General features: G+C 51.9%; 8 protein-coding genes and 1 pseudogene across 25 annotated transcripts; 1 reads left to right on the plus strand and 8 right to left on the minus strand.

The window, feature by feature from the left end:
• Positions 1 to 1,794: 1,794 nt before the first annotated feature.
• On the minus strand, positions 1,795 to 5,555 carry LOC123578457 (annotated as a pseudogene).
• Positions 5,556 to 15,324: 9,769 nt separating this feature from the next.
• Positions 15,325 to 16,657, minus strand: LOC123578368 (vomeronasal type-1 receptor 1-like). Its single transcript, XM_045441302.1, has one exon. The coding sequence runs from the start codon at positions 16,529 to 16,531 to the stop codon at positions 15,623 to 15,625; it is 909 nt and encodes a 302-aa protein (XP_045297258.1). The 5' UTR covers positions 16,532 to 16,657; the 3' UTR covers positions 15,325 to 15,622.
• A 3,730-nt stretch (positions 16,658 to 20,387) lies between these two features.
• Positions 20,388 to 41,964, minus strand: NLRP9 (NLR family pyrin domain containing 9). Its single transcript, XM_045441386.1, has 9 exons — positions 41,468 to 41,964; positions 34,447 to 36,007; positions 32,475 to 32,636; positions 31,347 to 31,514; positions 28,117 to 28,287; positions 24,396 to 24,566; positions 22,844 to 23,014; positions 22,212 to 22,382; positions 20,388 to 21,028 (listed from the first exon to the last, which is right to left on the minus strand). The coding sequence occupies exons 1-9, from the start codon at positions 41,745 to 41,747 to the stop codon at positions 20,896 to 20,898; spliced, it is 2,988 nt and encodes a 995-aa protein (XP_045297342.1). The 5' UTR covers positions 41,748 to 41,964; the 3' UTR covers positions 20,388 to 20,895.
• A 9,108-nt stretch (positions 41,965 to 51,072) lies between these two features.
• RFPL4A (ret finger protein like 4A) lies at positions 51,073 to 55,847 on the plus strand. The gene is made up of 3 exons (XM_045441403.1): positions 51,073 to 51,491; positions 52,890 to 53,184; positions 54,955 to 55,847. Exons 2-3 carry the CDS (start codon positions 52,899 to 52,901, stop codon positions 55,554 to 55,556), a joined length of 888 nt encoding a protein of 295 aa, XP_045297359.1. The 5' UTR covers positions 51,073 to 51,491; positions 52,890 to 52,898; the 3' UTR covers positions 55,557 to 55,847.
• A 2,811-nt stretch (positions 55,848 to 58,658) lies between these two features.
• EPN1 (epsin 1) lies at positions 58,659 to 74,383 on the minus strand. 2 transcript variants are annotated; one of them, XM_045441387.1, is made up of 11 exons: positions 73,801 to 74,383; positions 70,570 to 70,895; positions 65,835 to 66,084; positions 64,757 to 64,881; positions 63,719 to 63,793; positions 63,183 to 63,266; positions 61,560 to 61,851; positions 60,844 to 60,954; positions 60,605 to 60,688; positions 59,378 to 59,635; positions 58,659 to 59,277 (listed from the first exon to the last, which is right to left on the minus strand). In XM_045441387.1, the coding sequence occupies exons 2-11, from the start codon at positions 70,795 to 70,797 to the stop codon at positions 59,069 to 59,071; spliced, it is 1,716 nt and encodes a 571-aa protein (XP_045297343.1). In that variant the 5' UTR covers positions 70,798 to 70,895; positions 73,801 to 74,383; the 3' UTR covers positions 58,659 to 59,068. The 2 variants fall into 2 exon arrangements, with proteins under 2 accessions (XP_045297343.1, XP_045297344.1); XM_045441388.1 differs by lacking the exon at positions 63,719 to 63,793 and having other exon boundaries at positions 73,801 to 74,091.
• Positions 74,384 to 74,557: 174 nt separating this feature from the next.
• U2AF2 (U2 small nuclear RNA auxiliary factor 2) lies at positions 74,558 to 91,445 on the minus strand. 2 transcript variants are annotated; one of them, XM_045441390.1, is made up of 12 exons: positions 91,124 to 91,445; positions 87,366 to 87,501; positions 86,566 to 86,610; positions 86,190 to 86,293; positions 85,750 to 85,901; positions 84,337 to 84,453; positions 84,054 to 84,192; positions 79,254 to 79,333; positions 79,049 to 79,171; positions 78,650 to 78,736; positions 78,177 to 78,425; positions 74,558 to 75,315 (listed from the first exon to the last, which is right to left on the minus strand). In XM_045441390.1, exons 1-12 carry the CDS (start codon positions 91,170 to 91,172, stop codon positions 75,181 to 75,183), a joined length of 1,416 nt encoding a protein of 471 aa, XP_045297346.1. In that variant the 5' UTR covers positions 91,173 to 91,445; the 3' UTR covers positions 74,558 to 75,180. The 2 variants fall into 2 exon arrangements, with proteins under 2 accessions (XP_045297346.1, XP_045297345.1); XM_045441389.1 differs by having other exon boundaries at positions 78,638 to 78,736.
• A 1,360-nt stretch (positions 91,446 to 92,805) lies between these two features.
• CCDC106 (coiled-coil domain containing 106) lies at positions 92,806 to 97,580 on the minus strand. 11 transcript variants are annotated; one of them, XM_045441392.1, is made up of 7 exons: positions 97,307 to 97,579; positions 96,623 to 96,933; positions 95,890 to 95,965; positions 95,635 to 95,742; positions 95,364 to 95,540; positions 94,075 to 94,287; positions 92,806 to 93,699 (listed from the first exon to the last, which is right to left on the minus strand). In XM_045441392.1, the coding sequence occupies exons 3-7, from the start codon at positions 95,918 to 95,920 to the stop codon at positions 93,383 to 93,385; spliced, it is 846 nt and encodes a 281-aa protein (XP_045297348.1). In that variant the 5' UTR covers positions 95,921 to 95,965; positions 96,623 to 96,933; positions 97,307 to 97,579; the 3' UTR covers positions 92,806 to 93,382. The 11 variants fall into 11 exon arrangements, with proteins under 11 accessions (XP_045297348.1, XP_045297354.1, XP_045297356.1 ...); XM_045441398.1 differs by lacking the exon at positions 96,623 to 96,933 and having other exon boundaries at positions 97,307 to 97,580; XM_045441400.1 differs by lacking the exon at positions 97,307 to 97,579 and having other exon boundaries at positions 94,075 to 94,181; positions 95,364 to 95,538; positions 96,623 to 96,885.
• A 361-nt stretch (positions 97,581 to 97,941) lies between these two features.
• Positions 97,942 to 117,436, minus strand: ZNF581 (zinc finger protein 581). Of its 3 annotated transcripts, none has more exons than XM_045441406.1 (2): positions 117,344 to 117,436; positions 97,942 to 99,454 (listed from the first exon to the last, which is right to left on the minus strand). In XM_045441406.1, the coding sequence occupies exon 2, from the start codon at positions 99,433 to 99,435 to the stop codon at positions 98,839 to 98,841; it is 597 nt and encodes a 198-aa protein (XP_045297362.1). In that variant the 5' UTR covers positions 99,436 to 99,454; positions 117,344 to 117,436; the 3' UTR covers positions 97,942 to 98,838. The 3 variants fall into 3 exon arrangements, with proteins under 3 accessions (XP_045297362.1, XP_045297360.1, XP_045297363.1); XM_045441404.1 differs by lacking the exon at positions 117,344 to 117,436 and adding an exon at positions 100,242 to 100,431; XM_045441407.1 differs by lacking the exon at positions 117,344 to 117,436 and adding an exon at positions 99,974 to 100,001.
• On the minus strand, positions 100,565 to 117,448 carry ZNF580 (zinc finger protein 580). Of its 4 annotated transcripts, none has more exons than XM_045441411.1 (2): positions 117,344 to 117,448; positions 100,565 to 101,510 (listed from the first exon to the last, which is right to left on the minus strand). In XM_045441411.1, exon 2 carries the CDS (start codon positions 101,496 to 101,498, stop codon positions 100,980 to 100,982), a length of 519 nt encoding a protein of 172 aa, XP_045297367.1. In that variant the 5' UTR covers positions 101,499 to 101,510; positions 117,344 to 117,448; the 3' UTR covers positions 100,565 to 100,979. The 4 variants fall into 4 exon arrangements, with proteins under 4 accessions (XP_045297367.1, XP_045297365.1, XP_045297366.1 ...); XM_045441409.1 differs by lacking the exon at positions 117,344 to 117,448 and adding an exon at positions 102,531 to 102,849; XM_045441410.1 differs by lacking the exon at positions 117,344 to 117,448 and adding an exon at positions 102,301 to 102,426.
• Between the last annotated feature and the right edge of the window lie 2,134 nt (positions 117,449 to 119,582).

A 119,582-nucleotide genomic window follows, 5' to 3' on the forward strand; every position in this document is an offset into this window, starting at 1 on the left:
AAATAAACATTAAAAAAATGTTTTATGTACATTACTAGTATAAAAATATCCACATAGCCCAATGAGACAGAGTCCAAAAATAACCCCCCACATATATGGTCACCCAATATTTGACAAGGAAGCCAAGAACACTCATTGAGGAAATAGTCTCTTCAGCAAATGGCTTTGAAAGATTGGGTAAAAGCATGCAGAAGAATGAAATTGGACCCCTTTTCCAATCACAAAAATCAACTCAAAATGAACTTAACTTTATGTTTAAAGACTTAAACATAAGACTTGATGCCATAAAACTTTCAGAAGAACATGTAGGGGAGAATCTCCTCGACATTGGTCTTATCAATATTTTTTTTTTTTGTTTTTTAATAAGACTCCAAGAGCAAAAGCAATAAAAGCATAATCAACAAATGGTACCACCAACTTAAAAGCTTCTGCACAGCAAAAGAAACAACAAAATGAAAAGGCATCCTATTTGCAAACCATACGGGTTAAAGGGTTAATACCCAAAATATATAAAGAATTCCTACATCTCAATAATTCTTTAAAAATCCAATTTAAAAAATGGACAGAGGAACTGAATAGACATTCTTCCCCCAAAGAGGACATCCAATTGGCCAACAGGTACATGAATGGATGCTTAATATCATTAATCATAAGGGTAATACAAATCAAACCCACAAGAAGATGTCACCTCACACCTGTTAGAATGGTTATTATCAAAAAGAGATAGCAAGTGTTGAGGATTTCGAGAATATGGAACCCTTGTGCACTATTGGTAGGAATGTAAACTGGTATAGCAACTATGAAAAACAATATGGAGTTTCTTCAAAATATTAAAAATAGAATGACAGTATGATCCAACAATTCTAATTATGGGTATGTGTGTATGTGTGTATATATGTGTGTGTGTGTGTGTGTGTGTGTGTATATATATATATATATATATATATATATATATATACATATATATGTATATATACATAGACATATATGTTTGTGTGTGTGTGTGTGTGTGTATCCAAAGGAAATAAAAAACAGGAACTTGAAAAGATATGCACGCCCATGTTTATTGCGGCATTATTCACAATCGACAAGACATGGAGACAACCTAAGTGTCCAACAGATGAATGGATAAAGATGTTGTGATACATATACACATAATGGAGCATTTCTCAGCCATGATACAGAAGGGAATCCTGCCATTTTCAACAACATAGATGGATCTTAAGGGCATGAATGCTAAGTGAGATAAGTCAGACAGAGAATGACAAATACCATATGATGACACTTATATGTGAAATCTAAAAAGGCCAAACTTGTAAAAACATAGAATAGAATGGTGGTTAACAGAGGCTGGATGGTAGGGAAATTGGGGATATGTTATTTACAGGTACAAACTGAAAACAGATAAAGACGTCCTGGAGAGCTAACGCACAGCAAAGTGATTATAATCAACAATCCTGTATTACAAATTTCAAAATTGCTGAGAGATTAGATCTTAATTGTTCCCACTATGAAGGAAGAAATGATAATTACATGATAGAGGTGTTAGCTAATGCTACCTTGGTAATCATATTGCAATATGTAAATATATCAAATTTACATGTTACACATCTTAGACTTGCATAATGTTGTGTCAATTATATTTCAATTAAAGATATAACGATCATTGTGTATTTTATGTTAAAAAAAAACTGGTAACTGGTGTTCAGGGAATGATTTACTGAACAGTATAATCATGGCTATTGTTGAAGCTGACTTCTACAGATTTAGATTCTTAATAGCCATTTTCAACATTCAAGAGTGGAAATTCGGAACTGTAGAATCCCTAAGGATCAGCAGTAAGAGACAAATAGTAGGAGAACATGAAGCCAAAGTATGAGAAGTATACATCAACCATAGGTAAGACCCTACTAAAGTAATGATATCAAAAGCAAGACTAGAATTCAGCATGTAGAAGACGACAAAGATGGCCACCAGCATCCCGATGGCTTGGGGAGCTCTGGTCTCTGGTGGGCATTTGCGGTAGCCTTTGCAGTTATGAATATACTGTATTTTCTGGTGATGCCTGTGCAGGAGTGGCACCATGGAACCACTGGAACAGATCATGAGGCCAATAAAGATGGCATCAGAGACAACAAGAATAAAAAGCCTGGGGCGCCTGGGTGGCTCAGTCGGTTGGGTGTCCGACTTCGGCTCAGGTCATGCTCTCACGGTTGGTGAATTGGAGCCCCGTGTTGGGCTCTGTAGCCTGCTTCGGATTCTGTCTGTCTGTCTGTCTGTCTGTCTCTCTCTCTCAAAAATAAAACATTTAAAAAAAAAGACAACTCCTGTAGTAGGGCCTATGGATGAACAAAACCATTTGCCTTGGGTATAGTTTTATGTGTCCTGTGAACCAGTGATTTTCACAGGAACATAGATATTAATTAAGACACTGGAAATCCAGCAGATTCAAGAGTAAAGACCAATGACCTTGGGGCTCTTCCTCTGAGCATCATCCTCCCTGCTCTCCTAGGGAAGAGAGGGACACACTGAAAGGTGCTCAGGACCCAGGTGGAGCACAGGGAGGTGGTGCGAGCCATTTGGCGGGTGTAACAGACAAGTTTACACCCAAAGGTGGACAGGGGTTGCTTTCAGACAAAAGATGCCATAGCATGTGGAGTCCCAGTGGAAAGAAGAACCAAGAGATTGGCTATAGCCATGTGGGGGAGAATCATGTTGGGGAGCCTCCGCTGGTGTCCACGCAAGATTGGAGATATGTTATGACATTGGCAAAAGACCCAACCCAATCTATACCACAAAGATGGTTTTCAGAGCCACTTCCCCTGTGGTTCTTAGGATATTGTTCTGAAGACATTGTGAGCACTTCAGAGTGGCCTGGAGTGAAGAGTAGGCTCATTGGTGGCTCTTCGTAGTTCTATGACCTTGTAAAGGGATCCTATGGCTTTTCTTCTTCTGACAAGGGAGATGTGACCATATTCCACAGGCAACTCAACCTGGATGACATACCATGGACACCAATTTCCCAATTTCACGTTATTACTTTGTAGTTATGTCTCTTTAGTTTCATGCTCCGACCCCCTGCCCAAATATAAAATCCATGAACATAAGAAGCATGCCTGTCTTGGTCAAAAATATGGTTGACACATAATGAGTATGAAATAAATGTGTACTTTGTAAATAAACATGTGAAAGGAGACAACAAGAATGTTACAGTAGGGTCTTTGTAATTCATTATCATCCTGTCTGCCATTATAATGCATTAATAAAGTTAAATGGAGGGGCACTTCGGTGGCTCAGTCGGTTAAGTCTAGGACTTCAGCTCAGGTTATGATCTTGCAGTCTGTGAGTTCGAGCCCTGCCTCGGTCTCTGTGCTGACAGATCAGAGCCTGGAGCCTGCTTCAGATTTTGTGTCTCCCTCTCTCTCTGACCCTTCCCCTCTCATACTCTGTCTCTCCTTCTCTCTCAAAAATAAATAAACATTAAAAAATGAAGTTAAATGGAAATGCAAAAACAATACACAAATTATAAGATTATCTAAAAATTACAAGAATACACATTCAACTTCTGAGAACTCAGTATTATATATTAAAACAATTTTCAAAAACTCAGTAGCCACCTGAATACACAACATGTCCCTAAAATGTCCTCAGATATGCTACTCAGTATATAAAATATCCCTAGTGGCCAAAGAATTCTAGTTATTAATAATTCCACAGATTGTAACTTGTTGAGAAGTCTGTTCCTGGAGAGATTTTTCAGCACACCTCAGTCCACACCAAAAAGTAAACACTACTCAAAACAGCCGATCAAAACATCAAGTTGTACACCTTCAGTAGAGACAATTTTGTTACTCAATTATACCTCAGTAAAGCTAGTAAAAGAGTATCACTAAACCATTGCACACACAGATTGCTTTACATCTTCAGTAGTTTTTGAGTTCCTGCATTTTGTCTGACTCTTTAGTTGGTTCTGGATTTTTTTTTTTTAATTTTTTTTAAGAGAGAGAGCAGGAGGAGGGGAGGGGGAGCGAGGGGAGGGGAGGGGGAGGGGGGATGGAGATGATCTCAAGCCAACTCCACACTCCGCACAGAGCCCAAGGAGGGGCATGACCCTGGGATCACGACCTGGGTTGGACGCACAACCGACTGAGCCACCCATGCGTCCTCGTTCTAGATATTATAAATGAGAATCAAAATAGGTACTTGAGCTCAAAAGCAACCATAGCACACATTAGGTGGTGCATTAAAATAAAGACTGATCTGAAGCTTTATGAGTGAAAAAGAACACTCTGTTACCTACAACAGAAAAATGGATTTATTCCAAGACAAGGTGTGAAGCCTTCTAAAAGCAATAATCCTAATTATTACTACAGAATTGAGAATCCACTGTCAGAAGGTAAAATAAATTTTAAAAAATCCCTGAGGTACTAATCCTTCTTGCTCTAGGGGAAAATTGGGACCATGTTATGGAACTACTGTGTAAAAAAAAAAAAAAAAAAAAAAAAAAAAACAGCACAAGAGGCCACACCATGAAAAGTTTGTTACCACGTGCTTTGGATTCACCCAGTTCAGGCCTTATTTCTTATTCCCCAGTCATCAATGGTAATTAATGGTGCTGGGACATTAGAACACAGCCTTGAGCTCTGAGAACCTGTTCCATCATTGGGGATATGGGAATGACATAACCTTGGGTCAGAGGCTTAATCTCTGAGTAGAGGAAGATTCCAAACTCTGCATCCTGGAAGCTCTTATGGTGTATTATAATTATCCACTTATGAGCTTAATCCCACCTGGGGAGCATCACCCTCTGTGCATCTGTTTTCTCACTTAAAAGTAAAGTTTGGATGGGGCACTTGGGTGACTCAGTCAGTTGAGCATCCGATTTACAGCTCAAATCATGATCTCATGGTCCATGGGTTTGAACCTTGCATTGAGATCTGAGAGCCTAGACCCTGCTTCCGATTCTGTGTCTCCCTTTCCCTCTGACCCTCCCCCACTTTGTGCTCTTTCTCTCAAAAATAAATAAACATGAAAAAAAATTTTTTTAAAGACTATAGAAAAGTAAAGTCTGCATCAACACCAGACCAGCATTCGTAAACCACATGTAGATATGCAAGGTCAATTTCATGTCTGAGATCACAACAGGTAGAACAAAGTTCTCAAGTGGTGGTAGGAACTATTTTTATGACAGGTGTTATTTGTTCCCTTGTTTTAATTTCCTGCCACAGCGAGGGATAGGAGGGAAGAATAATAACATGGAAAATGCAATGAACAGATCAACTATACTCCAACACTCACACTATTTTGTGAGACTTGAAAATGAACCAGAGTTCATCTCACTAAAATTTTCTCTCTCCTCTTCCTGCACCAAGTTAAAGGTAGAAGGGCCCTTTTCTACTCATTTAGAGTATGAGCAATGCCCCCACGTTCCTCAGTGGATAGGTCGCCAGACAGAGTCTCAATAGGAAGCATTGCCCCCAGAGCTCAATATAGACCAGCTAGACCTACAGATATCCTGACCACCTGCCCACAGCAGCAGATACACGTACCTCCATGCACACATGCAGAGTATCTGCCCGGAGACGTCCTAGGTTGCCACCCAAAACACATCTTAACAGACTTGCAAAGACTGAAATCGCATCAAGTATCTTTTCGAGCCACAATGACATAAAACTAATAATCGGTAACAGCAGGAAACCTGGAAAATCCACATTTATGGGCAGATTAAACCACGCACTCCCAAACATCCAATGGAGCAAAGAAGAAACCAAAAGGGAAGCCAAAAAAATATTTTGAGACCAGCATAAACGCAAACACAATACACCAAACTTATGGGATTCAACAAAAACTGTTCTAAGGGGGCTATTTATAGGGATAAACGCCTACCTTAAGGAAAAAGAAAGAGCTCAATAAACCACCTCACTTTATACCTCAAGGAACTAAAAAAAAAAAAAAAGAGAGAGAGAGAGAGAGAGAGAACAAATGAAGACCAAAGTATGTAGAAGGAAGGAAATAACAAATAGCAGAACATAAATAACGAAACAGAAGCCAGCAAAACAATAGAAAAGAGCAGTGCAGCCCAAAGCTGTCACTACTTACCGCTGGCAGGGACACACAGGAGGACAACTGCATTTCTGGCCAGGAAGCCGATTACATTTCCAACCTATCGCGCCCTCCATCCCTTTTCTTACAGGAGCCAGCTGAACTCACTTCCCTAGAAAGAACCAGAAACGTGTTTTCACTTCATCGTGCAAGGAACCCACGTTCCTCCTTCTCCTCCTGGATGCCCCTCCGCCCGGCACCCCAAACATCTCCCACCTCCTCTAGCTGCAACGCACTCTACTTCACCTGCTCAGACACCTGACGGTCCTTTTCCATCACCACACCTGCTTCTCCTCTTCATCTCAAAGTGGGGAGTATCCCTTGCCTTATTTACTCCTTCATTCTCTCTCTACCCCTGCACTGAGCTTTGTGAGGGCATGAAGTATTCTCCTAATAGATGCTCCTGATAGATGCTCAAACCGTACCATCTGGACACGGTGAGCCACAATCGCAGGAGGAAAGACAGAACGCTTTCTGGTGTCTCCTTTGACTTACAATTAATTACCTGCAAATCCCCTGGCACGCCAGGGTGCTGGGTTTTACTGTAGCCTCAGTGACTCACTTGCCACATAACAGGACAAACTGCATGCCAGCCGGTCCTAAAAAGAAAGAAAAGACCCTGAAGCCCTATTTTTGCAACAACATTTCCGATGATACAGCTCCGCTTTCACTAAAACAAAGTTTAAAGGCAAAAAGAAAGAAAGAAAGAAAGAAAGAAAGAAAGAAAGAAAGAAAGAAAGAAAGAAAGAAATTTAAAGGCAGCTGTGTCTCTTGTGCCTACACTTTCTATTCCACTAGCTTCCTCGTATTTTCCAGAATCTTCTTGCTTCTGTGACTAGGTGCATACAGTATATGGAAGCAGCCAGAGTTAACTGTGGTGCTGAGCCGGCAGAGGGGTGTGCACCCCATCTCATCACAGGTGAACGCAGACCCTAGAGCTGCTTTGTAGTAAAGTGATAACGTAGAGCCCAGAAGAGCCTCCTAGAGGCATCATCACGTGCTGTGGACAACAGGGGAAAAGGCCCTGGATAGAGAGACACTGAGAGCTGCTTCACCCTCAATCTGTTCAGGGCCAATAAAACAATACCTTTTTTAAAAAATGTTTTCTCAATGTTTATTTTTGAGAGAGAGAGAGAGAGAGAGACAGAGAGACAGAGAGACAGAGAGAGCACGAGCAGGGCAGGGGCAGAGAGAGACAGAGACACAGAATTTAAAGCAGGTCCAGGCTCTGAGCTGTCAGCATAGAGCCGGACATGGGGTCAAACCCACAGACCGCAAGACCATGACCTAGGCCGAAGTCAGATGCTTAACTGACCGAGCCACCCAGGCGCCCCAAATAATTCCTTTTTAACAATGGGAAAGAGGGGCGCCTGGGTGGTTCAGTCGGTTAAGCGTCCGACTTCGGCTCAGGTCATGATCTCGCGGTCCGTGGGTTTGAGCCCCGCGTCGGGCTCTGTGCTGACAGCTCAGAGCCTGGAGCCTGTTTCAGATTCTGTGTCTCCCTCTCTCTCTGCACCTCCCCCGTTCATGCTCTGTCTCTCTCTGTCCCAAAAATAAATAAACGTTGAAAAAAAATTTAAAAAAAAATTTATAAAAAAAAAAAAAAACCAATGGGAAAGAACTCAGTGACTCTGGTCATCAAGGGCTTGGCACAGATTCCAAAGAGTCCAGGGCCTCCTCTCTCTTATGGTCAGGGACCCAAGGCACAGGATTTGCAATGAACCACACGAATCTGGTCCCACTCTGAGACACCCCCAACACACACACACACACACCCTCCACCCAGCTGTGGCACAGATGCAGACCCTCAGAGTGAGACACGGTGGGCATGTGTCCTGCCCAATGTTGGTGCACAACCACACCCTCAAGTACCTCTCTTGTTGGAGACCCTACTCTCCTGGATTTTGCCCTGAACATAAGAAAGCATTCACCTGGCGGGTTTTTGCTCCAGAGTCTGTGCACAGAATTGTCAGACAGGACTAGCCACACTTATAGAGACAGGTTCCTAGACCTGATCTCCCCACACAGATGTCACCTGTTGTCTCGGTAACACTACCTGCATAGAACATCTGGGGTGTCTCCAACAGAGCATAAATTTTATCCCCAGTGCAAATCACCACCATCGTCTTTTCATGATTAAGGACAACTTCTGGCAATTAATGAGAAGATCCCCATGGGGGGGATGGGTAGCCAAACAGCTAGCCGGAAAATTTGTCTACATTCTCTGTGGAAAACTGTAGCTCAGAACCAGTTGTAACCTGGCATTAAAGGGATACCCAAAGGTGCATCAGGGAACATGATCAAGAAGATGTGACTAGTGACTTACCCATGAGCTGAACCCAGATATTCAGAGGCACTTCATTCTCTCCTCTGACCTTGGAATGTAGGATCCGCTTGGTTTTCCCACACCAGAGGCTGCTCCAAGGACGTAGCCTTGACAGAGTGATGTGATGTTGAAAACACCTGCACAGTACACATGCCTGAGCCCAGTTAATGCCTCTTTACAAACCTTTAAGGGTTGGAGAGCAGATGTGGGGATTCGTTAGTCTTGCTGCTGCCCAAGACAAGTCTCGTGTGTTAAGTTCCTTTTGCTGTTAAAATGGCCACCTCCCAACCTGGAGGTGCTTGCGTCTTTCTCTGGTCTGTCTCTGCCCTCTATGTATGGGGGCCAGTTTCAGATTACACCAGGAAAGTCTCTACAGGACTCCCTTTGCCGGATTTCCAAGGGGGCGTGCTCCTCGGTGCTTTTTCAGCCTTCCAAAATACTGACCGTGAACACTGGGTCAGGGCTCTGGTCTTAACATGACTTTAAATTCCATGCTTCTTGCTATTTATGACCCTATGGCTTTTCAGTCTGGAAAATAGCCCATTTTCAAACCGTCTTCCCCACGTCAAAATACGGGTATCCCTAATGCCCACATGACTCCAAAGGAAGATAATTTCCCTTCCAAGTACCCACTCAGCCCTGCCTCCTGAGCCTCTCATTGTGCAACCAGACTCCCCTCCTGGATCATTTGCACAGGGATAAAGCATTCCTTTATCTATGCATTGGGCTTAGGGCAAAGCCATATAGCAAATATAATATGATAACAAAAGAATTCAGACTTCCAGGGCCAGCAACCCACCCTGTATCTGAAAGCCTGTAGTGCCCCCAACCTCTGGTACAACCTTACACCCCCTCCATGGGTTTCCAACAGTCTTTTCACCCAGAAATTGTTCTTTTTTTACCAGCTTTTGTTTACTATCGAGTATGTCTTCGTGTTTTTTATTCTTTTAGGGCTAATTCTTTTTTAAATTTTACTTTAGAAAGAGAATGAGAGAAGACAAGAAGGGGAGGAGAGGGGCAGAGGGAGACAGACAGAGAATCCCAAGGAGCCTCCACATTCAGTGTGACACCCAACACGGGTCCTGATCCCATGACCCTGGGATCATGACCTGAGCCAAAATTAAGAGTCCGATGCTCAAGTGACTGAGCCACCCAGGCACCCCTAATTTTTTAAAGCAAGCTTCACCCCCTGTGCAGAGCCCCATGTGGGACTTGAACTCACAACGCTGAGATCAAGACCTATGCTGCGATCAAGAGTCAGATGCTTAACAGACTGAGCCACCCAGGTGCCCCTAGGGCTAATTCTCTAACACTATGTTTCACCCACAATATTTTATACCAGTTTGAACATTTATCATTTCAAAGAGCACTATTTAACATTTGCTCATTAAAATAGAAATTTTAATGGATGTTTTCAAGCACACAAGCCTGTAGACTCATTAACCACAAGCATTATAATGAAGATAATGACTATAAGAGCATGGATAGAGCAGAAATGTTAAAAATGGCACCGTGGTTGATGTGATTAGATGTCTGCTCTGATTCATAAAATGTTGAATGACCCAACAGGTTGCTAGGAGCATAAGATCTCATAGCCCAGAAGTAAATTTGTATGCTTTAATAGAAAGGATAAACAAGCCATCTGTGGCCCTGTTGGTTGAGCCTCTGAGTTAACCTTAGTTCAGGTCACGATCTCACAGTTCATGAGTACAAGCCCCATGTCGGGCTCTGTGCTAACAGCGCAGAGCCTGTTTGGGATTCTCTCTCTCTCTCTCTCTCTCTCTCTCTCTCTCTCTCTCTCTCTTTTCCCTCTGCCCCTCCCCTGCTTGCTCTCTCAAAAATAAATAAAACATTAAAAATATATTAAAAAGATAAAAAGGATAAACAAGCAAGTAATTTGTTACAGTCACTGTAAAGAGAACAGTTTCTCCAACAATTGTAGACCTGTACTTATCTAAGTCGACAGCAATGATTTAGGTTCTGCGGATGTTGATTTTCCTGTGGGAACATTTGATGTGTTCAGACCGTCTGCCTTCCCCCCTCAGTTCCCTTCACTTGCTTTCCACAGAGCTACTCCCATTTCGTTTTCCTTCTTACAGAGATGATGACTTTCAGAGAGAGGATTTGGTGTCAATTGCAGATACTTATATTATCCAAGTCATTTGCTTGTGCCACAGATTTGGTGACCTCCCTGTATGCTTCCCCTGGTGCTTGAAGTGATGGGTTCTTTCAAGAGTTAAGGCCTCTGGCTCCAGTAAAATTGTGTGTGGAATCAAGAGTGAGCCTGCCTGTCACAGCCACACAAAAAAGCTAAGCCCAAGACCTGTCCTTGGATGGTTCAAAGCAGCATATTTTGTAGACTGGAAAGTGCAGGATATGCAAGAGGGTGGAAGTCAGGGCAGAAACTGTCATGACTTTGGGGGACTGAAATGAATTCCCACCAAAAACAACTTTGGGCTTAAGTAAAGTGGGATCCTTCTGGATCTGGCCACATGAAAATGCCAGAGAACTAAAAAAAAACAAAAACAAAAGCAAAAAAACAACTATCAAATAATCTTTCTCTATGGCAATTGCCAGTCAACAATACTCTAATTCCATCATTCTTCTAGATTTACAAGTTGCTGCCAGACCCATCTATCTTTGATTGTAGCCTCTCCCACTCCAGCTCTGCAATCTTGGGCAAATGAAAGGAAAGAAGCCAAGGGTCAGTGTACAGTTTTGCATCCAGTGAGAAAGCCCTTCAGAAATTCGGGTGACACCTTCTTCTCTCCTCTTTCCCATGTTCATCCCTCTTTTGCCATGTCCTTCCCCTCTCGGGCTGCCGTGCAGTTGGAAGAACTGCAGAGGTAGTAGGTAGAATAGAGTAGAGGTAGTAGAAGGAATCCTTCTAAGAATGCAGGGCAGTGAGGGCAGGAATAGGTAAAGCAACCATGTCGTTGAGTGTTTTAGTCACCACCAATCCAGGGACGCAGGTGGTGAGGAGATAGGAGAGCCATGTCAGGAACAGTAGCAAGAAACATGCATTGCATGAGAGTGCTGGGGGGATGGGAGAAAGCAGACAGAGGATGCAAGCAGAGTAGTTACGAGATTGGGATCCTCGAGCATGTAAATCACGGTTGAGCAAATAAGAAATATATTGAAGTAATTGTGGTTTATATACACAATGGAGTACTACATGGCAATGAGAAAGAACGAAATACGGCCCTTTGTAGCAACGTGGATGGAACTGGAGAGTGTGATGCTAAGTGAAATAAGCCATATAGAGAAAGACAAATACCATATGTTTTCACTCTTATGTGGGTCCTGAGAAACTTAACAGAAACCCATGGGGGAGGGGAAGGAAAAAAAAAAAAAAAAGAGGTTACAGTGGGAGAGAGCCAAAGCATAAGAGACCCTTAAAAACTGAGAACAAACTGAGGGTTGATGGGGGGTGGGAGGGATGGGAGGGTGGGTAATGGGTACTGAGGAGGGCACCTTTTGGGATGAGCACTGGGTGTTGTATGGAAACCAATTTGACAATAAATTTCATATATTGAAAAAAATAAATAAAACTATTTGGCTATTCAAAAAAAAATATATTGAAGTGAATGTAGCACAGCTTTGTCACTGTTTATAAGCAGAGAACAGAGAGAAGCTAGAATTAATCCTGGGGGTTGGTTTTGAATTGGAGTAACTCAAATGTGAGTAACTCATAGTTCATTATGGACATGCATGTGTGCATGTGTATGAAACCTAATCATGAGCTTTTTGCTGAGAGGTCCCAGAAGGAATGGCATACTAGGAGCAATGTACAAAGCTAAAAACAGGTCTTAGTGTCTAGCAACCAATCTCCATTTGAAGGCATCAGTATTCTTTGGTGAAATGATGGATGCAAGGGCTACATGGAGAACAGCTCAAGATGAGCCTACAACGACTCCTTTTTTTAAACCGTGTAGCTATACAGATCTTCTATTGGCCAATCTGGGACTACATGAACATAAAAACAGATAAATGACTGTATCAGAATGCAATCTATTAAATCATACAAGAATTTAGGGATCCTTTTGAGGAATAGAAGTGAATGAATGAATGAATGAATGAATGATTAAATACATGGGGTGAAGGGAAGCCTCTTTCTTCAGTAGATTCCTACTAATGTTGAGGGCTGATATGAGAGAACCATCCTATTGTTTATTGATTCCCATGGGAGCTGTGACAGCTAAGGCAGGTGAGTATAAGGTGACGAGGAACAGCATATTAGGATAGTCTCAAGATATCTCCCCATTGGGGCGCCTGGGTGGTTCAGTTGGTTAAGCATCCAACTCTTGATCTCAGCTCAGGTCTTGATCTCAGGGTCTTGAGCTCAAGCCAGTGTTGGGCTCTGCTCTGGGTATGAAGCCTACTTAAAAAAAAAATGGGCACCTGGGTGGCTCAGTCAGTTAAATGTCCAACTTCAGCTCAGGTTATCTCACAGTTTGTGAGTTTGAGCCCTGTATCAGTCTCTGCGCTGGCAATGTGGAGCCTGTTTGGGATTCTCTCTGCCTCTCTATCCCTTCCCCACTTGAGCTCTCTTACTCTCTAAAAATAAATAAATAAACCTAAAAAAGGAAAGACATCTCCCCATAATGTGCCATGATGAGAAACATTGGGAAGAGGACAGCCTCTTTTCCAAGGTCCTGCTACCAAGGAAGTGTGAGCTGAGTTTGGTCGTAAGAAGCCCAGAGAGACCCAGGGGAGTGTCATTCAACAGAACAAAACAGGGTGACAATATAAAAGAAAGGGAAAGTCATCCTAACAGTTTGAGCCTGGAGAAGAAGGAAGAGACAGGGGCAACGAAGCATAGCACACATTCCCAGTTGGGAATCCCAACCAGAAAGGAAAAGGAGATGTTTTTGGATCTCTTGGAAAATTTGAGTATGACCCGTGGACACAGCAGTGGTGGTGTATCTACATTGATTTTCTAAATCAAAGGACAGAATATTGTTATGTAGTTATGTCTTTGTTTGAGGGAAAACCACACTAGTGAGTTTGGGATGATGTACACCTTGTATGTACATTGCTCTCAAGTGAGTCAGAAAAAAAAGTGATAACAGAATATAACACACAGAAATTAGTTGATAAATAAGTGTGGTAAAATGTTAACTATTGGGGTATCTGGGGAAGAAAGAAAATTATGTATATTTGAAATTATTTCAAATTAATAATTTTAAAAATAAAAATAATTCAAAGGCATTGAATTTCTCAATTTTTAAAATGAGATTGGATATTGCTAAATATTTTTATCATTGATCATATTTTATTACTTTTTTTCAAATAGACATTTTGTACAATAGGAAAAACAGCAAGTGAAATAAATATATATTTAAATAAATAAACACTGAAACAATTCACACAGAGCAAACCTGTATTCCAAAACAGCTGAAGGAGGTGCTTAATACTGAAGGAAAATTCTACCAGAGGAAAATACACACAAAAGGATTATTATCAGCAGAATTGGCAATCATATGGATACATGTGTAATCTGTACTATATTATAATTCCTTATTTTCTATAAGAGACAACTGGCTCATGACAGCAAAAAATAATAGCATTAATTGTGGGTAATAACATATGTAGAATAAAAATTTATAAAAATAATATAAAAATTATAAGATACATGGAATTACACTATTGTAAAATTCTTACATATTCTGTGAAATGGTCAATAGTAGTTCTAACTAGGATATAACATTTTGGAAAGCCACTTTGTTTATTTTTATTTTTTTAATGCTTATTTATTTTTAAAAGAGGGAGAGAGACAGAGTGTGAGTGGGGGAGAGGCAGAGAGAGAGGGAGACACAGAATCCGCAGCAGGCTCCAGGCTCTGAGCTGTCAGCATGGAGCCTGACACGGGGCTCGAACTCATGGACTGTGAGATCATGACCTGAGCTAAAGCTGGACACTTAATGACTGAACCACCCAGGTGCCCTGGGAAGCCACTTTAAAACAGCTACAACAACCACTAAAAATAGTTATACCTTAACACCATTAATTTTTCAATCTTTATTTATTTTTGAGAGAGATAGAAAGTGAAAGTGGGAGGGGGCAGGGAGAAAGGGAGACAGAAGATCCCAAGCAGGCTCTGTGCTGTCAGAGCAGAACCCAACATGGGGCTTGAACTCACAAACCATGAAATTATAACCTGAGCCGAAGTTGGACGCTTAACCAACTGAGCCACCCAGGCTCCCTGTCACCACTAATTTTTAAAAGGGACTATTAGAAATATCAGACATCCCAAAAAGAGGCAAAAGGAAAAACAAAGAAAAAAGCAGATGGGACAAAGACAAAATTAAGTCCCCAGTTTCTATATTTCAGTGGTAAACTAAAAAATCTGAATGACAAATCTATAAATGGTAGCTTTAACCCTCAATATTACTTTATCTTTTTTTAAGCGTATTTAATGTTTTTTTATTTTTGAAGAGACAGAGTCCAAGCAGTGGACTGGCAGAGAGAGAGGGAGACACAGAATCTGAAGCAGGCCCCAGGCTCTGAGCTGTCAGCAAAGAGCCCTACTCAGGGCTCGAACTCATGAATTGCGAGATCATTACCTCAGCTGAAGTCCGATGCTCAACCGACTGAGCCACCCAGGCACTCCTACTTGTTTATCTGATCAATGAACTCAACCATGTAAAGAAAATCTGCAAGGCTCAAAGGCAAAGCAACCCATTGGACAACATTGATTTTCTGTGTAATACTACAGCATATTAGGGAAACAGGAGTGAAATACAGTAAGAAAGTCACATAGAAAACTCCTCCATCTGCCAGGTTTCTTACCTGCATCCATGAAATAAAGCCTCTGCCCTCCATGGAGTTGTATTTATCTACATAAATATTGGATTTATGTACCAATGTATGCCAGTGTGTCTGGCATGCCCACACTGAGATAAAATTTGCAGAAACACTTCAAATACTCCTGAAGAAAACAGATTTGTTTCAGCAGCTGCAGTGGTCAAGGGGGAGACATGTTTCCTCAACAACTTTGTGTGTCCGTTTCAAGCTCATAATTTGCAAATTGACTTTGAGGTCTCTTGGTGCAACCCCAGTATCAAAGTCACCCTCTAAGATCACTGTGGATATTATGTAAAAAAACAGTGCTGAGTAAACGGTCACTGAATACAGTGATCATGGTAGTTATCAAAGCTGTCTTCTGCATATTTACATTTGATTTCTAACAACTCAAGAGTGGAACCTAGGAACCCCAGAATCCCGAAGGATCAGCAAGAAGGGGCTAAAAGTGGGGAAACATGAAGCCAAAATATTAGAAGTCTCTATCGACCATAGACGGAAATCTAAAAAGGCACTGACATAAAACACAAAAATGGAATTCAGCGCATAAAAGTTCACAAAGGTGGCCACCAGCATCAGGATGGTGTGGGCAGCTCTGGTCTCCGGGGAACATTTGCGGTAGCCATTGAGGGTGGGAATATACTGTATTCTCTGGTGATGCCTATACAGGAACAGCGCCATGGAGCCACTGGACCAGATCATGAGACCAATAAACATGGCATCGGAGACGAACCACAGGATGACAGTGCCTGCACTCAGAGTTGAGGATGAGCAGAACCACTTCCCGAGGATGTCACTACTGTTTCCTGTGTCCTGTGAACCAGTGACTTTCACAGGAACATAGATATTCATTAAGACACTGAACATCCAGCAGATACAGCAGGAAGGATCAATGATCTTGGGGGCTCTTCCTCTGAGCATCGTCCACACCGCCCTCTCTGGGATGAGTATGAAGAACTGATGGGTGCTCAGGACACAGGTGCAGCACATGGTGGTGCTGCGAGCTATTCTCTGTACATAATATACAAATTTACACCCAAGACTGGACAGGGGCTTCCTCAAAACAAAAGCCGCCATCTTGTGGGGAATCCCAGCAGAGAGAAGAACTAAGAGATTGGCTACAGCCTTGTGGGTGAGAATGGTGTTGGGGAGCCTCTGCTTGTGTCCACGCAAGATTGGAGAGACATTAAAGAAGAAGAGGGTGACATTGGCCAGAGTCCCAATGCCCATCTGGAAAAGCAAGATGGTTGTCAGAGCCATTTCCCCTGTGGTTCTTTGGACATTGTTCTGAAAAGACATGGTGAATGCTTCAGGGCGGTCTGGAGTGAACAGCAGGCTGTGTTAGTGCTGGCATAAGGACTCTTCTTATACTTACATGACCTCATGAAGGGATCCTGGGCCTTTTCTCCTTCTGAAAAGGGAGACACAGTCATATCCTACAGGCAATTCAACCTTGAGAGCATGTCATGGACACCAATTCACAATTTCACGTTATTACTTTGTATTTCTATTTACTTTTGTAATCTGACTCTTTGCCAAAATGTAAGTTGCCATGAATCTAAGCACCATGCCTGCCTTGTTTAAAAAAAATGTGATTGACCCACAAAAAGTGTTAACTAAATATACATTTAGTGAATAAATGAGTGAGAGGAGACAGGCACACTGTACCCCTTTTAGAGTTCACAATTATCCTGTTACCACAATTCATTAACCTAAGATAGTGAAGTAGGAAAATGCAAACCCATGTTCAAATGTATAAGATAATATAACTCATTAAAATTGCAAGAAAATCAACTGTCAGCTTTCGAGAACTCTTAACGTTATTCATCAGAGTGATTAGACAGAAGGAAAAAAATCAGTAGCCTTCTGAATATACAATATGACGCTAAAATGTCCTCAGAGTGAACAATGTGATTTCCATGTCAAGTGTTGATCACAGTGACCAGAGGAAAGTTAGTTCCCATATAGTGTTAAAAGTAGACAGGGTGCCTGGGTAGCTCAGTTGGTTAAGTGTCTGACCTTGGCTCATGTCATGATCTCGTGGTTTGTGAGTTTGAGCCCCACATTGGGCTCTGTGCTGACAGCTCAGAGCCTGGAGCCTGTTTCAGATTCTGTATCTCTCTCTCTCTCTGTCCCTCCCCTGCATACTCTGTCTCTGTCTCTCTCTCTCTCCAAAATAAATAAACATTAAATAATTTTTTTTAAAGTGGTAAGAGTAGAAATTTTGATTATGGTAGGTAGTATTTTTCCCTTGTTTTGAGTATCTATCATTACCAGGGATATGAAGAAAATGTATTACTATGTTAAATGGGAAGAACAGATCAGGTATGTTCCTCCAAACTACTTCTGAGACTTGAAAATTAAATATAATTCATCTAACATTTTTTCTCTCTTGATGCCACACACACACACACACACAATACAGAACAAAACCAAAAAAATGACCCCCCAAAAATCTCAGGAGGAATAAAAGAGGCAATTGCATCCTCTAGCAGTAGGATTTCAGAAAGAAAAAAAAAAAAGGGTCATTAAATCATAATATCATTACACCACAGACTGTTTTTCTCTCGGAATATCTGTTTGTACATGAATGTGTGTGTCAACGGATCTTATTAATGTCAGGATTTTGAAGTTATAACCTAAGCTCTACACATGAAGTTTCTACTTGTATATACACACAAGCCTAAAAATCTGTTAGGTCTGAGAAAATTAGCAGACTTTTGAACATGGCTAAGGTCAGTGGCTCTGCTCATCCAAAGCTTGGCTCAGAGCCCAACGAGATCCCCATCTTCTTTCTCTCTCCTTGGCAGGGACCCTAGCACACAGAGATCTGCAGTGAATCTCCCCACTGTAGTCCCACCCAGGGACACTCCCCAGCACATATGCACTAGTCACCAGCCCAGCCAGAGCACCTCTACAACCTTACTACACAAACCCAGTTTTGAATTCTTGTCCTATTGCAAACTCCTTGTCTCCTGGTTATCGCCCTGAGACTGAACATAAAGAAGCACTCACCTGGCTTGTCTTTGCTCCAGAGCTTTGTGCAGAGAAGTGTCAACCAGGATGAGCCATAGTTATAGGGCCCCTAGACCTGATCTCCTCACAGAGATGCCATTACCATGTCATGTGTAGTCTAGGTGACACTGTCTGCATGGAGAGTCTGGGGCATCTCTAATGAGAGGATTTTATCCCCACTGCAAGTCTTTACAAGCCACTTCTGGTAATTAATGGTAATTTTTGGTAACTGATGGGAAGTTCCTGAAGAGTAGCTGTTTCTGTGTTCCCTGTGGAAAAATCTAAGTTCAGAGTCAGCATTGCCATCCATAGAATTGAAACTCAAGGCTGGGTTAAGGGTCTCTTTCATAATATCTCCAAATGGGTATTTTCCTCAATGCTCTTGTGTTTCCAGAATCGGGCCAACACCACAATTGGCTCATACTGAGCATCTCTCTTTGATCTGGTACCTAGTCTCTCCTCTGACTTAAATACCACAATTCTTACCATTTATGGCCCCATGTCTTTTACTCCTGGAGAATATCCCACTTGAAGCTAGTCTATCCTGCCTCAGAATCCATGGGCAGCCCCAATGCCCATGTATCTCCACAGAAGGTTGTGACCTGCTTCCCAAATCATCCAGAGGGCACTGCTCCCTCATCTCTCATCAGTCAACCAGGCTGTCCTTTATTTTCAGACTTTGCCTTGGGAAGAAGTATTCCCAGATGTACATACAAGATTCAGGGAGAAGTAATATGTAGGACAGATGGTAGGGTAGCATGAGATTCTTTAAAATCAAGGAAAAGGCCATAAAGCAAATAGAAAATTGGGCAAAACATTAAAGAGAAAATTCACCAGATGAGAAGATGGCCCTCAATCCTATGAACGTTAATTATGGCAAGTCAATTAGTTGCTTTTCAAGATTGGTTTGGATATTCTATATTTTTTTTGCATTTTAACATTTTTAGAATAAGCTTGCCTATTTCAACAATGGCAACAACAAATACAACACAAGTGGGAGAGAGTCAGGACTGAGATTTGTCAATTTATGGGGACATAAATAGGGTCAAGGGATGTATGAGAAATCTCTGTACCTTCCTCTTGATTTTGCTGTGCACCTAAAACTGCTCTGAAAAATAAAGTTTGCTAAAAGTTTGTGGGAGGGGGGATGGGCTAAATGGGTAAGTGGCATCTACTCCTGAAATCATTGTTGCACCATATACAAACTAACTTGGATGTAAATTAAATAATAAATAAATTTTAGGGGCACCTGTGTGGCTCAGTTAAGTGACCGACTTCGGCTCACGTCATGATCTTGCAGTTTGTGGGTTCAGGCCCCGTGTCGGGCTCTGTGCTGAACACTTGCTCAGAGCCTGAAGCCTGCTTCAGATTCTGTGTCTCCTTCTCTCTCTGCACCCCCCCCTTGCTTGTGCTCTGTCTCGCTCTCTCAAAAATAAATAAATGAAAAAAAATTTTTTTAATAAATTTGAAAAAAATTAAAAATAAATAAATTTTTAATATTCAACCAAAATTGAGTTCTATATAGGGTCAATAAGGCATGAATAATTTATAGTAGAGGCAACAGAAAACCAGGCCATATTTAATTAAGCAATGTGTTTATGTATATTTGAAAAAGAAAACATTGAATTAAAGTCTGTAGATGCAAGTGAAAAAAAGAATACTGAATTTTCTTTTATGTTTATTATTTACTTTGAGAGGGAGGGAGAGGGTCAGAGAGAGAGAGGGAGAGAGAGAATCCCAATCAGGTTCCACACTGTCAGTGCAGAGCCTGACACAGGGCTAGATCTCATGAACCGTGAGATCATGACCTGAGCTAAAATCAAGAGTCAGATTAACAAACTGAGTCACCCAGGCGCCTGAAGAATACTGAATTTTTTTTTAAAAAGCTGTTGGAGTAGCATATTCTAAAGGATATGTAGAGGGGCACCTGAGTGGCTCAGTCAGTTGAGCATCCAACCTCAACTCAGGTCATGATCTCACAGTTCATGAGTTCAAGCCCCACATCAGGCCTGCTGTTGTCAACCTGTCAGCACAGAGCCCGCTTCAGATCCTCTGTTCCCCTCTCTGCCCTTCCCCTGCTTGCACTCTCCCAAAAAATAAAGAAATATTTGAAACAATAAAAATAAAAGATAAGTCGAGATTTGGAAATGTATTTTTATTATTTGACCACAAAACTGATCAAGTCTCAATTTGTACAAACTAAAAATGGAAAGTTTGGGTGGATGCTGGATGTAGGGACAGCAAATAAAACCTAAAATCTATAGACACATTCTACCATCACTTCTAAGTCAAAATTGTCAGAGGATTATGGTTCCTCCAAATCCAAGCGCTTACCTCCATCCCAAGACACCCACTAAGAAAATAAAGTCATGCTTTCCAAAGTGTTTATCCATTTAATGTATTCCTCTAAATACTGCAAGGGAGGGTGGGAATTTTAAAGATAGGGGTGGGGACTTAGGCACAGTTGACACTTATAAACTAAGTCACATTCCACTGTCACATCGCTAGGACGCTGTAAAGGGACCGGTCTGAAATCACAGCCCCCACAGCCCTGAATTACAGTTTATAGGACAGGGTATGTCAGGATGAGAACACCCACTGTGACTAAGGAGAAGCCTTTGTGAGACATTTACTTGAGGTGTTCCCCATCAAGAGAGCACACCCCTGACCCTGTACTCTTCGTTGACCCAAAGTTGGTGGGAAATGGTCAGGTGGGGATTTTTCTCTTCCACAGTGGTCAGTAGCATCTGAGTCTCCTCATCAAACGCAGATTTGTCCAGCCTGGGAAAATGGAAACCACATTTTCTTGACTTCATGCATCATCGTTTGCCTCTCTACATCCCAGTGCTGCTTCCCAATCCATTCTTTCCTAGAAGTGACTGGGAAAATCATTGTGAATGAGTGGAGAAAGGGTAGGAATGTGCAGAACGGGGTTGCGAATCATTCTGTTCCTCATCAGCATATCATCCAGGGGCCTGGCATATGGAGGGCACCCAAATATTCATTCTACAGAAGCCAAATACATACACTGTACATGCAAATATCATGTTCAGAATAACACTGACTGCTACTCTTCTAGGAAAGTGCTTCTGGGTCAAAACTGCTTAGCCCTTTATAGACCCATCTGTCATGTCCACGATGAGGTTACATCTTTACGGGCAATACAAGGCAGGAGATGGTGTTTATAGGAAGGTGGCAGTTCTTACCTGGGCAATTTTGCCTCTCAGAGGACATGTGACAAGGTCAGGAGACATTTGTGTTTTACTTCAGGGAACGGATGTCATAGCTATTCTTTTTTCATTAATTATTAGTTTTCAAATTATTATTATTTTATTGAGATACGATGGATACATAACATTGGATAAGCTTAAAATGTACAACGTTGGTTTGATCCATCTATATATTGCCAACTTAGCGTTAGCAACATCCATCATGTCACATTATTATAATTTCCTTTTTTGTGGTGAGAACAATTAAAATCTTGGCTCTCAGCAACCTCAACGTTTCCACTTTTTTTTTTTTTTTTAATTTTTTTTTTTTCAACGTTTATTTATTTTTGGGACAGAGAGAGACAGAGCATGAACGGGGGAGGGGCAGAGAGAGAGGGAGACACAGAATCCGAAACAGGCTCCAGGCTCTGAGCCATCAGCCCAGAGCCCGACGCGGGGCTCGAACTCGCGGACCGCGAGATCGTGACCTGGCTGAAGTCGGACGCTTAACCGGCTGCGCCACCCAGGCGCCCCATCCACTTTTTATCATCATGACCAGAGAAAGGTGACGGGCACGTAATGGGCAGGAAGAGGCCAGAGACACTGCTTAACATCCTGCAATGCACAGGATACCCCCATAGCAAAGAGTCCTCCAACCCAAATGTCAGTCATGCCAAGAGTGAGAAAAACCTACCGTAGACTAACCTCACTCACTCTGAGGTGTCTCACCAACAAGGGAAATGGCGTCCACTCACCCAAGCCGCTGCAGGGTGCAGTCCAGGTGGCACATGGCCTCACAAAGCACTACTGCCCCATCATGGTCCAAGCTAATCCAGTCCAGGTTCAGGTTCCTCAGTGATTTGCAGCCAGTGAGGGCCGAGGCCAGGGCCTCACAACAGGCAGTGGTGAGGTGACATATTTCCAGCCTGCAACAGGGAAACACAGCAGCTTTGGCAGGCCAGAAGGCACACCACTGTGAGATGCCAATACCACGCCTCTGAGCAGGAAACTTTAGAGTCTAGACCACTGGTTCTCAACCAGGGCCATTGTATCCCCTGGGGGACATGTGGCAACATGTGAAGACATCTGACACACCTGGACAGTGCTGCTGGCATCTCTCAGGTAGAAAGAAGCCAGGGATACAGCTGAACATCATACAGTGAACAGGACAGCCCCTTCCCCACCACAGCAAAGAACTACTCAGTCCCAAATGTCAATAGAGCCAAAGTTGAGTAAGCCCTGGCTTCACAGTATGGCATTTTGCTAATCAGATCATTCCAGACACACATGGTTTTAAACCTGCTTCCCCTAAGTACCACTAATCCTCCAGCCTTTCTTATTCTTGAAATGGGCAAGACTTCTCATAAAGATAATCAGTGACGCTCACCCAAGAGTCTCTACTTTACAGTTCGGATGCTTCAGAGCTTCACATAATTCCTTGACTCCGGTGTCTTGTATGTCATTGCTCCCTAGTTTCAGGGTCTTTAGTTTTTCATTGCAAACAAGAACAGCAGAGAGGTGCTTGCAACAAAGAGGAGTAAGGTAACAATCTGACAACCTGGGGAGAAAATACACACCACGAGATACAATCATGAGGTCCCATTTTGCACAGCTTAGCTTATTTTCAATTATGCATATGAAGGAAGATGTCCCCGAGTATTTCTGAGATGACGATGGTGATGTTTCCTCCGCCTTCCTGCCCAACATGCTGGGCTGTGATTCTGCTGCCTGTCTCTGCTCTCCCAGGGCCTCTGTACCTGTTCTTGCTGGTTGAATGCTCCTGCCCAAGTATCAGTGGGGTTACTCCCTCACTGCCTTCAACTCCCTGCACTAACATCACCTTTGGTGAGGACCTTTATCACTATTTTATATAGCATCATGTCCCCAGTCTCTGTCCTACCTCCAAGCTCTCCACAGTATTTATCACCCACAACATATGTATACATATGTTCATAAGTCTTATATAATGTATGCATATATTCATAAGTCTGTATGGACACATACACATGTATGGACATACCTAGACATACATATGTTATATGTGTGTGTGTGTATGTATGTATGTATCTGTCTGATATATGTGTGTATGTGTTTCTGTGGTTCTGAAGCAGGAATGATTTTTGTCCCTCCCTCCTGCCCCAGGGGACTTTGGGCAATGTCCACAAACAATGTTGGTCTGCCATACTGGGAAAGAGGGTATAACAGCATCTAGTGGGTAGAAGCCAGAGATGGTGCTAAACATCCTATAAAAGATCCTACAGGACAGCTGGTCCCCACAATAAAGAATGATGCAGGTCAAATGTCATAGTGCTAAGATTGATAAACCATGATATACACACACATACTTGCAGCCCACACTCATGTGTGTGCGTGTGTGTGTGTGTGTGAGAGAGAGAGAGAGAGAGACCCCATAAAATTGGCTTCCATGGAAACAGAGATATTAGAGTGTTTCGTTAACTAATTCATCATCTTATCTACCCAGAAGAGTTTCCAGTGCCCAGTAGAAGCAATAATGCTATGCCTGCCATCATTTATCGATTGTTTATTTTGGGTAAGTCATTGGTAATAGTTCTTTATGTGCACTATTCCCGCTGGTCACCTCAATTCTTTGACATGGGAAACATAATTATCCTCATGTCACACTGGAGGAGAGGTGAGGCATCCTCACATGTTCATTGGCTAGCCTAAGGCACAGGGGATTCCATTTCTGGCCTTCCTGAGGCCAGAGACCCAACTCCACAGCAGTGTGTCCTACCCAAGACCTGTCAAGCTCTTTGGTCAAGACACACGTGAGGACCACTGGACACCCCTGCAGGTATCAGGCAGGGCCTTGCTTTTTTCAGCAGACCCCGTGATGTTGCCCCTTCCTGTTTCCTTTTCAGGGTGCTGATATCCAAAAAGGATACTCTGACATTCATGCAAATCATAGCCAGACCTACCACAGCTGCTCGATGTTGCAATTTGGATGCTTCAGTGCCTCACAAAGAGATGCCACTCCACTATCTTCCAGGAGATTTGACTCCAGATCGAGCACAGACAGGGATGTGTTGCACACAAGGGCTTGGGAGAGGTAGTCGCAGGCCACAGAGGTGAGGCCACAGCACATCAGCCTGCAAAGACACACACACACACACACACACACACACACACACACACATTCAACTTGTCAACCCGCTCAGGCTCCAACTGGTAACCTTTTCATGAAGCCACAAGCAAGTTATTCCTTATACTCCAGAGTCACTTGAGAAAAGTAAGAGAGGGGCGCCTGGGTGGCGCAGTCGGTTAAGCGCCCGACTTCAGCCAGGTCACGATCTCGCGGTCCGGGAGTTCGAGCCCCACGTCAGGCTCTGGGCTGATGGCTCAGAGCCTGGAGCCTGTTTCCGATTCTGTGTCTCCCTCTCTCTCTGCCCCTCCCCCGTTCATGCTCTGTCTCTCTCTGTCCCAAAAATAAAATAAAAACGTTGAAAAAAATTTATAAAAAAAAATAAAAAATAAATAAAAAAAAAAAAAGAAAAGTAAGAGAATTAGAACACCCGACAGCTGCACAAACACAGAAGCAAGAATGTGGGATCTGGAATAGGACGTCCCAAACTGGACAACAGAATCTCAGATTCCAGCTTCAGGTCAGGTCACCACCGGCTAGGTGACCTTAGCCAAAGTCATCCCTTCTAGGGACTTGTTGTGCTTATCATGTGGTGGAATGTGCTGGATGACATCGTATTTAACATGATTTCTCTGGTTATACCCACTGTTGGAAATTTGGAAAGCAGCGGGAAGCGTAAGACACCAGCAGCTCACGAGTGAATGTTACCCCTGGATGTAGTGAATTTAGTTGATATTATGTTTGACATGTTTTGTTTTGTTTTTAATTAGCGGTCAACATGTAAGAACCAAGAGATTTCACATGGAATTTCCTACCTCTACCTCCCACAGACAAGCCAGCTACCTGAAATTCCGTGGCAGGTGGTCACGCAGCAAAAGACACACGGCGGGGAACAGAAACTCCCATGTGGCAGGGGCAGGCACTGTCCAACTCACCAGCACCTCCACCCAGCCCCTCACTCACTCTGGTTGTTTGCCTGGGCTTCAGGGGACCCCTGAGCACGACCTCTGGCAGGAAGCAAGCACAAGTCTCTGACAAACAAACACTGCTCATCTATGATGGATTTCTCTTCCCATCTTCTCGTGTTTAAGATCAGCCAATGGCACGTACTTCATACTTTTTTCAATGAAATAAGTATTTTGAATTTTGAAACTTCACTGATACGTATTTTGAAAATTCATTAATACGTTAATGGTTGCATAAGATAATCTCCAGTGGCTTCACTACTGTATATATTTCCTAAATATCTCCACTTGTATTCTTTATACTTTCTGCCATTTTAAGTTATATTGAATTACTACCTTGCCTCAAATTTTTTTTAATGCTTTTTTAAGGCTTACTATTAAGACTTTTCATTTCACTTTATTTGCTAACATACTTTGCAAAAAAAACTCAACAAATTAATACTCCCAATCATTGTATAAATTTGTCCATTTGGCAGAATCCTGGCCAAGTGGAATATATTTTAAATTTTTGAGCATTCGTTATAAAGAGCATTATTTTGCTGAACATTTTTACTTTTAAAATTACTAGTGACATTTGTACATGTTCAGCAGTCTTTCATTAAAAAAGTTTTTTTTATTGAAGTATAATTAACATACAGGGTTATAATAGCCTCAGATGTACAAGAAAATGATTCAACAATTCTGTATATTAATTACTCAGTGAGCATCACGATAAATGTATTCTTCATCCCCATCACGTAATTCATTATTTCACCAATCCCGCCACCTACCTCCCTCCTGGCAACCATCAATTTGTTCTCAGTATTTAAGAATCTGGGGGCACCTGGGTGGCTCAGTTAAGCGTCCAACCTTGGCTCAGGTCGTAAATTCATGGTTTGTGAGTTCAAGCGCTCTGTCGGGCTCTGTGCTAACAGCTCGGAGCCTGGAGCCTGCTTTGGATTCTGTGTCTCCCTCTCTCTCTGCCCCTTCTCTACTCACTTGTGTGCATGCTCTCACTCTTTCTCAAAAATAAACCAATATTTTTTTAAGAGTCTGGCATTTTCTCTCTTTTTTCATTCATTTGTTTGTTTGCTTTGTTTCTTAACTTCCACTTTTTCTTTCTTAAATAGGCTTCACACTCAGCATGGAGCCCAGCACAGGGCCTGAACTCACAACCCTGAGATCAAGACCAGAGCTGAGATCAAAAGTCAGATGCTCAATCAAATGAGCCACCCAGATGGCCCAAATTCCACCTATTTTTAAGGAATACTGATTATGGTGTAAAAACAAACAAATAAACAAAAAAAAAAACATGTTAAGTGATGGATCTTGAAGAACCCTTTAGAAAAATACAGCCCATTTGAGAGGCACCTGGGTGGCTCGGTCTGTTAAGCATCGGACTTCGGCTCAGGTCATGACCTCACAGTTTGTGAGTTCGAGCCCTGCATTGGGCTCTGCGCCGATAGCTCAGGGCCTGGAGCCTACTTCAGATTCTGTGTCTCCCTCTCTCTCTGCCCCTCCCCCACTCACACTCTGTCTCTGTCTCTCTCTCGAGAATAAATAAACATTAAAAAAAATTTTTTTTAAGAAAGAAAAATACAGCCCATTTTAATTGCTGGTCATCAAGTACATGTTAATTCTATTCATTGTATAACATCAGCCACTTATTTCATAGCCAAATCTTTCCACCTTCCAATATGTCATTTCTTTCGTACCCTCGATGGTTTTTCATTCTAATCTTTATAGATCAAAGTTGGGGAGGGGGTTCTTTCTTTCTTTCATGGTTTGGTTTTAGTGTTTAATGTTCCTGGAACATATTTCACTGTTGATTTTCCTATACAGTCTAGAATGTCGTCTCAGTGGTAGTATTCTTTCCCTTTCCTGTCTTAGATGCCACTGTGTGTGTGTGTGTGTGTGTGTGTGTGTGAGTGTGTGATGCACAGGCCTATGGGCACACATACATGCATGTGTGTGCACACACAACACAGCTGTTTCTGGGTTGCTCATGCACACCCACGGATTTGGCGTTCTTGCACCTGCCCCCACGTGGAAGCACCACGACATTCCACCTGATTTAACACTAAGTTTCCCATGTGGCCTCACTGGGCAAACAGAGGTCCCACTCTACCGCTGCCCTGGCCAACCGCCCACCACAGAGGAAGCACTCCACTGTGCATATTTGCAGCATGAGAGAAATGGCAGCTCTGGAGGGCCCCAGTAATAACCTAGAACGTGCAAACCTTGCCCCTAAAACGGACCAAATGAATGCTTTGTCTTAGATGTTTACACACTCCCTCTCCCCAGCACCAATTGTATCTAAGGCATGGTCCTTGTTCACAATAACCAGGATTTACTGGGCTCTCAAGTAGACACGAGGTACCTAAGGGTGGGTCTCCAACTCTCGAATTCAACCTCATGGTGCCGCTATGGAGGAGGTGTTGTACTAGCTCCATTTTACTGACAGGGCAACTGAGGCATGGAGAGGCAGGTCTGACTATAGACTCTGCGTTCTGCAGTCTCCCTCAGTGAGCAGTTGATTACCTCCACTATTGATGGGTCCACAGGTACATGTCCACAGTCTCCCCAGAGCCCACTTTCCCCAGATGGACTCACAGCAGTGTCTCCAGGGCACAGTCTGGGTGCTTCAGGGCATCACACAGCATCAGCATGCCTTCATTCCTCAGAGGGTTTTCCACCAGAGAGAGAAGCTTCAGCTTCTTGTTGCAGACCAGGACCGAGGCAATATCGTCGCAAGCTTTTGCTGTGATGTCACACCTCCCCAACCTGCATGTGAGACACATGTTGCAGGATGTGACCACAGGCTTTGAGCGGCCACGGACCATATCCCAGCTTCCAGTCTTACACCAGCAAATCCACCATCTACATTCCAGACTTGAAAAGCACAAATGTGGCAGGACCCCTGCTTGGCTCAGTCGGTTAAGGATCCAACTTTGACTCAGGTCATGATCTCACTGTTCATGAGTTTGAGCCCCACATGGGGCCCTGTGCTGACAGCTCAGAGCCTACAGGCTGCTTCAGATTCTGTGTCTCCCTCTCTCTCTGCCCCTCCCCAATCAAATTCTGTGTGTCTCTCTCTCAAAAATAAAGAAGTATTTAAAAAATTTTTTAAATAAAATAAAAATAAAAGCACAAATGTAATTACATGACTCTATTTATTTATCCCTATTGCTTTCCACTGAAGTTAGGAAAAAAATCTGGAAACAATCAGCAAAACTAAAAGGCAACCAATGGAATGGGAGAAGATATTTGCAAATGACATATCAGATAAAGGGTTAGCATCCAAAATCTATAAAGAATTTATCAAACTCAACACCCAAAAAACAAATAATCCAGTGAAGAAATGGACAAAAGACATGAACAGACACTTCTCCAAAGAAGACATCCAGATGGGCAACCGACACATGAAAAACTGCTCAACATCACTTATCATCAGGGAAATACAAATCAAAATCGCATTGAGATACCACCTCACACCTGTCAGAATGCCTAACATTAACAACTCAGACAACAACAGATGTTGGTGAGGATGCAGAGAAAGAGGATCTCTTTTGCAAGAGAATGCAAGGGAATGCAAACTGGTGCAGCCACTCTGAAAAACAGAATGGAGGTTCCTCAAAAAATTAAAAATAGAACTACCCTATGACCCAGGAATTGCACTACTAGGTATTTACCCAAGGGATACAGGAATATTGTTTCAGAGGGACACACGCACCCCAATGTTTTTATCAACACCATCAACAATAGCCAAAGTATGGAAAGAGTCCAAATGTCCATCGATGGATGAATGGATAAAGAAGATGTGGTATATATATACAATGGAATATTACTCAGCAATCAATAAGAGTGAAATCTTGCCATTTGCAACTACATGGACGGAACTGGAGGGTATTATGCTAAGCGAAATTAGTCAGAGAAAGACAAACATCATATGAATTCACTCATATGAGGACTTTAAGACACAGAACAGATGAACATAAGGGAAGGGAAGCAAAAATAATACTGAAAGAGGGAGGGGGACAAAACAGAAGAGACTCTCAAATATGGAGAACAAACAGAGGGTTACTGAGGGGTTGTGGGAGGGAGGATGGGCTAAATGGATAAGGGGCATTAAGGAATCTACTCCTGAAATCGTTGTTGTACTATATGCTAACTAATTTGGATGTAAATTAAAAAAAAAAAAAAAATCAGAGCTAGTGGTTCTCAACAGGGGCATGAGTTTTTACCCCAGGGGGACATTTGTCAGTGTCTGGAGAAATTGTTGGTTGTCACAACTAGGGAGAGGGGTGCTACTAGCATCTAGTAGATGGAGGCCAGGGATGCTGTTCAACATCCTACATTGTTGTGGACAGCCCCTACCCCCACAGCAAAGAATGATCTGGAGCTCAATAAATCTGATTATCCGTCAATAGTTCTAAGGTTGAGAAGCCCTAGTCTGAGCCTTAATGCAGCTGAAAAGAGCATCTTGTGGGGGCACCTGGTTGGCTCAATTGGTGGAGAATGCAATTGTTGATCTCAGGGTTGTGAATTCAAGCCCCCTGGTGGGTGTAGAGATGACTTAAAAATAAAAAATATTTTTTAAAAAATAGGACATATCATAGGCTAGGGCAGCTTTCTCCATCTCAGCACTATTGACATTTTGAACTGGAAAATTCTTTGTTGTGGGACCTGTCCTGGATGTTATTGGATGCTAAGAGTAGCACCCCTGACCTCCACCCACTACATGCCTGTAGCATCCTCACAAGGCAATGATGACCATTAAAAATGTCCAGATGCTGACATTTCCTAAGAGAAAAAACTGCCCTCTGTTGAGAACTAATGGTCTGGGGGGAACCTGATTTGGGGGACCTCCCACCCCTAATACCAAACTGAAGTCAAGATTATAATTGGTCTGCCCCAAAGAGGCAAAGTTTCCCTCAGTAAATGTCTACCAATGACCCCTGGCTTCCTAGATCTGTTCCCCAATTCTTATGCTAATGTGGAATATTAAAACCCTGTGCAAATGGCCTAACATGAAATGGAGCAAAATACTCAGGAATTTTCTAAGTTCCCCATCACTAGAGAGAGCTCGAGTAGAAAAAAAAAGTCATGATATGGAAAGAGTTCAAATGAGGAAAAGGATCTACAGAAAGCCTGTGTGTTCAAACAACTCATGCACGGAATGCACCTCTCTCTCCTAATGGATCTCAACCAAGTTACAGTTAACCAAGTGTATGGGAATCTGTCAATTACATTTGCAACTTTTCCAGCAAAGAAGAGACTCTGAAGCAGGGGAGAGAAGAGCATATTCTCCAGGTGGGTTTAATGAGTTGGTTCTCAGTTCCACCCCCCTTTTTCTTTCTGCTAAAAAAATGGATTGATCCTGTCTAGAAACCACCCAACTATGGTAGGTAGGGGCATCCCAGATAATTTTCAAGAGGGAGAAATGATTTGAGGCAAATCGCTTTCCCTCTGGCTTCCATGTTGTCACCTACCAGATTCACATAAGTACACTTGTGGTCATTGATATGATTTCTCATTTTAAGTGTCTATGAATATCTTCAGGGGAAAAAAAATGGATTTGGCACAGGTGGTTGAGGACAGAACCAAGAAGAGGAAGGTAAGGTGTCCACGAGAAGTAATCCAAGTGACTACCAAAGGAGGGAAAGCTGTAACAAGCCTTCTGAGAGGTCTGAAGATCGCTCTTCTGAGGTCTGGAGAGGCTGAGATGGAAAATTTACCATGTAAGAGACAAAAGACTGATGCAGGAAAGAAATGGGCACATTCCATGGAAAATTCCATGCTGGACAAGAAACATCACTGGGTGCGGACAAGCCAAGACTCACATCAGCTGTTCCACGATGCACACGGGGTGCTTCAGCGTTTCACACAGCTGCCTGACGTTCACAAGGGAGAGTCTAGTGCCGTGCAGGTTCAGGCATTTCAGATAAGGGTTGTGAAGAATGGCCTCAAAGAAGTCTGGGCCATTTCCAACATAAGATGCAAAATTATACCTAGAAAAAATGTGGAAACTCATGCAGCAGAGTCCAAGCACAAAGGAAGATACGTCTTACACAATTCCTCCCACCTGTCTACTATGCTTAGGCTCACAACACTGTTTGTAGATATCCCGTTACTGCCACCTGTAAATTCTCTCTACCCGGGGTTTTCAGACAGCAGACAAACACAGAGGCTCAGCTGCTCAGTTCTCTCCTTTCTTGCTAGTCCCTGCATGCCCACACACCACCGTCCATACTGGAAGGGAGTGAACCAAACTCATCCCATATTAAATTCTAAGCACCGTCAGGATGGGGACATGATGCTTGTGCATCTTTGCACCCACAGGTCCAGGCCGGAGCTTGACATACAACGGGGATGCACGTATTTGAGTTAACTCTCCAAGAAGAACCATGTTTCCCAAGGAAAGGATCCATTCGTTTAAAAACTAAGGTTTTGGGGCGCCTGGGTGGCTCAGTCGGTTAAGTGTCTGACTTCAGCTCAGGTCATGATCTCGCTGTCCATGAGTTCAAGCCCCACATCGGATCGGGCTCTGTGCTGACAGCTCAGAGCCTGGAGCCTTCTTGTAATTAATTCTGTGTCTCCCTCTCTCTCTCTGCGCCCTCCACTCACGGTCTCTCTCTCTCGCTCTCTCTCTCTCTCAAAAGTAAATAAACATTAAAAAAAGAAGAGGGAACCAATGGTGGCCACCCACCCCAGAAAACAAAGCACTTCCCCATTTTTGCGTGGAAACTGACCTATAGTGCCTGGGGACCTAGCCTGTTGACCATGTTCAATCCTAAAGTCCCCCAGTTTGCTCACAGTTGCTTCTTGTCAATAAAATATTGGTATCAAGGAAAGTGCTCCCCAAATTTTTCTTGAGCCATTGGATTGCAGCTCTGTGCATTGGTATTTCCCAAAAAATCCAGAGTAGAAAGGACGAAACTCAGTTGTTTACAGGACAACATCCAACCTACCCGAACTTTTGGAGTTTACAAACAGGATGAGCCAGGGCTTTCCAGAGAATTTCCAGGGAGGGCTCATCAAACATACAATTGTCCAGATCTAACATCTGAAAGTTCTTGTTGGCCGTGAACACAGAACAAAGGTCCTTCCAGAAGGAGAGCTTCTCCTCGTCACTGTGGGAGAACAAAGACCATGACTCTCCAGTGGCTCAGTGCAACTCAACACATTCTCAAAACAGGCAGAACACCATCCCCAGAGCCTCCAAAGCTCCCCAAAAGACACCTGGGCCTGAACAAGGAGAGGGAAGGCCAGGTTGGCTGAGCTAACAGGTCAAGTGGCTAAGGAAAGGACCCTGAGGCCAGAGCAATGGGAATCAAACCCCATTTGAACCACTTAGCTAAGTGACCCTAGACAAGCTATTCAGTCTTATTCAGCCTCCTTTTCTTCCAGTTTTAGGCAACAATACCTGACTGTTGTATGAATGAAGGTTGAGATTTGGTGATCCATCAGTAAAACAGGAAACTACATCCAAAAATATGGACATATAGGTACAAAATAAAGTCATGGAGATGTAATGTACAGCATGGGTGTGACTACACTTAATAATACTGTATTACATTTTTGGAAGTTGCTAAGAGAGCAGATCTTAAAAGTTCTCATCATGGGGCACCTGGCTGGCTCATTCCATAGAGCATGCAACTCTTGACCTTGGGACTGAGTTTGAGCCCCATGTGAGGTGTAGAGTTCACTTTTAAAAAGTAGCTCTCAGGGCACCTGGGTGGCACAGTAGGTTAAGCGTCTCTTAGTTTCAGCTCAGATCATGATCTCGAGGTTGGGGAGTCCAAGCCCCGCATCAGGCTTTGTGCTGACAGTGCAGAACCTGCTTGGGATTCTTTCTCTCTCCTCTCTCTCTCTCTTTCTCTCAAAAATAAATAAACTTTAAAAAATAAAAATAAGAATAAGTTGTGCCTAGGTGGCTCAGTCAGTTAAGCATCCAACTTCAGCTCAGGTTATGATCTCAGAGTTCATGGGTTCAAGCCCCACATCAGGCTCTGTGCTGACAGCTTGGAGCCTGGAGCCTTCTTCAGATTCTGTGTCTCCCTCTCTCTCTGTCCCTCCCCTGCTCTCACTCTTGCTCTCTCTCTCAAAAATAGATAAATATTTTTTTTATTTATTGTTTAAAAAATAAGAAATTTAAAAATTAAAAAGTTCTCATCACAAGAAAAATTTTTGTAACTATGTGTGGTGACAGCTGTTAACTAGACATATTGAGGTGATCATTTTGCAACATAAAAAATTACTGAGGGGCGCCTGATGGCTCAATGGGTTAAGCGTCTGACTTCAGCTCAGGTCATGATCTTGTGGTTTGTAGTTCGAGCCCTGTGTCAGACTATCTGCTGTCAGTGCAGAGCCTGTTTTGGATATCTGTCACCCTCTTTCTCTGCCCCTCCCCTGCTTGTGCTCTCTCTCAAAAATAAATAAACATTTAAAATGTTTTTTAAAAAATACTGAATTATGGGGTGCCTGGGTGGCTCAGTTGGTTAAGCATCTGACTCTTGATTCAGGCTCTGGTCACGATGTTGCAGTTCATGCATTTGAGCCCCGTGTTGGTCTCTGTGCTGACAGTGAAAGCCTGCTTGGGATTCTCTCTGCCCCCCTCTCTCTCTCTCTCTGCCCTCCCGCCCCCAACTCTCTCTCTCTCTCTCTCTCTCTCTCTCTCAGTAAATAAATAAACTTTAAAAAAATAAAAATAAAAAAATACTGAATCATGAAGTTGTTCACTTGACACTAATATAATGTTATATGTCAATTATACCTCAATTTAAAAACTAAAAACCAAAAATGCAACCGTGAAAAGTCTCTGATTGCAAAAGCCATGTTTTTTAAATGTAAACATCCAAGGAGGACCCATTGGGAACTAAAACAAGATACAAGTATGGTGTGTGTAGGGTGGGGGTAGGGGTGATTAATAGAGGGACTCACTTTGTGATGGATCCAGAGTCATCTGAAAAGACATTTTCTATAGACAGGTGAAGTTTCTGCAAATTTTGGCAATGTTTCATACAGAATGCTGATATTACCAATTCTTCAATGTTACCAATGTAAATATCAACTTCCTTGAAGAAATCCATCACTTGTCTTACAAATTCTTTCTCATGGGTCTCAAACAAACCGCTGAACAATTCCTGGAAATTCACCACAACCTGACTGGTGTCACATTGACTTAAACTTTTAAGGCATTGGGTTATTTCCTGCCTTATCTCTTTGGACAGGAGAAAACCAAAGGACGTCTCTAGCATGTTGGTTATTTTTCCAGTTGAAACTCCAAACAAGAATGTTATCATCTGGGACAAGTGGCTCTGGACCCGACTCACACCTGCTGTTACAAGCTGGGTCACACTTCCAATGGCCGGGTCAGGATTGTCCTCGGGTTGTCTGAGCAGATAGAACATGGCGGCACAAAACTCTTGGATGCACAAATGCATGAAGATAAAACAGTCGCCATTCCTGAGAAGGAGTCTCATGCCCACCCACATCAAGGTATCGGACTCAGATACCCCACTCCTCCTGAGGTCCCCGTGGCGAAACACAAATGTGCGCGTCCATATTCCCTCTGCAGCCAAGGTACACAGGCCTTTCAGTCGGGCTCTGCTCTGCTTGGGGGTACAGTTTTCATTTCTTGACTTGAATACGTTAATTAAAAAGGATGCATACAAAGAAGTGGTGCTTTCGGACGCAACCTCAAGGTCTTTTCCTTTCTCCAGCTGCCATTTCATACAAGTACAGACCAGCCAGCATACAAGAGGATTATGGCAGAACATACAGAGCGGGACGTTGTCCCTCACAAAACTGAAGGCTTTCATGGCTTTGCTCCTCTCGCGGAAGAAATGGTAGAAATACAGCTTCCTTTCATGATGAGAGAATCCTGGGAGGACTATGTATTTTGGATGCTGCAACAGGAAATAATATCTTCTCATGCCCACTGTTCCCAATGCGACAAGCAGAGAAGACTTTGGAAGCATTTTTCTCTGCAGCAAACTCCTCACGATAATCTGCATTGGCTTCCGCTGCTTCTGGTCATCGCACAGCTGAGTCGTAATCTCCAAATCAAACTTGAGTTCCTCAAAGCCATCCATGATGAACAGGATTCTCTCTGGCTGGGAAAAAATGTCCTCGACCGGCTCTGAAGACTGGGGCCAGTCCCTGGAGATGAGCTCCACTAAGCTGGTCTCTGCAATGGCGTTCATTTCACAGCCATTGAGGAAGAAGATAAATGCGAATCTGTCCTTCCAAAGGTTGCCCTCTGCCCATTCCAGTACGGCTTTCCTCAAAAGGGTGGTTTTGCCAATCCCTTCTGGACCTTGCAAGACCACCGTGGGTGTGGGCTCTCCAGCCTGGCTGGCAGGATATGCAGCCTTCAGGGTTTCATACTCATTCTTTGTGGTTTCTTTATAGAAATCACTGGGAACTGGAAGGCAGGTTTCTTTCTCCCATATGAGACGGAATTTTTCTCTCATGTGATTTCTGTATGGGTTTGGTTTATCTGAGTAGACAGGGGTAGAATACCAGACAGTTAAAAATTTTTTTTAAAAAGTGCACTCATTCTTTGACACCCAGAATGATCCCTAGAGATTTACTTGACCACCTGTATGAAGACTACGGTATGTCCATGGATGGCCAGGCTAATTCACTTAGTTTTTATTAGGACCATAAGCTATCTCAAATCACGTCCATGTAAACACCTAGCCCAAACCAGAGGTCTATCTCAGAGCTACAAGGCAATATATTGTGTGAATGCTTCAGAGTCACATTCAAAATCTCCCCAGTGAAGAATCCCATAACCACTATCATTTACTGAGTGTCTGCCAGGAACCAGGGCTGAGAATGTTACTATGGTTACTATGTCTTTCATGTCAACAACCCATCGAGATTTGTTCTACTCCCACTTTACCCAAAAAAATCAGAGAGGCAGAATGTGTCTCTTGATTAATTTGCGCTAGTGAATAACGATTAGGGTCAGGTGCCTGTCGCACATCTGTCTGATTTGAAACCGTAAGGTCTAAGCTATTTCTGTTCTGCCATGCTGACTGCAGGTGAATTTCAGAAACTCACCCCTGAATCATCATTCTTCCAACCCACCCTTACGATGTACCTTCCATGTTCAAGGCAACACATTACAGGAGGTTAGATAAAATGACACATGTGGTCAAGGACCATAGCCTGCATGGGAGAAATCTACACCACAGTAGGGGAGGTTCTTCTGCATGTTTTCCAAGCAAAGGGCACTGATGGCTTTGTCCAAGGATGTAGGACTAGATAACATTCTTGGAATGTAGCGACGGCCCTTCCTCTCTCTGGGGCAAAGGAAGATTTGTTTCTAAAATCAGGTGTTTCAAGGTATGTGGGTAGCTCAGTCGGTTAAGGATCCGACTCTTTCTACACCCCTACTCAGCAGGAAGAAGCTATGGAAGATGAGAGCTTCTACCTTCAACAACCTTAAAGATTTAAAGGTCGAGAGAGTGTAAAGCAGGCTGAGGGAAAACACAAGATAGCACTGCCCTCCCCCAGGTGGGACATATGTGATATTCCTTGGACACTCCCAGCTACCCAAAAACAAGAAAGGACAAAAAACAAATGGTGAAACTGATAACAGTCTCCACCAGTTTACCAGAAAAAGGCAATCCCATCATAGCCTAAAGTCCAGGAACTCCCTACTGTCTCAATGTTAATGCCTTGCTAGAGAGAAAAACAACCTTAGCTTGACAACAGCTAGGCCTCTAGTAAGTCTGTAGCATGTGAAAGTCTCTTTGGAAACTCCCCCTAGACTTTATCTCCCCGGACTCCATCAACAGTGCCCCCCCCCCCGACACACTTATAGTGCAGCTCTTCCTGCCCATGGGTCATGTCCCCATGCTTTAATAAAATCACCTTTTTGCATGAAAAGAAAAAAGAAGGGATATGACTCTTGATTTCGGCTCAGGTCATGATCTCACAGTTAGTGAGTTCAAGCCCCATATCAGGCTCTGCACTGACATTGCAGAATCTGCTTGGGATTCTCTCTCTCCACCCACTCCCCTCTCTGCTCCCCCTCTGCTTGCGCTCTCTCTCTCTCTCAAAATGAACAAACTTTAAAAAATAATAATTAAAAATGTTTTCACAATAAAAACGGATGTTTCTTTCCCCTCTGGAGAAATTTAGACATGTCTCTCGCTCCCTGGAGACTTGCCAGGGTAATAAAGCTAGTGTCAGTCCCTGGAGGGCAGAGGGCAGGGCTGTCAACGGGTGTTAGGTAAGGTCGGGATGTCTGACTCTCCAGGCTCCTCAACTATGTCTCAGATCTATCTGAGCCCACCTCCAAACCCTCCCTCCGCACCCCCAGGGAGACTCAAAGGACAAGAAGAACTAATGTGAACATAAATCTCATTTCCTGTTATTCAGGGAGCAATGAATCTTCTAAATCCATCTGGGCTCATTCTGTCCTCACGGACCACATTTATGGACATGTGGCACGCTGGCCCAACAGCAGCTTGCTGCGTAGGAATTGCCGTAGCAATTGACAGTCCAGCCACTGCGCGATGGGTCCGCAACCCAGGAGACATGCCTTGGTTCAACTACTTTGCATCATGAGACTTTAGGACTATTATAATCCATCTGAATTTGGCTTACTTACCAGAATAGGAAGTCTACTCCCACAAGTAGATAAAAATCAATGAGAGAATAACATGTAAAATTGGACAAAGCATCCTGCAACTTTGAGTTACTGTATCAAAGGTAAATTTAAAAAAAATTTTTTTTCAACGTTTATTTATTTTTGGGACAGAGAGAGACAGAGCATGAACAGGGGAGGGGCAGAGAGAGAGGGAGACACAGAATCGGAAACAGGCTCCAGGCTCTGAGCCATCAGCCCAGAGCCCGACGCGGGGCTCGAACTCACGGACCGCAAGATCGTGACCTGGCTGAAGTCGGACGCTTAACCGACTGCACCACCCAGGCGCCCCAAAGGTAAATTTTAAAAAAATGACTTTTCCGGCAATAGCCAAAGTATGGAAAGAGCCCAAATGTCCATCAATGGATGAATGGATAAAGAAAATGTGGTGTATATGTGTGTGTGTGTGTATACACACACACACACACACACACACACACACACACACACACACAATGGAGTATTATTCAGCAATCAAAAAGAATGAAATCTTGCCATTTGCAAAAACATGGATGGAAGTAAAGTGGATTATGCTAAGCAAAATTAGTCACTCAGAGAAAGATACAAATCATATGATTTCACTCATATGTGGGATTTAAGAAATACAACAGATGGGGCGCCTGGGTGGCTCGGTCGGTTAAGCGTCTGACTTCAGCTCAGGTCATGATCTCGCGGTCCGTGGGTTCGAGCGCTGCGTCGGGCTCTGTGCTGACCGCTCAGAGCCTGGAGTCTGTTTCAGATTCTGTGTCTCCCTCTCTCTGTGACCCTCCCCCATTCATGCTCTGTCTCTCTCTGTCTCAAAAATAAATAAACGTTAAAAAAAATTTTTTTTAAAAGAAATACAACAGATGAACATAAGGGAAGGGAAGCAAAAATAATGTAAAAACAGGGAGGAGGACAAACCATAAGAGACTCTTAAATACAGAAAACAAACTGAAGGTTGCTGGAGGAGGGGTGAGTGGGGAGATGGGCTAATTGAGCGATGGGCATTAAGGAGAGCACTTGAGGGGCGCCTGGGTGGCTCAGTCGGATGAGCATCTGGCTTCAGCTCAGGTTATGATCTTGCAGTCTGTGAGTTCGAGCCCTGCCTCGGTCTCTGTGCTGACAGATCAGAGCCTGGAGCCTGCTTCAAATTCTGTGTGTCCCTCTCTCTCTGCTCCTCCCCCACTCATGCTCTGTCTCTCTCCTTCAAAAACAAATAAAAACATTTTTTTTTAATTTAAAAATAAAAAAAAAGGAGGGCACTTGATGTGATGAGCACTGGGTATTATATGTAGGTAGCGAACCAACGGATTCTACTCCTGAAGTCATTATTGCACTATATGTTAACTAACTTGGATGTAAATTTAAAAAAAATAAATTTTTTAAAAATGAAAAAAAAAAAATGACTTGTCTGGAGGCACCTGGGTGGCTCAGTTAAGCGACTGATTCTTGGTTTTGCTTCAGGTCATGATTTCATGGTTTGTGAGTTCAAGTCCCACGAGGGGCCCTGCACTGATGATGCGAAATCTGCTTGGGATTCTCTCTCTCCCTCTGCCCCTTCTCCATGCGTGCTGTCTCAGTCTCTCTCAAAATAAATAAATAAACTTTTTTAAAAAAAGAAATACTGGGGCGCCTGGGTGGCACAGTCGGTTAAGCGTCCGACTTCAGCCAGGTCACAATCTCGCGGTTCGTGAGTTCGAGCCCCGCGTCAGGCTCTGGGCTGGTGGCTCAGAGCCTGGAGCCTGTTTCTGATTCTGTGTCTCCCTCTCTCTCTGCCCCTCCCCCGTTCATGCTCTGTCTCTCTCTGTCCCAAAAATAAATAAACGTTGAAAAAAAAATTTTTTTTTAAGAAATACTTTTTTTTAAAAATGTCTGACATTTTGTCTCTCTCTCTCTTTTTTTTTTTTTTAAAGAGTATCCTTCCAGCAGAGGGTGTAAATGAGCCATCAATGAGTCAAAAAATAACTGATTTGGAAAAGTGTCTATTCATGTCTTCTGCTCATTTCTTCACTGGATTATTTGCTTTTCAGGTGTGGAGTTTGGTGAGTTCTTTATAAATTATGGAAAGAGCCTAAATGTCCATCAACGGATGAATGGATAAAGATGTGATTTATATATACAATGGAATACTACTTGGCAAAGAGAAAGAATGAAATCATGCCATTTGCAGCAACATGGATGGAACTGAAGGGTATTATGCTAAGTGAAATAAGTCAGAGAAAGACAGATATCACATGTTTTCACTCATATGTGGATCCTGAGAAACTTAACAGAAGACCATGGGGGAGGAAAAGGGGGGGGGGAAGTTACAGAGAGGGAGGGAGGCAAACCATAAGAGACTCTTAAAGACAGAGAACAAACTAAGGGTAGATGGGGGGGCTGGTGGGGAAGAGGGGAAAGTGGGTGAAGGGCATTGAGGAGGGCACCTGTTGGGATGAGCACTGAGTGTTGTATGGAAACCAACTTGACAAATTATATTTTTTAAAAAAAATTAACTGATTTGGGGGCACATGGGTGGCTCAGTCGGTTAAGCGTCCAACTTTGGCTCAGGTCATGATCTCGAGGTTCATGAGTTCAAGCCCCACGTCGGGCTCTGTGCTGACGGCTCGGAGCCTGGAGCCTGCTTCGGGTTCTGTGTCTCCCTCTCTGTCTGCCCCTCCCCTGCTCGCGCCCTGTCTCTCAAGTCTCTCCCTGTCTCTCAAAAATGAATAAATGTTAACAAATAAAAATAAAAAAGAATTAAAAAAAAATAACTGATGTCAAGTCAGACCTGTCCCTGCTGAAAAAGTCATCTAACATGAGGAAATGCTGTTGGGACCATGGTTTCTCCATTTGTAAACCTCAGGATAGTGGTGGGAATAAAAAGATATTAGGCATCAGTAGCACTTACTGTAGTGCTGGGGACATAAGCTGTCTCTGATTATTTCCTATTGTTAGGATTCTGCCTCATCCCTGGAGCAGGTCTACTCAAAAGGACAGTCAACTACCATAATGCAACTCTATCTCAGCACACCTGGTGATGAACACCCGACCCGGAGCATCCCTCGTAGGAGCACGGGCTCAGCTCCCGACAGGAAAATGGGGAGACACCCCTTAGATGAACAGGACACTACCCGCCCACAGACCATCACTGGCCCACGCATGGCCAGAGTTGCCTTACAATTCCATGACCTCCAAGGCTCCCTTGACCCACAATGCATTCTCAACTGATGGAGAGTAGCCACTAATTTAATACTATTCCCTTCATTCTCACAAGGTTCCAGTGAACCAAGCTTCTTCCACGGGTCCCTGCCCCCTTCATCCTCTTACACTTACTTCTGATCTCTTCCTGAGCCTTTGTCCAGAGGTCACGCCGCTCAATCTGTAGAAACAGGTTCAGTGTCAGCTCCCATGCCTGCTTTCCTGGGTAGTGTTTGCCCAACAGCTTTGCTACATCTTCTCTTGAAGCCTTCTTTAACTCGGTCCATGGGATTGGCTTGAGCTCAAGTTGCAGAGGTTCTCGCTTGAGGAGTTCCTTAAATTTCCAGAACTCTTCCTTTCTGAGCTCCTCCAGGTACCACAATAAGCCAAAGTCCGAAAAAAAGGATTCAGCCATCTTGCCCTGGGGTTGTGAACTTGGAAATCTCCAGAGAGAAAAAAAATTCTTCAAAAACAAGGACTAAGTCATACCTGAGGGAGAATGATGTGATTACAGAGATAAATCTGCAGTTGAGAGTGGCTTAAAATTATTGATAATCCTGCTGGGGCACCTGGGTGGCTCAGCGGGTTAAGCATACGACTATGTCAGACTCTTGATTTCGGCTCAGGTCATGATCTCACAGTTCCTGAGATCAAGCGATGAGTCAGGCTCTGCACTGACTCCCAAGAGTCTGCTTGGGATTCTCTCTCCCTCTCTCTGCCCCGCCCCTGCTTGCTTTCTCTTTCTCAAAATAAATTAAAAACATAAAATAAAATAAAATAAAATAAAACTTGGGGCGCCTGGGTGGCGCAGTCGGTTAAGCATCCGACTTCGGCTCAGGTCACGATCTCGCGGTCCGTGAGTTCGAGCCCCGCGTCGGGCTCTGGGCTGATGGCTCAGAGCCTGGAGCCTGTTTCTGATTCTGTGTCTCCCTCTCTTTCTGCCCCTCCCCCGTTCATGCTCTGTCTCTCTCTGTCCTCCAAAAAATAAATAAACGTTGAAAAAAAAATTTTTAAATAAAATAAAACTCTGGGGCACCCAGAGTTTCCTCCCTCTTTCATAAACCCCCCTTGCTAAAATTCTGTTTTTCATATCTCTCCCCAGGTCATGTGCATCTCACAAGTCAGAACCGACAGACCAACCGAGTCTGAGAAATAGCTCTCTGGTGTTTTCCCCCTTTCTCCTTAGTTATCTGATACGTGAGGTTCTCTGATTCTCCATGTCCCCGGTTACATTGTAGAAATACAGGGGGCCCCGGGTCAGCCTGAAGAGTCCCGTTCTGTCACCTAGAGTTGGGGGGGATAGACAACCTGTCTGTGACCTAAAAGGTCTGTCACATTGGTACATCCTTGCCAAAACTAGGGGGCAGGGCTTGAGCATTTCTGGTACCCCTCTACCTGGTTCTTTATGCACGCCAGATCTATACTAAGTGCTGAAAGGGGGAAACGATGAAAAAAAGAAAGATCAAGGAGAAGACGTCCTCACCCAATCTGGCCCCTGGTCCTCCTGGCTGGTCTCCATCAAAGAACAGCTGTGGAAGAAGCCACACTAAAAGTCTGTGCCTGAACTTTGATTGGCCATAAAATCTCTCCTTCCCCATTGGCTGGCATGACTCTTGATCGCCCACACTCTGGAGGTGATGGGAAACCATTTAGGCGTGTTCTCTCCACCTCAGGTGTGAGCAATCTTCCTTCAGGCATTGCTGACGGCTGCTGACTGATGGATTTTCTGATGACACTACTAATTACATCCCCCTGTATGATATAACCGCCGGGCTTTTGTGGGCAATCTTCTCCCACAGGAGCCACTCTCTCCTGATCTGAATATCTGACTTCTGCTGTCCCCATCATCTTGTGCCATTTCTTAAACTTCCACAACAGCACCTACAATGGGGAGCATCTATAGACGAGGGAACCGATGAGTATTCTCGAATAACTCGCCAGGGATGGAAAAGGCAGAAGTTAGATCTTACGAATGTCTTTCTTTTTTTTTTTTTTTAATTTTTTTTTTTCAACGTTTATTTTATTTTTGGGACAGAGAGAGACAGAGCATGAACGGGGGAGGGGCAGAGAGAGAGGGAGACACAGAATCGGAAACAGGCTCCAGGCTCTGAGCCATCAGCCCAGAGCCCGATGCGGGGCTCGAACTCACGGTCCGCGAGATCGTGACCTGGCTGAAGTCGGACGCTTCACCGACTGCGCCACCCAGGCGCCCCGCGAATGTCTTTCTTTTTATTACTGTGATAAGGACACTTAAGATGACACCTGTACCTTTAACAAAGTGTTCAGTGCACAATACAGTGTTGTTAACCGTAGACACAACGTTGCACAGCACAGCCCTAGAACTCACTCGTCCTGCGTAACCAGAAGTTTATATCCCCGGAACAGTAACGCCATCCTTGCCCTTCCCCCAACCCTCAGAAACCACCAATCTACTCTGCTTCCTTGGGTCTCTTTTAGATACCCCATTCAAGTGGAACCATGCAGTGTTTGTCCTTCTCAGTCGGTCAACCGACTGAGCCACCCAGGCGCCCCCAAAGACATCTTCTATCTGGACTTTCATGGAGGGTGTCGGCCAACCATGCTTGGAGTATCAGACTATGCTTTATTTTACGTAAACACATGACTCCAGTCTGGGTACTGAAAATCAAGTCTACCAGCCCTCCTACAGGGGAGAGTTGACTTGTAACAAAAGTGTTCCGGGGTGCCTGGGTGGCTCAGTAGGTTAAGTGTCCAACTTTGGCTCAGGTCATGATCTCACAGTTTGTGGGTTCGAGTCCCCCATTGGGCTCTGTGCTGACAGCTCTGCGCCTGGAGCCTGCCTCAGATTCTGTGTGTGCCTCTCTCTCTGCCCCTCCCCTGCTCGTGCTCTGTCTCTCTCTCTCTCCCTCTCCCTCTCGAAAAATAAAGCTCGTGCTCTGTCTCTCTCTCTCTCTCTCTCCCTCTCGAAAAATTAAAAAAAATTTTAGAGGGGCACCTGGGTGGCTCAGTCGGTTAAGTGTCTGACTTTGGCTCAGGTCATGATCTCATGGTTCGTGGGTTCGAGCCCCCCATTGGGCTCTGTGCTGACAGCCCAGAGTCTGGAGCCTGCTTCGGATTCTGTGTCTCCCTCTCTCTCTGCCCCTCCCCCACTTGCAGTGTCTCTCAAAAAAAAAAAAAAAAAAAAAAAACATCCTCCCCCGTTCATGCTCTGTCTCTCTCTGTCTCAAAAATAAATAAAAACATTAAAAAAAAATAAAAAAAAAAGTGTGTAGATAGTCAAAGCAGATAGTCAAAGCTCTGCCAATAACAGCTCAATGAGTGAGTAAACTCTCTCCCTCTAGTTACCTCAAGCCATCCTTTCTAGAACTCTGCAGAAGTTCGAAGGCAAAGACATTGTTGGGTTCCAGATTCACCTCTCCTGTTGGCTGCTTCTGTCTTTGGGCCTCCAAAGGTTACAAAGGACGCCCCCTTCTGGTGGGAAATGCACAAACACCTGGCCCTCCCCTGGACACTCTCTCCTACCCTCACCCCTTGGGCACACCCACCATGCCTTTCTGATCTGGTTTATTTTTATTTCATCCGAGCAGAAGTTGGAATTTCCCACCCAGGCAGAGGTTATATTACTCGGACCACACCTATTAAGGGTGTGGGTGAGAACTGAGAAATTATGTCCTACCCCCATGTAACAAACTTATTTAGTTGTAAGTCCTTTTGATACCTAAAGTGATAAGATGTCTTATATTCAGATAAAGAAAATGAATAAAGCCTACTCAGAACATTCTGTAAAGCCTCGTCAGTGAACAGAATCATTTCCTCAGACATGTTTTTCTCTATGTTTGCAGAAATTTATTTCTAGAGGTTCATTAAACAAACTAGAAACTATCTGGGATGCCTTGTTAGGTCAATGAGAACATTCCTTTGATTCTTTTTTGCCATAAATACTGCTCCAAATAAAAGATATTTAAAGTTTTTTGTTCTTACTTATTTTGAGGGGAGGAGGGGTAGAGAGAGACGAAGAGAGAGAATCCCAAGAAGGCTCACACTGAGCCCCGAGGCGGGGCTCGATCTCATGAACCGTGAGATCATGACCTGAGCAGAAATCAAGAGTCAGATGCTTAGCCAACTGAGCCACCAGGCACCTCAAAAGATATTTAAAAAAATTTTTTAACGTTTATGTATTTTTGAGAGACAAAGCGTGAGCAGGGGAGGGGCAGAGAGAGAGGGAGACACAGAATCCGAGCTGTCAGCACAGAGCCTAATTTGGAGTTCAAACCTACAAACCGTGAGATCGTGACCTGAGCCGAAGTCAGACGCTCAACCAACGGAACCACCCAGGCACCCCTTAACTTTACAAAATTCTAAAACTCATGTATCTGTAATAGATTGAAATGATATTCCACTGTGACCATTTTTTTTCCCTGTTTGATATTTTATTTGTCTGTTTCGCATTTTCTATTTGCTTATCTTGGGTTTGGAAACTTTCACAAACGAACAATTATTATTTATATGAGGAGGAAAACGGAGGCATTAAAATAAAGAACAAAGCTCAGTGGCAGTAAGCACCTTACAGAACAGTGAGATTCAACACAGGATAAAGTAAGACCTTGATTCTCCTGGGCTTCAGGCTGTCAGAAGTCTGGTGAGTATCCTTCAATGACATTGTACTACGTGCAGTTTGTGACATCCCCAAATCTGTTTTTCAAAGCTCTCCTTCCTCTTCCTCATGTGAAATGTAATCTTTACAGCCGAGACATGTATCACAAATACCTTGCATGTACTCTTAATGTTTCCTTTTTACCATGCCTTACCAAAACTCAGAGGAATTTCCCATGCTTTTACATGTGATTTAAAAAGCCATTTTTCTGGGGCACCTGGGTGGCTCAGTCAGTTGAGGGTCCATCTGTCTTCAGCTCAGGTCATGATCTTGTGGTTCGTGGGTTCGAGCCCCACGTTGGGCTCTGGGCTGACGGCTCAGAGCCTGGAGCCTGCTTCAGATTCTGTGTCTCCCTCTCTCTCTGCCCCTCCCCCACTCACTCTTTGTCTCTGTCAGAAATAAACATTTAAAAAAAATTTTTTTTTAATCCAGGGGAAAAAGATGAAAAAGACAAGATTGACTTTAAAATTTAGACTTGGGGCGCCTGGGTGGCGCAGTCGGTTAAGCGTCCGACTTCAGCCAGGTCACGATCTCGCGGTCCGCGAGTTCGAGCCCCGCGTCGGGCTCTGGGCTGATGGCTCAGAGCCTGGAGCCTGTTTCCGATTCTGTGTCTCCCTCTCTCTCTGCCCCTCCCCTGTTCATGCTCTGTCTCTCTCTGTCCCAAAAATAAATAAACGTTGAAAAAAAAAAGTAAAAAAAAAAAAAAAGTAAAATTTAGACTTAATCATTTAAAGTTTAAGTGACTAAATCAAGTGTAAATGATCACAGTTCAAGCATTAAATGACATTGTGCGTCATTCCTATGCAATGATGTGCCAATACTCTGCTATTTAATGTCAAAGATCAAGGCCACGGTACCAGCTTTCACGAGCGGCTGTCTCAACAAGGAAACCTGAAGATCAACACACAAGTCTGCGGAGAACGATTCTAGGAGTGTTGCATCCACACGACTCCTGAAATAGAATGCTATAGGCACCAGTGACAGTCACAACAAAGTTGATTACAATGAGAGGCAAGGCCGACCGATCTAGACCAACACTCTTGATAAGAGTGCGGCCCGGAACAGCTGGGGTACAGAGTTTTTAAAGCCGATCACATCGTTTTATCATTACCTGGGAACAGAACAGAGAAACGGTTCCCAGATGAGTTAGAAACAGTTGCCAGATGAGTTAGAAACAGTTGCCAGATGAGTTAGAAACAGTTGCCGAATGAGGTATTTATTTTAGACTTTCTGCCGCTAAGTTGCAACCAGTGGATCTCCTTGACCTTGTCTCTGATGCTCTTTTCTTTGAGCTTTTGTTTCCTTCCTTGGTGAAGCCTGATTTACAAGAGTATGAAGCGTGATTTACCAGAGTAAAAACAAGGCTGTTATCTTTTGACCTTCAGTGTCAGAACAAAGCTGTTATTTTTCAAGCTAAGCGTTAGCCCTACACTACAATTTAACCCTTACAGGAGAAGGGTTTACAAACTGTCCTGGGAACACAAGGTAGAGGAAAGATTTGTCTTGGGACCAGAGGAAAGGTCCCGATAGGAAGGAACAACCAAGGGGCTGTGACTTTCTTGGAGTTTCGCCAGATCAAACATGCTGAAGTATTTCCACGCTGAAGGAAGGATGGGATATCACGTACCTGTGAGTTTACACTGCGGTGATTTTATTTTTTTTTTAATTTTTTTTTCAACGTTTATTTATTTTTGGGACAGAGAGAGACAGAGCATGAACGGGGGAGGGGCAGAGAGAGAGGGAGACACAGAATCGGAAGCAGGCTCCAGGCTCTGAGCCATCAGCCCAGAGCCCGACGCGGGGCTCGAACTCACGGACCGCGAGATCGTGACCTGGCTGAAGTCCGACACTTAACCGACTGCGCCACCCAGGCGCCCCTACACTGCGGTGATTTTAAATAGTCTTGTGAAGAGCAGGTAGTCAAGGTGTCCCGAGGCATCAGGAGGCATAGACGTTTGCTAAACGGAGACGCCTGGCAGCAGGGGAGTCCCGGGCCTCTCCAGGTTGTCTGGGAAAGTAGGGTGGAGGCAGGAAGCCTGCACCAGAACCGAGAGGCACAAGGGGGCCTCCTGGGGGGTGGCGGCGAGCTGACCCGAGTCAGGTTTTAGAATGACTTCATTTATCAGAGGTTGTTAGAAGCCTAAGACACTCACAAAGCAAATCTTGCCCAGGCTTTTTATATATGGAGAATCAAGGACAAAATAAGTAGGAGAATATTTAACAAAAACCAAACCCCAAATTTCATTGCGAAAATATATGTGTTTTATATTTATGTTTCTATTTATATTTATGAGCTATTTGTTATGACTCATCTTTATTATTATTTTTTTTAATGTTTATTCATTTTTGAGAGAGAGACAGAGAGATAGAGCGTGACTAGGGGAGGGGCCGAGAGAGAGGGAGACACAGAATCCGAAGCAGGCTCCAGGCTCTGAGCTGTCAGCACAGAGCCTGACATGGGGCTCGAACTCACAGACGGCAAGATCCCGACCTGAGCCGAAGTCGGTCGCTTAACCGACCGAGCCACCCAGGTGCCCCATGACTCATCTTTAATTTCAAAAATATGTTAAATGATTTTTCACACAATTTACTTTTTTTTTTTTTTTTTTTTTACTTTAAATGTGCAGTAGGGAGCCTGGGTGGCTCAGTCAGTTAAGCGTCCGACTTCAGCTCAGGTCATGATCTCACTGTTCGTGGGTTGGAGCCCGGCTTTGGGCTCTGTGCTGACAGCTCTGAGCCTGTTTTGTCCAGATTCTGTCTCCCTCTGTGTCTGCCCCTCCCCTGTTCATGCTCTGTCTCTCTCTCTCTGTCTCTCTCTGTCTCTCTTTCTCTCTCTCTCTCAAAACTAAATAAACATTAAAAAAATGTTTTTAATGTGCATTAAAGACGGATGACAAGAAGGGATTTCTTTTCTCTAGTCAGTGATTGGCTGTAATACGGGGGGTCGGGGGGGGGGAGGAGGGGATCTCCTACGAGGGGATAATGTGCAGCGAAATTCCATTTCACCTTGCTCTGGACCACAGTACAAAGTGATTACTTAGCGACTATGTTGTTCCTCTGTCAGCTTGGACCTGTATCTCCTCAGGAGCAGAAAATGTGGTCAAGGTGAAGGTATGAGATCCATTGCTAATGTTGAAATAAAATAATGATTTCCAAAGGAGAAGCCTCACCAGGCGCAGGTTGGGGTCCCCGTCCAGGACAGTCCCCGTCACCGCCCAGAGTCCCAACTCCCAAAGACGCGTTGACTTTCACACATGGGGAAACATGTTATTTGCAAAGGCCACGATACCACTCATGGCTGGTCCCCACCTCCCCGGTGGTGGTGTCTGAGATGAACCCAGCCAAGTCCAGGGCACAGAGTACAATACTGAAGTCTCGCGTGCTTTATTAGAATCGGGAGGAGATGCCGCGTGGCACACTCCTGGGCCATCAGAGATGACCGGGTGGGGGTTTCTGTGCCCCAGGCAGGGTCATATCCACCGTGGACAGAAGGAAGCACTTCCACGAGTGGGCAGACCCCGTGGCCCAAATGCCCCCGATGCACTTCATCCGGTCTACCGTCTGTCTGGCTGTGGTTGCCAAAGCTTTGCCGCAGAAATCTTTCCTGGCTCCGGAACCAGGACTGAGTTAACGGCTCATGTTAACTGGACTGAATTGTTTCCCAAATCAGCCGCTTAACCACAAGTTAGAATTACAGAGATTTCTTTTCCCCACGAGTCGAAGAAAAAGAGACAAGATAATGTTCATGACGCCAAGTATCTTGTGAGGAAACAAAGAGCAGACATGGGGGCCTTGCTGCCCCCCCCAACCCCCCCCCCCCCGTCATCTGCACGGGTCTCCCTTCAGGCTGGGTCCTGGGAGGAACCCTGAGGAGGAGGTGTGGTTAAGAACCCGGGAGGCGGGAGAGCAGGGATGGTAAACGTGGGCTGGGGGAACGTGCCTCAGTTTCCATGAGAAGCGATACAGACGCCCAGTAGGTGCCAGCAAGGGATTCTGTGGAAGGGAGCAACTGAATGATACTTAACGTAACCACATAGACACAGTCTAACCCCCTCCCACCCCCGCTGTCTCCCACTTTCTCATCCTGCCTCTTAATCTGCGATCAACACGGAGTCCTCTAAACTGCAAGGGACAGCTTTTGCACGCGATTGAAAAGAAATGCCTCCTCGTATGTATCTCATCTCTGTTGTGATGGAGCACATCCCATGGTAATATTGTAAAACATCTTCAGTCTTTGATTCTGTAAAGAACGTGAAGCCAGACCTTCACAGGCTCACTTGTCGTCAGGGATGAGCTTTGGGGTTTGTTTACAGAACTTTTTTTTTTAATGTTTATTTATTTTTGAGACAGAGAGACAGAGCATAAACAGAGGAGGGGCAGAGAGAGAGGGAGACACAGAATCCAAAGCAGGCTCCAGGCTCTGAGCTGTCAGCACAGAGCCCCACGCGGGGCTGGAACCCACGAACCATGAGATCATGACCTGAGCCCAAGTCGGACGCTCAACCGACTGAGCCACTCAGGTGCCCCTGTTTACCGAACTTTTTTTTTTAATTTTTTTAACGTTTATTTATTTCTGAGACAGAGAGAGACAGAGCATGAACAGGGGAGGGTCAGAGAGAGGGAGACACAGAATCAGAAACAGGCTCCAGGTTCTGAGCTGTCAGCACAGAGCCCGACGAGGGGCTTGAAACCACGAACAGTGAGATCATGACCTGAGCCCAAGTCGGACGCTCAACCGACTGAGCCACCCAGGCGCCCCATGTTTACCGAACTTCTAAGCAAGGGTCCTCACGTTTGTGGAGAAAACACTTGTGGAGAAGTGGCTGTGACCTAGTCCGTGTGATTTGGGGAGAGACTTCTGAGTGGGCTTAACCATTTGTGTGGACCAAAATGGGGGAATTCACCTTCATGACCAAAACTATTTGATGGGGTGCCTGGGTGACTCAGTCGGTTGAGCATCCGGCTTTGGCTCAGGTCATGATCTCACGGTTCGTGGGTTTGATCCGCACGTCAGGCTCTGTGCTGCCAGCTCAGAGCCTGGAGCCTGCTTCCATTCTGTGTCTCCCTCTCTCTCTGCCCCTCCCCCACTCCAGCTCTGTCTCTCTCAAAAATAAATAAACATTACAAAAAAAAAAAAAAAAAGAAAATGTTTAAAAAAAAAAACTATTTGAAGCTAGCCTCATTCATGTATAGGGATCAATAAGGATGATATATCTTTAAAAAATGTTAACCCTAACCCCAATTCTTATCACCCACAGAGGAAAGATGCAACATTTGTCTAGAATGATCCCGAGGCAACCTTGTGGTCTTATCACATTAAAAGTAACACTTTGAAGTCAACCTCCTTTGTTTTCGGTGGCCTAACAGAGAAAAGTCCCACGGATGCCAGAACTCATCCAATTCTGAGTGGATTAGAGGGGAGGAAATGGGTGGGATGGGCGGGGAGCAGTGCTAATAAAAGGCCCTCCTGGGAGATCTCACTTCAGAACTGCTGCTGGGACAAGACCTGGGGCCAGAGGAGAAGAGGTGCGTACAATCTTCTTATTTCCCAAGTGTCTACACAGACCTATAACTACGGAGGACAAACGGGCGGTTGCCAGGGGGGTCGGGGTGGAGGTGGGAGGCCCGGGTGAAGGGCAGAGGGGAGTCCCGGCTTCCAGTTAGGGAGTGAGTCATGGGGAGGAAAGGCAGGTGCAGGGAACATGGTCAGTGAGCTTCTGACAGTGTGGTCGGGGGACCCTCGTGCTGAGCCCCGCGGAACTACAGACCCGTCCAATCACTACGTTGTACGCCTGCAACGAACATAACTTTGCGTGCCAACTGTAGCCAGTTTTTTAAATTTTTTCAAACTTTGGGGGCACCCGGGTTTCAGCTCAGGTCACGACCTCACGGTCTGGGAGTTCGAGCCCCGCATCGGGCTCTGTGCTGACAGTGCGGAGCCCGCTGGGGATTCTCTCTCTGCCTCTGTCTCCGCCCCTCCCTTGCTCACGCTGTCTCAAAATAAATTAAAAAAAAAAAAAAAAAAACTTGAAAAATGTTAAATATCTACAAGAGCTCATAGGAGAAAGCAAAGGCTCAGAAGGGAGCGATCGATAAATGCAGCCAGTGCCGTCTGATGCCAACTCAGTGCATCACAGCGTGCGCTCCTGGGATCCTGGGCCCCTCTAAAGGGAGCGGCAGGCAGAACGTAGGTTCCCCACACCGGCTTGCAGATTCGGGACGGTCGCCCCCGTGCTGGGCCAGAACGGAGCTTGGCCAACGCAGACGTGGTGAGCAAAGCCCCAGCCACGGCCATCCTACCTCTCACGCTGGGCTGCGGCTTCTGTCCTGTGCAGGTGGGGTAGCTGCTAGGGGTGGGGGGTGGGGGGGGGTTGAGGGGGGTGGGGGTGGGGGGGGAGGGGGTGCGGTCCTGGCTGCCCAGGAGCTGACCCACCTGTGGAACGGCAAACTCCTTCTCTGGCAGCCTCACAGACAATGAGGCAAATCTAATCGACCTTAGCAAAATGTAAGCCTCCCAGCATGAACTGGTTTCTGGAAGTTTGCATGAGATGGTATACACGCTCTGTGCCTCTCGTCGGGTCTCCCCCTCTACACGCGTGTGTGTCTCACGCTCGCGGCACTTTTCTGTGTGGACAAGCCCCACCCCGGGTGCTCCTAGCCAGGGGTGGCTGGCCGGCCACCAGCTGGGACAGCTCGGGTGCGGTAGGGCCCCTCTCACCACCCACTTAGGGCCTGAGGGTGAATCGTGTCCTTCATCCCGTCTAGCATCTTAAACCTCAGAACCCAAGGGCCGCGAGTCCCGTATGTTTGTACGTGTGCGGGACCTTTGCCACTCGTTAGTAGTGACTGCAAATCACCGCGGGTGTAAAGGGGAGAGTGGCCCAAGGCCTCAGGGAAAATTCCAACGTGCACGTCTCTCCCCAGACGGGGGCCATGGCCGAACACTTTAAAGAAGTAAGCAGGTGTCTCGTGTGCCTGGCTTACCTCGAAACGCCCGTGTACCTGAAATGTGGCTACGTCTGCTGCCTGCGGTGTCTGGATTCGCTGCAGAGGGAGCCCGACGGGGCGGGCCTACTGTGCCCCTCCTGCTCCGTGGTCTCTCAGAAGGAGGACATCAGGCCCGGAAGCCAGCTTGGGAGGCTGGTTGCAAAGATCAAGGAGTTAGAGCCCCAGCTGCGAGCTGTTCTGCGGATGAACCCAAAGATACGCAAGTTCCAAGGTACAGCCTGTCCCCACACGTAAATGTCCCGGAAGACGCAGCCTGCCTACCCGTTTCTTCTAATTTTTTTTTTTTTAAGGTTTATTTATTTTTGGGACAGAGAGAGAGGGAGACACAGAATCGGAAACAGGCTCCAGGCTCTGAGCCATCAGCCCAGAGCCTGACGTGGGGCTCGAACTCCCGGACTGAGAGATCGTGACCTGGCTGAAGTCGGACGCTTAACCGACTGCGCCACCCAGGCGCCCCAAGGTTTATTTATTTTTGAGACAGAGGGAGAGAGAGCACGAATGGGGGAGGGGCAGAGAGAGAGGGAGACACAGAATCGGAAGCAGGCTCCAGGCTCTGAGCTGCCAGCACAGAGCCCGATGCGGGGCTCGAACTCACAAACCGTGAGATCGTGACCCGAGCCGAAGTCGGACGTTGAACCCGACTGAGCCGCCCAGGCGCCCCCTGCCTACCCATTCCTTAAGGGGATGAGCTGAAACATAGCTTTCCAAGGCCCGGTCATGCTTTCCTGGAAGCACCGATTAGCGCCATCTATGAGAAAACAATTTCAGCTTCCGGCCGTGGCCTGCACCCGAGAGGAGTCACGCCTGACTCTCTCCCAAGTCAGGGTTACCGTGGATTCTCACGGCTCAGCTGCGCGTCTAACGTGCTCAAGGATGCCAGGAGGGACCTCCCAGGCTCCTTGGAGCTCGCAGAGCCCTTGCTCCTCCTGGCTCTGTCCCGACTCTGTCCCGACTCCCCTGTGCTGGGTCCTGAGGGGTTGGCGGGTCCCGTGGGTGTGAATGGGCTGTGAGGAGGGTGCTGGGGTGGGCACGTCAGCCCACAGTGTCGTGCCAAGGACACGGGTCTCCGTGTTCCCGGAGTTTACTTCCAGCTCCTTGCAACCTGAATCTGAGAATGGTGAGCCGTGTCCCAGAAACGTGACCGGTCTTGACACGTCCCCTGTGATGTCCCCTGTGACGGTCGGAGGGTCTGGGCATCTTCCAAACACCTGTGTGCTGGGACGCCAAGTGCAGCAGTTGGTGTTCGGTCCAGAGGGTTTATTTCCAAGGCTCCTGGCTCCACCCATGCGGTCACCTGGCCTCCCTACAGGGCAAGCCAGAGACGTGGGCAGCACCCACAGTCCTTTTCCTCCCACCCCCTGCCCCTCTGGCACTGCCCTGTGTCTATGTCACTGCCAGAGCCCAGCACGTCCCCACTGGTGTCCACGAGGGTCCCTTCCTCTGCCTGGACTGTCCAGAGTTCACCCGTCTCCTTCGGGACCCCAAGCCTTACTCCTCTGTGTGATTACAACTCCAGGGAGCAAGGGCCCGGGATGCACTTGTCTGCTCAACATCGGTAGACGAGGAAGGTGCTGGCCAAGACAACGAAACATGTGAAAAACTTGCATATTTACTGTTATTCTGCAGTAAGTGCACTAGTTTCCGTCCTTCACACATTCACCTGATGCCTGCAGGTCAGCAGGGCCCGCGCTACTTTGCATGATAATTTGAGACCACGCCGCCCGGCGTCTTCGGTCGGATCACTTGGTGTGAAGACAACACAGGCTAGGAGTCAGAGGGACTAGTTCTGAGCACCGTCACCCACTCTGTCTGTAAAGTCGACCCCCTCAGGGGCCAGGGAAGTTTCCCCGGGGAAATTCCGAGCAGCACGGAGCGGAGGGTGAAGGGGTGACCGCGGCCGAGACGTCTGGGCCTTTGCAGCAGACGTGCAGAGGGCCGCCGGGCACGTGTGCTTGCTGACTGGCTTCTCTCTCTCCCACAGTGGACGTGACCTTGGACGTTGACACGGCCAACGGCTACCTCGTCATTTCTGAGGACCTGAAGAGTGTCCACTGCGGGTATTCCAGACAGAACCGGACGCCCCGGGCCGAGAGATTCGACTATGCCCTCTGTGTGCTGGGCTCCCCTGGGTTCTCCTCTGGCCGCCACTATTGGGAGGTGGACGTGGGGACCAGCAAGGAATGGGACGTGGGTGTTTGCAGAGACTCTGCTCATCGGCAAGGGCCGGTTCTGCTGTCCTCAGAGTTTGGCTTCTGGACGGTGGGTCTGAGGACCGATCTCTTCCAAGCCGGCACCATGCCTGTGACTGTTCTCTCGGTGAGCCCCCGGTTACACCGCGTAGGGGTCTTCCTGGATAGGAATTTTGGCACCGTTTCCTTTTACCACGTTAGCGACGGATCCCACATTTTCACATTCACTGAAATTCCTGCCGCGGAGACGCTGCGTCCGTTTTTTGCTCCTGGGAATCCGACCACGGACGGTCGAGAAGTCCTGAGAATCTGCCCTGTGAGGAGCCCAGGCGTTGCCGGCAACCCCGCGGGTTCTGGGCAGAGCAAACGAACCTCCGATACAGAACATTTGTAGAGAATTCCCGTGTGCTCACAGCCGGAGCCGGGAACTCTCCTGCCGGTTACGTGCGTGGTGCAGACGTGGCGGGAAAACACGCAACGGCTGGTGAATCGTGAATGCTAATTACATGAAAGAAAGCATTTAAGCATCAGCACAGTTGTTTCTCTGGGGACTCGTTCCTATTTCTGTTCCGATGACTGGGTTCTGGGTTTTCAGATCAGTTTCTGAGTGTTTTTTTTATTTTCTGCAGTATTAACTTAGTGTGTAATGGAGGTTATAAGGGAAGTAAAAACTTGGATGTGACCCTACGGGTTAATTGACTTTCTAGGTGATATGTGGGCCAAGACCTATGTAAACAGTAAAAATGTGTGTGTGTGTGTGTGTGTGTGTTTTCGGTTTTACTCAACCGCTGAAAGGCACACATTCCTTTCAAGTGCACGCCAGTCCGGGAACGCGGGAAGGAGGCAGATAGGGCGGTCCGGGAGGTGGCAGCCTGGCATCACGGGGGCTCGGATGCACTTGGTACCACCGGAGTGCCAGCTTAAAGCAAGAGGTTCGCCCCTGGTCACTCTGCATTGGGCTGCACGCCCCCCCACCCCCACCCCGGGTTTCCACACACAGCGAACATACCACTGTCAGCCCAGGGAGGTTCTTTGCGGGCAGGGGGCGGGGCTGTGTCACCCCAGCAGGATCCACCCCTTTCCAATACAGCGCCATTTTTAACATTTCCTTTTTGTGTGCCGAAGTCATCCTACTTTATTTTCTAATGTTCAGTTATCGCTGCCTAGTTAGGGCTAGGCTTGGAGTGACGGTAAGTGAACCGGTGAGAACACCCCACACAGGGCCTCTCCCCCTGCAGTCCACTCCCCTTGGAGAGCACGGGACTGGGGTCAACTGTTACAGGTCCCCACATCAACGCAGGCTAGCACATCCCCCGGCAGTAGAGGGGGCCACCCGTGTGCAGTTCTCAGGAGGGGCCTCCAGGGTGCCGAGGATGAGGGGGGCTGGCCCTCAGCACGGATGGTACAGCCAGGCCGGCATCAAAGGGTTGGCAAGCAGGTTAGAGCACCGTTGTCTAGAGTCGTGTTTGCTCCAAAGTGTCCAGAAGACGCGTTTAAGAAGGAATCATTAAATAGAACTCTGAAATTACAAACGTGCAAACCAAAATACACGAGTGATGAAAAAGAATTAGCCTTAAACACAGAAAGAAAAAACAGAAATACTCAGTAGGAAGCAACAGGGCCCACAGCAGGCGTGTCCTTGTCCCAGGGGCTGGGGCCGACGGGCCTGCAGGGCTGGAAGTCACTCAAAGCACAAGGCCGTGCAGGGAGCGAACTTTCCTCAGTCGGCAGTAAGTACACTAGGCTCGCGGCCACGTGGTGTCGCCCACACGTCCAGAAGGCTGCCTAAGTGGCAGCTGCCACAGACAATAGGAAAACAACAGCGGCTGTGTTCCAATAAAACTTTATTTACAAAAATAAGCAGCGGCCGGGGCCGTAGTTTGCCCACCTGAGTTGGGGCGTCATGCGCTGACTGCACATGGGTCCCGTGCAGCACAGAGCGGGGCGTGTGCACACTGAGGGCGTGGAAGGGGTGCGGGGTCCCGTGTGCCGGGCCGGGCGGCAGGGGGGCCAAGTAGGTCAGGATTCTGCATCGAGGGCAGACGAGTTCTGAAGGGAAGGTGAGGCAGAGGCAGAGGCTGGCCGAGGCAGGCTCTGTGTCGTGCTTCTAGGACACAGGTGAGAGGCGGGGACACCGAACGCAAGGGAGACTGAGCGCTAGCAGCTAGCGCAGTGGGCCGCGGGAGCACACGTCCTGAGACGCGGGGGCAGGCCTGCGAGTGGGCGGGGCCTCTGCCTCCATCTTGGCCTCCGGTGCCCGGGCGGGTCACAGACCCACACACTCACCCCCAGACAAGCCCCGGCCGGCCTGTCCCCTCCGGCCCTGGCACAGGTGGCCCAAGGCCCCTGCAGACACACCCACCGGGACCCCCACCAGCCCCCGCAACATTGGGGCCGGAGTCTGAGCGACTCGCAGGAGGAGGAGGAGCGAGCCAGTGAGGCAGGAACGGCCGGCTGGGCTCCTCAGTTGCAAACCCGGCGCGCAGGCCTAATCAGGGGTCGGGGCTCTTAGAGGGACGAGGCGGGGGCACCGGGACTTTGGAGCTGACGTGCGTTCATACCGAGGGAACGAGAGGGGACGCGCTAAGTGCTGCGGCCGCCGTCTGGGGACAGACCCTCAGGGCTTCTGGACAGCAAACCCAGGTCGTGTTTCGGTCTCCCCCCCGCCCCTCCCCGCCCCATGGAAGGAGGGTCCAGCCCGCCGGGTCCCTGGAGCCCCGGGAAGACCAAGACCGGGGCTCGCCCACCTGCCCCCATGCTCCCAGCACCCCAAGCCCTCCCTTCTCTGGGTGCGGAAGCTGCCGCTGTCCCATGCATTCAGCCACCGCGCCCCTCGACAGCAAGGACAGAAGTCCAGCCGCCCTGCCGGCAAGCTCACTCCCGCTCCGCCATCTGTCTCTGACCTGCCGTCCCCGTGGCTGTCCCTGGGGCTCACAAGCCACCCCCTCATGTCGGCCGCCTCCTTGGAATGTGAGACACAGACAGCCCTCACCACCATGCGAGAGGGACCCACGGCAGGGCGGGGGGCGGAAGAGCAAGAGCTCAGACCCGGTGTCCCCCTGCTCCGGTAGCAGCATAGACCACCGCCGGCTGTACCCGGATGGGCATGAGCACTGGTCACAGCACGGCAGCACCGCCGCCTGTCAAGTGCACCCGCCATCGTCTCAGGAACCCTCACCTGCTCATCCACAGCTCACCCAGCCCTGCACGACCCCTGACCCCCACGTGGGGTCCACTGGCCACAAGCATGTGTGAAGCACCCACACCCAAAAACCTCATTAAGCTCTCCAGCCCCGAGTGGGCTGCCGCCCACGGGGACTCAGGCACCCCCCACGCCCCAACACGGCTGCCCACCGGAACTGAAGCCTCCGGAACCGACACTTCTGAGACACACCGGCTCTCAGCTGCCCCAAGGGGCAACAAAGAGGCCCGGAGCCCTGGGTCCCTTGGGGGAGGAGGTTGTGTGAACCACGGATGGGAACTTGGGGGAGTGACACCCATGAGAATTGCCATTTATTCCCGAAGTTGCCAAAATTATCACCAAGGATTCACCAAGGGGTGCGCATAGGGACGAGGAGGCTCAAACACTGATTGAGGGGCCAGTCAGGAGTTGGGAGGGAGAGGAATGGGTGGGGGACCCCCAGCTGTCCCTCCCCTTTCTAATGCCACAGGAAAGGGGTCCTCCTCCGGCCAGCACCCCTCCCCATCCCCCATGTCACGTCCAGTTTCTCTCCGGGGAGGTGGGGTGGGGGACATGGAAGAGGGTGTAGTGTGAGTGGGCCCCAGGAGGGGAGGGTGCTGGGGTGGGGGCAGGGGTCCCCCGCTTCACATGCACTCACAACACTGGTCTCCCAGGGAGCAGAAATGGGGGAAGCCGGGCCAGGCCAAATCCCCCTCCCTCCTGGATTATAGGAGGAAGGGGTTAGTGTTGGGGGCTGGGGGGCCTGGGGGCATCATGGGGGGCAGGCCAGGGCCCCCACCAAGGGGAGAGATGTATGTCGGTGGTGCTCCGGGGACCGGGGGCACAGGGCTGAGCCGGAGCTGGTTCAGGGTGAGCGTCGCAGGGGGCGCGGGCTGGAAGGGGTTGGTGATGGAGGGGCCGGTGGTCGGGGCTCCTACAGGGAGAGAAGAGAAGAGGAGACAGCAGAGCAGAGTCAGGGGCCTGCCCGGGTAGGAGGTCAGCGGGTGGGATCCGTCCGGGAGGCTGGCACTCACCGCTTGGCAGGAAGGGGTTGGAGGCCTTGGCTCCTGGCGGCGTGGGGCCCGGCCGGCTCACCAGTGAGTCGAGGTCCACGAGGGCTGCATTAGGCCCCAGGAATGACTCTGGCGTCTTCCGCGTGGGCGGCGGCGGGGTGGGGGCAACCGCCGGCGGGGGGCTCCCCACAGCCTCGGCCAGAGAGCCTCCGACCCCACTCATGTCGAACGCCCCGGGACTGCGTGCGGGTACCTCTCCAGCGAGCAGCTCCAGCTCCCCTACAAGGAGCCAGAGAGGGGTCAGGGGAGGGCGGGCAGCGGGGGCCTCAAACTGGGAGGCCCAGCCCAGCGCCAAGCCAGGGGGACCCACTCAGGGAACTCCGGCAGACGGTCTCCAGGGCAGAAAACTACCAAGGGACGTTCACGCAATCCCACAAAACCCCACTGGCTCCAGCGTCCGTCCCCAACAGAAACATCACGGTGGAGAAGCACAATGGCCCCACAGACGGGAGAGCATCTGTGAGCCTGACTGCTTGTTTCTGAGATCTGAGAATCCCCCCTGCTGCTGGGAAACGCACGAAATCGGCAGGGAGAGAGGAAAAACAGACCCGGGAAGGTAGCAAACCACGGACGGACAGGGGACTGGACAATAACCTCAGGAGGCCCAAGGGGAGGGAGGGATCCCTGGTGCCCGGCCTGCCCAGTCAGTCCCAAGAATTCCTGCTTCTGCTTCCCGGGTCCGCTTCAGGCCACTGGCGCAGGGAGACGCATCGGCGCCTCCTGGGGACAGGCTCAGTGCCCTCCCAACACCTCGCACAGACGGCATGTTCTCCAGACACAAGCCAGTCCAGTCCGTGCCGGGAAGGGAGGGACACAAGAGCCAGGACGCCCAAACGCAAGGTGCTCCGAAGACGGGACGCCAGGTGGGGAAGCCGCTGGGCGCTGAGGCACCGGCGGGCAGGCCAGGGGGGCGGGCCCCCGCAGTCACCACACTGCTGGTAATGCAGGACACAGCCGGCCGGGCCCCCAGAAACACCAGAGGAACATTCCAGGGACACAGAAGTCAGAGTTCGGAATCTAGGGAAGCTGCAAAAACATAGCTCCTTATGCTAGCTACTTCTGCAGCTCTTCTGAGTGTGAAATTATTCAAAACCAAGATCAAACTTTCTTTTGAAGACGTTCAGGATCAGTTATAACCGCAATGAGAGGGTCTGGGTGCCGGCCAACCCAGCCCAGAGGGTGGCTCACCCGTGCTGCTCCCGGAGGTCGGCAGGGCCGAACGCAGGCGGTCAAAGTCCGAGAACTCGTCTGGCTCCGCGTCAAACCCGACGGCTGTGGGGGTCCAGGATGCCCACTCAGCTCCCCATGGGGACCCACCTCCCACTCCCCAGCCCCTGGCACTCCAGAGACCAGACACCCCCAAGCTCCCCCGCACACCCGCCACACCCTTGGGCCCCGTCAGCCTGACCCCAGCACCCACCCAGTACCTGTGGTGCCATTGGTGCTGGGCTTGGCAGGTGACCCTCCCCAGGGGTCTGAGAAGGCCGGGGCTGGAGCCCAGGGATCAGAGGCTGGGGGTCCGCCTACCGGAGCCCCACCTGAGTGAGGAAGGAGGCATGTATGCGGCTGCTGGGTGGAGGGTTTACCTCTGAGAACCTGTGCCCACTCCCTCCAGCCTCACTCCTAGGCCCGCACCTCCCCAAAGCCTCGCCCTGCCCTGCCGCATCCTGGGACGCAGCTGGGCACCCCAGCGTGGGCCCACCCCCAGCCTTTCCCGCCTCGTCCCCACGAATGAGCCATGGCTACACACGCTGCGGGGCCTCTGCCCACGCATCCCTCCTCGTCCGTGAGGCCTCTGGGAAGCCCCCAAAGAGCTCCCCAGCTGGGTAAGGCGGTATGGCTCACCCAGACGTGCCCAAACCCCATGGCTCCCTTGAGACCCCCCAGGGCGTCCAGCCCCGTCCCAGCCCTCCTGCACCCAGCCTCACCAGCCACCCGCCCTGGTTCCACTGCAGCAACCTCTCTACCCCGCGCCCCTTGGCACCCTGCCACGGTCCTGAAGGCTCCCTCACGCCCGCTCCTCTGGGCTGTTCTATCTGACCCCCACAGCCACCCACTGTACTGCATCTGTCCCAATCCCTAAGACATGCCCGGGATCACACACTGGATGTGGGGCCAGAGCAGGCAGGCAGCCAGCACTCACCATCAGAGCTCCCCCATGGGTCAGGCGTGGGCCCCTCTCCAGCTGCAGGGGCCTGGGTCCCACCCCAAGGGTCAACCGGGGGCCCTGCAGGGGCAGCAGGCCTCCAAGGGTCCCCGGAGGCTGGTGTAGGGGCCGGACCACCCCAGGGATCAGCAGCTGGAGGGACGGGGGCCCCTCCCCAAGGGTCCGAGGTGGGGGCAGTCATGGGTGCCGCCTGGGGGCCTCCCCAGGGGTCCGTGGCTGGTGGTGGAGCCGGGGCCGTGAAGACGTCAGCAAGATCCATAAGGGAGGACTGCAGGGTACAGAGGAAAGAAAGCACATGAGGCCCGAGCAGGCTGGGCCAGGGGACCCCAGGGGTCCGGGAGGAGGGCCCTGGGCAGGGGTGGGGGGGAACGGCCGCAGAGCAAAAGAGAAGCAAGAGCCAGGTGCTGTGGCCATGAGACCGAAGAAGGCAGTCTCCCCATCTCCCACCCACTACACCCCTGCTGTCCGCCACCCCCCACCACTCAGCCCTCCCCAGTTCCCGCCAGAACAAGGAAAGTGACTAGAGCCCAGAGGAGCTCACCCCAGCCCTGCCCATGGGAGGCCCACTGGGGTCACCCACTGAGTGTCAGGTGATTATGGGTCACCCTGAACAGTCCTGGCCTCAAGCCCAGCACACGTCCCAAGTCACCTGGAGCATGCTCCAGGCTTCCAGTGCTGTGTGTGTGTGTGTGTGTGTGTGAGTGTGCGCACGCTCTCACAGGCGCTCACCCATAGCCCTGGAAGCCTGGAGCACCTGTGAGCATGCACACGTGCACACACACACACACACACACACGCACACGCACTCTCACACGATGACCCTGTGTCCCAAGAGCACACGCCTCTCTGGACAAGGAGGTGCCCCACCTCCCACAGGACAGCGGGCACACGCAGGCCTGGAGCCCCCTCCCTCCAGGCTCTCGAGAGGTGGGGCATCAGGGAGGCCCTCCGGCTGAGGCTAGCCCAAGCAGGCTCCTCTATCCAGTGCCCTGTTGTGGCTGCGGGGCCAGCCCTCCACCTGCCCATCAGGAAGGCGGCTACCCTCCCAGGCCACCATCCTTGAGGCCGGTCCCACAGTGAAGACGCTCGGGACAGCAACCCGAGTGAGGCCACGGAACGAGGCCGGCTTGGATGCCCGGCCACGCGAGGGACCCTGGCCTCAATGTGCACGACCACGCCTCGTTCACCCGTGAGGCCAAGAGAGGTGGGATGAAGAGCACAAGCTGAACTGCCAGCAAACATCACATCTGCACTGGGGGACTGGGGCCCCCGGAGGCCAGGGACCAGCCCTGTGTCGCTCGCCCGCTGACCCTCAGTGTCCCGGGCGCAGGCGGATGCTCAGGAGGTGCCTGGGCACACGTGCGCCACCCCCTTCCTGCCCGATCAGACCGGTGCTCTCACTGTATCTCGCTCTGGTCTCGCTCAGCTACAGGCACCGACCGGCACTCGAAACATCTCCGTGGCGGGGTCGCACTCGAGCGCCCTCCAGCCCCCACATGTCTCCACGAGAAAACGGTTCCCTGCAGCCACAGCCACAGCCGCCTAGGGCCCCGCCCAAGGCCCCGGGCGCCTGAGGGCAGGACGGCCTCCCAGGCTCACCTCCTCCTGGCCACCAGTCTCCCTCCTGCTCTCCTCTATGGCCATCTGAAGCCTCAGGTCGTCCCCACGGCGGATCCGCTCTTCCTGTTTTGGTCATGGAGGCAGGCGACAAGGGAGGGTCAGAATACGAGCGGCATGGCTGCCCCCCACCCCCGACCCGACAAAGGTGACTGAAAATTAAAATGGGATGTGGACGATGTGGGAGGGGAGGATGGGGAGGCGCGTGAGGTCTGGGCTGGGGACATGGGCCTGGCCAGGCACTGCTCTGACAGGCTCGGGAAGCGGAGGCCAGGCGTCGGACTCTGCAGTGTCTGCTGCGCTGGGTGGAGGTGACCAAGGCCTGGGCTGTGGCAGAGGGGACGGAGTGGCCACAAGGCATCTGCTTCCCATGCTGCGACTGCACCGTCGGAGGACCCACCTGACACGTGTGTACGGCAGGGGCAGGGCTGCTGCGGGGTGGGCAAGGGGGTGCAAGGAGTCGGGGACCTGAGGAGGGTCTGAGGGGAGCCCTAGGGAGGGGAGGGGGCTCTTCTGACCTTGTCGTGTTCCTCACGGCTCAAACTAAGGGCCAGCTGGAGCTGGACGTCGTCCTCAGGGCCGCAGGATGGGGGCTGGGGGAGAGAGAGCGTGAGGGGTCCAGGGCAGGACACGAGGTGGGGGGTGGGAGAGAAAGAGAAGGAGGGAAGGAGAGAGAGGAACAGAGAGACGGAGAGTGTGAGGGGTCCAGGGCAGGACACAAGGTTGGGGGCGGGAGAGATAAAGAAGGAGGGAAGGAGGGAGAGGAGGAGGAAAGGAGAGAGAGAGAGAGGAGGAGGAGAGAGACGGAGAGAGTGTGAAGGTTCCAGGGCAGGACATGAGGTGGGGTGGTGGGAGAGAGAGAGAACGAGGGAAGGAGAGAGAGAGAAGCAGGGAAGGAGAGAGAAAAGGAGGGAAAGAGAGAGAGAGAGAGAGAGAGAAAAGAGAGACGGAAAGAGAGGAAGAAAGAGACAGAGACAGTGTGAGGGGTCCAGGGCAGGACATGAGGTGGGGGTGGGAGAGATAAAGAAGGAGGGAAAGAGACTGAGAAAAGGAGGGAAGGAGAGAGAAAAGGAGGCGGGGGGCGGGGGGAGAGAGAGAGAGAGGAAGAAAGAGACGGAAAGAGTGTGAGGGGTCCAGGGCAGGACACGAGGTGGGGGGCGGGAGAGAGAAAGGAGGAGGGAAGGAGAGAGAGGAGGAGGGAAGGGGGGAGAGAGAGAAGGAGAAAAGGAAAGGAAACAGAAACAGAGCCAGGACGGACAGAACCAAAGGCACAGACACGGTCACCCAAACCGGTGAGGGACGGGCAGAGACCGAGCAGAAAGACTAGCAGGGAAGGAGCCACTCAGGACAAACACCCGAGTAAAGGGGACGAAAGTGGTCAGGACGAGGACACAGGAAGACCAGGTGGGAGGGCCAGCAGAGAGAGGGCTGGGGGTGGGGAGAGAGAGGGCACAGGCCCTCAGGAGGTGGGGGGGCAGGGGCTGAGGCATGAGATGGGATGAGAACAGAAGTCAAACCCCCAGAGTCAAACTGGTGCGCCCGGCCGGGCCCAGTACCTGGTCGGCCTCCTCCTTGCTCATGGCCAAGGCCAGCTGGAGCTGGAGCTCCTCCTCCCCGCTGCTCTGTGGCCATGCCTGCTCCGCCTCAGGTGGGGGCCCTGAGCCCACGGCTGCTGAGGACGCTGCGGTGGGGAGGGGCAGTGAGACCCGGCTGGACAAAGAGAAGGGACCACACAGCCCAGGCGGTGGGGGGGGAAGGCTTCCTTTCCCAGGGGGCAGACTGTGAGCCGGGTTTGTCCAGCCCCCCTCCACCCCCCCCCCCCCCAGGGAGAACAGGGAATAAGGAGCGGGGCGGGGTGGGGGGGGGGGGAGCCAAGGAAGGACAGCCCCGTGGGCCCAAGAACAAAAGCCAGCAGCAGAGGGAGGACGTGCAGGAGCCTCAGAGCCCACGACCTTGGTTCCCGAGCTGCATGCCCGGGGTCTGCTCAGAGCCCCAGGGCACACCGGTCTCCAGGCCCACATGCTCCCATGGGTCCAGGGCTGCGTGGCTGGGTCCAGCTGGGTGTCGGGGTAAGAAGAGAACCTGCACCCTCGGCCCCCACCCCCACCGCGGGTGTGGCTGAGACAAGACGTGACCCGGAAGGGGGTGACTACCCGGAAGGAGGCACAGACAGGGTGCAGGGCCTAATGCTGAGCCAGGGGAAGCGCCCACCTGCCTGCTGCTCGCAGCTGGCCTCTCACTGTCGGCAGGCCCCCCAGAGTGCCTGCCGTCCCTGACCTCAGACCTCCGGCAACCCCCTCCAGGTCACTCCTCTCCGTCTTCAGCACTGCCCGCTCTCAGGCAGGGGCACACCTGGGCCCTCAGGCGGCCCTCGGTTAGTATTTGCAGGCGAACAGGGTACCTCTCAGCTCTAGGGTCCCACAGCGAGAGGGAAGGGACACAGGAGGGCAGAGGAGGCTCACGGCCTGTCACCCCTCAGATGAGGACACAGAAAGGATGGCACGGGGCGGGGAGAGCCCAGCGGCTGGGCACGGGGTGCCTGGCAACGACAGGAAGCTTCAAGACGGAGGGGGGTGGGCCGGGAGGGAGCAGTGAGGGTGCAGAGGCGCGGGGGGCTCCCGAGGCAGGCCTCACCCGTGGCGGTCTGCGCCAGCTTCTCCTTGGTCTTGAGTGCGTGGGCGCGCTCCTCCCGCAGCCGGTCCTCGTCACGGAGCAGGGCCACCAGCTGCTTGGCCTTCTCACGCACGTTCACGCCCTGGTCCTTGCCGTCACGGTCCACGTACTGGAAGTCCTTGAGCGTCTGCACCGCGTACATGTTCTCCTTGCACTGCTGGGACACGCGCTCCGAGCCGGTCTTGATGAGGTACTCCATCAGCGTCATGGCCTTCGGGGCGGGGGGCACACTGGTCACGCACACGGCGGCCAGGATCCCAGTCCCGGCGCCAACCCTCACGTCAGCCGCACACGGACAGACACGCGCGGCCACGTGCAGCCACTTGGAGGGACCCCACAGACACCAGTGAGCACGCGAGGCGGGCGTCCCCGACAGGCACATCCACGGAGGATGTGGTCCACAGGAGATTCGGGGTGCCGGGGCTGGGAGACTCTCGGTGGACACGGGATCCGTGTGCAGGTGATGAAGATACTCCGCGCCCAGGCGGTGGTGGTGGTCGCCCAACCCCGGGCCGGTGCTCTGTGCCACTGAACCGCACACTTTACAAGGGTGAACCGCACGGCACGGGGTCAGTAAAAATCCAGAAACGGGGAAAAGGCAGGTATGGTCGCTGCAGCCCCTCCTAGGTTTCCCCGAGCCAAGCAGACCCCACTCTATTTCTCTGAAACCACAAAAATACGCCTGTTAAGTCACGTGTGCTCGGACGGCCAGACTGGTTTCTCTCCCGTCCTGTCCGTCTGGAACGTGTGTCATTACCGCCCGTGCAGAGAGCTTCATGCCTCTGCAGACAAGGAAGCGACTTGCTCCTCAAGGTGGGAGGGAGGGAGGGAGGGAGGTACCGGGCCCGCGGGCCTGTTGAGGCAGGGCTCTCTGCAGGGCACTCGTGCACTGGGACAGCAGGAACAAAGGGACAGGGAGAAGGAAACACGCCGTGACAGCTTCTGCGTTTAAGAGGTAAGAACAAATTCTCTTTCCAACAAGTTAAAACAAAACGGGGGAAGAGACTCCGGTCATCGGACGACAGGGCACCTTATGGTTTGCAGGGGACTCCGGGGGCTTCCCGGAGCCCCTGAAGGTCACCCAGACCACTGCGAAGCAACAGAGAGAGGACCTTCTGCTTCGGCTGAGCTGTCTGAAGAGCTACGCGATTTGCCAGGGAACCCCCGCTGTGGGGACCTGACGTCTCCCCAACCTTCCTGGGGAGCCAAACCTGAATCTCACAGGCTTCCTGAAGGTGTGTGAACGGTATTTACGCCAGTAATCAGAGGTTAGTCTTTAACCAGCCCTCGAGGTGTTTACGCATCACAGTAGGAGGAACAGGGTGGAAAGCAGGCTCCCAAGGTCCTGGGCCAGCCGTGCTCTGGAATTCAGCTTTCCCGGGTTCAGACCAGAAAGGCCACACGACACAGAAAACAGGATCTCCCAGCAGAAGGTCCCACCAACAGTCAAGCTACCCGAGGCCCACGGATGGCAGACAGACCACCTGCCCTCAGCCTGGGATGGGACTTGCACCCAACAACTCACAAAAACTCGTTTTCAAAGCTCTGGAGATGCAGTTGAATGGCCTGTGAACCCAGAAAGAATCCAAACACCCCACGGGTAACACGCATACATGTGAAGCACAGCGGGCCCGTGGTGCGGGAGCAGCACACGCACAGCAACGTAACGTAAACACGTAAGCGGATGCCGCACACACCAACCTCCCAGATGCGGCCGTGAGCAACATACGCAGGTGCAAAGAACCAGGAGCATGGGTCCGTGGAAAGTTCTAGAACAAATGTGGCAGACAGAAGGCAGGACAGGATGCTGCTGGGGGAGGCGGGGACATCCTCTCTCTCTCTCCATCGGGATGGTGGCTACACAGGTGTGCGTACACGTGAGCACTAACCAGGCTGCACGCTCGTGACGCGTGTCACAACAGAAAACGTGAACGTATTCTTAAAAGTAAGCAACTGGACAGCCCAATAGTCCCTGCTAATTTTTGAAACAGCTTGCTCCTGGATCCCCCAGGACACCAGAACACGCATCAAAGAGCCACACAGGGCACCTGGGTGCTCAGTTGGTTGAGCGTCTGACTCTTGGCTTCACCTCAGATCATCACCTCGCGGTTTGTGGGTGCGAGCCCCGTGTCGGGCTCTGCACTGACAGCATGGAGCCTGCTTGGGATTCTCTTCCCCCCCCCTCTCTGCTCCTCCTCCCCTGCCTGTGCACATGCGCATGCATTCTTGGGCTCTCTCTCTCTCAAAATAAATAAACTTAAATAAAAAAATCATTGTTTACAAAAGTAAAAAAAAACCAAAAAAAACAGGAATCCACAAAGAACTTCTCAAAGGGCCAGGTGCTAGATAACCCAGCTTTTCAGGCCACATGGCCCCCGTGCTATAGGGGAAGCAGCCGCAGATGAGCGGGCCTGGCCACGACGGATAGAGCTTCACCCACCAACACAGGTGGCTGGCCAGATTCAACCTCTGGCCCATAGTTTGTTGAACTCTTGTTTTAAAAGATAAAAAATGAGAGGCACCTGGGTAGTTCAGTCGGTTAAACGTCCAACTTCAGCTTAGGTCACAATCTTGCAGTTTGTGGGTTCAAGCCCCACGTTAGGCTCTGTGCTGACAGCTCAGAGCCCGAAGCCTGCTTCAGATTCTGTGTCTCCCTCTCTCTCTGCCCCTCCCATGCTCGCCCTCTCTCTCATAAACATTAAAAAATAAGTAAACATTTAAAAGATAAAAATTGCGGGGCGCCTGGGTGGCGCAGTCGGTTAAGCGTCCGACTTCAGCCCGGGTCACGATCTCAAGGTCCGTGGGTTCGAGCCCCGCGTCGGGCTCTGGGCTGATGGCTCGGAGCCTGAAGCCTGTTTCCGATTCTGTGTCTCCCTCTCTCTCTGCCCCTCCCCCGTTCATGCTCTGTCTCTCTCTGTCCCAAAAATAAATAAACGTTGAAAAAAAAAAAAAAAATTTAAAAAAAATTTAAAAAAAAAAAAAAAGATAAAAATTGAGACCCTGCATTCCTCGGAGCAGGGAGGTGACACAACCCAGTCAAGAGAACAGGTTCCAAGGCTCCCCTCCCACCCCTTGCCCCCGGGTGGCCCCGAGCCTCTTTGTGCCTCAGTTTCCTCACCTAAAAAGTGGGCACAGGAAAAGTACTTCGTGGTTCTCTGCCTACAGCAGTGTTTCTCCGGCTGCACTTGGTCCATGAGCCCCGGTGAGCTTCCCTTGCAGTTTCAAGAGGCCCTCCAAATCCCATCCCCTCCCTTCACCTCCACACAAGGGCTCACCCAGACCCCCCACCCCTTCCCCGATTCTCAGCTAGACAAACGCCACCCAGTCCTTCACAACAAACCACCAAATATCGGACCCCAACATGGGGTCCGTGGGATTGAGGCCCCAGTCCGGGTTTGTCAGGGTGGGTGTGAGAAAGAACACAGCATTTCCAGGTCTGAGAAACGAGGGAGCACCGTGCCCTGGGGCACAGCGCAGGTCCCAGCCGGAGTCCATGAGACCGGGGACCTCGGCCGCCTCATCCACCACCACAGACACAGCAGGCCCTTGGCCAACGGTCCCCAAACAAACGTCAACAAGAGGACTTGCCTGAACCTCGCTCTCCGGCTCCCACCCCAGCAGCCGGACCCTCACACGCAAGAACGTCCACAGGCCGCTCTGAGCCCCACTGCCGGGAGTGGGGGCCGGCCGCCCGCGCCAGCCTGTGCCCACCGCCGCTTCTTGGCCCAAGGGGAAGATGCCAGGCCCCAGACCAGTAAGCTGAAAAACCGCTCACGGGCACTCCCCAAAGACACGTTCCCTTTGGCCAAAGCCTCCAATCTGTCTGTTCGCTGGGTGAGGACGCGCACATCCGCCGCCAGGAACCAGTCAACAGACCACTTCTGTGGTGGGCACTGTGTCCACGTTTCTCAACGTGACACCTGCGTGTGTCCTTCCGCCCAAAAGTTCCAGTTCTAGAAAATGGTGAACATACAAGGGGATTCGCGGCAGTCTTGTTCGCAAAAGCAAAACGTCGCAGATCACTTAACGATCCATCACCAGGTAGCACTTGTTGAAAAAGTAAAAAAAGGAAGAAAATAAAGTAACGAACCTTTTATATCCTAAAGAGGAATGGCCTCTGAGATGTGGCTTCACCTTCCTTTTTAAAACTGGGGTACGAGTGCTCGCTTCGGCAGCACATATACTAAAACTGGGGTACGATTTACACTTGCTACAACCCACTGTCCTCCACTGCAGTCCTGAGCCCTGATAATTGCACACGGCCACGTATCCAGCGCTGCAGTGGTACTGCGCCTCCATGGCCCCCCCAAACTCCCTGGTGCCAGGGGACATGCGCACACAGATTGTTCCGGAGGAAAAACAGAAGCGGGGGACACCAGCTGCCTCTGAGAGGGACCTGGGCTCTGGGCACGCAGAGGGACGCACACCGTGCACCTGCTTAGGCCTTCTGTGCGGATGAATCTTGCAACTGTGCCACGTTTTCAAGAAGTTTAAACCCTATGACTCAAAACTCCTAAGACCCTTACCCGTTTGCTGCCTTCGTTAGGTGAAAAGGAGGGCGGGAGGGAGAGAGGTTCACATAAACACCCAGAACTCCAAGTCCTCGGGCACACCCCCACCGGAACCCCGCGCACACGCCCGCCCGCCCTGGAGCACGCGTGCATGTGAGGGCCGGGCTGCAGGCCCGGGCACTGACCTTGTAGACATGCCGCCAGTTCTTGCCATGGTCATTGAGCCGCTTCCAGATCATGCTCATGATCTCGGAGAAGGCGACAACGTTGTAGGTGAGGTCAGCGATCTCAGACATGAGGGAGCTGGATGGGCCCCAGGGGTCGTTGCTCGTGGCTTCTCGGACCTTGATCTCGGCCTCCGAATAGTTGTGGACTATGTTCTTCATCTGGCGCCGCAGCGACGAGGTCGACATGGCGGCGGGTGATGGTGAGGGTGGTGGGCCCCCCGGGATGTGGCGAGACAGGGGCGACTGGAGGAAAAGACAGCAGCAGGGGCTGGGGGTCACCGCATCTGAGGAAGAAAGGCCCTTTAGAAACACAATTGGGACCTGGGGCTGTCCAGCCTGCGGCTCCGCCCTCGTGGCCCCCCACCCCCACCCCCACCCCGGAGTCAAGGATGAGGTCCTAACCATAGCCTAGAAGGCTCTGGCCCTCGTTAACCCCCATCTTAGTCACCCGGTCCGTCTTTCAGTTCCTCAAACGTGCCCAGCTCCTTCCTGCTTGGGGGCCCTGCTCAGTGAGGCAGGGTGTGCAGTGATGGATCACAGATGGGACCCGCAGCTCGGTACTTCCGAGCCCGCTGCCCTGGGTGGGCCAGGAACTTCCACACCTGTTTTCTCCCCTGTAGGGTGGGGTTTTGTTCCACAACCCAGGGGGCTAAGAACCCGGCGTGTGGGCAGTGCACCATAAACGTGGGTGGTGTCACGAGATGGTCATCCTGCTCTTCCTCAGCACCCAGGTCACTCCTTGTCACCCCCAGGGCTCTGCTTAAGCTTCCCAGATGTTACACACCCAAATGCCACAGTCGTGGTTCCCTAGGGGCCCCATCAGTATTTTATACCCGTGGGTCTGATTCTGTGGCTGAGGCCAACCCAATAGCCCCATGGGGACAGAGACCACGTCTCTGGGGACAGCCGTCCCGGAAGAGCCATTCAATAAACAGCTAGGAAGAAGGGAAGGAGGGAGGGCTGGAGTGGAAGGGGCAGAACCTGTGGCAGAAACAAGGACACACAGGGAGACCACTAAAGGGAATGGAGCAAGAGGCAGGGAACGCCAGGGGGACAGGCGTACCAAGGGTGGGGGGGGTGGCGGGAGGCTCGGGGAAGAGAGATAAGGATGAGCCCGGCTGCCCACTGGGTCTGAGCCGCATGCCAGGTGCTCGCTGACCAAGAGATGCCCATTATTTCAACACCACCAGCATGGCTTTCGGAGGCCAAACAATTCAGCCCAGGTCACACACTAAGCGCAGCAGCACAGACTCAACCTCTGGCTGCTTGGACACCAAAACCTACACTTTTAAACTAACCCGTGTTGAGAGCAAGATGCCGGGAAGGAACAGAAGGGCGGGAACCAGGTGGAAGGTGACTATCACAGCAAGCGGTGGCACGAGCCTTACGCCGTGCTAGGCATTCTTCTCCATGCTTTACACACAGTGACTCAATTAATCCTCCCAACTCCGTGATTCTCAGCACCTCACGGGGGGAGGAAACTGAGGCACAGGAAGAGAGACTCCCCTGCCCTGCGACACAGGCCTCACCCTGGCTGCAGAGCAGACTGAGCACCTCGGTCCACATCCACTCCAATAAGCCCTCCCACAACCTACCTACGTCCTGGGACGGCCGGCTGGCCCCAGCTTTGAATTCCAGCTGGAGAGCCCAGGCACAGGGAGGCAGATGTGAGGCGGTCAGGGGGCCCAGCAGGCCAGCTGGATGCACCAGGACAAAGAGCTGATGTGACCAGCACAGAAGAGACAGAGGGAAGGGAACAAGACCAACAAGAAGAGAAAGACGCACAAAGAAACCCAGGCAGAGACAGTACTCAGAGACCGAATCACAACCAGAGACAGTGAGGCGAGACAACGAAGAGAAAGGATCAAGGCCCTAGAAGGAAAAGAAAGAGACAGCGACCCAGCACTACAAACTCATCAGAGAAACAAAAACTAACGTGTGAAACAAAGAACAAGTAACTTGGGCCCAAATCCTGGCCATGAGCTACCAGCAGAACAACCTCCTTGAGACTCAGTTTGCTCAACTCTGAAAAGAAGGAAAGAATTCCTACCCGGCAGGCTTGCTGATTAAATAAGATGGGTACATAAAGTGCTTGGCGCCCTGCCCACAGATAGTAGGGGCTCAGTAACGCTGCCTGCTATTATCAGAGAAAAAGAACATTTCCAAAAGGCCAGTAAAGGAAAACGCACTACTTTAACGCCGGGTAATTACACTAAGCTGTGTTAGAAAAAACAGTCCACCAAAGTGCACACATGCTGCTCAGAATGAGAGCAAGTTTTTCAACACAAACGGACTCACAAAGAGAAGTATTAGATCGAGTGGAGAACGAACGATATGGCAAAACCCTCAAGGAGTACTCAAATGACTGATGTCAAACATGTGCTGCGCGGAGCTGAAAACCTGTAAGAGCGAAATGCAGGGGTCCCAGCAGTTGACTGCGGGGCGAGCTGCTTCACGCTACCGCCTCCGGGAACACGCACAGCGACGCCAGGATGCAGGAACTGTGAACAACCCTAACTTTAAACACTAGGAAGCGGAGGTTTGGAAATGAAAAAAGTCACCTGATAACCAGTACAGGCTGGCCAAGGAGTGGGCCTCGATTCTACAGCCCGGCTCTTGACCTCCCACCCCTCTGGAGACTCCAGGACCTGGGGGAGGGGGCAGATTCCAGACCAAGCAGCAGACGTGCAGAGGGACCCTCGGGGTTGGGGATGTGCGCGAGGACGATGAATGGGAAAACGGAGGGGAGGAAGATGCACAGAGACGGGGACTAGGGTCACCGGGAACTGCAGACACGGAGGCCCAGAGGAGGCAGAGGGGAAAGGGAGAGAGAGAGGGAGAGGGAGGGAGGGAGAGGGAGAGGGAGAGGGAGAGGGAGAGGGAGAGGGAGAGGGAGGGAGAGAGGGAGAGAGAGAGAGAGAGAGACAGCGGCACGACCACCAATCCTGAACACCACACACCGACACTGACAGGGGTCGACACACGGGGACCGGCGCCCAGTGGAAGCGCCACAGCGGACGCGGTCAGCGCCGAGGCCCGGGCGGAGGCCGGCGGGATACGGACCAACACAGACACCGCGGGGTGGAAAGGCGCGGGCGCCGACACACAAAGGCCGCGGTGATGAGCCAGGGGCCGCACGCGACGGACGCCCGAGCGCCCCCGTACCGCCGTACCCCGGCCCGCGCTCACCTCGGCCTCTCACGCCGGGCTCCGGGGGGTCATCGCGGGCAGCCCCCTGCCCCGCTTGGCCTCGGTGTCGCGGGGCGCGCGCCTGGCCGCGGGCGGCGGACACGGAGGCGCACTCGGGCGCACGCGCGAACGCACGGAGGGCCGCACGCCGACGGCCCCGCCGCCCCGGCGCCCGGGAGGGGCGCAGAGAGCCGGGCGGGGGAGGGGAGCCGCCGAGCGGACGGGAAGCAACCGGAGGCGACGGACCGGAAGCGGAAGTGGCGGCGCGCCCCGCCCTCCGCACCGCATTTGGCCCCGGCGACTCGGTCCGCAGGGAGCCTGCGCAGTCGCCGCTTCCGCGGCCCCGCCCGCCCTTCTACGTCACTTCCGGCGCGCGAGCGCCGTGGCCAGACGCGGCTGCGAGGCCTTGGAGACGCCCTTGAAAGAGTGGAGGCCTCAGAGAGGCCCGGCCAGCAAACTCGGCCGAGGGAGGTGGGGGAGGCGAGGAAGGGGCCGCGCCGTGCCGGGCCCGCGAGGCCACACCCCCGGCACCCCGCGGTGCTCTAGGCGCCCCCTCTCCTTGCCCAGCGGGCGCACACGCAGAGCCCCGCCCCAGAGCGCCTGCCCCGGGCAACCGGCCACGCAGGCGGGGGTGTGCCCTGCAGGGCGCGCCAAGGGCGCCGGGGCCGGAGGGCAGGGACAGCCAGGCGCCCGCAGCCTAGGGCCAATGACCGGGGTGGGGGCGCGGGGTACACACACCGGACACAGAGCAGCTCCGTAAAGTAAAATACAACAAAATGTTTAATGAGCAAATTCGTCTTAGCAAATATGAAACTGCCACAGAGAGGAGAGGGACGGGGCCACGGGGCTGGGGCACAGGTCGGGGAAGACTAAGGAGAAGAGAATCAACTACGTAAGAAACCGGGGAGGGCGGGCACCAGGGAGAGGACCAGAGGCCAAGAGGACGGGAGCTGTGGTCCTGGAAAGGGAGAAGGCAGGGCTCTGGGGGTCGGACAACAAAATTCAAAATAGTTTGGCCATAAAATATAAACACACTATGTTTCTACGTTGGGGAAGGGGAGAAAGAGGGTAAAAGGGAGGAGAGGCTGTTTTGGGGAGGGGCTCTGGGGGTCCTACCCCGCCCTGCTGTGCACCCCCTCCCCATCCCGACCCCTTCCCTCTGTGTCTGGGTGCATGTGTCTGTGTGGGCCTGTGCGCGCACTTCCCCAATTCCCCTCCCCACCCCAACCCCCACCCCACCCTAATTGCTGCCATTCCAGTTGCTGCCGGCTGTCATTCGGCTGTCACTCCTCTGCCCATCTTCTTCAGAGGGAGAAAAGAGGGGGGGTGGGAGGGGGAGCAGCCCCCAGCCAGCCCTTCCCCCACCCTCCCCCTCCACCTCTACCAGAAGTCCCGGCGGTGGTAAGAGTCGGGGTCACAGTATTTTGTGACAACCACTCTGTTGGCGAACTTGCGACCCGTCAGGCCCTGCATGGCTTTCTGGCAGTCAAACACAGAGGTGAACTCCACGAAGATCTGTGGGGGATAAGAGACGGGTTGTAAAGGCAAGGTGGCCTTTCAGCCTCCAAGGACAAACTGGCTCAGTCAGAGCAACCAGCCAGCATCTACCCAAAACCCAGAGCTCCACAGGAGGGAGAGGGCCTCGCTACAGGTTTGGGAGCATTTGGCCAACGTCCTGCAGAACCCCAGGATCAAAGAGGCATGCAGAGTGAGAAAGAACAGAGGGGAGCTAGAGTCAAGAGTCACATGGGACACCTGCACGCTCGCCAAGGAAAGAGGTCACTTGTGTGGAATGTCTTCCCTGTACCGGGCATTGCACCGGGTGCTCCCCAAGCTCCCCCCAAGGGCCATGTTCTCCCCAGAGGACAGATGAAGGGAAGCTCAGAAATTAAGATTCAAACCCAAGGTGATTAAAAAAAAAAAAAAAAATCCCAGATATTTGACCCAATGAAGTTTCTCATCTTGTTTAAACCACCAGTTTACAGGAAGTGGAGGGAGGGAGAGGATAATACCAGCCTAATTCTCAATATGGGATTCTGTTAATACAAATCTGACCTATTGCTTCAACAAAATGGCTGGGGGAGGGGGGGCAGAGACAATTATGTAGAACTGATAAATTTCGATAAAGTTTTATTAAACAAAATGGCATGAATCCTTGTTTGGATCCTTAAACAATATAAAAAGTCTTTTGAGACAGTAAAGGAAATCTGAACACAAACTTAAATGCATCCTCAGGATAATTCTGTTACTGTAATAACAGTATTGTAGCTTCATTAAGATTTTTTTTTAGAAATGATCTGTTAAAACGTTTAGAGCAGCACTTCTCAAGACCAGCTTGTGTGTCCCCAGGCGACATTCTGCAATGTCTGGAGACGTTTTTGGTGGTCACAAAGGGGGATCCGATGCTACCATCTAGGAGGTGCTTCCATTTACTGGGTGGAGGCTGGGAATGGAGTTAATATCCAAAAAGCACACAGCACAAAACCCAAAGCAAGTTTTACCAGGCCCCAAATATTAATAAGTTCAGATATTATAGAAACGCCCTTGTTTTTGTCACAGGTAAAATTTGGAAATCTGCTTTAAATTATTTTAGGAAAAAAAAGGGAAACTGGGAAGCTAAATATAGAAATTAAGAATGACTAGATATGGATAACCTGAAGCTGGGTGATGGGGCATCACAACGCTGCTATGTATGCTCAATACAACCTAAATGATGTACTGTAATACACCACTACGATAACTCTACTCTTATAAATGTTTGAAAAGAATGAAAAGTTTCAAAACAAAAGAGGCAGGATGATCCCAGAGACCAGCCAGGTCTTCCCATTCATCCTTCCCACAAGTATTTACTCCGCCCCTCAAGAGCCAGCCTCCATTCCAGCATCTGTCATAGCACTGACTGCAAAGGACATGCGGGGAGTGGGTGTTTCTGCCACACAGTGAGGACTGGGCAGGAAAACGGGAGAGGACATAATGCCCATCCGCCCCCTCCCTTCACCCAAGCCCTGTCGTCCCTTGGCCCCCGATGCTCTTTCCACTGCTTCCTGGGCAAGTTCATCCAGCTGACACCAAAACAGGGGTACGTTGACGACACCTACACTTCTATCAGACCTCATGCCTGGGACGCAGCTCTGTCCTGCTCACGGCTTCCTACACATCTCTGCTGAGGTGTCAACCTGCCCATCAACACTGACCCCCTCCTCCACAAACCTGCTCAACTCCCTCGCTTCCTTCTCACCTGCCAGTTGGGTGGTGCCACCCAATCACCAAAGCCACAAGTCTGAGCATTTTACTGGACTCCTCTTCCCCCTGCAGCATAACTCAAATCAGTGGGCATTTACAGGTAATGTGTTTCTCAAATCCATGGACTTATTTCTCTCCGTCCGCCTAATCACCATCTTTCACCGAGCTGATCACAAGCTGTTAGTTGTCAAAGCTCCAGAGATCTTACCACTATCCCCTCTGCCCCCTCCAAATTCCCAGGCTGCGGAGTCCAGCCCTGCAGGGTAGAGGAGGTACCGGCTCTGTAATCCCTGGCCACCCCTACCTTATTCTAACGAACCGTCTCCATGTGCCAGGCCACAGACCACAGTTGGGACCTTTCAAAGGCTTCCTGCTCACTGCAGAGAACACCCAACATTCCTCTGGGGCTGATTTGCCACCCTGGGCCTCAGCCCCCAATCCCATCTGCTTTATTCTGCTCAGGCTACACCAGCCTGGTCACTGTCCCCAAAGATACCAGGAGATCCATGCTCACTGGGCTCCCTGGCCAGGACCCTACTTGCCTGCTGGGATAATCTGGTGTCACTTGGGCCTGCTTAATACCGCCTCTTGGCCTCCAATCACAACACTGCATCCAGAACATTCCTCCTCCCTTCCCAGGTACCACCTAAGGTGGCAGATATGTTGTCTGACAAGGCTGGCCCCAGGACTTGGCCAGCTAAAGCCTGAATCACTAGGTGAGTGGCTGGATGAACCTAAGTCACCCTCTCTTTCATGCCTCCCAAGGAGAGCGGAAGGTGCAGACTCCTGGCAGGGGGCCAGAAGTGACATGCCTCAGTGGGCTGGGAAATGCGACTGTATGGCCTGTGTCCTCTGAGGTAGGGCCCAGAAGGCTGCTGTGGGAGTCCAGAGTCGCACAGGGAAGCTTAGTGAGTACCTGGCACCCAGGAGACACAAGCGTGCTTGCTGCCATTGAGACCAACGGTCAGCACTTTTCTCCCCACTGCACAGACAAGACCAACCCACTTGCGAGAGGTCACGAGACAGACCGAAGCTATGACAGTTGCAGGGCCACACTCCCTGGGGACCCCACACCATGCAGAGAAAGGTGAGGGGAAGGGTGGGCACGCTCGCACGCATGCACACGCACGCACCTTTCCACAGCCAGGCACCTCGACGCCGTCCACAGGCCGGGGGATCTCAATGGACTTGACGAGCCCATACTTGCTGCACTCATCCCGCACGTCCTCCACAATCTCCTCGTACTCCTCGTCGTCCAGCAGCTCCTCAGGCAGCACCATGTTCATGAGGCACAGGACCTCAGTCGGGTGGCCGCCCATCTGCACCTGGGAGCTCATCAGGCCTGGCACTTGCAGGGTCACGGGGGTCTGGTTGATGGTGCTCTGTGGGGCAAAGGGCAGAGCAGTCACAGCCAAGGCCACACCGGCTGCCCAGAGGCCTACCCAGGGAAAACCAGGCCCTGCCCCTGTAAGGCTCAGGTGCCCACTCAGCACCACCAAAAAGCCAGAGCCATAGACTTAGAAGGACCTCCTCCCAGCCCCACCCACCCGACCCCACCCCCAGGTGTCCCTCTAGCCAATGGAAAATGACGTGCCGGGGGGCTCACCAGCGTGGCATTCTTGGCTCCCACACTTGCCCTCTGCACGAGCAGTTTCTTATCCCCCAGCTGCATCCCGTTCAGCCCTGCGATGGCCTGTGTTTGAAGGGCGAGGGGTGGGGGGGGGGGGGGGGTGCGGCGAAGAGGTGCGGGTTAGGGGCCAGGAGCTTGACACCTCCCCACAAGCCCCAATACCCCAGAGCCGGGCATTGGTGGGGGAGAGGGGAAGGCAAAGGGGTCAGAGCTTGGAAAGAGCCAGAACCGAGGGAAAGGGCTCAAGTCCCCCACGCAGGGCCCCACTGCAGGCCGGCCTCCTCCCGCCCATCCAGAGGAGGGGAGACCAGTGTGGACACAGAGCAAGGTGCAGGGCAAGGACGGACGCAGCAGCACCAGGGGCCCGGGGCTCACCTGATCTGTAACGTTGATGTCCACGTACTCACAGAAGGCATAGCCCTTGGAGAGCCCCGTGGCACTGTCCTTGACCAGGTTGAAGGCCTTGAGAGGCCCGAACGATGTCAGCAGCTCTTTTACCTGAGACAGGGCCGCAACTCTGTCAGGGCTGGTTTGGGTAAAGGCTGGGAGGGGAGCAGTCAGGAGGAGGCGGGGGGTCTACCTGGTCATCATTCAGGTAATTGGGTAAGCCCCCGATGAACAGCTTGTGGGCAGAGTCCGGGACCACGGTGGACACAACTCCTGGGGGAAAAGGGGAGTAAGTAGGCTTTGGTCCCCAAGGCAGGAGCTTTACCCAGCACACAGGGACAGGCCCATTACGCCTGCTGTGGTGACAACAGGCCCACATCCCGCCATCCACAAGCCTACCCCAGGCATAGCAGCCCAGCCACGGCTGACAGAAACGGGTCTCCCAAACCTGCCCAGCCTCTGAGCGCCCCAATAGCAGCTCTCCTTGGGGTGCACGGCGGCACGACAGCAGACAGCCCCGGTGGGAGCCCCAAAGATGCAAGCTCATGTCCCAAACCCGCCAACCACGGCAGGTCAGGTCTGCGCTCATCCCACGGGCACACCCACCCCCCTTCCACATCTCTCAGGCCACAGCTCCACCCCCTTTCCTACCACCCGATGTCTAGCTCAGGTCTCGGGCTGACCCTCGGTCCCTTCCTCTGGGGTCCTGCACATTTCACGACTACAACAGCCCGGCACTGTCACACACAGCAGACCAAGGAGTGCCTCGGAGAGGGCTGCTGCTCAGGGTCCAGGGTCCACGAGGGCAGGGACGTGCCCAGTTCACTCAGTACCCAGACCCCGGAGCCCAGGAGGGCTGTCACAGTGCAGTCACACCAGCAGAGTGCCTTTAACGACCACTCTGCATCTACCCCAACCCTACCGTCTCCACTCGTCTTTGGATTCAGGGGCCTGCCAGGTGGCTCAGCCCAGGGTCCTAACACCTCCCAGAGGCTCCCATCAGGTGTGAGCTACCCAGGGCTCGAAGGAAGGGAAACACCACCCACCCAGCCTGACCGGTTCCTGACTTTCCAAGTCCAGACCCTCCCTCAATGGCTGCATGGCCTGGCCCTCCTCTGCAGTCCGCACCAAGTGGCTGCGCCCCACTTCCTCCTGACCTGGGGAGGGACAGGGGGGCCTCAGACCCAAAGCAGGGTGTGCCCTCTCCCACCACCCCAGCCACTCTGACCACCAGAGCTGAGCACCACCAGGGTGTCCGAAGGAGGATAAGCAGAAGCCACAGGCCAGGCCCTGCACATCAAACTCGTGAAACCCGATGCCTTGATGCTCTCCAAAGCCGTATCGCAGCAAGACGCGACAGACTAAGGCACAGGAAGGAATTAGTCCCCTGCAGTCGCCCAGACAGAAAGAGGGGCCTCCAAGCACCCGCCTCCCGCCCCCATCAATCACGACCCCACAGGTAGCTCTCAGCAAGCTACGGGCTTTGCCTACACAGGCACCACCGCTCTGACCCACGGCAGACAAGCACACAGGCAGGAGTCTCATCACCCCAACAGGACAGTGCCAGAGCCAGGGGCGCCTCAGCCATCAGGCCCAGGCTGTGCCAGGCACCCCAGGGAAGCACACAGTGCCGAGGGCATCGGGGACGGAGGCTCAAACCCAGGATGCAGCCCCAAGTGAGCCTCCCTGAGCCTCAGTGTTCTCATCTGTGAACCAGGGAGAAACCTCCCACCTACAACAGAGAATGACTCACAAGGCCCACACCTAAAACGAGGCCTGAGGCAAGGCTGGCCAGGACCAGCGAGATGCCAAGGCCCCAGTGGCTGCAGACCCCGTGTGGACAATAGTTCTGAAGCTGGGCAGAAGGACTCACGCGAGGGTGATGCAAACTGGGAGCCCAGGTCAGTCCTGGTGCCCAAAATCAAGCCCTCGGCAACATCCCCTCCCAACACAATGGGCAGGCTCCTCCCTGATCACCCAACCTCTTCCCTCAGAGGGGCCACGGGGCACTCCCCTCTCATCCTCAATCTTGAAGCCTCACCTCCTCCCAAATCCCATGCTGTACCCCCAACGACCAAGCAATCCTTTCTCATGCACTTCCTCCTCAGCAGAGGGACCCTGCTACATGCGCTAACCACAGAGCCTGGCAGAGCAGGGCCCTGCTGAGGGAGCAGGTGCAGAGGCGAAGCCCCACTGGCAGGAGTCCAGTGGGGGAGAGCACCAAGCACAAAGCCTGGCAGCGGGAAGGTGTGGAGGGCCTAACTAAATTCACAGACTCAAAGGGTTCTGTGCTTCCCTGCCTCCAAAGACAGCTCTGGCTCTCCCTGCCTCCCCCCTTATCTTAAAGGACAGTCAGGACCCCCACATCAGCACTGAACAGCTGGGCCTAACTTTGGTGGGAACGAATTTAAGGTTTCATGACTCCGGGTGATGCATATTTCAAGTCAACACAATTCCATCAAGACAAGGAAGTCACTTTCCAGGTTCCTGAATTGTTTCTCTTCCAACCACAAATACCTGAACTTTATCAAACACTTTCCCCTTTAGCCTCTTTATATGATAAGACTGACTGACTTTCTTCTGAAAAGCAAAGATCAAAACGTGAACTTCACCATGGAAAAAGCCCGAGCGGAGGATGCTTAACCTGAAGACAGATTCACACTTCCTGCGAAATCCCACTACCCGCCCAGGCCCCTCTGGACAGGCAAACCTCATGTGAGAAGATCCACGAGTGACCCTTCAGCTGTTTAATCACAGCAACAGCCCCTCCATCAAGGGGAAGACCACCCCGAGCCGCTGTCCCTGGATGGGAGACGTCCACTCCCACAGGGTGAAGGACACGCGCAGAAGGCAGCACAAGAAGATGGCACAGTGACGACTCTGGACACGAGCCAGGTCCCCTGGGAGACCACTAATCATGCCCTTGGCCTTGCTGGCCTTCTGAGATGGGCTCACAGTCTCCACAATGGCAGCAGGCAAACCTTTCAATGAAAAACCAGGCAGCAAATATTTTCAGTCTGTCACACAGTCCTGACACAGGATCTCTGTCACCCAACTTGGCCACTCCAACACAAAAACACAGATAATAAGCAATGAGTGGGCTGGGCTATGTGCCAATAAATCGTTAAAAAACAGGCAGGGGGCACCTGGCTAGCTCAGTTGGTAGAGCATGTGCCTCTTGATTTCAGGTGCATGAGTTTGTGCTCCACGTTGGGTTTGAAGCCCACTTTAAAAATTTTTTTTTCCTTGTTAGTATTTATTCATTTTTTTGATAAAGACAGAGCGTGAGTTGGGGAGGGGCAGAGAAAGAGACACAGAATCCAAAGCAGGGTCCAGGCTCTGAACTGTCAGCACAGAGCCCAACGTGGGGCTCGAACTCACGGACCGTGAGATCATGACCTGAGCCAAAGTCAGATGCTCAACCGACTGAGCCACCCAGGTGCCCCAGGAGCCCACTTTAAAGAAACAAACAGATGGGGTGCCTGGGTGGCGCAGTCGGTTAAGCGTCCGACTTCAGCCAGGTCACGATCTCGCGGTCCGTGAGTTCGAGCCCCGCGTCGGGCTCTGGGCTGATGGCTCAGAGCCTGGAGCCTGTTTCCGATTCTGTGTCTCCCTCTCTCTCTGCCCCTCCCCCGTTCATGCTCTGTCTCTCTCTGTCCCAAAAATAAATAAACGTTGAAAAAAAAAAAAATTTAAAAATAAAAAAAAATAAAGAAATAAACAGAAAGCTACGTGTGGCCTCCTACCTGTCACCTGCTGACCATGTACTTACTATAGGGCTGTCACAAATATTAACATGATCCACAGCCCACTTGGGGCAGAGCCTGACGCAGCAGGCAGCAGCAACCAGTTATAAAAATATAACATCCTGAATTTACTTAACAAAAAACAATATTCCATAGCTCCACCTGGGAAACGGTCCCACAGATGCGTGCACAAAAAGAAGGTCATCAGGCTGTGCATTTAGAGTGCGTCAGCATGTGTCACACGTCGTTTCTTAAAAGAATTAAAGAAATCCACTGAATTTACCAAATTATTACAGCGGAAGACACTGGAGACAAGCTGGGGAACCAGCCTCCAGTCCTGAGGTGCCTGCCAGCCTCCCTGGGACTCCACGTCCCTGACTCTGCCAAGGGTGGACTCAATTTCTAAAAGGTGTCCTTCGGTGCAAAGCCTCGGCCAGCTGCTTACTTGCTCCCCACCCAGAGCACCAGTGCTCACCCACCTTTCCTGGGAGAACTCCAGGGGCCTGAGACGACAGAACTGGCTCCCCCAAGCCCACAACACTCCCACAGAGGCCCCAATCCTCACTTACACCCGTCTGCCCACAGGGGCCCGCAGACAGCCTGGAGGTCGAGTCAGGCCTGCTGTCTGTTTCTGTACTTCCCGCTACTGCAGGACCCGTGGGTATTTTATGAAACCAAAATGTTGCCGAGCGTAACTGATAAAGGATGTGGCACACAGCCAGGCCCATTCAATTAGGTATCACAGGAGGCTGCGTGCAGACTACACCATCGCCACAGAACAGTCGCGACCAAAACGTACGGCTCACGAAACCAAAAACATTCACTCTCCGACCCTCTGCAGAATAAGCTTGCTGGCCCCAGGTCTGCCGTGCTCTCTACTGACCAGGACCGGACACAGCTATGGGGCACGGCCCGGAGCACGAGACTGAAGAGAAACTAGGACCAAAATAGGAGGAAACACCCAGATGCCGACCTCACACTGGGAACTCAATTGCAAACCGCTGACCTGCTTGTGCTCACGCTGACCTCCCAGGTCCCAGAAAAGGAACGACAGACAGGCTGCAAGCCCCTCACCTCCCTCCACGCCTCCCACGACCCTGGCTCTGCCACTTATGAGCTGTGCATCCTCAAGCGGGGAGGACACCAAGCTCTAAAGGTTTGGGGAAACGGAGGAGAAGCACTCACACCACTTCCCAAGCAGCTCTGGCTGGGTCGGGGAGAGAAGGGCGGACGAGTCCCCCACTCACCAGGCACGTAGACAGAGGGGTTCTCCGACATGCCAGGCAGGGGCTGGTAGTCATGAGGCCTGCGGATCTTCAGCGACTGGCCTTGGAAGATGATGCCATCAAAAGCCATGGCCTGGGTGGTCTCATCCACGGAGCGAAACTGCAAGAGAAGCGGGTGGTGAGGGTCAGGGAACCCAGCAGACAACAGCCTGCAAAAGGGCCTAGGGCAAACAAGAGCTGCTACAGAGCCACAGGGACCAGGAGGAACACACACTTCCCTGAGCCCACCGTGCACCCAGCTCACCTCCAAGAAAGCAAAGTTCTTGTCCTGGTTAATCTGCACAGCCAAGACAGGGTTGCCAGGGGCCTGGGTCAGCCCCCCAAGGCGCATCTGGGCGTTGAAGAAATCCATCATGGCCTCCTGCAGAGGGAATAGGAGACAGGGGGGGGCGGGGGAAGGGAGGTGGAGAGAGGAGGGGAGGGTGAGAGAGGGAGACACAGACGGGTTTGGGGGTGAGGGGAAGGGAGGGGGTGGGGAAGGGTGGAAGAAGGGAGGGAACAGTGAAATAGAGATGGGGGCAGAGAGATCAATAGTAGAAACAGAAGCAGTAGAAAAATGGGAGAACAGGCAGGAAGGAGGCAGAAGCAAGAGACAACCAGAGGCCAGGAGCGTGGGGCAGGCCACAGGGGCCCCAACCAGAGAAGAGACGTCATTCAAGAAAAGTGCAGGGAGACAGTGACAACAAAAAGAGAGTAAAAAGCACGAGATAGAACAGAAAACGAAATGTTAAAAAAAAAAAAAAAAAAAAACCGTCCAATAGCGACAAGAAGAAAGCAGTAGGAAAGCAAGAAAGAAAATCCCAGCAGGGACACAGAGCACCAAGTCAGAGAAAAAGAGGAGTGAAGGGACAGGGAAGGTGGAGGAGAGGAGGGCAAGGGTGGGAGGGCGGGCGGGAGGGGAGGAGAAAAGAGTGATGTGGCGGGATCTGGCCCTGGAGTCCGGGGGCTGCTTTATCAAACGTAGCAAAGTGCAGGTTGAGAAAGTCAGAATGGACCTTACTTGCCTTCGACGACGGTAGCAAACTTTTTGTTGCTACGAGGGATCTCAGCCCCACAATATTTCACTTTAAAGAGAAATGGAAACAACTCTTTGATCTCGGGATTCTCGGGGTGCCATGGGAAGGGGTTGGGGAGAGGGGGAGGGGAGAGGAGCGGTGGGGAAGGTAGGGGAGGTCAGGGCCATCAAAAACAAAAGAGCAGCGACCATGGGAGGGACGTGGGGAGAGGATGGGAACAGGCGGCAGAGAACCAGAGACGTGTCAGAGAAAACCGAGGGGAGCGTGCGTCTGTGTGTGTGTGTGTGTCTGTGTGTGTGTGTGTGTGTGTGCGCGCGCGTGCGAGTCTCCCTCTCTGTCTCTCTCGAAACGGACTCGTGGATTTTCGTAGGTTCGTTATGTGTGTGCTTGATCCCTGGGTTGCTGGAGGAGGTTGGGAGAGGGGAGACGGGAGAGGGGAAGAGGAGGGAGGGAGAGGGCCACCCCCAGCCCGGCCCCTGGCTGGCTCAACTCCATCGGTCCATCTGGGAGGGGGCCGGGGGGCCTTGCAGGAGCAGAATCTGACCCGTGCAGGTAGGGGGAGGGAAGGGGGGGAGGGGAGGAATGGGTAGGGGAATCGGGGAGAGGGTAGGGGCAGGGAAAAGGCAGGGGGCGGGCAGTACCTCAGTGATGCCAAAGGGGATGTTGCCCACGTAGAGACGCCGGGCCTGTCTGGTCATCTGGCTCCCGACCACGGGCACCGGCGTCGGGGTCACAGCCAGGCCGTCAGGGGTCATGGTGGGAAGAAGGGCGGTGGCTGGAATCTGACCCGCGGCTTCAAGAGGGGAACAACAGGATTAGATGGCAACAGGGCAATCCCCTACACCCCCCACCCCGTTCAGGGACCACCGCACACCTGGGAGGGCGGCTCCACATGGACCAGTCCCACCGAGGCCTCATCCAGGCCCCCAGCACCTACTCCACGGGAGGCTTCAGAAAGGCAGAAGCCAGAGAGCCCAGGGCACGAACCTCATCGTCCCTCACCACCCCACCCACCAAGAACAGGGTCTGTTCCCTCAACCACCCAGCAAGTTAAAATAAGGAGGCGGCGACCCCAGCCCACCTTGCATGGCCTTGTACTGCATGGGGGTGATGTGCTCAAAGCCAGGTGGCGGTACATCCCAGTATTTACGGACCTTCTTCTTCTTTTCGTGGCGGGGGGAGCGACTGGGAGGGCGGGAGGGGAGAGTGGGGCAGGACAACCTCAGTCTGACCAAAGGTGGGCCTGTGAGCCCCCCCAGGCCCCCCAGCCCCCCACCAGCAGTGCAGCACTCTCCAGAAGGGAGAGGATCTGGGTCTGGGCCGCGCCCAGGCCTGGGGGAGGTGCCGGTCTCAAGGCAGTGCTTGGGCCAGGGCTGGACAAGGACAGGGCAGGGTGCAGGGGGGAGAGGGCAAAGGGAGGGGACCTCGGAGTGGAAGGGGCAGGAAGAGAAGCTCACATCAATCCACCGTGCTCCTCTTTAGCGCCTCTGGTCAAAGGTTTGCTGGGGGATGGGAGGGAAAGGTATGGGGAGGGGTGACTGGGGACCCTTGTCTTCCCCACACGCCACACCTCCCCAAGGGCTCCGAGCCCCAGGGCTGGGGGCAGGGCCGAGGTGAACAAGCAACAAGCAGGCCCCCTCGGCCCTGCCATTCCCCCCAACCCCCCCATCCCAGGAAAGAGGAACTACGCGAGAAGAGCCACACAGACCACTTTCTACTTGGGAGAAACTGAGATGGAACGAAGCAGAACTTCCACCTGCCCACCCTTCCTCACCTAAGGGGACAGAGAACAAACAGGGGACCCTGGGAAGGGAAAAGGCATTAGAAGAGCAGAAGGCAGCTAAAGGTGGGGGGGGGGGGGGGGGGAGACGCTGCCCCCCCCCCAAGAACTCCCTGTTCTCAGAAGGCAGAGCACAGGCCTCAGAAGACCATCCCGAGAGAACCACAGAAAGACAGCAGGGGGCGAAAAAGGAAGGGGCCCTAGGAGACAGGGGCTGGGGCAGCCCTCGCGAAGGAAACAGTCGATGCCCTGACGCTAGCTAGACTCACCTCCAAGAACCTACTGCCCCCGCCAACCCATCAGAAACTAAACTCTAGAAACAACTGAACTCAAGACAGACAAGCCCCAGACCCCTCCCCCAGACACAGAGAAGAGCCACAGAGGCCCAGGCACACCAGATACATGTGCAGGGACACCCTACACCCACGCTGGCTCACCCCCACCTGTGCCCAGCCAGGGGTCCCCCAGCCCTGGTACCTTCGCCGCCGCCTGTCCCGGGAGGCGCTGCGCTGGTCCCGGTTGCGCCGGTCGCGGCTCCGGCTCCGGCGCTTGCGGTCCCGGCTTCGAGAGCGGCTGTGGCTACGCTTCCGGTGCCGGTTCTCCTTGTCTCTCTCTGGGCCAGGGGGAGGGGGAGGAGACTGAGCTGAGGGAGGACACGGCCCAGCCCACCCGCTCACTGGTGGCTATGCCCCAAGCCCCAGGGAGGCCACCCCCAAGGGGAAGGGATTCGATGGAGGAGGGGAGATAGCAGGCTTCCTGGGTCCACAAGCGAATCCAGGGACCTTAGGGGACCAAGGGGACGGGAGCTGGTTACCTGAGGGGAGAGGGCCTGGAAATGCCCCCGGGGTGTAAGATACCTGAGGACGCTCAGGAGGAGCTGGGGAGCCAGAGAAGACAGAGGAGGCTGGCTCCTGGTCCCCCTCGAGGGCTGAGGGGCCTGACCCCAGGGTCGTCCCTGAGAGGGGCAGGGCTAGAGGCTGGGGAATCAAGAGACCCAATGATGTTTTCCTGAATGAAGGAAACTGGCGACCCCTCAGGAAAGACCTCCTCAACCAGCTGGCACCCACAGCCCCACCATCAGGCCCCAGGCACCAGACAGAGATCTGATAGCCCCAGAAAGCCAAGACACCCAACAGTCCCTTCCCAACCAGGTGAAGAATACAAGAGTCCCTCCTCTAGGGAGGTGCCCCTTCCTGAATTTGGGCTAAAGAGGAGGTGCCAGGAGGAGTGTGCCCTGCCCACTCCGGCCCACTGCCCCTCGCAGGCTGGCATCCCAAACCACCCCTACCTGCCCATTGTCCCTCAAAGCCAGTACAAGAGAAACCAGGGTCCAGCCCCCAGCTGGCTCATACTTTTCGGGTGGCGCCTAGAACAGAGCACAGCCTTGCCTGTAAAACCAGACACCTCTGCTCAACAGACCTCCCACCTGGGAAGGAGGCGCAGGCCCTGTCACAGTCTATTTCCTCACCCTTAGTTCAAAGACACCCCGGACTCCCCAACTACCCATGTCCAGGGACAGAAAAAGGAAGAGGCAATAACGACAGGGCGTTAAAGTGGACTTTGGCCTCACCCGTACTACTTTATACTATACGCTTCTTCAGACGATTAAACGTGAACTTCCTGTAGATTGAGTTTCAATTCCTGAACCACTCAGGAAAGGTGCTCCTTCCAAGCACCTCAGAAGAAAACACACAGCAGCAAACACCAGAATGCTCCTGAGAGCAGGCTCCGTACTTAGTCCCACTTGCTCTCGATCCTCACCACTGCTTTGAGAAAACACTGTGGCCGCTCAATAGGAAAAATGAGGCACAAGGAGCTCGTGTAACTTGCCTGTGGCCAAAAAGCAACAGAAGAGTGAAGCCTGAATGTGAACAACGTAACATCAGCAAGTACAGTTATCAACACCTGGGCACACATCTTAACACAAAGCAGGCAGAACTCACTAGGGTCTGCCTAGAACCACTAACGACAACATCATTATCTCCTTGAAAACTAAAGAAATAAAAAAAAAAAAAAAAGACTGGAAGCAACACGAAGTAGAAGACAAACACGGAGGCCTGGCACTGGGCACAGGGAGGAGCTGTGGCCTTGTACCGCTGGCTTCACGCTTGTAAGAGGAGCAGGGTGTGAGCCCCAAGCACTTTTCCTGCGGCTGAGGCTCTGAAACAGACAAGCAGGCAGAGGGACCAACAGGAAATGGTGATGCCTGCAGGGGTGGCGGCTGAGATCAGACAAGGAACTTAATTCCCTGGAGACACAGGTGTGGCACACACAGGCAGGGGCTGAAGCTTAGAGGCCGGCCCCCAAAGACAAAGATCCACAGGCAAGGCAACACGTGGACAGAGTTTCCTGCCTCCAACACAAGAAAAGGAGCTTCGCCGCTCAAAATGCTGTGGGCACATTGTGGGAACAGCTCCACGAACCCAGGGGACACGCCAGGGCTGCGAGCATGGCCTCCCAGTGCCAGTGGGGACACCCAGGGAGAACCCAGGCAGCACAGGCGCCAGCACCTCGCGGGAGAACTCAATCAGCTCCACCTGGCAGCCCGGCCTACTGCAACTTGGCCTTGCAGCCAGCCAGACTCAGGAGGGTTTCAGCTTTTTGCCTTACCAACGTGTATAAAACCCCAGAAAAACAACCCAACCTTTCCTTAGACAAAGGTTGTACCTACCCCAAGTGCGTGAGCACCTGGCAGAAAACATCTGAAAAACACCTTTCCCTGACGGTGCCAGTTAGGAGAGTGAAGACACGCCTCTCTCCTCAGTATTACACCAAGGACGTTTTCACAATAGAAAAGGCGTCACTTACTAGGCACTTCACGCATGCCAAGCCACACGCCACACGTTCGCACACGTTACCCCCATTTAACCTCAGCTCTGCCTCTCACCAGCTGAGACCTGGGAGAAGTGTTTAAACTCTTTGAGCCACTTTTCTCCTCTGCAAAAGGAAGGAAATCATCAGCATCACATGGCGATTACAAGGATCCACTTAGAAAAACTACAAAAGGCTTAACAAAGTGCCTGGCACTTGACAAGCACCCAGAGTTTAACTATCAAGGATTGTTACTACCATCCTCGTTAATTCCAAAATCGCAGTGACAAAACAAAGAGTCAACGTACAAACCCTGACGAGACTAACACAGAAATACGGAGGCAACACAGCTGCTGGGCAACAAAGGAGGTGTCCGAACCCAGGAACGCCCAACTCCAAAGCCCACATCACGTAGAAACAGACACCCCGTGTGCGCTCTCCCCAGACGCTGTCTCCTGGGCCAGCCATCCCCGACCGACTTCTGGACAGGGTTCGCTGCGCCCCCCGTTCAGGCCTCCCAACGCGGGCAGCTTCTGCCTCAAGCCCCCCACCTTCGCTCTCAAAACGACCTAAAGACAAGACGAATTTTTGCAGCGCCTAACGACTGTCGTCGTCCGGACGTTCTTGCAGCCCTGTGCTGCTTCGCAGCAGCACGACCCCACGCCTTGCTAACTCGGTACCACCGGGGGTAACGTCCCCCGCCCTCATCTCCACGGCGACCAGATTTAGGAAGCTTAATCTGTGCCCGGAGACTGGACCGGACACGGGGGCCGCTCTCTAGCTGGGAGGGGACAAGACGCAAACACCCCGCGACCGTCGGGACTCCCAGAAGTCCCGTGTAGGAAGGACACACGCGTGTCCTCTCTCACGAGCCACACCGCGTCACGCTTGCCGATACCCGGGCGGGGACCCAGCCGGGGCCCACGTGAAGGGGGTTAGCAACCGCCATTTTGGAACAAAGGGGGCGTGGAGACCCGGGCCGCTGGCCCGGCCGGAAGCGGAAGTGCCGGGGCAGCGGGAAAGAAAGGAGGCTTTGCGGGATCTGATACCTGTAATCTTTCAGTTTAAAAAAAAAAAAAAAAAAAAAAAAAAAGAACGGAAAAGAAAAGAGAATGGGGAGTCCGCGAGGAAACACCCGGCGGGTCCGCGCCGCCTCTGCCGCGGACCACGTGGGGTGTAGAACGGCGCGCGCCGCGCATGCGTCCAGGACCCGCGCCCGCCGCCCCCTCCTCTCTCCTCCCCTCCCCTCCCGCGCGCGGCGGCACGCCGGGTGGTCACGTGAACCAGGCGCGCGCCACGGAGCGGTGGGGGGTGCGCAGCGCGGCCCTGAAAGGAGGGGGAAGAGAGGGGGGGAAAATGGCGGGGGACACGGAGAGAGGCCCGGAGTCGCCCCGCCCGCCGCCCCGTGCCCCCAGCGCCCTCACCTTGCTTATTTTCGTTGAGCTGCCGCTCGAACTCGTCGAAGTCCGACATGCTGAGGCGGCCGCGTAAGGGCCCTGTGCAGCTCTGGCCTCGCCTTGCCGCCCGCCCGCTCTGGCCGCTTCGGCTACTTCCGCCGCTCGCTTCGGCTACTTCCGGCCGCCGCCGGCGCTCCGCCGCCTCCTACCTAATCAAGCCCGGGCCGCCCGCCCCGCCCCGCCCCGGCTCCGCCCCTCACCCCGCCCGCCCGCCCGCCCACGAGGTGTCCCTCCCCCCTTCCCGAGCCTGGCTCCAAATAGCGTCGGCTATTTCCGGACCGTAGAAGAAATCGGGAGCGGCTGCTTCGGCTGATTCCGGAAACACCCGAAGCGAGGATTTCACCGGCTTCCCAGGCTATCGTAACTTTTCGGAAACTAGCTCCTCAACGTTCGGGTGTTTCCGTAGGTCCGCGCGTTCCTCTGCGCCCAGCCCCCCCCACCCTAAGGGTTCGGCTTCTTCCGACAATTCAAACCGTCCCAGTCTTTGGCTGCTCCAGCAGATTTCCTCCGCTCTTCTCCGCTGACCCTATCGAGCTACTTCCAACAATCAATCCTAACCGTGCGGAACTTCTGCACTTTCTGTAGATTTCCAGCACTCGCTCTCGGTCCCAGCCAGAGGATTAAATCCGATGCCAAGGTTCGGCTCTTTCCGGACACTGCACTCACTCGCTCCTCCCCGGCCGGAGAACTTCGGCTCCTTCCGCCACCACTTCGGGAAGGCCTCACTCCCGGGAGACAGCTTCGGTTTTTTCCGGCGGCGCTTCGGCTCCTTCCGGCTTCGGGAAGAGAAAAGGGAGGGAGGACAGAAGCGAGGTTGGTCAGGAGAAGGGATACAGAAAAAGGGCGGAGTCCCGGCTCTCTGCACCTGGCTCTCCGGGTGGGGAGAGTGGAGGAAAAGAAGGACCGATCTCGCGGAGGGCCTCAGAAGGTTGCGCGAGACAAAAGCTGCCAGCGAGGTGAAGGGTGCGCGCGGCCGCTGCGGAGGTTGCCAGCGCGGCTTTGTGCGCCTGCGCAGGTGGAAGAGGAGGGGAGCAAGATGGCCTTCTGCGCCTGCGTAGAGATCAGTCTGAGGCGAGGTTTCTCACTGTTCCGGGAGGCAAGTGGGTTCCAGAGCCCCTAGCACGCGTGCGCGAGGCTTTCCCTTCCTCCGAGAAGGGTACCGAACTCCAGACCGTTAGGCAAAGCCGCTCGCTCCTGGTTGCTGTGGCAACCGCGTCAGCGCACTTGCCGCCTCCCGCAGCGCAGGCGCAGCAGGCAACGTAGGGGGCACTTCCGGAAAGCAGTAATCTAGCACTACCGCCTCCTGGCGGGCGGACGCAGGAGCCTCCGCCCGGATGTGCAGTTTCCCCCTTCTGCGGTCGCTCCTGCCAGCGGTCATTGAGTCCACGTCTCCTGCCCCAGCATCTCTAGTCGAGATAGGCCCGCAGGTGGTGTTGACGCCTCCCTTCCCGAGCTCTGCCCCTCCAAGTTCCCTGGGGCACAGCTGCTTTTGCTCCTCCCGGCCCTCCCTCCGGGGGTGCTAATTACACCCTGTCTCCCCAACCTCCGGGTTCCTGCCTGACCGCCCGCTCCTCGGAGCTCCCCGGAGCCCCCGTCACGGTCTCCGAGGCAACGGCCACCCCCTCCAAGAAGAGACCGGGCCTCCTTTATTCCAAATTTTATCTTCTCTCTTTAATTTAAATTCTCTGAATAATTCTTTCTCACGTAGACTCGGGGCAGTCCGGGATGCGGATGGGGAGCTCCTGGCAGAGTGGGCCAGCCTCTCCTCGGGTCTGAGGGTTGACACGGGGTATGTACAGGGCCCGGCCCCGCAGAGAGTCTCGCAGTCCTCCCACCCCCTCCTCCACGAGGAAGGGCCCGGTGAGGGCAGGACGGTGCAGCTCACGGGGGAGGAGTGCCCACGTTCAGGAAAGCGCAGACACCGACCCCCTGGGCAGTAGCTCTTGGGAGACTGGCTAACTGGAACTCCTCCCCAGGGGATGCAGAGGAAGGGGAGGATGCTAGGAACGTGAGAGGCAAGGAGGGAGTCAGATCTATATACAAGGGACCCGGGGCAGGAGTGGGGATCTGCAGGACGAGGGGAGGCGAACGCAGAAACACGCCGCCCACCCCCCAGGCCCTCTGGAGGAGCACACCACTCATGCACAAGCTTGCAACTGCCACGAGGGGCAGAGGAGGGAGGGACGTGGGGGCCGAAGGGCGTGTCCCGGGCCAGGTGGGGCAGAATCACCGCTTGAAGCGGTAGGTGATGGGAAGCAGCAGCTTGCTCTTCTTGAGGGCCTGCACCTTCTTAAGGGTTTCGTCGTCCAGGGCCAGGAAGCAGCGGCGCGAGTACTCGAGCAGGCGCTCCTTGGAGGGGTCGAACTCGCCCACCTCAGCCAGCTTCTCGGGGGCTACGATGAGAAGCTCTGCGATGGGTGTGGTCAGCGCCACCGTGTTGCGATCTACCCGGTGGTGCTCGAAGGCCCGAGACATGCTCTTCAGCTTCTGGAAGGTGCCCAGGATCTTCTTGTATCGGCAAAGGACACCGTCTGCATCCTTTACTGCAGGGCCGGGCCGGGGCACAGAGACAGACATGAGAGGGACAGAGGCGGACACAGGAGGCAGATGGGGCAAGGGCAGATGGGGAGCCCAGTACAGGAAGAACTGCAGAACAAAATGGGAATCAGGACGAGGAGCAGCTGGGAGCCATGGTGAGACAGTGGCACCAGGGGAAAAGGAGGAGCCTTCTCCCCTCCCCATGTTACTGATGAGGAGCCTGAGGCTCAGGGCAGGGTGACCCCAGGAGGCAAAGCCGGTGAGGAGGGACCACAGAGCAGGACCCCACGGGCAGGCTGGGACAACCAGGCTAGGGGAGAAGGGAGGGCCTCCTGGGGCATCACAGCAGGCCCCTCCCCTCATCCCTGCTCCTTGCTCACCCCGCTGCCTCTCCCGGGCCTTGGGCTTCCCGAAGCGCCTCCGGCCAGCACTTCCCTTCTGCTTCTGCCTCTTCCTCTCCACGGCACTGCCTTCTTCAGATGCTCCGCTGAGCGAGGAGGCCGCAGACTCAGGGTCTGAGGCCTCACCCCCAGCCCCACCCCGGCCATCCCCTTCAGCCCGCCTGGGCCCAGGCTTCACCCGGCAGTGGTCCTCTGGAGAGAGGTAGAGAGAGAGGGACACATACACATGAACTTCCAGAACAGGGGAGAGGAGGCAGGAAGTCCATCTGCAAGGTGGAGACAGATGTCACACCACACACAGGTCCAGAGGAGAGGGGGGGCCTCAACCAGGGCTGGAATCCCCAAAGAGACAGTGCATATAGATGTTGCAGTCTCCACCAAGATGGCTGAGTACAGGGCAGGCGGTTGGATTTGGGGGCAGAGATCTTGAGTGGGGCATGGGTTCATGCTCCTCTGACTCCAACTTGACAGCAAGAAGTCTGGAGGAGGAGCTGAGAGAACCAAGACAGGACCTCAGGAGAGTCTTTGTGGGACCTCCAGAAGAGTAGACTCTAGAAATCCAAGAAGCAAGACCCTGGTTGGGGAAGAGGTTTCAGACCCTGAGAGAAATCCCAGGCTCTGGGTCTAGTGCGCTGGGAAAGTCAGGCACCCACCTTCACCTGGACGGTGTGAGCATCTGAGGCTCTGATGCAGGGGCCACCACCACAAGGTGGGCTGGGGGGACATCCGGTATTGGGGTTCTCACCAAGAAAATTCAGAGGCCCTTGGGCCAAACATCCTGGATAGGTTCCCATCAGCAACCCAGGCCACAGGGAGTTCCAAACCAGAGAGATCCTCAATAACACAGGTGTTGGGGGGGTGGGGGGTGGGGGGGGTGGACCAGACCCCTTGCCCAAAGTGTCAGGTGTGAATCACAGGGGAATACGGGGTCCTGCGAGGAAGCCAGTCAGGAGCTGAACATCATGAGGAAAGGAACAGAAGTTGTACTCTCCAAAAATAGGAGCTAAATTTTGGGAAAGGAAAGCCCTGACTATCTGGGGCAAGGGATGGCCACAGGGTCTGCAGAAGCAGGAATCAAGCATGAAGGAAGCTGGGCTTGGGGTCCTGGAGACCACCATGGAGTAAGAAGGAGATAACGATGCCAGGTCCCCACTGGGCCACCAAAAGGAAGGGTGAAGGTGAGGAGGGTCCCATATCCCCAGGAAGGGCCGGAGCTGGGTGTCAGGGCCTGGGTATGGGACAAGGGACTAGATCATCAGGCGCCTCACCTGCATCCATGCGGGCAGATGAGATAAACTTGTCCAGCTGACAACGCAAGAAATCCCTCTCTTCCTCCAGGTCCTCGATGCGTTTCTGTAGCCAGGAGTTCCTTTCCAGGGCCATATGCAGCTGGGCCCTGACCCCATTCATCAGGGCCACAGTTGGGGACGCGGCTTCCGGAGGCTCTAGGGACAGCGGGGAGGCTTGGTCACACCCCAGGCCTCAAGGGCCCTGCACCCCAGCTGCCTGGGGTCCCTCCGAGCCTGCCCCCCAGCTCACCCTCGAAGTTTCCCTGAGAGGGGCTCAGACTGTAAAAGATCTGTGGGTCTAGGTGGGGCGTCTCATCGAAGGGGATGGAGATCTCGAAGGCCTCATCGTCTTTCTTCACTGGAGGGGAGAGGCCAGGGGTCACCCCAGGGAAGGCCCCAGGCGCCTCGGACCAGCCCCCAACCACCGCAGCCCTGGGGAGGAAAGGGCAGGGATGGGTAGGGCAGCAGTGGGACCAGGGTCGGGGCAGGGTCCCAGCTTCCTCACGTGTCCTCCTCCGGCTGTTTCGGTCATTCATGGCGCGACCTCCGGCGGACCCGGGCAGCTAAGCGCCTCAGGGGCACTGGACAGAAACGGCAGCCACAGATGGAGGGACATCCCGCGGGAGGTGGGGCCCAACTCCTTAGGGCTGGGGAAATGGGGGTGCTGAAGGCTGGGACTCCTGGGTCTGAGGGAGGAGGGGACCCATACCCTCAGGACCGGGCGGGGACACCCGGGGTTGCAAACTCCAGGGCTCCCAGGGAATGAGGGGGCTGGGGACCCAGACCCCGGGCTACTGAGGGAAGGAGGAGTGGGTTCCACGCGCGGTCGACAGAGCGGACACATCCTGGCCTGAATGGGTCGGACCCTCATCACGGGTCACCTCGGGACCAAAAGAGGCGAGAGGTGCGGGGGGGGAGGAGACCGTGCCCCAACTTCCAGGCATAGGGTGGGGGTCCGGCCCACGCGAGCGCCTTCCCACGCCCCTCCCCCGCACTCGTGTGGGCGAACAGGGCCCCTCCCCCGTGGTGGAGGGGGCGGGGCGCGTGCGCAGTGCGGGGGAAGGTCACGCGTGGGGATGCGCCCCCGCCCCCGCCCTTTGTCCCCCGGGTGGGAGGGGGAGCGATGTTGCCAGGGGGTCCCAGCGGGAGATGCGCTAGGCCGCGGGTGCTGATGTGGCCACCATCCCCCCGCCCGCAGGTGCCCGGGGTCGGAGGGGCCAGGCCCCGCGCTCACCCACCCGCGCGCGGAATCCGGCCAGGGGACCGACGGCGGCGGCGCCCATGCCCGGCGCCGGGGAGCGTCTGCAAAGTGTCGCGGGGAGTGGAGGGAAGCGCCCACCCGCCGCGGGCGGGGCGGCAGAGGCCCCGAGTGTAGGGGCGGGGTGGCGAGTCGGAGGGGCGGGCAGGGACGCCGGCGCTCGCTCGGTCCGCGGGTCGTTGCGCTTCTGCGGGAGTCTCCGGCCCCAGGTGAGGCCCGCCGTTTGCGGCAAAGGCCCGGGCTGCACTTGCGCGACGGCCCCTTGTCGCGCTACCCCGCCCTCCGCGAAGCCTGGGCAGGGAACGTCAAGAAACTCCCAATTCCTGGAGAGCAGCAGGCTCCGGGGGTCCCCGGAGTGGATGGCGACGCACGGAGTGGGGCCCGGGAAAGGGAAGGAGACAACCAGGAAAGTTGACTTGCCGGGAGAATCCTTTTAAACGAAACCCTGGGAACTGGCCATATGGATCCCCGCAACCCGCCACTTCTCCCACCGTGTGTGCACCTCCATTACAGCCCGACCACACGGTTCCCAGGCCGGGAGGAGGGGGGCGGGGATCTGGAACACCACCACCACTAGCCCTGTGGTAGTGATTACGCGCTGGTTTTGGAACATTCCCACCCAATCTTGGCCGCTCCTCCCCCAAACCCCACTCAGTTTACTCACCTGCAAAGTGGGGAGATTATGATCCCTTTTAGCTTCGTTGTGAGGATGTACTGATATGATGCTGGCAAAACGCTCAGCCCAGCGCCTGGCCATAGTCTAGGCCCAACAGCGGGGCGCTGTTAGTGTTATTTGAGGTCAGACAGTGGGAGGCTCTTTCCCTCTCTGGGGAGTGGAGATGGCTAATTTGTTCTTCCACCCAAAAAGAGGTCGGAAGAAGAAATGAGGCCCAGCACAGTGCCTGGCACAAAACAGACGCGCAAAGAAAATTCATTAAGAAGGCAGATGTTTATTCGGCTCCCAGCCTCTCCTCCCAGTCACCAGTTGCTACTGGACTTTTCCTTTTTCTTTTCTTTTTTTTTTTTTTTTGCTACTGGAATTTTGGCCAGCTCTATGAGAGCAGGGCTGTAACCTTGCAGAAGGAGAATTTAAAGGTCTGCACCATTTAGAAAGCTGTGGCCACACTCCTCTCCTACCTGCTTCACATCATAGATAAACTGTAGCCTGGGTCAAAACGTCCAGGGGGAGTTACCTGCCCTAGATAGGTATTTTGCAAACTACAGGTTCATGGGCAGGGAATTCAATATAGTAGAATGGAATTAGCAAAAAGGAAAAAAGTTAATTGCATGTGGCAGAGATTAAGTACTGCTGAACTTTTGTTGCACATATATTTTGTGTATGTTTACTGGGTTGCCATATAAAATGTGTTTCTTACAGGAGATCCTAGCTTTAAGGAAAAAAAGGTTTAACAACACTCTACCTAGATGACACCCTTTGTGAGGGGTCAGGCTAGGACTGATCCCAGTGCAGAAGGCCAACCTTCCCATCCCCAGCCAGCCAAGCCAAGCACTGTGCGGATGCACTTGGGATGACCCAGGTGAAATGCTCAGCCCAGCACCTGGCCACAGGCGACGCTCAAGATCCGGGGCGCTGTTAGTGTTATTTGAGGTCAGGCAGTGGGAAGCTCTTTCCCTCTCCGGAGAGTAGACATGGCCGATTTGTTCTTCTGCCCAAGAAGAGGTGGGCCAGGCACTTGCTGAGTCTCCCTGCTGGGCAGCAGGCAGGCCAAACCGCTGTGCCCAAAAACAAATCTCAAGTGCTCAAAATGGGAAAGGTGTTTATTGGGTGTCCAGTCTCAAGTCCTGGCTGGGGGGTGCAAGGCAGGTCTGGGGCCCCTTCCCCCAGCATCAACAAGGGGGCGTCAGGAAGCTGGTGCAGATGCTTGATGGCTCCCAACCACGATTTTCGGGCTGGAGGATTTTCACACATAGCACTGTCTCCTGGGCACCTGGTCAGGCTCAGCCTGAGGCTCCACCCTAGGAAAGTAAGGTCTCCTTTCCACCTTTATCTCCAAAGTATCCAAAGGCTACTCAGGGGCTCCTCCTTCAGGCAGGGCTTGCCCTTTGCAGGAAGTGTGTCTGTGTCTGTGTCCAGGGCTGCAACCCAGCCTTCCGCACTGGCCACGTGTCTGAGGGCCACAAGAGTCTGGGCTCCCCCCAGAACCCCATGGCACCTGGGGTACCCGGCAGCCCGGCTCATGGATGCTTCCACCGAGTGTGCTTCTGCAGGGTGTTCTGCTCCATAAATCGGCGCGGGCAGTGTGGGCACTGAAACGGGCGCTCCCCCGAGTGGACCCGGCTGTGCTGGGCCAGCTCACCGGCCTCACGGAAGCGTCGAGGGCAGAGCGGGCAGCCGTGGGGTCGCCCGCCACCAGCCCGGTGAATGGAGTGGTGCCGAGCCAGGTGGCTGGCCCGCTTGAATGCCTTCCCACAGGTGTCACACTCGAAGGGCTTCACCTCCGAGTGGGTGATGCTGTGTCGCTGCAGGTATGACATGTACTCGAAGACCCGGGAGCACACGGGGCAGCTGTAGCACTTTTTCTGAGCTGAAGCCCCATCTGCCCCGGGCTCTCTCTCAGACTCCTGGTCCACCAGCACGGTGTACGGGATGCCCTGGGTGTCAATAAGCAGGTAGTGGTTGGGCCCCGGAGGGGAGGAAGGCTGGGGAGGTCCTGTGGAGGAGGAAGGTCCGGGCTCTGGGGACCTGCCTGTCCGAGAAGGAGGGGCCTCCATGGCCTCTGCGGAGGGAAGCGCCAGGGGCTGCGGGCAGGGGGGCGACGGCAACACCAGCATCCGGAGGGGTGGCTGAGGCCTGGGGGACGGGAGAGAGGATGAGATAACACAGACGAGGGAAGCTCAGGGGCACCAGCTCCGTTCCTTCACCTTCTGTGTGCCCTGCCCAGAACTTCTGCACCCCCGAACCTCCGTCACTTCTCCAGTCCTTCTGCCCTGGACTCTACGACCTTCTGTGAACCTTCTACCGTCTCCGTCGTAGGAAAGCCTCTTCTGTCCTGTTCCATCACCCACTGTAAACACAGGCACAAGCAGGTCCTCGCTCTAACTTCCACCCTCCTCCGGTCACTAGGTGCCCTTCTACTCTGGCCACCCGCAGGGCTTCTCTACTACCCCCCACCCCCCACCCCGTAGACCTGCAGGTCTCTCCTTCTCTACGCTCCTGACCCAGGTCTGGGTGTTAGCCCATCCTATCACTCCGCCCAGGAGCGTTTTCTACCCATTCTGTATTCGCCTAAGCTCTAAGGCCCCCAGGTCCTGACCCACCGTCCAACAACCTCCCTGGACACCCCTGAGCCCCCCTTCCTAGCTCGGCTACCGGCAGATTCTCTCCAGTCCACGCCCATCCACTGCCTCCCTCCCCCCTCCCCCCCCCCCCCCCCAGGTTCTCCCTAGATCCCAGCGCTCTCAAGGGCTCCACCCCCGACCCGCGGCCCGGCCTCCGAGCCTTTCTCGGCGAGCTCGCGGCCATGCCCTCCCGAGCCCCCGCGGCGGCCCCGCCCCGTTCGGCGCACAGGTCCCCGCTCCTGGCCCCGCCCCTCTCCGCGGCCCGCTCCCTGCTCCCTCCCGCCTCCCGGCCCCCGTACCCGGTGCAGCAGCCTCTCGGGTCCGGGCGACTCCGGAACGGCCCCGGGCTACCCCCGTGGTCGCAAGTGATGGCGGGGCGGGCGCCTCTGGGTGTCCCCCGGGAGCTGGTAGCACCGGTAACAGGAGAGAGGACCGGGGCCCAGAGAAGAGGGTCCAGGGGAGGAAGGTGGGGGCGGGGCGCCTGGGCGTTCGGGAAACGGATCCGGCCAGAAACACACGCCGAGAGGAAGGTTCCCGGGTGCTAACGGTCCGGGCCGCCTCCTCCCACCCTGCCGCCCACCCGCCGCCCCTCCACACACACACGCAAATAAAAGCCCTAAAGTGGAGTGTGGAATGTTTATTGAGTAAGGGGTGAGGGTTGTGGGTGGGAAGGGGGATATACAGAAACGAGCCAGACCGCGCCGTGCTCTTTTGTCAAATCTTCCGCGCAGACAACCGTTCACCGCCTCGGAGGAGCGGAAGCCCAAGCCTCAGAGAGGTCGCGTCACTTGCAGAGGCTCACACAGCACAGCTGGGCCGGAACCCAGCTCAGAGGCTGGCTCCCAGGCCCAGGGAGGGGCAACGACTTGGTCTACATCACACAGCTAGACAGGAAGGTAAGGAAGGAACGGTGTTTCTCCCCTTGGACAGATGGAGAAACTGAGGCCCAGGGTAAGGCAGTAACCTCAGAGAGGCAGGGAGCGTGTGTGGGAGCGACGCTGTGTGGCTCGCGAGGCCCGGGGGCCCGGGTCGGGGCCTCAGTGCAGGCGCACGTGCTGCGCCAGCTCGGCGGCGTCCTGGAAGCGGCGCGGGCACAGCGGGCAGGTGTGCGGCGGGCCTGCGCGCGCGCGGTGCGTGGCGCGGTGCCGCGACAGGTGGCTGGAGCGCTTGAAGGCCTTGCCGCAGGCGCCACACGTGAAGGGCTTGAGGTCCGAGTGCGACACGCGGTGGCTCTGCAGCCGCAGAGGGCTGGCAAAGACACGAGCGCACTCCGGGCAGCTGTAGCCCTTGCGCGGGCCGGGTTCTCCCGGCGCCGCCTCGCGCTGGGGCGGGCCCCGGGGCTCCTCCTCCAGCTGCACCGTGTAAGTGTAGGGGACCCCGTTGGCGTCGATGAGCAGGTGGCGGCCGAGCCGCGGGGGTCGGGGCCCTGCCGCCGCGGATGGAGTGGAGGAAGGGCCTTCCGTCTTGGGGAAAGGGGGAGCCTTGGGGGGCGGTGGGTCCATGGCCTCTGGGGAGGAGGACCGAGGGTGGGGCGGCCGAGGCGGCAGCAGCAGCATCTGGGGTGTCAGCTGGGAGCAGTGGAGGGGAGAGAAATTAAAATCGCCGCTTCCTGGAGGAAGTGTCCCCATTATTACTGCTTGTCATGCCCTCTGCACCACTGACCTACCTCTCCTGCAAAACAGAAACCGACTCTAGGCCAGACCGCGTGTTCCATCAAGCCGCTTCCAGGACACCTCCAACTGGGCCGGGCACATCCCTGCCTCTCTCCTCCTGCTGCTTCCTCTCAGCCCCCGAGCCGCACCAGAGGCCTCCATCCCGCCCCTTGCCTTCCCCGCAACTCCCCCACAGCCTGCCGGTCTCCAAGTCGGCCTCCTGTCTTCACACCTCCGTGGCCTCTTTTATTTCTAACGGGTCCTCCCTCCTCTTCCCAGGCCCAGGTGGGGGCACCAGGGTCCCTGGAAGGCCTGCCCACCTCTGGACACGCCCGTGGCCTCGCTTCGCTCCCTTTCTTGGTGCGGGTCCAGAACGCCACTAACACAGTTCCCCGCTTTCCACTGGGCTTCTCTACGGTCCTGCACTTAACCCTGCACGTAATCCCCCCCCCCCACCCCCAAGTCTCAACGCCCTCACCCCTGCCTAACCCATTGTCTGCAGTTCGTGTACACATCCCTAAGGACGCCTCGACCGCCTGCCTCCTGTGCGCCCCACACCCTGAACCCTGCTACCATCTAACCCCCCACCCCCACGCCCCATCCTTGTTTGTTCTGTCTTTACCCTTCAGGGCCTCCTCCTACTCCCCGCTGCTCTGACCTGGGCCCCCGAGCCCCCTTCCCCCTCCTCTCCGTGAGCATCTGGAACCTCTGTTACTCCATCCCTGCAGCGCGCTCCTCTGCAGCCCCAGCGCCCAGGCCCTCCGTCCCCCTCGTCGCCGCACCCTCGGGGCCCCTCTCTCCCTCCGGTCCTCCCGCCCCGGGCTCCTTCCCGGCCGCGCCCCACCCCCACTCCACCCCACCCCCGGCGCGCCTGCCCCTCCCCCAGCCTCGCGCCGTCCCGGAGCCAGGCTCCTCCCTCCGTCCCGGCCCCCGTACCCGATGCGGCGGCCTCTCGGGACCGGAGGAGCGGGCCGAGGTCCCGGGCGGCCCAGGCTTCCCCTCGCGAGTGCCGGCGGCGGCGGGACCGAGACTTCCGGGAGCTCCGGGCCGGCGGCGCCGGGGACGCGGGCGCTGGGGGCGCGGGCGCGGGGGCGCGAGGGGCGGCGGCGTCGCTGGAAAAGGGCACCCTCCGGAAACGCGCACACCGCAACGAAGGTTCCGCTGGCCGTGAGCCGGCGGCTCCCACGGCCCGCTTGCCGTGAGCCCCGCGGCTGCGGGAGGAGGGCGCGGGCTCCACGGAGACAGCCCCGCCCCTGCCCCGGCTCCCCTCCGCACCCGACAGGAACTGTCCGGCTGCTGCGACAGAGATCAACTCATAAACCGTCTAGGCGGTCTGTCTTTGCCCGATGTCCCTGAAGGAAGGGGCGCGCCCAGGTCTGTCCTGTTGCCACTGGGCCGTCCCGCCTGCGCCCCCGGCCCGGTGATGCAGGGAGTGGAAGGAGGGGGTTTCTGTCCATCGGGTAGACCGAGGTCCAGAGGCCAGCCATCAGAATGTGCCACAAGCCACTACTCTCCCACCCAGGAAATGGGGGAAACCGAGGCTCACAGAAGACCAGATGTCACCAGTGACAGAGATGAGGAGCTGGGGCATTCCCCACTGGGCAGATGGGGAAACCGAGAGCCAGAAGGCCAGAAGTTGCTGAATGTGGAGTTGGAGAAAGGTGGCTCTTCGCGTCAAGTTGAAGGGAAGTTGAGGATTGATGGCGCCTGAACAAACCGTGGTGCCAAGGGGGAAGCCGAGGCCGGGCAGCAGGGCCCCGGTGCATGTGCGCTTCGCCACGGAGAGGGGCCGGGCAGCACAGGCCGCATCTGGAGCTTCATGTGGTGGCACGATAGCCGCATGTAGGGCACCCACAGCTTGTCCTACAGTTATGCAGGGAATTGTCAAAGAGCAGGGAAGCGGTGCGGGAGACAGGGGACAGCAGCAGCAGGGCAGGGTAGGGCACAGTGGAGAAAGGGGTGTTATTGCTGTGCCCAGCCCCAGGACCTGAGGGAGGTGGGAAGCGGGCAGAGCTATCAAAAAAGAAATTCCTGACCTTCGCGCTGCCCAATGGGACAGACACTAGCCGAGTGGAGCTACTGTGCCCTTGGTGTGGCCATTGTGGCTGAAGACCTGAATTTTAAATGGTATTTCTCTCAATTTAAATCTAAATAACCACACGTGGCTAGTGGCTGCCTAGTATGGGGCAGCCCCTGAGCCACCCTCAACCAGTTGGAAACTGGAGACCAGAGGGCCAGAAAGGACTCACAGTAGTATTCGGTTTGGACCACATGCTACTTTTCAGTGTTTTACTGGGGGCAACATTTAAGAAGCCAGAAAATGTACACACAAATTCATAATTCCAGGCACACTTGGAAAAAAAAAAAAAATGTCTAGGTGTGGCAATAAGCTGGAACTGAGAAAGTATTCTTCAGAAAACCTTCCAGAAACCCCCAAATGCCCCAACATTTGTGATATTAGGCTGAAATTAAAGACCCTCTAGAATTGTGCTGTCCAAAACAGCAGCCACCTGTGACACATAGCTTTTGGAGGCTTGACAAGTGTCCGGGCTGAATTGAGGTGTGCTGTAAATAAATGCAAGGCACCCAACAAATTCTGAAGACCTAGTTCCAAAAGAAAAGATTATCAACTCTTGCACAAATGACTTATATTGATTACATTTGGACATGAGAATACTTTGGACATACTGGTTTAAGTAAGGTATGTTATTAAAATTGATCTCACCTGTTTCTTTTCACGATTTTTAATGTGGCTCACATTCTGTTTCTACGGGACAGCGCTGTCCTGGAGATTCTTCCCCTTGTGATTTCACAAGGAGCCAGGCAGTAGGGACAGTGGAGACCCTGAACTGAGGGCATGCCTGGTTCAAAGGGCAACGACACTGTCTATCTACACCAGGGTTTCTCAACAGTACTGCTATTTGGGGGCTGGATCATCCTTTGGTGTCAGGGGCTGTCTTCTGCATTGCAGGCCAACATGCCTGGCCTTTGCCCTCCAGAAGCCAGTGGCCCCCTCCCTCATTCCCGCCCCCCCTCTTGTGAGGACAGACATGCCAAATGTCCCCCAGGGCAACACTGATTCTGGTCTACACAGACAACCACCCAATGAGTCTCCTGCCCAGATCGCCTTTGAGTTTTAGACCCATATAGTACCTGCATCCATGAGAACCACACCACCCCACCCCACGCCCATCCCTGGAAATGACAATGACCAACATTTACTGAGCCAGGACTGCGGCGCTGGCCTTTGCTAAGGGTACTGCATCCTCGGAGCAGACCTACGAGGTAGGGGTTGTGAAGATGCCTTTCATAGATGGGGAAACTGAAGCTGGGCAAGATCATGTGATTGGCCTGGGTTCATACTGTCCTCAGGACAGTTCCTGCTTCTGCCTCACTCCACCAGTCAGAGCTCAGGACCATTGTCTGCAAGGAGTTCACACCTCCCCACCACCACCACCACCACTACTACAGCACTGCAAACCAGTTTGCCCCCTGCTTACAGTGAAAGCCCCCCACCCACCCTCTGCCTCCTCCAGCACCCTCTTTTTATGGCAATAGTGCAACAATATATATTCTTTAAACCTACAGAATCATGTCATTCCCTGACTTAAAGCCCCCCTCACTGCACTCAGAAAACCCAGAAACCCATCAAGCACAATGCAGCCCCCAGCCTCTCCCATGTCCAGGACCTTTGTTTGCTGTTCTCTCTGGAGTGTTATTTTTAGCCCCTCACGAGGATGGACCCTTTCTGGTCTCTGCTCAGATATTTCATCATGGAAGCTTTGCTGTGTTTGAGGTCAAACTTGTGTGACCACATCCCTCATGCTGGCATTTGAGGCCCTTCATGAAGTGGCCCAGCCACCTCACCTCACCCTCCAGAGCTCCAACCGCACACAGCACCTCGCAGCCCTCCGACCAGACCCCGAATTTTTGTGGCTCCAGGTGCAAAGGCTCATGTGTTTTCTTGACCTAGAACTCTTCCCCTTCCCTCTGCTGGCAGCCTCCTCCTCGGTCTTCCAGAATCCTGTGTGTCCTGACCTCCTATACGCCCTGCTTGTCAGCTCCAGGAGACTTCTTATACCTCGTCCGCTCAGGACCTTCCCTGGTTCCACCCGGCATTCCAGGCCTCTCCCCATGTGCCCCAGCCACCCTGACCAGTCGGCTGCACCGAACCATTCTTGGTCCACGCTTCACATTTTGGAACGTTGTGTCTCTGCTCGTGCCGACTGTCTGGCATTTTCACCCCCCTTCTGTTAGCAAGTAAATCCCTGGCGCTCAGCAATCTCTCCCACCTCATCTGCAACCGGTTCCTCGAGTCCCCAGACTTCCATTCACACAGCACATACGGGGCCTTGCTAAATCCTCTTAATAACCTGGTCAGGCAGGCCCTCCACTGAGCCTCAGGAAGGGCAAGAGGCTTGCATCTCCAGCCCAAGTGACAGAGCCGGCACTCACACCCGGTGTCCAGTATCCCCACTTCCCTCCCCAGCCTGCAGTCTGAGCCCTGCCTCCTGCAGGAACTGTTCCTGGACCAATCTCTTCTCAACGTCTACCATCCATTCCACATTATCTTGCATTCCCTCGCGACAAGCCCTTCTCCCCTTTAGGAATAAAGTGACTGCCGAGCCTGTGCCTCTGGGCCAATTTGGGTCTTAGCAATTCACTCACCAGGCTTCCTGCCCTCCTCTCTGCACCCCATCCCAGGTCCCCACACCCTCCCTCACAAGGCTTCTCAATTTCCAAGGCCCACCGCCCTTGGGGCCACTCTGTCCCACGCCCCAAGACCGTTATGTCGCCCAAACCCTCACCGCTCCATTGGGCAGGATCCTAACAATGCCACATCTCCTGCCCTGACCCACTGCTCCGAGCCTTGGCCCAGCCATCCTACCCTGGTGTAGTCAACAGTGTGGGCTGCAACGATGAGTTCCAGGATGCTTCCAACCTCCCAAGCAGAGAGAGGTGTGCGTAAGAAAGCTCTCTGGCCAAGAACTCACACCCACAAAGGAAATGTTCCTACACCATTTGGGTTCCAGCCCGACCCCAGCAACTTAAGAAGACTCAAAATTCACACTGATTTGAGTCTGTCTCAGCAGGCCCCATGAGTTGCCACAAATAAGTAATGGAGCAGTACGTGCTGCCTTTGAACGGTACCTCACACTTGTAGCTCGCCTATGAGACTTCCATCCCATTTACAGATTGGGAAACTGAGTTCCTGAGCGGGACAGTGATCGATCCCAGGCGACAAAGGGGGGTTGTGGCGGAGTCCGTGATCCAACAAGAGGCTCCCGCCTGTCACCCCAGACCAGAGCTGACTGGGGGCCACAAGCCATTCCGTATTTCAGGAATTTGGAAACTGAGGCTCAGGTCACACAGCAAGCCTCTACATCTGTACCAAAACCAAGAGGTGCTATGGAGCCTCCGTGGCCTCTCCACCGTCCCGGAAGTTCCTTCCGGCCTAGTCGTCCCGGACGTACGGGGCCGGCTGCCGGGCATCCTTCACACTCGCGGACAGAGGCGGCAGAGCCGGGCGAGCGAGCGCGACGCCGCCCGAGCGGGTGCGCGACGAAGGCTTTGACGCGCCGTGGCTCCTCGGGTGCGCGCAGCTCTGGAAGAGCCGGATCACGCTGGCGGGGCCTGGGCTGGGGCTTGGGGGGCTCCTCCCTGCGCTCGCGTAGGGCGCACCCCGGCGGTCCGAGAGGGTCCGAGGCCGCCGGGGGCGCAGGAAGAGGAGAGAACCCGCTCGCTGAGCGGCGGGGGCCACCCCGAGGAGAGCCGGGGCAGGCCGACCTCCGGGCGCCGAACCTGGGGCAGGACGGACGGAGTTGGGAGAGTTCTCCCTTCGCAACTCACCGCCTCTGAGCCTGTGCGGCCCGCGGCCCCGGGCCCGGCGCCCCGAGCCCGGCCGCGCGCCACCCGGTGCCCTACAGGTTCCTCGGCACCGCCCGGCGCCCCGCACGGCGGGACGAGCTCCGGGGGCCGCCCCAAAACTGCCCGCCGCGCGACGGTGGGGGGGGGGGGACGCGCCGGTAGCGCCGGGCCCGCTCCAGCCGCCATGTGGCCGGATGGCGCCCCGGAAATCCGCCCCGACCGGAAATGATCTCCTCAAACAACGGTTCCGGCGGCGCAGTGGGAAACGGCCTGAGAAAAGGGGTGTTAGAGTCTGTGTTGCCGCACAGCGAAGACCGAGGGCCGGAATTATTCATGCCCCGCGGCGGCTGAGGAAACCCAGGCCTTGACACTTAACACCTCACACGGCAAGAAAATAGTATTCCCCCTGTGCAGCTGGTAAAACCAAGGCCGGAGAGAGGTCGTCACTGGCCCTGGGTCACACGCTACTCAGGGCCAGTTAGGGTAATGCCAGCTCCTCCATAGGTCTGGAGCGCTGGAGGCAAACGACCCCCAGATCTAGAGCACACCTGAACTCTGGGCCTCCACCCGCACAGCCAGCAGGGAAGCCCTTCCCTGAGGAATACTCCCGGATCTGCTGGGCCACCTCCTGGGAAGGTCAGGGGTGGGCAGAGGGGGCCTGCAGTCCCACCCCAGCTGGGTGAGTCAGTGCTGGCAGAGGTTGCTGGAGCGCTTGAAGGTCTTTACACAGGGGCCACACACTTAGGGCCAGGATTCCGAGTGTGAGACATGTGCTGGTGGCGTGGAGTGCGTTCTTACAGGTTTGCAAGCACACCAGAACCCTGGGGGGACTTGGCCCATCTCCCTTTGCATCCTGAGCTGCTTCCTACAGCCACAAGACGTGGGGAGTACCTCATGGAAGTCAATAAGTAAAGGACTCCTTGGGTGTGGGGGCACAAGTGAGGACAGAATAGGTGACCCACTTGCTCTGGTTTGGGATGGGTCCCAGGACTTTCCCAGTTTCAAAACTGAGAGGAAGAAACAAAGACCAAGACAATAAAATAGATGTCCTAACAGACTTGGCAAAACATTACCATCTGGTTGAGGACAGGGAGTAGAGAATTCATTGGTGATTTACAGAGGGATTATTGAAGCCAGAGAGTGAACTCCCCTGTCATAAATCGCACCCGGTACAGAGTGAAAACCCAGGGTCCCTCCCTCTTGGCTGAGGCCTATGGGAAAAAGAAGATCATTCATCACCTTACGAGGTGAAAGCATCTTTTTCATTATTTCTCCTGCTTTCACTACCTATAGACGGCCAGCACACCTCAAGGTTGGAGATCATTCAGTTTGGGATAGAACAACCCAGAAAAGGATGCTGCCTTTTCTATTAGAGATGCCAGAGCCAAGCTCTGCAACTGACATCTCTCGAGCTGGATGTGGAAGAGCTGGGGAAAGATTCCCGGCACACTGCTCACTGAAGACATCAGTTTTAAGAAACAATCATCAAAACTAAAAGGCAGCCTATGGAATGGGAGAAAGATATTTGCAAATGACATATTTGGTAAAAGGTTAGTATCCAAAATCTATAAAGAATGTATCAAACTCAACACCCAAAAAACAGATAATCCAGTGAAGAAATGGGCAGAAGACATGAATAGGCACTTTTCCAAAGAAGACATCCAGATGGCTAACAGACACATGAAAGATGCTCAACATCACGCATCATCAAGGAAATACAAATCAAAACCACACTGAGATACCACCTCACACCTGTCAGAATGACTAAAATTAACAACTCAGGAAACAACAGGTGTTGGCAAGGATGCGGAGAGAGGAACCCTCTAACACTATTGGTGGGAATGCAAATTGGTGCAGCTACTCTGGAAAACAGTATGGATGTCCCTCAAAAAATTAAAAATAGAGCTACCCTATGACCTGGCAACTGCACTACTAGGTATTTACCCAAAGAACACAAAAATACAGATGTGAAGGGGCACATGCACCCCAATATTTATAGCAGCATTATCAACAATACCCAAGCTATGGGGAGAGTCCGTATACCCACTGATGGAGGACGAGGACGAGAAAAGATTTGGTGTGTGTATATATGTTATGTGTATATATATACATACATACATATATACACACAACAGAATATTACTCAGCCATCAAAAAAAAAAAAAAAGTGAGGGGCACCTTGATGGCTCAACTGGCTAAGCATCCGGCTCTTGATTTCAGCTCAAGTCATGATCTCATGGTTCATGAGATCAAGCCCCACTTGGGCTCTGTACTATCAGCCCAGAGCTCGCTTGGGATTCTCTCTCCCTCTCTCTGTCCCTCTCCGGCTCGTGCTCTCTCTTTCTCTCTCTCAAAATAAATAAACATAAAAAAAAAAGATTGAAATCTTGCCATTTGCAATGACATGACTGGAGCTAGAGTGTATTATGCCAAGTGAAATAACTCAGAGAAAGACAAATACCATATGACTTCACTCATATGTGGAATTTAAGAAACAATACAGATGAGCATATGAGAGGGGTGGGGAGAAGAGAAAGGGAAACAAACCACAAGAGACTCTTAACAATAGGGAACAAACTGAGGGTTGACGGGGGGGGGGGCATTAAGGAGGGCACTTGTTGGGATGAGCACTGGGTGTTGCATGTAAGTGATGAATCACTAAATTCTACTCCTGAAACCAAGATTGCACTGTATGTTCACTGACTAGGATTTAATTAAAAATTTGAAGATAAAGGCATCAGTTTTCTGTCCCTGTCGATAAGAGACTCAGCTTCCCCTAATGCACCAGGATGTGCTGAGCCTGCTCCCTAGTAATCCTGAACCACCGGCGGCAGAAGGAACACTTACAGGAAGCCTGATTACTTGAAGGCCTTGCCACGAGCCTCACAGATGAAGTTCCAGACACCCAAGAGGGAGAGGCCATGAGCCTGGAGACAGAGAGCATTCTTGAAAACCTGCAGGCACTTAGGATAGCTGAAAACCAGGTGGGAGTCAGCTCCCTTACTTCCAGGCTGTCATCAGGCTTCTCCACTCCCACTGTGTATATGTAGGTGTATGGTATGTCCTTCTGGTCACTGAACAGGTACTGGCCTTGACTCAGAGCAGGAAACGAGCCTGAAAGCCTAGAGAGAGGGGAGAAGGGTGTGGAGGAGGAGGAGGAGGAGGGGGAGGGGCAAACTCAGGGGACGGGTACTGGTTGAGGACATAAGCCTCCGCGATGAAAACAAAGCCATGGGCATCACTGAATCCAGAGGAGAAGCTAAAGGAGGAAAAAACTGCATTAAGTGAAGGCACGGAGAATTAAGCTAAGGGTTGTGGTGACCAAAGACCTTCTCTGCATCCCCCCAATCTTGGCTTACCCATGTCATCCTCCATCCTCTAGTCCTTAAACCCCCCCATCTTGACAAGGGGCTGGGGGGGTTTTCCGTGGGCCTCTGTGCGCCAAACGCTAGGCTAACTGTACCACTTCTCCGCGCTGCCAGGACTCACATGGGCCTCCTGCATCTATCAACCGATTCCTACCGGTGTCCTTATGCTTCGGGGCCCCTGCTCCGGGGAAGGGAGAGGGGTGCTCCCAAGTTCTCGGGAGGCGGCCCAACTGAGTCTTTCAGGAGCAAGGAGCCATCGACTCAGACCGGAAAGGAGGGGAGCGGTGTTCACATGAAAACCGTCCGGGCGGAAACACATGCCCTCCAAGGAAAGGTTCCAAACGCCTTTTGTTCGATCAATCGCTCACCAAATACTTGTCAAGTGTCTCTTTCATGCCAACTTCTGGGGATAAACGTGAGGAAACCAGATCGAAGTAGCCCGTCCCTTCGTTCCCTTTAGAGGCGACAAATCTTATTTTTATCGGGCACCTGCTGCAGCAAGGCGCTCTCGTGGGCCTCGTGGGGGCGACAAAGACCAAAAGATTGAACCTGTCACCGCCCCCCCCTTCCCCCCCCCCCCCCCAAGCGACCTAAGCACGTGGAAGCAGTTACGGATGACAATCAGGACACTGAAAGCATCACTAATGGATCTTATGTAGGGGAGACTGGAATTTCAAAGGTCCTTTAGTGTCTCAAACTCAGCCCTACCGTTTTGCAGAGAATACTGAAGCCCAGAGAGGTTAAGTGAAATGTTGGTCACACAGCAAGTGGATGCCAGAGCTGGGATGGCAACTCAAAGTTGGGAGTCCATACAATTTCTCATCCCATTATGTTCATTATAGGGAAATTGTTTCATGGCCCCTGAGAGGTACAAGGGGTGAAACTAGAAAGTTCAGATTGTAAATGGGAGCTTCCTCCGGGAAAGAGTTCCCTGAGTGTGACGCAGAGAGGTGGATCCTGGCCAAATACATGCCAGCTGTGGGTGTTGGCAAGGAAAAACCAGAAGGCGGGACCTAGACTCAATGCTAAGTGTTTTGAAGGATTAAGCATTCCATCACGATTTTGTGGCAAACTTCAGATTTTAATCAAGCAGTTTAGCAATGATAGGATCCCAATTGAGTCTCCAAACAATCAGACTCCAAGTCTCTCCGGGTGAATCTGAGAAGCATTGTGTGACAGCATTGGCCATATGGTGACTCCGTTTCCCCCTTTGTCATGTGGAGGCCACCATTCTTTGTTGTTGTTGTTTTAATACACATAAGACATAAATTACACAAAGTACACAAGCCTTAAGGTTACAGATCAGTCGATTTTTACATGTATTCGTAGCAGTATAACCAGCAACCCAGAGAGAGCTCCCCAAAATGCTTCCTATCAGCCATTAATCTCCAGGGAGGGTAACCACTTTTTATTTGTTTTTCTTTTGTAAATGTGTATTTTTGAGAGAGAGAGAAGGGGAGGGCAGAAAGACAGGGACACACAGAATCCAAAGCAGACTCTGTCTCTGAGCTGTCCCCACAGAGCCCAATGCAAGGCTCAAACTCACAAGCCATGAGATCATGACCTGAGCCGAAGTTGGTCACCCAACCAAATGAGCCACCCAGACACCTCCACTTTTTCTGATTTCAATTCCTAAAGACTGTGTTGGCCTGTTTTTTTTTTATTTTTTTTTAATTTTTTTTTCAACGTTTATTTATTTTTGGGACAGAGAGAGACAGAGCATGAACGGGGGAGGGGCAGAGAGAGAGGGAGACACAGAATCGGAAACAGGCTCCAGGCTCTGAGCCATCAGCCCAGAGCCTGACGCGGGGCTCGAACTCCCGGACCGCGAGATCGTGACCTGGCTGAAGTCGGACGCTCAACCGACTGCGCCACCCAGGCGCCCCGTGTTGGCCTGTTTTTAAACCTCATATAAACAGGGGTACGTGGGTAGTTTGGTCGGTTGAGCATCTGACTCTTCATTTTGGCTCAGGTCATGATCCCAGGGTCGTGAGATCAAGCCCTGAGTCAGGCTCCATAATGATCGTGGGACCTGCTTAAGATTCTCTCTCCCTCTCCTGCCTCTCCCCTGCTTGCACATGTTTTCTCTATAACTTAATTTTTTTTTAACACTTATTTATTTTTGAGAGACAGAGAGACATAGAGCACAAGCAGGGGAGGAGTAGAGACAGAGGGAGACACAGAATCCAAAGCAGGCTCCAGGCCCTAGGCTGTCAGCACAGAGCCCTGCGCGGGGCTCAAACTCACAGACCGCGAGATCATGACCTGAGCTGAAGTCAGCTGCTTAACCAACTGAGCCACCCAGGTGCCCCTCTCTCTAGAATTTAAACCTCACGTAAATATAATTGTATTGTACCTTTTTGTGACTGATTCTTTCACTCATCAATATCTCAGCCACACTGTTGTTGTTTTCAATAGTCCCCTCCCCCCACCAACGTTGTGTAAGTTCTGCTATATGGCTATCCCACAATTTCTTTTTTTCTTTTTTAATATATATATATATATATATATTTTTTTTTTTTTTTTTTTTTTTTTTTTTGAGAGGGAGACAGAGTGTGAATGGGGGAGGGGCAGAGAGACAGGGAGACACAGAATCCGAAGCAGGCTCCGGGCTCTGAGCTGTCAGCATGGAGCCCGATGCAGGGCTCGAACTCACAAACCATGAGATCATGACCTGAGCTGAAGTCGGAAGGATGCCCAACCGACTGAGCCACCCAGATGCCCCTCTTCTTTTTTCTCTTTAACTGTCAATGGACGTTTGTTTTGGCCTATCATGAATAAAGCTCCTAAGAATACACCCACTCCTGTACGTGTCCTTTGGTGGATATAAGGACTTGTTTCTTCTGGTGTGTATCTGGGATCAGAAGTGTTGGGACCTGGGGGCGCCTGGGTGGCGCAGTCGGTTAAGCGTCCGACTTCAGCCAGGTCACGATCTCGCGGTCCGGGAGTTCGAGCCCTGCGTCGGGCTCTGGGCTGATGGCTCAGAGCCTGGAGCCTGTTTCCGATTCTGTGTCTCCCTCTCTCTCTGCCCCTCCCCCGTTCATGCTCTGTCTCTCTCTGTCCCAAAAAAATAAATAAACGTTGAAAAAAAAAAAAAAGAAGTGTTGGGACCTGGAGTAAATGTACGCTTAGCATCAGTAGGTATTAATAGTCTTCTAAGTGGCTGCAGCAACTTACATTCCTGTCAGCAGCGTACGTAGGTTCCAGCTGCCTCACACCCTCCCCAACACTTGATACCAAAAGTCCTTTTAACCTCAGCCTAAGGGGTGGGAAGAGTGTCACATTTCATACTTTCCTGATGCCAAATGATGCTGAGCACTTCTGACTGTGTTTACTGGTCACTTTCATAGCTTCTTCTCTGAAATGTCTTTTGAAATATTTGGCCCATTTTAAGTTGAGGGATCTCTCTCGATGGCCAGGAAGGAGGCCCAGAGGGTTGAAGAAACCAAGGTCTGGAAAAGCTGAACAATTTGTTCGTGTGACACAACATTCCCAGTCCATCAGGCTGCCATCACAGAATACCAGATACCTGGTGGGAGAAATGTACTCACAGTCCTGGAGGTCAAGAACTGTGACCAAGATGCCAGCAGATTCAGTGTCCGCTGAGGGGCTCCCTGCAGATTCACAGACAGCACCTTCACACATGGAAGGGGTGGGGAAGCTCTCTGGAGTCTCTTTAAAAAATTTTGTTTTTTTCAACGTTTATTTATTTTGGGGACAGAGAGAGACAGAGCATGAACGGGGGAGGGGCAGAGAGAGAGGGAGACACAGAATCGGAAACAGGCTCCAGGCTCTGAGCCATCAGCCCAGAGCCCGACGCGGGGCTCGAACTCACGGACCGCGAGATCGTGACCTGGCTGAAGTCGGACGCTTAACCGACTGCGCCACCCAGGCGCCCCTCTGGAGTCTCTTTTATAAGATCACCAAACCCATTCATGAAGCCTCCACCCTCATGACCCAGTCAATTTCCAAAGGCCTCCTCTGCTAACACCATCACATTGGGGATTAGGTTTCAATATGTTAAATGCGGACAGGGAGACACAAACATTCAGTCTATGGAAACAGTAAAGCAGGCACTTACACGCTAGGTCCTGAGTCTCTGATGGTCTCTGAATATGGCCAGATACTGCCCCATCTAAGTGTTCCCCAACTGAATGCAGTTACCAAGAATCTGGGAAGCAGATGTGCTCCAAAGGGCAAGAATGAAAAAGAAGCAGGACAGATGACAGTGGGTGCTTCCAGAGCACTTGGACTTGCGTAGTTCAAGTCCAAGTGGGAGGTTGAAGGAAAAGTGTTTGGTAAACACAAAGACACTAGAGCTTGATGAGGATGTAGGGAAACTGGAACCCTCAGACGCTGCTCGTGGGAATAAGAAGTGGTGTGTTTCCTCCAAAAGTTAAAGATGAAAGTTACCATATGACCCAGCAATTCCATTTGCAGAGAAATCCTCAACAAAACTGAAAACACAGGGGGGCACCTGGCTGGCTCTGTCGGTAGAGCATACAACCCTTGATCTCGGGGTTGTTGCATTCGAGCCCAACTCTGAGTGTGGAGAGATTGCTTAAAGATGAAATCTTTTTAAAATATTTATTGATTCAGGGGCGCCTGGGTGGCGCAGTCGGTTGGGCGTCCGACTTCAGCCAGGTCACGATCTCGCGGTCCGGGAGTTCGAGCCCCGCGTCGGGCTCTGGGCTGATGGCTCAGAGCCTGGAGCCTGTTTCCGATTCTGTGTCTCCCTCTCTCTCTGCCCCTCCCCCGTTCATGCTCTGTCTCTCTCTGTCCCAAAAATAAATAAACGTTGAAAAAAAAAATTAAAAAAAAAAATAAAATATTTATTGATTTTGAGGGAGAGTATAAAAAAATCCTTAAAAACAAACAAAAAAACCTGAAAACACGTTCACACAAAAACTTAGGCATAAATGTTCAGAGCAACATTCTTCATAGTAGCCAAAATGTGGGCAATATAAACAAATGTCCATCAACATCTGAGAAGTAGTTCAATCCTATGTAAGTATATCCTTTCCAAGGGATATTTATTATTCAGCCAGGGCTGAATAAGCCTAGAGAACCACCCATCTTCCAGAGTGACTAAGCATAACGTACTAAGCCAGGGACAATGCTGGCTGGAGACATGAACAGTTAGTTACTAGCTTGAGGAACTTAGACGATGTGCTGCAACCATCACAGGAGGGTTTTGAGCGAGGCACTAGCATTGTGAGGGCTTTAGGATTTCTCTGAAACTAGTGTCCTGAGGTCAGCAAGAAAGAAGCTGGGATGAAGGTGGTGCTATCACTTGGCCGGGGAGCTGGAGGTAGGCAGGAGTCAGAGGATGCTTTCCGGAGGAAGTAAGTTGTGAGGGAAAAAAAACCCGCCAGGCTCCACCAGAAAGCTTACCCCGAGTGGCAGTCACAGATGAAGACCTAACACCTTGAGGAATGAAAGTGTGAGATTTCAATTGGGTGCGGGGGAGGGGGGGGGAGGGGTATGAAATGCTGTGTTTGACCAGGGCACAAAGTAGTAACAGGGGGGGGCTAGAAGGCTTGGTGGGCACTACACTTCATAGAAGGGCTTTAAATGTCAAGCCAAGGAGCTGGGATTTTTGTCTTGACTCAAGAGAGCCATGCAAGGGGCTTGAACTGAATGAGGTCAGATCTGAGTTTCAGAAAGCTCTGCCAGACTGTGTTGGTGGGCTAGTGGAAACTGAGAGGCCAGAGAGGGGCCGATGCTGAAATCCAAACATGAGAAAGCATGAGGTCCGAGCTAGAGAAGGGGTGGTAGACAGAGAGAGATTTCAAGAGCGATTACACGAGGAGCCCTAAATTCTCACTTTTCAGATTCCATTGGCTGATTTTAGAGACTCTTTTCTTAAGTTCACTTATTAATTGAGAGAGAGAGAGAGAGAGAATACGGATGAATCCCAGGCAGGCTCCGCGCTGTCAGGGCAGAGCCCAATCTCATGAACCACGAGGTCATGACCTGAGCCAAAACCAAGAGTCGGACTGAGCCACCCGGGCTGATGTTAATGTCCTCAAGAACTTCAGAGCTGCAGAGAGGAACTCGTCACGCGAGAACAATAACGGCATTAGCCCCTGCGTGTCCCACCATGTCCGTGCAAAGGCATTACTTGGCGCTTTCATACCTGGTTCTACTTGATTACCCTGCGAGGTAACGCATTACCATGCCCGCTTTACAGGACAGGAAACTGAGGCTGAGAGAGGGAGTTCACTGCTCAAGCGCACACTGGTAGTGACCTTTCCCCCTCCGCTTCCCCCCCCCCCCCCCCAATCCCTTAAGCCAAGGGTGTCCGTGGTTATAGCTTTGGTTCCGGCCTTCGGAGGCCGATCGCCTTCCCTCCACCACCGTGGCCCTTCCAGCCTCCGCCCGCCTCTCTATGGTGTTCCTCCAGCCGTTCTGCACACACGCTTCCTCTCGTTTCCCTCCCACCCTGGCTGCTCTCTACCCGTCGCCACTCTCTCTATGGTTCGCCCTCCCCGCAACGCTCCCCGTACCCACTTTCTCTAAATAACTCAATCCCGGCCGTCGGCTTCTAGCGCCCGTTGAAGACGAGCTGGGGCAGCCTCTCTGGTCCGGCCGGCGGGAAGCGGCGGCCACTGGGAGAGCGCCTGCGAGAAAGGCCCGGGGAAGGAGGGACCGTGACTTCCAGGGAGAGAACCTGGGAAGCCTGCGCGCCGTTCAGGCCCTTTGCGGAAATGCTCCGGCTGGAAACACGAAGCACAGAGGAAGGATCCGCTTTCCGCTTGCCCAGCCCTGAGGAACTGGGTATCCCAAGAAAGATCCCTGTCTCCAGATGAGCTTCCCACCTCTTGTTTCATTTTTGTTCTGACGGCGCTGGAGACACGCAGGGAAATCGGGAAAATGCCCACCTCGTGACACAGACCAGGGAGAATGCGGCCAAGAAGGGGGAAGGAAGTCGCTCAGACGTGGTCAGCCAAGACTCAAGTGGATCTCAAGCCCTTGCCCCTGAGTTTCCGGAATCTCTGTGGGTTTTCTCCCTTGAAATAGCTGAGATAGAAAGCGACAGGAGGGCTCCTAAAAGAGGCAGAGCAGGGCCCTCACGGTCAGGGTCCTGTCTGGTTCCCAGCCTCATCTACCAGGATTCTCCTTCACACATGGCAGAGCTGATTTCTTTTTCTGTTTCCTTTAAAAGTGGGTAAAAATCCGCCAAGTGGATGTACCACAAAGCTAATGAAGCTGAGACTTGAAAGAAACTTGCTTACGATTTTCCCAAATTTGTCAACACAGCTACAATAGTGATGAGTCTGCAATGAAGGTTTCTTAAGTTACCAATAATAAAATTTTGATCAACCACATCAAAGGAGAGATCAGAGGGGTGCCTGGGTGGCTCAGTCAGTTAAGCTCCTGACTCTTGTCTTGGGCTCAGGTCATGATCTCCTGATTGGTGGGATGGAGCCCCACCTTGGGCTCTGTGCTGACAACACAGAGCCTGCTTGGGATTCTCTCTCCCTTTCTCCCTGCCTCTCCCCCCTCTCAAAATAAATAAACATTTTAAAAAATGGATACAATATTTTTATGAATTTACTGTCTGACTCAGCTCTATAATCCTTTCCCCCATATTCTTTGACTGGCTTTTTATATGACAACAACAGTTTTGTAATATTTTCTATCAACAGAACAGAAAGATAATCTGATCTCTCCTTTTTTGTTGTTTATTTATTTAGAGAGATCACAAGCAGGTGAGGGGCAGAGAGAAGAGACAGAAGAGACAAGCGCCCCATACCCACTTTTAAATTGGGGGGTTGTCTGTGGTCATTGTCACCTTTTAAGTTTGTAATTGGTTGGAACTTATTTTCTCATGCTGAAGAAATATTCACATGCATACCTTATTTCATATTTAAATTTTTGTATCCTCAGTTTGTAAGTCTCACACCCCACAAAACCTGGATCTGCCCCTGCTCTCACACTCCGTGAGCTCTCAATAAATACTAGTTATTATTGTCATTATTATTTTAATCTGGAGACCCAATAGGAAGGTGCAAGGATGATCTATTCTTGGGTGATTACAATTAGATTTAGACTTCGGATAGCCAGAATCACCAGCGACTTATTCATTCACATACTTATGTAATGACTCATTAATAAATGTTTTTTGAATACCTGTAACATCCCAGACACTAGTGTGGGTGCTGGAGATGCAGTGGGAAATGATACAGCCATGGTCTCTACCTTCAGAAAGCTTACAGTCTGATACATTGATGTGAAGTTTTCAAAAGTCAGAATTTACAAATCATCTACAGGGTACATTGCTGGCTCACTGGGAAAATCATGCAACTCTTTTTTTTAATGTTTTCTTTTTTTATGTTTACTTATTTTAGAGACAGAGAGAGAAAGAAAGGGGGAGAGGAGCAGAGAGAGAAGGGAACAGAGGATTCCAAGCGGGCTCTGTGCTGACAACAGTGAGCCCGGTGTGGGGCTTGAATTTGTGAACCTCATGACCTCCGCTAAATTCAGACGCTTAACTGACTGAGCCACCCAGGTGCCCCAGGCATGCAACTCTTGATCTCGGGGTCATGAGTTCAAGCCCCACATTGGATGTAGCGATTAATTAACTAACAAATAAATAAAAATCATCTACAGGTTCCCCCAACCACACATTTTCTTGTGGAAATTTACAACCATAGAGAAAAGTTGGAAGAATTGCACATCCATATACCTACCATACAGGCTTATAAGTTTTAAATATCATCTACAGTTTGATCCTAAAATATCATGG

This window comes from Leopardus geoffroyi, chromosome E2, assembly GCF_018350155.1.
Source record: "Leopardus geoffroyi isolate Oge1 chromosome E2, O.geoffroyi_Oge1_pat1.0, whole genome shotgun sequence".
Lineage (NCBI taxonomy): Eukaryota > Metazoa > Chordata > Mammalia > Carnivora > Felidae > Leopardus > Leopardus geoffroyi.

Coding starts and splice junctions, on each gene's coding strand:
- LOC123578368 (XM_045441302.1), bottom strand. CDS start 16,531: ATGTCTTTTCAGAACAATGTCCAAAGAACCACAGGGGAAATGGCTCTG.
- RFPL4A (XM_045441403.1), top strand. CDS start 52,899: ATGGCCGAACACTTTAAAGAAGTAAGCAGGTGTCTCGTGTGCCTGGCT. Junction 53,185..54,954: donor AAAGATACGCAAGTTCCAAG/GTACAGCCTGTC, acceptor TCTCTCCCACAG/TGGACGTGACCTTGGACGTT.
- U2AF2 (XM_045441389.1), bottom strand. CDS start 91,172: ATGTCGGACTTCGACGAGTTCGAGCGGCAGCTCAACGAAAATAAGCAA. Junction 86,611..87,365: donor CGGGACAGGCGGCGGCGAAG/GTACCAGGGCTG, acceptor CCCATCCCCCAG/CAAACCTTTGACCAGAGGCG. Junction 78,426..78,637: donor CCACGCTGGTGAGCCCCCCG/GCACGTCATTTT, acceptor TTTGCCCCACAG/AGCACCATCAACCAGACCCC.
- NLRP9 (XM_045441386.1), bottom strand. CDS start 41,747: ATGGCTGAATCCTTTTTTTCGGACTTTGGCTTATTGTGGTACCTGGAG. Junction 32,637..34,446: donor GACTCTGGATCCATCACAAA/GTGAGTCCCTCT, acceptor GTTCTCCCACAG/TGACGAGGAGAAGCTCTCCT. Junction 23,015..24,395: donor TGCAACATCGAGCAGCTGTG/GTAGGTCTGGCT, acceptor TTTTCTCCCCAG/GTTGTCAGATTGTTACCTTA.
- ZNF580 (XM_045441408.1), bottom strand. CDS start 101,656: ATGGAACACGCGGTCTGGCCTAGAGTCGGTTTCTGTTTTGCAGGAGAG. Junction 101,511..101,608: donor GTTTCTGTTTTGCAGGAGAG/GTAGGTCAGTGG, acceptor CACTGCTCCCAG/CTGACACCCCAGATGCTGCT.
- EPN1 (XM_045441387.1), bottom strand. CDS start 70,797: ATGTCGACCTCGTCGCTGCGGCGCCAGATGAAGAACATAGTCCACAAC. Junction 63,794..64,756: donor GCAAGGAGGAGGCCGACCAG/GTACTGGGCCCG, acceptor TCTCTCCCCCAG/CCCCCATCCTGCGGCCCTGA. Junction 63,267..63,718: donor GCCGTGAGGAACACGACAAG/GTCAGAAGAGCC, acceptor TGACCAAAACAG/GAAGAGCGGATCCGCCGTGG.
- ZNF581 (XM_045441406.1), bottom strand. CDS start 99,435: ATGCTGGTGTTGCCGTCGCCCCCCTGCCCGCAGCCCCTGGCGCTTCCC.
- CCDC106 (XM_045441391.1), bottom strand. CDS start 95,920: ATGAATGACCGAAACAGCCGGAGGAGGACACGTGAGGAAGCTGGGACC. Junction 95,541..95,634: donor CTCTCAGGGAAACTTCGAGG/GTGAGCTGGGGG, acceptor CGCTGTCCCTAG/AGCCTCCGGAAGCCGCGTCC. Junction 94,288..95,363: donor ATCTGCCCGCATGGATGCAG/GTGAGGCGCCTG, acceptor ACCTCTCTCCAG/AGGACCACTGCCGGGTGAAG.